Source organism: Vicia villosa, unplaced genomic scaffold, assembly GCF_029867415.1.
Source record: "Vicia villosa cultivar HV-30 ecotype Madison, WI unplaced genomic scaffold, Vvil1.0 ctg.003723F_1_1, whole genome shotgun sequence".
In the NCBI taxonomy this organism is placed as follows: Eukaryota; Viridiplantae; Streptophyta; class Magnoliopsida; order Fabales; family Fabaceae; genus Vicia; species Vicia villosa.
The window spans coordinates 74442-218620 of NW_026706281.1; the positions used below are offsets into that span (position 1 = coordinate 74442).

The 144179-nt window shown below is 35.6% G+C and overlaps 1 protein-coding gene and 2 pseudogenes across 14 annotated transcripts; all 3 read left to right on the top strand.

The window, feature by feature from the left end:
* The first annotated feature begins 12326 nt into the window (after positions 1-12326).
* On the top strand, positions 12327-28658 carry LOC131641405 (uncharacterized; annotated as a pseudogene).
* On the top strand, positions 28659-118023 carry LOC131641406 (uncharacterized; annotated as a pseudogene).
* LOC131641408 (LRR receptor-like serine/threonine-protein kinase RGI2) lies at positions 108272-114295 on the top strand. Of its 14 annotated transcripts, none has more exons than XR_009295521.1 (9): positions 108272-108487; positions 108558-108653; positions 108720-108793; positions 108950-109085; positions 109212-109295; positions 109722-110761; positions 110875-110967; positions 111040-111113; positions 111246-113590. XR_009295521.1 is itself a non-coding variant. In XM_058911705.1 (2 exons), exons 1-2 carry the CDS (start codon positions 112874-112876, stop codon positions 113612-113614), a joined length of 510 nt encoding a protein of 169 aa, XP_058767688.1. In that variant the 5' UTR covers positions 111122-112873; the 3' UTR covers positions 113615-114295. The 14 variants fall into 14 exon arrangements, 1 of the variants encoding a protein (XP_058767688.1); XR_009295522.1 differs by having other exon boundaries at positions 108735-108793; XR_009295509.1 differs by adding an exon at positions 113598-114295 and having other exon boundaries at positions 108272-108793; positions 111246-113342.
* Positions 118024-144179: the final 26156 nt, after the last annotated feature.

Genomic DNA, 144179 nt, shown 5'->3' on the forward strand with positions numbered 1-144179 from the left:
TGTCTTATATTGAACGTGCGGGATTCGGGTACGTAATGAATTTAATACATACCACAATTGATACTAAATTTATATTGGAATTGTGTGAGCGTTGGAGTCCCGAGACTCATACTTTTCACCTTCCAACGGGTGAATGTAACGTCACGCTAGAGGGCGTGTACATGTTATTGGGTTTCTCAACAAATGGAAAAGCAGTGTTTGGAAATGTCCAACAACCCAATGCTCTATGCGAGCAAATGTTAGGTGTAGATTTAATTGAGGGAGAGGGCCGAGAAAGAGGGAGGGACCAAGGTATTAAGCTATCAGCCCTTCAAGAACGTTATGACGTAGTTGCGTTGGATCAATTTTTATGGATGTGCATTCTTGCTACAAGCATGGGGATGGTGGAGAATGCCAGTATTAGCCCCTGAAAACTCGCACATATACATCTTCCCTTACGCATCAAGGTAATTTAATGATCTTATTTCATTTACTATATTTATTCTATTATTAATTGTAACTATATTGATTTCTATTTTTGAATGTGTTTAAGTTTAATGCAACTGGGTTGGATAACACCAAAACGCTTGTAAACAAAATAATTTCTTACCGCCAACTCTTGGATCGACTTCGACCCCAATATGTAATACCACTAAAACTTTCCATTATCTAACTATATTTGTAAAATAAACCATCTTCTATAATTTGTAATTAATTTTTTTTACGTTGCAGTTTATTTGGAGACCATACTTAGAATTGGACCATGAATCCGAGCCAGCAGAGGCGGCTGTTTGGACGACAAAATCACATATCACACGGTTCACCACTGTGGAGATGCACCAAAGTGACCGTGTCAAGCTCCAATTCGGCATGCATCAAAATATCCCCAACCCCCCTGAGTGTTTGGAACCTCGGCATCTGCAAAAGTCAGCCAACAGTGGAACATAAAAAATTGGAAGACATTCGCTAAAGAGTTCCGTAAAATATGGGCCCGTCGTTTCACCACTGTCGTACATTTTCCTGTGGTGCCGACCGAAATGAAACCAATGGCTGAATATGTCAATTGGTACAGAACGGTCACAAATCCTGAAATATTTGCGTCTGACCCTTTCTATTTGGCAGACCCGCGAGCACAACAACCGTACTTCCAACAACAACAACCACACATTTTCCAACAACAACAACAAAAACAAAATTTTCAACAACAACAATCACCACCAAATTTCCAACAAAAACCACCACCAATTTTCCAACAAAATCACCAACAACAGTATTACCAACAACAACAACCACCAAATTACCAACAACAACCAATAAACCAACAACAACCAATTTACCAACAACAACAACAACAATTCCAACAATACCACCACCAACAACAATGTCAAGCTCAGCCACAAACTCAACCCCACCACCTACGCTTCCAAGATCTCAATGTGGCAGGCTCTTCCAGATCACCACCACTTACCCCGACATAGGCATACGTGAAGAATACTCGCCACACAACTCATTCGACCAACAAACATCACAGTACCCCAACCAACCATTGAACTTCAACACACCACCACAACCATTGTATTTTAACCAACCCGATTCCACCACCAACTACCAAATACCAAACTTCGAGGCCACACCCACCAGGAGAAATTTCATCCCACCAAGACAAAGCTTTGAAGGCTTCGCGGGCACCCATCTTTCCTATAGCGGGAATTCTAGAGGTCAAGGACGGCTGACAGATTTTGTAGACCCGAAGTGCATTGAAGGGCCATCGACCCAAACACAAGAGGAACCACATAGAGGGGGCATCGTAGGAATAAGGGAGCACTACCAACTCATGATCCGTCTACACGAGTTATTAGACCTCCTGCGTGCAGATCGTACCAGGGTCCCCTGCGCTAGGTCATTCGAAATTTTATTCTTATGATTAATGTAATTGTACTTTTTTATTTTAATATAATTACTTGTTTTTTTATTTATATTATTTTTCTAACTAACAAATTAAAGTCAATAAATATAATGCACAAAATAGTAAAAAATAATAGGTAAAAAAAATTGAATAACAAATTGAAAAAAAATAAAAAGAAAGGAGGTGTTGTCGCCAGGGGGTGGCGACAATACCCATTTTTCGAACATGCTCGCCAGGCCCAATGGCGACATCGTTAAGGAGATAGTGTTGTCGCCATCCCCTGGTGATAACGTGTATATTTAGCATAAAAGTGGCCATTTGCGTAAATATTTTGAAAAGTTGATTATTTTTGATTTTTTTAAAAAAAATTGGTTATTAAAAAAAAATTCTACAAAGGACATATTTTCTTTTTAAAGATCATTTCCTTAACAATATCAGCAACATTTTTTTAAAGATGATGGGATAACACCTATATTAGATAAATAGACAATTTTTTTTAATAAAAGAATCTTTTTAATTTAACTCTAAATAATAAATCATAATACTCTATTTTTCACTTACAATGTATTTCAATATAAGTATTATTAATTAATAGTATAATGTATACAAAATTCAAAAAATAATTATCAATTTTTATTTTTTTATAAATTTGTCATTAAAATTCAATTTCTTTTAAAATATAATTGAAAACAAAAAGAATTAACTGCATGCAAATTCCAACACCAAACCAACTTTGCACACAAATTTAATTACAAATAATATATTAATTCAGTTTATATTTATTTTATTTACTATTTATTTAAATTTTAAATGTTCTTAAATAATTTTGACTTTACTGATGTGACATTGTTTGATTTTTTATCTTGTTTTGTTTATTTAATTCAAATTTATTTTTCAATTTCAATCCATTGCAAACAAATACAAATAATATATTAGTTAGTTAGGCATATATATTTTTAATATTTTTGTATAGATTTGTTCTTTAAAATTTAATTTTTTATTTAAATTAAATTAACATATAAATTTTTTTTGGTGAATAAATTAATATATATTTTGAAAGTATGATTTATGATGGATCTGCTATGTTGCTATGCTGATCGCCCTAGCATGAATATTTTTTGAATAAATGTTGGCAGTTAAATAAATAATACAAGCAGAAATTAAAGCAAAGGTTTTTTTTAAGACATTATAACATTTATATTATTTTAGTATTTTTCTAGATTCAACTTATTTGAATTTATAATTTATATATTACTTCTTACAATTTAAGACTCATTTTCTTCAGTTCTTAACGGAAAATTTTAAATATTAATTAAAGATATTCTATTATTTAATTTTAATGTATTATATTTTAAAGACTTTCTTCAATCCTTTGTATTATATTTGAAGGAGAATGCCTTCGAACTATATTTTACTTGTTTTTGTTTTCAAACTATTTTCCTTTTCTTTCTAAGAATGACCATATAGATTCATACAGTGCCATTTTGCTCTGCATTCATTACTTGCTAAGAATGAACAATATTCTCATCAATGCAAGCTTTTATTTTCTTCATATTTTTCTCATGTTGCGTCTAATAATCCGCATCTATTATTTATTTTAAAACTATTTTTCTTTTCTTTCTAAGAATGAACATATAGATTCATACAGTGCTATTTTGCTCTGCACATCTATTACTTGCTAAGAATGAAAAGCTTTTGTTTTCTTCATATTTTTCTCATATTGCGTCTAATAATCTGCATCTATTATTTGTTTTCAAACTATTTTTCTTTTCTTTCTAAGAATGAACATATAGATTCAGGGCCGGCCCAACACATTTTGAGGCCTGAGGTAAAACTTAAAACTATAATTTTTTAATATAATAAAAATATTTTTTATTTAGATTAATATATTTTAATTTTAGGATCTTTAGGATGTAAAATATTTAAATTATATATTTTCTTTTCAATTGATAATACAATAAACACATCTAATAAGCACACTTCTTCTCATTTAAAAAAAATCATAATTGAAACAATATTAGCAAAGATTTTAAAAAAAACTTATATTTTAAGTATTTTTTTTTGTTAGAGAACTTAAAACTGTAAGACGGACTACGATTAAAGGGTCTAAATTTTTTGGCGGTTAACTTGTTGATTAAAGAGGACCTAAAAAATATTGATTATAGTTAAATAATAAAAATATGGCTTATTAATTTTCTGCAATTAAACAATCGTAAATTTACACCGGATCTCAAAAAATTTAAAACGACTTTAATTAATCAAATGTTAAATACACATCCTAAATAATTGTTATTCTTATAAATTCTTAATAGATGTTATTATTTTTTTTTGAACAAATAAAGATTTTATTTATAATTCAAAAAACAGTGTAGGTACAAATGGGGATCTCAATGATCCACCCAAGCAAAAAACAAAACTATATCAGTAGCCTAGCTATAAGGGCTCTATACTTCCTATACCTCCAACCTCTGTGTATTATCACATCCTTTATATTATGCACTATCATATCACTATTATGCACATTATCAAAACATTTATCATTACGAAACTTCCAGCAGTGGTAAATTGTCTCAGCTGCCGCCATTTTAAGTAGCCCAGCCTTAACACCTTTTCCTTTGCAGCTATTCGTAAGCCATCTAATTTCCTCCTCCCACCGAAGAGGGACATGAGGAATATCAATCCAACCCAAAACTGCCTGCCAAATATTGTTCATAGTAGTACAGCTGTAGAAGAGATGATCTATTGATTCCATACCTCTGCAGAAACAGCACTGTGTATCCGTGATAAACCCAAGTTTGGCAAGTCTATATTTAGTAGCAAGGCGTCTGTGACATGCTAACCAAAGGCAGAGCAGTGCTCGAGGCCTTGCTATGCTACAGTCAAAAAGAGGCAGCCATGGAGAGTCATTCTGATCCTGCAGCAGTTCTTTATAAAAGACTCCCATCTTGAACTTGCCACTCTCCAAGGCTAGCTGCCAGGCTCGGGGGACGTCATCAACCGTGGTTCTAGCCCTTAGAATACTTTTAACAATCCAGGAATGCTGCAGACTGTTTTCCATAGTCCAGATATCTTTATCCTTTATGAAATAAGAGTGAATCCACTTGACCCATAAACAATCCGTTTTCTTGATCAGATCCCATAGGAGTTTAACCATAGCGATCTTGTTCCAACTCTCCATATCAATAACATTCCACCCACCTTTCCTCTTGGGTTTACACACCTCCTTCCAGGCAATAGGGCTTTTCCTACTTATAGAGCTTCCACCTGTCCAGACAAAAGACCTACAGGCAGAGTTAATTCTTTTAAGGACAGCTTTGGGGATAGGAAAGCATTGGATCCAATAGTTTGTGATAGCAAAACTCACAGCTTTAACCAGCTGAAATCTACCTGCTATGCTCAACAATCTAGCACTCCAATGATGGATTCTGTTCAGGATTTTATCTATAAGGGGAAGATAGTGCCTTATAGAGAGCTTTTTACTTGAGAGAGGCACACCAAGGTACCGGAAAGGCAGCTGGCCCCTGTTGAAACCAGTGATTTCCAAAATCTCTCTGCAAGTATCCTCCTCCACAGCCCCCATACAGACATGACATTTAGCAGGATTAACAATCAGACCAGTGGAGCTAGAGAACACCTGTAAAACCTGCATAAGGGAAGTCACAGAATTTCTATCTCCTCGAGCAAAGAGAAGGATATCGTCCGCAAATGTCAAGTGGGTAAGCTTGAGCTTCTTGCATTTGGAATGATGGTGAAAATCTGGCCCTTGCTGCATTTTAACCAAGAGTCTATTCAAATATTCCATTATGATGACAAAGAGGAAGGGTGATATAGGGTCACCCTGCCTGATTCCTCTTTCAGCCTTCATCATTCTGGAAATATCACCATTTATGTTAAACCTGTATGTCACAGTAGTAACACCTACCATGATCCAGTTTACAAATTGATTAGGGAAACCAATCTCCTCCAAGATTTTCCTAAGGGCAGTCCAGCTTAGCATGTCATATGCTTTTTGTAAATCAAGCTGAATCATACACCTAGGGGTGCCATGTTTCCTGTTGTAACCCTTGATGAGTTCAGAAGCTAAAAGAATGTGTTTATGTATATTTTGACCAGGGATGAAAGCAGCTTGGCTGTGGCTAACAATAGTTCCTATCACTCTGGCAATTCTAGCAGTGAGCACTTTTGAGTAGATCTTATAGACAATAGTGCAGCAGGCTATTGGTCTATAATCTTTCAGCTTCTTGGCTTCAGGATTCTTAGGGATGAGAGTTACAACAGTGTTGTTGAAACCCTTGAACATTGTATTATTGTTGAACCAGTACCTAACAGCATTAATTAAGTCATCTTTGATAACAGTCCAACAACTTTTATAGAATTTGGCACTGTAGCCATCAATACCTGGGCTCTTGTTATCCCCCATCTCAAACAGGGCATCATGAATCTCCTTTTCACTGACTTGTCTAATCAGCTCTCTTCTTTGGTCATATGTCAAGCTACTACCATCCCTCATGGTCTGAATGTCAATCTGGTTAAGGGACCTATCATCTTTCCCCATGAGATCCCCATAAAAATTGAGAACAGCCTCTTCAATATCCTGCTTGTCAGACACTTCTGTACCATTGTCAAGACACACCTTCATAAGCCTCTGAGTTTGAGCTCTAGCTTTAAAAGTTGCATGGAAAAACTGATTGTTGCCATCCCCCAACTTGATCCACTCTATCTTGGTTTTTTGTTGAAGAACCTTCTCTTCCAACTCGTGCCATTTGATAAGATCATCAGCTTTCTCCTTAGCCCTATGTATAAGGTCTGCATTCATGTGGTCATTAGAAAGCTCCTGTTGTAAGTGTTTCAGATCTTCTCTAGTCATAGTGATCTTTCTCTGAATATCAGTCAATGGTTTACTTAAATTCCTGAGGACAGGCTTCAATCTCTTCAGCTTTTCCCATAAAATGAAAGGAGGGCTTCCATGTATGGGGTCAGACCAACTTCTAGCCACTGCTGCTTGGAAACCATCCATCTCAGTGATACAATTAATGAATCTGAAGTTACTCTTTCGGGGCCTAATGCTTTGCTGATTGGTGAGATGGAGAATCACATGATCAGAAACATTAGGTGGTAGATGAGTAAGCTGCAAGTCCAGGCTCTGAAACCAAGCTGTATTTCCAAGAATTCTGTCGATTCTTGAGTAGATAGGATCCCTTTCATGCTTGTTATGCCAAGTATAGTAGTCTCCCTGGTTAATCATCTCTGCCAAGTCACATTTGTCCATCATACTCTGTAGATCCCTGAACTCAGATTCAGTCACCATTCTACCTCCAATGCGATCCCTACTCCTCAGAACGTTGTTGAAATCACCCACAATACACCAGGGATCCCCATTATGTCCAGCCAGGTGCTCAATATCATGCCATAAAATTTTCCTCCTCTCAAGAGTGTTCAGAGCATAAACTACTGTCATCATAAACTTCAGGTTCCCCTGAAGATCCATGACCCTGCAATGTATGAATTGATCAGAACACTTTTCCAGAGTTATCTCACTGTTGCCAGAGTTCCAACTAATCCAAATCCTCCCATTAGGGTGTTTAGAGTAGTTATCAAGGTACTTGTCATGGTGCAAAAGTTTATGTCTAATAGCATCAGCCTTATTCATCTTGACACGAGTCTCCAATAACACACAAATGCTAGGGTTAAGTTTGGAGAGATGGGAGCTAATCTCTCTCAACTTACCACTTTTATTTAGCCCCCTAACATTCCATGAGACTAGCATGGACTAGGGGTTATGTGCAAAGGAGGTTCAGTCAAATTCCCCTAACATTTAATAGATGTTATTATTAAATGGATATAAAATAATTTAAAAAATTTGTATTTAAAAAACTCTATTAACTAATACAATACCATATAAATATAAAAAATGAGGCCCTAGGCGGTAGCCTTGGAGGCTACCCCTAGGGCCGGCCCTGTATAGATTCATACAACGCCATTTTGCTATGCACATCCATTACTTGCTAAGAGTGAACAATATTATCATATATGCAAGCTTTTGTTTTCTTCATATTTTTCTCATGTCACATCTAATAATTTGCATCTATTATTTATTTTCAAACTATTTTTCTTTTCTTTCTAAGAATGAACATATAGATTCATACAACGCCATTTTGCTCGCCACATCCATTACTTGTTAAGAATGAACAATATTGTCATCCATGCAAGCTTTTGTTTCTTCATATTTTTCTCATGTCACATCTAATAATCTGCATCTATTATTTGATTTCAAACTATTTTTCTTTTCTTTCTAAGAATGAACATATAGATTCATTCAACGCCATTTTGCTCGCCACATCCATTACTTGTTAAGAATAAACAATATTCTCATCCATGCAAGCTTTTGTTTTCTTCATATTTTTCTCATGTCACGTTGTAGCGGCAAAAAATTACTCGAGCGTAATCACGCGCTCGAAGTACAACAGAGTCGCCACCGAACTTTATTTATTTCAAGAAGGAAAGGGAAAATATCGATAAAATCCACAAAGAGAAAAAAAAGGATAAGATAGTCATCGCAACCAAATTAGGGTTCGGGAGTCGGTTAAGCAAGGGGAAGGTATTAGCACCCCTCACCTCCATCGTACTCGATGGGACCCATTTAGTTAGTTTCGTGTTTGAGTGTTAGCGTGATGTTTGTGTTCTTTAGCTTATTAATCGAGAAAAGATAAAAGAAATATTTTTTAGGGTTTTCTATTATTGTGGAGAAAAAGAAAAGATTTTTTATTATTATGCTCGCCAAGACGTTTGTATCTTGTGCCTACGTATTCCCTAGTGCAATGGTAAAGTCAGAGCAATCGTAGTTCGGGCTACGAAATTATATTTTTTATTAGTGTGCTCGCCACATTGTGTTTTGTGCCTACATATCTTCAATGGAAGAATCAGAGCGATTGTAGTTCGAAAGAACTACTTAGTTTGATTAATTGATTTTAGGATGGATGTTTGCAGACGTTTAGTAAAGTGTTTGAGCATAGGTGTTCACCTAGCGCGTCCTTTATCCAAGGTATTCAACAGGAGCGAGCCCCATTGTCACTTGTTGTCCTTGTTAATTAAAGTGTTTTAATTCAAAAGATCAAGGTATTCAAGAGGTGTGCACTTCTTGTCACTCGATCTTTCGGTTTGATTAATGTGTTTTGATTCAAAGGATCAAGGTATTCAAGAGGTGTTCACTTCTTGTCACTTGATCACTTTGATTTGATTAATGTATTTTAATTCAAAAGATCAAGGTATTCAAGAGGTGTTCACTTCTTGTCACTTGATCGTTTTGATTTGATTAAGAAAGGTTAAAAAAAGGTGTTAATCCAAAAGAATCGAGGTATTCAAGTGGTGTACACTTCTTGTCACTCGATCTTTCGGTATGGTTAAAAAGATTTTGTAAAGAAGCAACTCGACATTGGATCGAGAAATTATTTGAGGCGACTTGGCGTTGGACCAAGGTTTATCGGTTTTTTTTTAAAAAGATTAACCTAATATTTTTGGTATTTTTATAATGAATTAAAATAAAGCCAATAAAAATAAAGAAGCCACTAGAACAAAAATAAAGGAAACAATTAGTGTTAATATGGGCTAACAAAAATAAAACGGGAGTACGAATAGAAATTGAGTGCTGGCCCAATGCAGCATGCAAGCCCAAAGAAGAAACAATCTGCCAGGGGAGTGTAAATATGAAATTCGGTTGGGTTTCAAGAGCTCTAGCCCAAACAAATCAAACAATTTCCATAAGGGGGCGGAATCGCTGGTAGGGTGTATAGTATAGCAAAAGGACCAAATTGTTAGGCTTTAAACCAAAGGCCCAGAAACAATTAAACACAAAACTAGCCCTAAAGGCTCAGTTTCCTATTTGTAACAACAACAAACAGCAGCTCTCCTAACTTCTCTATTCTCTCTCGGTACTCTCTTTCTCAGTCGGTCTCTCTTTGCGATTTCACTCTACTTCCATGAAAATAAACCTGTAGATCTCTCTCAATTGCTCCGTGTTCAAATCTACTATCTCATCTCTCAGATTCAAATCTCAATCTCACATCTCTCACTCTGTTTCTCGTTCTCTCGTCTCTCGACTTCTCATGTTTCAAGATCCATGGAATGAAAACTCACTCTCTCTCGACCTTCTTTCTCACTATGCTCTCGATTTTGGATCAATCGTGTATGAACATAGTACAACAGCAACCAAACACATTCAACCTTTATCCATAAATCAATCCCTAAAGCCCAGTGATTTTCACTATAAATTTTTGGTTACAGATTACATGGAAATAAAGGTAATGAAGGAACAAAAGATTAAAGACAAAAAGAGAGAAATGAAATTGACAACAATAACTACCTCCTTTGATGATTTCAGTGACGAATTCGCCCAGGTATGACTCGAATATTTTTGCTTCGTGCTTTTTCGTCCTTCTTCTTCTTCCTTCCGCTTCTGTTTTGTATGGCTCTGTATTGCGTTTTGTGAGTTGTAGAAATTGAATATCGGCGCTGATGGAGAATTGGTCGGCTGTGTGTGTTGAATGAAGGTAGTGAGTTAAGGACCGGGTGATGGTTGTCGTGAAATTTGATGTGTGGGTTTCTGAGTTGGTGAGTTGTGTCTCTGTGAGTTTGCGGTTTGAGGAGGGTGGATCGAGTTATGGAATGGAGTAAAAATTCTGGGCAGAGTTTTGTGAAGGTTTTTGAATGTTCAGAATGAGTGTGTAGCGTGTTTAGGTGCTGAGTTTGTGATTTGAGTGATTTTCTGCAGACAATGGTTGGACTTATTTTCCTTTTTTTTTTTAATGGACCTCATGGACTTTGTAGCAATGCTATAAAAAGAATTTAATGCATATAATACAATATGAATCTTATGATTTCCATTTTAATTTTAATCTAAATTGATAATAACAAAATAATAATTTAATTGTTAAATCAATCTAAATAAAATTTCAAAAGGAAAAATGCAAGATTTAATTTATTAATAGGTGAATAAAAATGCAAATGATAGAATTGAACTCAAGATGCAAAATTTAATGAAAATATGCAAAACTTAAAATGATTTACTAATTGGAATGATGAGAAACTAATTGCAAATTTCATGCTGATTTGAAATGTAACGTGCGGAGTCGAAACTTATTTTGGATGTAGACGAATCGATCGATGCCAATGCAAATGAATCAGATGAAAAAGATTAGGACAAAATTAAGGGTATGACATGAAAAAGATTAGGACAAAATTAAGGGTATGACACACGTCTAATAATCTGCATCTATTATTTGTTTTCAAACTATTTTTCTTTTCTTTCTAAGAATGAACATATAGATTCATACAACGCCATTTTGCTCGCCACATCCATTACTTGTTAAGAATGAACAATATTCTTATCCATGCAAGCTTTTGTTTTCTTCATATTTTTCTCATGCCACGTCTAATAATCTGCATCTATTATTTGTTTTTAAACTATTTTTCTTTTCTTTCTAAGAATGAACATATAGATTCATACAACTCCATTTTGCTCGCCACATCCATTACTTGTTAAGAATGAACAATATTCTCATCCATGCAAGCTTTTGTTTTTTTTTCATATTTTTCTCATGTTACGTCTAATAAGTTGCATCTATTATTAATTTTCAAACTATTTTCCTCTTATTGCGTCTAATGCTCTACATTCATTGTCTAATGCTCCGCATCTATTAGTTGCTCAAAATATGTTTATTCCCTTCAATACAGTCCTATTTAAACCATCTCAAACAACTTCATTTTCTCATCAAACATTTCAACTTAACACCAAATTTTAAGACATCTCGAGAAATGGCTTCTTCAAGCACTTCAAGAAGAAACATCAACAGTAATGCCTTGAGTGGATATTTTGTGAAGTGTATGTGTGATGTGATAATTTCCTTGTGTGCATGTAGCGAATAACAAATTTTTCTACTTTTTTTTTTCCCTTTTAGCTTCAACCACTGAGATTGAGGGCCTGTTTGTTTCAGCTTTAAAAAAAATGATTTTTTTTCTTTGTATTTTTGAAAATAGATTTTCCAAAACCGTTTTTTAAAATATTACAAGTTTTTTATGTTAATTTTTTCTTAAATAAAACACTAATTTTGACATCATATAATATAAATATACATTATTGAAGACAAAAACTTATTCAAAATCGCAATTATTTCAAAAATTTTATTTCAAAAATGATTTTTGTGAAAATCTATTAGAAATAACTTCAAAATTAAGTGATTTTTTTGAAATTTTTATATCCAAATTTTTTTCCAAAAATATATGAAATACCTAAAATCACATTTTAAGAATAACTATTTAAACAAAATTTATTTGAATCTTTTATAAAAAGTTTCTTAGTAAATTTTTTTTTCACAAAATTATATAACACTATAAAAATCATTTTAAGAAAAATTCAAAACAAACGGGCCCTGAAAAACACCGAACAATGGCTTCTACAAGCACAACAGCTTTTGGATCCTCAGACTCAACATCCACAATAAGAAACACCATGTCTAATGCCTGTTCATCTATCTCATCATTTAGATTTTCCTCCCTTTTTAGCTTTAGTTTAAGTGTTTTTATTTTTGATGGAGTTGATGCATTTATTTAGAGTTATTACCTATAACTTTTGATGCACTTATTTTTTGTTTTATTTGTAATCTGAACTCACATGGGATCTCTTTGATATTTTGTAGACTACAAATTTATGCAGCAAGAACTTCCTGCGCAGAGGCCTATTCTTACGCCTCGAGTGGTATATATTTTTTATTTCATATAAATCGTTATTTATGTTTTTGTATACTTTATATTTAACATTGTCTCCTTGCAGATTATTTTAGGATTTTTTCTTATTAGTGCTGTCTTCATTTCATTTGGAGTTTCTTCACTAATGGCTTCCAGACAGGTAAGCTTATGTGCTATAACCGAATGAATTTATACTTACAATTACCGATACATTAAATGCTAACTATTACTCTGATTTTTTTCTATCTTATGATTTTTAGGACGGTCAAAGTGCTTACCAAGCATAGGCTCTATTACTTCATGAACTTCACAACTATACGAGTTTGAAGGATACCATCCAATATATATATATATATATATATATATATATATATATATATATATATATATATATATATATATATATATATATATATAATGTTTTGGTTTTCATTTTCAATGTGAGTTAAAGGTACTATGTTCTGTTTGGAAATGGTCAATTAAGGTTGTGTTACTATCTCTTTATCTTATATTTATCCTCTCTAAAGTAATTATTATCATTATGTTATGCTTTTCAATGTGTGTGTGTGTGTACGCATGTTCTATTTGGAGGTGGTTGATTAAGGTTGTGTTACTATCTCTTTATCTTGTATTTATTCTCTCTAAAGTAATTATTATCATTATGTTATGCTTTTCAATGTGTGCGTGTGTGTGCGTGCGCACAATTACTTTCATAATATTTTTGTCTGTTTTTGTTTATTTGATAGGAATGACCTTTGATAAGTAAACTAGACTCCGAAATATATGGTCCACCAGCAAGTAAGTGTACCTATTCTCTAAAACAAATGTGTGATGTAAGGGAATTTTCCATTTGTTACTGCATTAATAGTGAAGTCTACAAAGTCTTGGAGAGCCAACATATGAAGAAACAGTGCCCGGAGTCAAGATATGTCTGTGGGTGTTTGTGTTTATTAGTACTCGATAAATGGTTAACAAATTTGTTTAAATCTTAGTTTATAATTTGTCCAATGTTTCTACATACTTAGAAATAACATTTTAAATATTAATTGCTTTTAAAAATATTGATGAGTTGTCAACTGTCTTAAATAATATTGATATGAATTTTATTAATTAAAATTTATTGATAATTGAGTAAAAAATGTGCAGGATTTGCAATAATTTTTTCTTCTGAATACGACTTTTACCTACGGTCATATGCTATAGCAAAAAAAGTAACTTTATTTGAGAGAAATATTGACAGACAACAAGAACCATAGATAAAGGTATTAGTCTGTGGGTAAAACATTAACCGACACGCAAAAATCCCATGCTAGTCGTGGAGTATAGTGCACGGTTAGCATGGCCGTCGGTGATTTACACATTAGTAAAATTAAAATAATAATTGTTAGTATTAAATGTATTAGAAAGTTTAAGCATAAATTCATTTAGTTTTAGCACACAAACTTACCTTTCTTAAAGCCATTAATGTAGAAATTCCAATAGAAATAAACATAACTCTAATAAGCAAAAATACTGAAATAGTCTCTAAGGAGACACCTAAGTTAAATATAAATCAGTGGCACACTGTGATTCTATCAAATTCTAACTGCCAATACATAAATGCACAATAAAAAACATCTACTGAAGGCATTATAGTTGATGTTAGTTATTGTTGTGTTTGAAGAATCCATTTGGTGTTAAGTTGAAGTGTTTGATGGGAAAAATAAGTTGTTTTAGGTGGTTTAAATAGGAATAAACACATTTTGAGAATGTTGATTCTTAGCAAATAATAGACGCAACAAGAGAAAAATATGAAGAAAACAAAAAGCTTGCAATGATGAGAATATACACATTCTTAGCAAGTATGCAATACCTAAAATCAAATTTTAAGAATAACTATTCAAACAAAAATTTTATTTGAAACTTCTATAAAAAATTTCTTTGTAAAATGTTTTTTCACAAAATTATATAACACTATAAAAATTATTTTTAAAGAAATCCAAAACAAACGGGCCCTAAAAAACGCCGAACAATGGCTTCTACAAGCACACCAATTCCTGGATCCTCGGGCTCAACACCTACAAGAAGAAACACCATGTGTAATGCCTGTTCATCTATCCCATCATTTAGTTTTTCCTCCCTTTTTAGCTTTAGTTTTAGTGTTTTTATTTTTGATGGAGTTGATGCATTTATTTAGAGTTATTACCTGTAACTTTTGATGCACTTATTTTTTGTTTTATTTGTAATCTGAACTCACATGGGATATCTTTGATATTTTGTAGACTACAAATTTATGCAGCAAGAACTTCCTGCATAGAGGCCTATTCTTACGCCTCGAGTGGTACATCTTTTTTATTTCATACAAATCGTTATTTATGTTTTTGTATAGTTTATATTTAACATAACTGTCTCCTTGCAGATTATTTTAGGATATTTTCTTATTAGTGATGTCTTCATTTCATTTGGAGTTACTTCACTAATGGCTTCCAGACAGGTAAGCTTCTGTGCTATAACTGAAATTGTGTATCGGTAATTGTAAGCATAAATTCATTCAGTTATAGCACAAAAGCTTACCTGTCTGGAAGCCATTAGTGAAGTAACTCCAAATGAAATGAAGACATCACTAATAAGAAAATATCCTAACATAATCTGCAAGGAGACAGTTATGTTAAATATAAACTATACAAAAACATAAATACCGATACATGCCATTAAATTGGTTAAGGTATGAATATATTACTACAAATTAATATTCATTTTACTCCTTTCCCTATATATATATGGGTATGCATGTGAGTGTGCGCGCATGCGCGCAATACTTTTCGTAATTTTTTTGTCTGTTTCTGTTTATTTGATAGGAATGGCCTCTGTTTTGGTTTACACATCGGGTTGTTGAAATTGTGTATGACTATAAGTCAGATTGCTTGAGTACTATTACAGACAAGGTAGCCTACATTCAGAATCCTGCAACAGATAAAACGTGCAATATAACACTGAATGTAAGTCTACTGTCTCATATAATTATGACTCATAATTAACAATCAATAAGACTCATATTTTCGCATTTTGATTATCTTTTCTTAAATCACGTTTTTATGAAAAGGTGCCCAAGAACATGGAAGCGCCTACTTTTGTTTACTATCAGTTGGACAAGTTTTACCAGAATCACGCCTAGTATGCCACAGTCTGTTATTTTGTATAGAAATTGACTAATAAATTACAACATGGCAACTATTATGTTAATACATTTGTAATAATTGATAGAATATGAAAGGCAAGCAAATATTTGTTATTTAAAAATATAAATTATTTACAATTGAATTATTATATTTTTAAACAAATAATTACAAGAAATCCAAAATATTGTAAATAAACCAAGAATGTTTATAAAATCCAAGTTTAAAAATAATTTTGAATCCTAAAATTGGGCCTCATATTCTTATGAATAATAAGCCCAATTAAATACACACTTTTACTTAATGTATACTCCTATCTCTTGAATTGGACATTTTAGAGAATGGTTACTCTTTTGAAATGGGCTTGCCAATCAAGATGTCAAGCCCACTAGTTTGATATACACCCCTTGTAGAATTTGTAGTACGTCCCTGTTAATAAAATATAATAGCAATAGGGCAAATTTTGAGGTATGACAGATATCATCAACGTGACGATTCAAAATCAGCACAACACATACAGTTTTAATGGGAAGAAAAAGCTCTCAACTACGACCTGAATGGGTAGGAAGAACGACTTCATTGGAATATCTTATCTCACGACCTGGATGGGTGGGAAGAACGAATTCATTGGAATATTTTATCTCACATTTGACTTTATTGGAATATAGGTGGGTATGTATGTGTGTGTGCGCGCATGCGCGCAATAACTTTCGTAAGTTTTTTGTCTGTTTCTGTTTATTTGATAGGAATGGCCTTTGTTTCTGTTTACACATCAGATTGTTGAAATTGTGTATGGCTATGAGTCAGATTGCTTGAGTAATATTACAGACAAGGTAGCGTACATTCAGAATCCAACAACTGATAAAACGTGCAATATAACACTGAATGTAAGTCTACTGGGTAGTTTAGCTCTGTCTCATATAATTATGACTCACAATTAATAATCAATAAGACTCATATTGATTTTGTTTTCTTAAATCACGTTTTTATGAAAAGGTGCCCAAGAACAAGGAAGCGCCTACTTTTGTTTACTATCAGTTGGACAAGTTTTACCAGAATCACGCCTAGTATGCCACAACCTGTTATTTTGAATAGTATTTATGGATTTATTATATGGCCATATAATAGACTTAACTACCTTTACATAGTATTGTGGAATTAAATGAGCATTAAAAGGACGTCAGAAATGGTATCATTGTGATGAATAATCTGAATAATAACACCATTTCCAGTGTGAACTTGATTAATACATGACTACACGGCAACTATTATGTTAATACATTTGTAATAATTGATAGAATATGGATGATTTTTTATAATCAGTTATTTTTTGTAATTTAGGTATGTTAAAAGCCGAAGTAATAAGCAATTGAGGAATGTTAAGGATCAGAACTTAGGTAAATATTGTAAGCCTGAAGATGAGCTCAACAATACTGCTGCAATTGTACCATGTGGTCTCGTAGCTTAGAGTTTATTCAATGATACATACATCTTCTCTATCAATGAAAAGAATTGGATGGTGAACAAGAGTGGAATATCTTGGAAGAGTGATAGAGAGCACAATTTTGGAAAATATGTCTTCCCCCAAAACTTTCAGAACAAGTCTATAATAGGTGGTGCTCATCTTATTACATCCATACTTGTAAGAACCTCTGATATCTTGTTTGAGTATTCTGAAGAGATAGCTTGTGTGAACAAGATATGTTGCTCACTTCTGATATATTTTATTGAGCAATTGAGTGAGCAGGAGGATCTTATGGTCTGGATGAGAACCGATGCCTTGCCGACTTTCAGGAAGTTATATGGAAGAATAGAGGTGGATCTGAAAGCGGGTGATATTGATAAAGTCATTGTCAGATCGAGACAACGGCCAAAAAGATTTGTCGGCTATTGTCACTCATGGGATTCGAACCCGCGACTTCTTATTTGCAAATCTTGCTTCCTTACCAATTGTACTATGTTATTTAATTGAAACAAAAACCCAATTGAAAGCATATGAAAGGCAAGCAAATATTTGTTATTTAAAAATATAAATAATTTACAATTAAATTATTATATTTTTAAACAAATAATTACAAGAAATCCAAAATATTGTAAATAAACCAAGAATGTTTATAAAATCCAAGTTTAAAAATAATTTTGAATCCTAAAATTGGGCCTAATATTCTTATGAATAATAAGCCCAATTAAATACACACTTTTACTTAATGTATACTCCTATCTTTTGAATTGGACATTTTAGAGAATGGTTAATCTTTTGAAATGGGCTTGCCAATCAAGATGTCAAGCCCACTAGTTTGATATACACCCATTGTAGAATTTGTAGTACATCCATGTTAATAAAATATAATAGCAATAGGGAAAATTTTGGGGTATGACAGATATCATCAACGTGAAGATTCAAAATCAGCACAACACGTACAGTTTTAATGGGAAGAAGAAGCTCTCAACTACGACTTGAATGGGTAGGAAGAACGACTTCATTGGAATATCTTATCTCACGTCCTGGATGGGTGGGAAGAACGAATTCATTGGAATATCTTATCTCACATTTAACTTCATTGGTATATATGTGGGTATGTATGTGTGTGTGCGCGCATGCGCGTAATAACTTTCGTAATTTTATTTTCTGTTTCTGTTTATTTGATAGGAATGGCCTCTGTTTCTATTTACAAATCAGGTTGTTGAAATTGTGTATGGCTATAAGTCAGATTGCTTGAGTAATATTACAGACAAGGTAGCCTACATTTAGAATCCATTAACGGATAAAACGTGCGATATAACACTGAATGTAAGTCTACTGTGTAGTTTAGTTCTGTCTCATATAATTATGACTCACAATTAATAATCAATAAGACTCATATTGATTTTGTTTTCTTAAATCACGTTTTTATGAAAAGGTGCCCAAGAACAAGGAAGCGCCTTCTTTTGTTTACTATCAATTGGACAAGTTTTACCAGAATCGCGCCTGGAATGCCACAACCTGTTATTTTGAATAGTATTTATGTATTTATTATATGGCCATATAATAGACTTAACTACCTTTACATAGTATTGTGGAATTAAATGAGCATTAAAAGGACGTCAGAAATGGTATCATTGTGATGAATAATCTGAATAATAACACCATTTCCAGCGTGAAATTGATTAATACATGACTACATGGCAACTATTATGTTAATACATTTGTAATAATTGATAGAATATGGATGATTTTTTATAATCAGTTATTTTCTGTAAAATAGATATGTTAAAAGCCGAAGTAATAAGCAATTGAGGAATGTTAAGGATCAGAAGTTAGTTAAATATTGTAAGCCTGAAGATGAGCTCAACAATATTGCTGCAATTGTACCATGTGGTCTCGTAGCTTAGAGTTTATTCAATGATACATACAGCTTCTCTATCAATGGAAAGAATTGGATGGTGAACAAGAGTGGTATATCTTGGAAGAGTGATAGAGAGCACAATTTTGGAAAAGATTTCTTCCTCCCAAACTTTCAGAACCTCTGATATCTTGTTTGAGTATTCTGAATAGATAGCTTGTGTGAACAAGATATGTTTCTCACTTCTGATATATTTTATTGAGCAGATCTTATGGTCTGGATGATAACCGCTGCCTTGCCGACTTTCAGGAAGTTATATGGAAGAATAGAGGTGGATCTGAAAGCAAAAGGTTTGTCGACTGTTATCACTCATGGGATTCGAACCCGCGACTTCTTATTTGCAAGTCTTGCTTCCTTACCAATTGTGCTATGTTATTTAATTGAAACAAAAACCCAATTGAAAGCATATGAAAGGCAAGCAAATATTTGTTATTTAAAAATATAAATAATTAATAATTGAATTATTATATTTTTAGACAAATAATTACAAGAAATCCAAAATATTGTAAATAAACCAAGAAAGTTTATAAAATCCAAGTTTAAAATAATTTTGAATCCTAAAATTGGGCCTCATATTCTTATGAATAATAAGCCAAATTAAATACACACTTTTACTTAATGTATACTCCTATCTTTTGAATTGGACATTTTAGAGAATGGTTACTCTTTTGAAATGGGCTTGCCAATCAGGATGTCAAGCCCACTAGTTTGATATACACCCCTAGTAGAATTTGTAGTACGACCCTGTTAATAAAATATAATAGCAATAAGGAAAATTTTGGGGTATGACAGATATCATCAACGTGACGATTCAAAATCAGTACAACACGTACAGTTTTAATGGGAAGAAGAAGCTCTCAACTACGACCTGAATGGGTAGGAAGAACGACTTCATTGGAATATCTTATCTCACGACCTAGATGGGTGGGAAGAACGAATTCATTGGAATATCTTATCTCACATTTTACTTCATTGGAATATATGTGGGTATGTATGTGTGTGTGCGCGCATGCATGCAATAACTTTCGTAAGTTTTTTGTCTGTTTCTGTTTATTTGATAGGAATGGCCTTTGTTTCTGTTTACACATTAGGTTGTTGAAATTGTGTATGGCTTTGAGTCAGATTGCTTGAGTAATATTACAGACAAGGTAGCCTACACTCAGAATCCTGCAACAGATAAAACTGGCAATATAACACTGAATGTAAGTCTACTGTGTAGTTTAGCTCTGTCTCATATAATTATGACTCACAATTAATAATCAATAAGACTCATATTGATTATGTTTTCCTAAATCACATTTTTATGAATAGGTGCCCAAGAACAAGGAGGCGCCTAATTTTGTTTACTATCAGTTGGACAAGTTTTACCAGAATCACGCCTGGTATGCCACAACCTGTTATTTTGAATAATATTTATGGATTTATTATATGTCCATATAATAGACTTAACTACCTTTACATAGTATTGTGGAATTAAATGAGCATTAAAAGGACGTCAGAAATGGTATCATTGTGATGAATAATCTGAATAATAACACCATTTCCAATGTGAAATTGATTAATACATGACTACATGGCAACTATTAAGTTAATACATTTGTAATAATTGATAGAATATGGATGATTTTTTATAATCAGTTATTTTCTGTAATTTAGGTATGTTAAAAGCCGAAGTAATAAGCAATTGAGGAATGTTAAAGATCAGAAGTTAGTTAAATATTGTAAGCATGAAGATGAGCTCAATAATACTGCTGCAATTGTACCATGTGGTCTCGTATCTTAGAGTTTATTCAATGATTCATACAACTTCTCTATAAATGGAAAGAATTGGATGGTGAACAAGAGTGGTATATCTTGGAAGAGTGATAGAGAGCACAATTTTGGAAAAGATGTCTTCCCCCAAAACTTTCAGAACAACTCTATAATAGGTGGTGCTCATCTTAGTACATCCTTACTAGTAAGAACCTCTGATATCTTGTTTGAGTATTCTGAATAGATAGCTTGTGTGAACAAGATATGCTACTCACTTCTGATATATTTTATTGAGCAGTTGAGTGAGCAGGAGGATCTTATGGTCTGGACGAGAACCGCCTCTTGGCCGACTTTCAGGAAGTTATGTGGAAGAATAGAGGTGGATCTGAAAGCGGGTGATATTGTAGCAACCTGCTTAAAATTTAAGTTCAAACGAGAGTCGCCAACCACTTTATTTGGGCAAGTGAAAAACCCTTAAAAATAAGAGATTTTGGGTAAGTAGGTTAATTAGGCAAAGGGAAGGTGTTAGGCACCCTTTGCCTCCCTTGTACCCAAGGGGACCCATTTAGCCTTTAGGTTTTATAAAAAGGTTTTGACAATTGTTGACTAATAAATTAAAAATAATACGCCTTTGTCCAAAAAGGCAAAACCTTAAAGGTTGTGATAAAGTCATTGTCAGATCGAGACAACGGCCAAAATGGTTTGTCGGCCGTTGTCACTCATGGGATTCGAACCCGCGACTTCTTATTTGCAAGTCTTGCTTCCTTACCAATTATGCTATGTTATTTAATTGAAACAAAAACCCAATTGAAAGCATATGAAAGACAAGCAAATATTTGTTATTTAAAAATATAAATAATTTTCAATTGAATTATTATATTTTTAAACAAATAATTACAAGAAATTCAAAATATTATAAATAAACCAAGAAAGTTTATAAAATCCAAGTTTAAAAATAATTTTGAATCCTAAAATTGGGCCGCATATTTTTATGAATAATAAGCCCAATTAAATACACACTTTTACTTAATGTATATTCCTATCTTTTGAATTGGACATTTTAGAGAATGGTTACTCTTTTGAAATGGGCTTGCCAATCAAGATGTCAAGCCCACTAGTTTGATATACACCCCTTGTAGAATTTGTAGTACGTCCCTGTTAATAAAATATAATAGCAATAGGGCAAATTTTGGGGTATGACAGATATCATCAACATGACGATTCAAAATCAGCACAACACGTATAGTTTTAATGGGAAGATGAAGCTCTCAACTACGACCTGAATGGGTAGGAAGAACGACTTCATTGGAATATCTTATCTCACGACCTGGATGGGTGGGAAGAACAAATTCATTGGAATATCTTATCTCACATTTGACTTCATTGGAATATATGTGGGTATGTATGTGTGTGTGCGCGCATGCGCGCAATAACTTTCGTAAGTTTTTTGTCTGTTTCTGTTTATTTGATAGGAATGGCCTCTGTTTCTGTTTACACATCAGGTTGTTGAAATTGTGTATGGCTATGAGTCAGATTGCTTGAGTAATATTACAGACAAGGTAGCCTACATTCCGCATCCTGCAACAGATAAAACGTGCAATATAACACTGAATGTAAGTCTACTCTGTAGTTTAGCTCTGTCTCATATAATTATGACTCACAATTAATAATCAATAAGACTCGTATTGATTTTGTTTTCTTAAATCACGTTTTTATGAAAAGGTGCCCAAGAGCAAGGAAGCGCCTACTTTTGTTTACTATCAGTTGGACAAGTTTTACCGGAATCACGCCTGGTATGCCATAACCTGTTATTTTGAATAGTATTTATGGATTTATTATATGGCCATATAATAGACTTAAGTACCTTTACATATATCGTGGAATTAAATGAGCATTAAAAGGACGTCAGAAATGGTATCATTGTGATGAATAATCTGAATAATAACAGCATTTCCAGCGTGAAATTGATTAATACATGACTACATGGCAACTATTATGTTAATACACTTGTCAGCTTCTCTATCAATGGAAAGAACGCCCAAAAGGGTTTGTCGGCCGTTGTCACTCATGGGATTCGAACCCGCGACTTATTATTTGCAAGTCTTGCTTCCTTACCAATTGTGCTGTGTTATTTAATTGAAACAAAAACCCAATTGAAAGCATATGAAAGGCAAGCAAATATTTGTTATTTAAAAATATAAATAATTTACAATTGAATTATTATATTTTTAAACAAATAATTACAAGAAATTCAAAATATTGTAAATAAACCAAGAAAGTTTATAAAATCCAAGTTTAAACATAATTTTGAATCCTAAAATTGTGCCTCATATTCTTATGAATAGCAAACCCAATTAAATACACTCTTTTACTTAATGTATACTTCTATCTTTTGAAATGGACATTTTAGAGAATGGTTACTCTTTTGAAATGGGCTTGCCAATCAAGATGTCAAGCCCATTAGTTTGATATACACCCCTTGTAGAATTTGTAGTACGTCCCTGTTAATAAAATATAATAGAAGTAGGGCAAATTTTGGGGTATGACAGATATCATCAACGTGACGATTCAAAATCAGCACAACACGTACAGTTTTAATGGGAAGAAGAAGCTCTCAACTATGACCTGAATGGGTAGGAAGAACGACTTCATTGGAATATCTTATCTCACGACCTGGATGGGTGGGAAGAACGAATTCATTGGAACATCTTATCTCACATTTGACTTCATTGGAATATATGTGGGTATGTATGTGTGTGCTCGCGCATGCGCGCAATAACTTTCGTAAGTTTTTTGTCTGTTTCTGTTTATTTGATAGGGATGGCCTATGTTTTTGTTTACACATCAGAATCCTGCAACAGATAAAACGTGCAATATAACACAGAATGTAAGTCTACTGTGTAGTTTAGATCTGTCTCATATAATTATGACTCACAATTAATAATCAATAAGACTCATATTGATATGTTTTCTTAAATCACGTTTTTATGAAAAGGTGCCCAAGAACAAGGAAGCGCCTACTTTTGTTTACTATCAGTTGGACAAGTTTTACCAGAATCACACCTGGTATGCCACAACCTGTTATTTTGAATAGTACTTATGTATTTATTATATGGCCATATAATAGACTTAACTACCTTTACATAGTATTGTGGAATTAAATGAGCATTAAAAGGACGTCAGAAATGGTATCATTGTGATGAATAATCTGAATAATAACACCATTTCCAGTGTGAAATTGATTAATACATGACTACATGGCAACTATTATGTTAATAAATTTGTAATAATTGATAGAATATGGATATTTTTTATAATCAGTTATTTTCTGTAATTTAGGTATGTTAAAAGCCGAAGTAATAAGCAATTGAGGAATGTTAAGGATCAGAAGTTAGTTAAATATTATAAGCCTGAAGAAGACTCAACAATACTGCTGCAATTGTACCATGTGGTCTCGTATCTTAGAGTTTATTCAATGATACATACAGCTTCTCTATGAATGGAAAGAATTGGATGGTGAACAAGAGTGGTATATCTTGGAAGAGTGATAGAGAGCACAATTTTGGAAAAGATGTCTTCCCCCAAAACTTTCAGAACAAATTTATAATAGGTGGTGCTTGTAACAACCCGAATTTTATTATTTGGCTAGTTAAATTAAATAAGGATTTATTTACTTAACTGGACAAAGTTTGATAATTAATTGGATCATCGGTGTTATTGAGAAACGTGTTCGGATTATTAAGTGAAGTTGGAATTTATTTGGTTAATCGAAGAATTAATAAAGTGGAATATGTAGAGAAATAATATTAGAAATAATACTTATTAGATTTTATTTATTTGAGATAAAGTCGGATTTAATTGGATTAATTGGAAAATAATATTAAGGGTAATAATATTATTTGTTGGAGCATAATTATTTATTTGACTACTCTATTTTATCATTTGGGCCTAATTAGTTAGGAAGTGGAATTATATGGGTTAAGCCCAATATGAATAATATAGCAAAGGGTAGGATGAGGGAGAAAAGTATCATTTTCATTTTGCTGAGTTTTTTTCAAAAGAAGGTAAAGAGGAGCCAAAAGGGGAAGAACAACAAGGGGCAAAAGCTAGGGTTTTGGAGGAGAAATCAAGAGGTAAGGGGGAGAATCCCTAATCATTGTGGGCTAGTATAATGGGGTAATTGGTAGAATAACATATTTATAATTGTTCATAGTGGAACCTTATGAAATATGTGCTTAAGTCCTGTTTAGAGTATTAGAACCTGTAGAGAAATTAGAAATTGAAACCAAAGAGTAATGCTGGAAACGAATACTGTGTATTCATAATTTTTAAAAAAAAAGAAGAATGAAAGTGAATGGAAATGTGTTATTCATGGGTGACGGCGGAACGCTGCGATTGTTATTAATTCTGAACCAACGAAAAGTGTCGGTTCCTATTAGCTTATCTTCTTTTCAAACAATTAAAAATGGCAGCCATGTGTGGTACTACTTGGTGAACATAATATATATATTTTCGGTACATGCCCTGTTCCTTCCATTGTTTTTCTTTAATTTATGTTACTTGGCTGATGATGTTGTACCACTAAAGGCCAAAAACGTGAACCACACACTCACTTATGGATAGAATACATTTATGTTGCTAGCTATTGGCCTAGGGAAACGTGAATCCCTTTGCATATGTTGATAGAACTCGCACTGTAGTTTTTTTGACTATAAAGAAAAGTATCCTATTTCATTTCACTATTTCCTTGTTAGTTATTCATTGGACCGATGATGCTAGCTTCCTGAACAGCAACACGTGAAATCCCTATATTGTTTTATTAATTGAGGTGGCAACTAAATAATAGATACCATATGTGAAATTTAAATATGAAGCAAAACATGTTGTTCATGCTGCCATAGCTATTGACGGTAGTATTGATTGTAAAGGAGAAAGGGGTGCCGTACGGTAACCTCCCTTTGTAGGCCATAGGTCCCATTTCAATATGTGTATATATTATGTTGTGGCTATAATACGTATCATGTTCCATGTATTCATTGGCTACTACTTGTTCAACTTTTGTTAATGAAAATAGGAGATAATATTTTACTTGATTGCTAGATATATATATATATATATATAATTGATAGATTGTATAGATTAATTAGTAAATAATTATAGTTTGGTGAATTAATTGCTATATTAAAACAGTAGACTCCTAATAGAAATGACACATGAATATGTTCTATTATTATCCTAAGGTAGAATCGTTTATGAATAATTAAGTAGTATAAATCCTAACGGCTTATTGGTTTAATATGATGATGAGTAAATTCTATATAATTGATAAGTTGTGAGTTAGCATGTGATAGTGTTAATTGTAATGGTGGATTGGAATTGTGTGTTGACTATTATATGTGAATAATGCTTATGTGATGAGAATGTTGTGTACAATATTGTGGATAATTCATAGAGTGGATTATTGTGATATGCTAAATATTACGATGGTAGAGATGATCTTAATTGCATATGTTTGTTAACATTGTACATACATTCATGTCATGGTGTGCCTTGAAACAAAGGTGGTTGCTTTGAAACAAAAGCAAGGCTTAGATTCTAGAGTGAATCGGAAGCGGTAAACTATATGTTTACGTTGGTGGGCTTTGGTCTTGTCCGGATCGGAAGCGTGGCTTGGATTCTAGATATTAAATCGGAAAGCGGTGAAACATTGGGTTCAAATTTCGGTACCACATGCATAGCATCACATATCTTGCATTGAGTCACATTAGAGTTATGTGATAGTTGATTATGTGCATTGAGAGTGTTGTGACATGTGTATCAGATTGATAATGGAAATAAGTGATGTTTGAGTATATGTTTGGTTAAATACGTGATTATGTGATCATTGTAGTTGTATACATAATTGAGAATATAATATTGGTATTGGATTGATATTTCCCTTGTACTTATTGGTTACTTGTTAACATGTGAAATATATATATTGCCTACTATTATTTATATAACTATGCTTGATGCGATCAACTTCTGGAATTATTAATCTAACCATCGTATTCTGTTATACTTTCTTCATAATGGTTCGTATTCTCACCCTTCTGTTTTAATGTTGCCCTCGTTTGGCGACATGCAGGTTCTGGAGTTTAGTAGCTCGTGCGGGAGTTAGCCGGAGGTTCTTCCTTGGTTATTGGAGACTAGGTAGTGAGTTGATGCTCTGGTCATGTAACACTGGGTAGACTAGGTGTATTGAACTCATGTTATATTTGCTCATGTATTGTGCTATGACTTGTGAACTTATTTGTTGGTTACTTGTCATTTTGAGAGGCTTATAAGCCAAACCTTTTGATTATGTCTTATGTTGAATTGAGACCATTAGTTGATGTATGATTATCGTATGGGACATGAATCATTATGAGTCACATGAGTATCATATTTTCTGTTGTGAATGCATATCCAAGTTAAAATGTGATTCTATATTGAGTGTTATTAAAAAGACCAGGTGTATTGTGTTGTGTAGATAAATGATGTTAGTTTTTTTTAGGTTTTTAGTTCTTCTAAAAACATCGGTGTGACGCCCTTTTGAATGACATGCATGCTATTCTCTAATTATATGTTAAATATTTTGGGGTAGTAAAGGGGTGTTACAGTGCTCATCTTAGTACATCCTTACTAGTAAGAACCTCTGATATCTTGTTTGAGTATTCTGAATAGATAGCTTGTGTGAACAAGATATGCTGCTCACTTCTGATATATTTTATTGAGCAGTTGAGTGAGCAAGAGGATCTTATGGTCTGGATGAGAACCGCTGCCATTCCGACTTTTAGGAAGTTATATGGAAGAATAGAGGTGGATCTGAAAGCGGGTGAAATTGTAGCAACCTGCTTAAAATTTAAGTTCAAACGAGAGTCGCCAACCACTTTATTTGGGCAAGTGAGAAACCGTTAAAAATAAGAGATTTTGGGTAAGTAGGTTAATTAGGCAAAGGGAAGGTGTTAGGCACCCTTTGCCTCCCTTGTACCCAAGGGGACCCATTTAGCCTTTAGGTTTTATAAAAAGGTTTTGACAATTGATGACTAATAAATTAAAAATAATACGCCTTTGGCCAAAAGGGAAAAACCTTAAAGGTTGTGATAATGTCATTGTCAGATCGAGACAACGGCCAAAAGGGTTGTTGGCTGTTGTCACTCATGGGATTCGAACCCGCAACTTCTTATTTGCAAGTCTTGCTTCCTTACCAATTCTGCTATGTTATTTAATTGAAACAAAAACCTAATTGAAAGCATATGAAAGGCAAGCAAATATTTGTTATTTAAAAATATAAATAATTTACAATTGAATTATTATATTTTTAAACAAATAATTACAACAAATCCAAAATATTATAAATAAACCAAGAAAGTTTATAAAATCCAAGTTTAAAAATAATTTTGAATCCTAAAATTGGGCCTCATATTCTTATGAATAATAAGCCCAATTAAATACACACTTTTACTTAATGTATACTACTATCTTTTGAATTGGACATTTTAGAGACTGGTTACTCTTTTGAAATGGGCTTGCCAATCAATATGTCAAGCCCACTAGTTTGATATACACCCCATGTAGAATTTGTATTACGTCCCTGTTAATAAAATATAATAGCAATAGGGCAAATTTTGGGGTATGACAGATATCATCAACGTGACGATTCAAAATCATTACAACACGTACAGTTTTAATGGGAAGAAGAAGCTCTCAACTACGACCTGAATGGGTAGGAAGAACGACTTCATTGGAATATCTTATCTCACGACCTGGATGGGTGGGAAGAACGATTTCATTGGAATATCTTATCTCACATTTGACTTCTTTGAAATATATGTGGGTATGTATGTGTGTGTGCGCGCAATAACTTTCATAAGTTTTTTGTTTGTTTCTGTTTATTTGATAGGAATGGCCTCTGTTTCTGTTTACACATCAGGTTTTTCAAATTGTGTATGGCTATGAGTCATATTGCTTGAGTAATATTACAGACAAGGTAGCCTACATTCAGAATCCTGCAACAGATAAAATGTGTTATATAACACTGAATATAAGTCTACTGTGTAGTTTAGCTCTCTCTCATATAATTATTACTCACAATTAATAATCAATAAGACTCAAATTGATTATGTTTTCTTAATTCACGTTTTTATGAAAAGGTGCCCAAGAACAAGGAAGCGCCTACTTTTGTTTACTATCAGTTGGAAAAGTTTTACCAGAATCCCGCCTGGTATGCCACAACCTGTTATTTTGAATAGTATTTATGGATTTATTATATGGCCATATAATAGACTTAACTACCTTTACATAGTATTGTGGAATTAAATGAGCATTAAAAGGACGTCAGAAATGGTATCATTGTGATGAATAATCTGAATAAAAACACCATTTCCAGCGTGAAATTGATTAATACATGACTACATGGCAACTATTATGTTAATACATTTGTAATAATTGATAGAATATGGATGATTTTTTATAATCAGTTATCTTCAATAATTTAGGTATGTTAAAATCCGAAGTAATAAGCAATTGAGGAATGTTAAGGATCAGAAGTTAGTTAAATATTGTAAGCCTGAAGATGAGCTCAACAATACTGCTGCAATTGTACCATGTGGTCTCGTAGCTTAGAGTTTATTCAATGATACACACAGATTCTCTATCAATGGAAAGAATTGGATGGTGAAAAAGAGTGGTATATCTTGGAAGAGTGATAGAGAGCACAATTTTGGAAAAGATGTCTTCCCCCAAAACTTTCAGAACAACTCTATAATAGGTGGTGCTCATCTTAGTACATCCATACTAGTAAGAACATCTGATATCTTGTTTGAGTATTCTGAATAGATAGCTTGTGTGAACAAGATATGTTGCTCACTTCTGATATATTTTATTGAGCAGTTGAGTGAGCAGGAGGATCTTATGGTCTGGATGATAACCGCTGCCTTGCCGACTTTCAGGAAGTTACATGGAAGAATAGAGGTGGATCTGAAAGAGGTTGATATTGTAGCAACCTTCTTAAAATTTAAGTTCAAACGAGAGTCGCCAACCACTTTATTTGGGCAAGTGAGAAACCCTTAAAAATAAGAGATTTTGGGTAAGTAGGTTAATTAGGCAAAGCGAAGGTGTTAGGCACCCTTTGCCTCCTTTTGCCGTTGGCCAAAAGGGCAAAACCTTAAAGGTTGTGATAAAGTCATTGTCAGATCGAGACAACAGCCAAAAGGGTTTGTCGGCCGTTGTCACTCATGGGATTCGAACCCGCGACTTCTTATTTGCAAGTCTTGCTTCCTTACCAATTATGCTATGTTATTTAATTGAAACAAAAACCCAATTGAAAGCATATGAAAGGCAAGCAAATATTTGTTATTTAAAAATATAAATAATTTACAATTGAATTATTATTTTTTTAAACAAATAATTACAAGAAATCCAAAATATTCTAAATAAACCAAGAAAGTTTATAAAATCCAAGTTTAAAAATAATTTTGAATCCTAAAATTGGGCCTCAAATTCTTATGAATAATAAGTCCAATTAAATACACACTTTTACTTAATGTATACTCCTATCTTTTGAATTGGACATTTTAGAGAATGGTTACTCTTTTGAAATGGGCTTGCCAATCAAGATGTCAAGCCCACTAGTTTGATATACACCCCTTGTAGAATTTGTAGTACGTCCCTGTTAATAAAATATAATAGCAATAGGGCAAATTTTGGGGTATGACAGATATCATCAACGTGACGATTCAAAATCATTACAACACGTACAGTTTTAATGGGAAGAAGAAGCTCTCAACTACGACCTGAATGGGTAGGAAGAACGACTTCCTTGGAATATCTTATCTCACGACCTGGATGGGCGGGAAGAACGAATTCATTGGAATATCTTTTCTCACATTTGACTTCATTGAAATATATGCAGGTATGTATGTATGTGTGCGCGCATGCGCGCAATAACTTTCGTAAGTTTTTTGTCTGTTTCTGTTTATTTGATAGGAATGGCCTCTGTTTCTGTTTACACATCAGGTTGTTGAAATTGTGTATGGCTATGAGTCAGATTGCTTGAGTAATATTACATACAAGTGAGCCTACATTCAGAATCCTGCAACGGATAAAACGTGCTATATAACACTGAATGTAAGTCTACTGTGTAGTTTACCTCTCTCTCATATAATTATGACTCACAATTAATAATCAATAAGACTCAAATTGATTATGTTGTCTTAAATCATGTTTTTATGAAAAGGTGCTCAAGAACAAGGAAGCGCCTACTTTTGTTTACTATCAGTTGGACAAGTTTTACCAGAATCACGCCTGGTATGCCACAACCTGTTATTTTGAATAGTATTTATGGATTTATTATATGGCAATATAATAGACTTAACTACCTTTACATAGTATTGTGGAATTAAATGAGCATTAAAAGGACGTCAGAAATGGTATCATTGTGATGAATAATCTGAATAATAACACCATTTCCAGCGTGAAATTGATTAATACATGACTACATGGCAACTATTATGTTAATACATTTGTAATAATTGATAGAATATGGATGATTTTTATAATAAGTTATTTTCTATAATTTAGGTATGTTAAAAGCCAAAGAAATAAGCAATTGAGGAATGTTAAGGATCAGAAGTTAGTTAAATATTGTAAGTGTAACACCCTTCTAAACCCCGCAGAAAATTTAATAATTAATCAGAGTAAAAACATATGCACAAGGGTGCCACAATTATTTAAAATAATTATATCAACTAAGGTCAAAGTCATGCTTTATTAGGAAACGATTCACCAAAACACAATCCTGTTTAACACAACGGAATACTAAACATCATCAAATACAACCAAATGAAATCATAATTCAACGCCAAATAAAATGGATAATTTCATAAAAACTCTATAATTATCGTTCCCCAGGGTTACAAGATCAGAGCATGACCGACACGACCCAACATAAACGGATAAACTCTACGAGTCATCCTCACCGAGCACTAATGCCGCTACTTCTCAAATCTGAAAAATATCAACAAGTAAGGGTGAGTCTCATTCTCAATTAATCAATGTTATGCAATCATAAGCAATAAAACATCATAACATATCATTCACCCAATTTGACGTATATTCAGATATTCAATTATCATTCATCTATCACAACAAATACAACACCAAACATAACACAAAAATCAACTTAATCATGTTATGACAAAGATGCATATGACCGACTGACACTATGCATGTGGTACCAATAATCCGTGGAATCAATCCACCTAACCGATCTACGCCTCATCGAGATACGGCCCACCGACACAATTTCCACACAATGGGAAATATGTCCACCAACGATCCAAACATCACCGGGATCCATCATCAAATGCACATGAATGAATGCACACATATAACATACTTAAAACATCACCGATCCGATGCATCGCATCGTCTCACCATAAGTCACATAGTTATCACCAACAAGTATGTACATGTATCATGCATCATTCAAAGCGAATCAATCATCATCATACGATCAAAACAATCACCACATGATCAAAATGAACAACGTCATCACCAATAACTCACCAAAACAACACCGAATGATATATTCGGTTTCAACACCATATACAATTATATCAATATGATTCACACCACATATAACGTCAAAATCACTGTTATATCATTACAACCTCACCACATTGTTACATTAACCAAATCATGCACAATCATTAAACTATTAAAACAATCATCCCAGGAATAATAATTACAATTCTTCCATCATCACCCGAAATAAGGTCATATTCCCACAATTCCACATATGCAAAATATTTCATTTTACAAGCAATTAAATCAATTTTAAAAATAAGTCAAGCCACCGCTCAATCACCTATTCCTCATATAAGATATTTAATTAGCTTTACAACGCCCAAAACGGCACCAATAAATGATACACGGATCAAAAGATACACAATTTCTAAGTTTGGAAAATTTTCTACCCAGCAGGTTCCGCTCAGCGGAGCACCAGCGGGACCAGGCAGAAGCGAACTATGTTGGGACCTCCGCTCAGCGGACCCCCTCCGCTCAGCGGACCTGCGATTTCAGCAATTCGCTATTCTGCGACAGACCTGCGATTTCGCACTCCTTTCACCCCAAATGCATTCTCAACATCTTATAAAGGTATAAAAACATAGTGGACATTATCACACATCATCAAGCATCATTAAAACACATTTTCCAATCATAATTTCATGCAATATCATCAATCTCCCCAAATCCAACAATCCCAATCCCAATATACTCAATCGAATAGAATCACATATCAATCTATTCTATTACCTACAATCGCATAATAGAAATTAACTAGAAGAGTCCCCCCTTACCTCGATTCACGGTTGGATTCTATTTCTCTCCGCGTTCTCTATACGTATCCCTCCATGTTCTTCGTGCCCTAGCTCTCTCCTTCTGCCTCTTCTCAAAACTTTAATCGTGCAGAATGATTCCCTCTTTTTCTCTTTTCTCTTTTTACCCCTAAGACCCCTAATATGGTCTTCCCATATTGCCCTCAATTACTCTTCACAATTGGCCGCTCTTGCCCTTAATATCTCTAACACTAATATTGTTTTATTTTACTAATTAAAATAATTCCACTCATTATTCTAATTATTCTAAAATACACCAAAATTCATCAATACAGCTAAGCATCACGCTAAAATAATTAGTTTAGAACTTGGGGTGTTACAGTAAGCCTGAAGATGAGCTCAACAATACTGTTGCAATTGTACCATGTGGTCTCGTAGCTTAGAGTTTATTCAATGATACACACAGATTCGCTATCAATGGAAAGAATTGGATGGTGAAAAAGAGTGGTATATCTTGGAAGAGTGATAGAGAGCACAATTTTGGAAAAGATGTCTTCCCCCAAAACTTTCAGAACAACTCTATAATAGGTGGTGCTCATCTTAGTACATCCATACTATTAAGAACATCTGATATCTTGTTTGAGTATTCTGAATAGATAGCTTGTGTGAACAAGATATGTTGCTCACTTCTGATATATTTTATTGAGCAGTTGAGTGAGCAGGAGGATCTTATGGTCTGGATGATAACCGCTGCCTTGCCGACTTTCAGGAAGTTACATGGAAGAATAGAGGTGGATCTGAAAGAGGGTGATATTGTAGCAACCTTCTTAAAATTTAAGTTCAAACGAGAGTTGCCAACCACTTTATTTGGGCAAGTGAGAAACCCTTAAAAATAAGAGATTTTGGGTAAGTAGGTTAATTAGGCAAAGGGAAGGTGTTAGGCACCCTTTGTCTCCTTTTGCCGTTGGCCAAAAGGGCAAAACCTTAAAGGTTGTGATAAAGTCATTGTCAGATTGAGACAACGGCCAAAAGGGTTTGTCGGTCGTTGTCACTCATGGGATTCGAACCCGCAACTTCTTATTTGCAAGTCTTGTTTCCTTACCAATTATGCTATGTTATTTAATTGAAACAAAACCCAATTGAAAGCATATGAAAGGAAATAAAATATTTTTTATTTAAAAATATAAATAATTTACAAGTGAATTTTTATATTTTTAAACAAATAATTACAAGAAATCCAAAATATTGTAAATAAACCAAGAAAGTTTATAAAATCCAAGTTTAAAAATAGTTTTGAATCCTAAAATTGGGCCTCATATTCTTATGAATAATAAGCCCAATTAAATGCACACTTTTACTTAATGTATACTCCTATCTTTTGAATTGGACACTTTAGAGAATGATTACTCTTTTGAAATGGGCTTGCCAATTAAGATTTCAAGCCCACTAGTTTGATATACACCCCTTGTAGAATTTGTAGTACGTCCCTGTTAATAAAATATAATAGCAATAGGGCAAATTTTGGGGTATGACATATATCATCAACGTGACGATTCAAAATCAGCACAACACGTACAGTTTTAATGGGAAGAAGAAGCTCTCAACTACGACTTGAATGGGTAGGAAGAAAGACTTCATTGGAATATCTTATCTCACGACATGGATGGGTGGGAAGAACAAATTCATTGGAATATCTTATCTCACATTTGACTTCATTGAAATATATGTGGGTATGTATGTGTGTGTGCGCGCATGCGCGCAATAACTATCATAATTTTGTTGTCTGTTTCTGTTTATTTGATAGGAATGGCCTCTGTTTCTGTTTACACATCAGGTTGTTGAAATTGTGTATAGCTATGAGTCAGATTGCTTGAGTAATATTACAGACAAGGTAGCCTACATCCAGAATCCTGCAACGGATAAAACGTGCAATATAACACTGAATGTAAGTCTACTATGTAGTTTAGCTCTGTCTCATATAATTATGACTCACAATTAATAATCAATAAGACTCATTTTTTCGCATTTTGATTATGTTTTCTTAAATCACGTTTTTATGAAAAGGTGCCCAAGAACAAGGAAGCGCCTACTTTTGTTTACTATTAGTTGGACAAGTTTTACCAGAATCACGTCCGGTATGCTACAACGTGTTATTTTGTATAGTATTTATGGATTCGTTTTATGGCCATTGAATAGACTTAACTGCCTTTACATAGAATTGTGGAATTAAATGAGCATTAAAAGGACGTCAGAAATGGTATCATTGTGATGAATAATCTGAATAATAACACTATTTCCAGTGTGAAATTGATTAGTACATGACTACATGGCAACTATTCTGTTAATACATTTGTAATAATTGATTGAATATGGATGATTTTTTATAATCAGTTATTTTCTATAATTTAGGTATGTTAAAAGCCGAAGTAACAAGCAATTGAGGAATGTTAAGGATCAGAAGTTAGTTAAATATTGTAAGCCTGAATATGAGCTCAACAATACTACTGCAATTTTACCTTGTGGTCTCGTAGCTTGAAGTTTATTCAATGATACATACAACTTCTCTATCAATGGAAAGAATTTGATGGTGAACAAGAGTGGTTTGTCTTGGAAGAGTGATAGATGGCACAATTTTGGAAAAGATGTCTTACCCCAAAACTTTCAGAACAACTCTATAATAGGTGGTGCTCATCTTAGTACATCCATACTAGTAAGAACCTCTGATATCTTGTTTGAGTATTTTGAATAGATAGCTTGTGCGAACAAGATATGTTGCTGACTTCTGATATATTTTATTGAGCAATTGAGTGAGCAGGAGGATCTTATGGTCTGGATGATAACCGCTGCCTTGCCGACTTTCAGGAAGTTATATGGAATAATAGAGGTGGATCTGAAAGCGGGTGATATTGTAGCAACCTGCTTAAAATTTAAGTTCAAACGAGAGTCGCCAACCACTTTATTTGGGCAAGTGAGAAACACTTAAAAATAAGAGATTTTGGGTAAGTAGGTTAATTAGGCAAAGAGAAGATGTTAGACACCCTTTGCCTCCCTTGTACCCAAGGGGACCCATTTATTCTTTAGGTTTTATAAAAAGGTTTTGATAATTGTTGACTAATAAATTAAAAATAGGTTAATTAGGAAAAGAGAAGGTGTTAGGCACCCTTTGCCTCCCTTGTACCCAAGGGGAAACATTTAGCCTTTAGGTTTTATAAAATGCTTTTGACAATTGTTGACAAATAAATTAAAAATAATACGCCTTTGGCCAAAAGGGCAAAACCTCAAAGGTTTTGATAAAGTCATTGTCAGATCGAGACTACAATGACCATGGCTAAACTAAATATAATAAAAAAAAAGACCTCAGAGTATCATCATTGGCCAAAACAATATTTCTTTAAAAATGGAGGCCTCACGTTAAATCATTGGCCAAAAAGAGGAAACCCAAAAGTTTGTAAAAAGGTATTGAAAATAAAAATACCATTTTTAATAAAAGGGTGGCCTCATTCCAAAAGGTTTAATTATTGGCCAAAAGGGTAAAACCCCAAGGTTTTGATGGGTGGTCCGAAACCCCTTTTTTAGGGGTGCCACCCATTGTCAGATCGAGACAACAATGGCTAGAAACCCTTTTTTGGGGGAGGCCTCATAGGTAATCATCGGCCAAAATGTTTGAGTGGTTTGAAAAATGCATTCGAAAAGGGGAAAAGGTTTGTCGGCCGTTGTCAGTTAATCGACAACGGCGGGTTAGGGTTGTTCAAGACAACCCTAAGACAAACCCTCGAAGAGAGAAAAGTAGTAAAAAAATTGAAAAAAAGTGTGTGAGTGAATTTGTTAAAAATCCCAAAAAAGAAATAACCATATCCAAAAGCCCAACAACCCATTTTTAAAATTAGTAAAAAAATAGGAGAAAAAATGTGAGAATGTAACTCATGGGATACAAACCCGCAACTTCTTATTTGCAAGTCTTACTTCGTTACCAATTGTGCTATGTTATTTATTTGAAACAAAAACTCAATTGAAAGCATATGAAAGGCAAGCAAATATTTGTTATTTAAAAATATAAATAATTTACAAGTGAATTATTATATTTTTAAACAAATAATTACAAGAAATCCCAAATATTGTAAATAAACCGAGAAAGTTTATAAAATCAAGTTTAAAAATAATTTTGAATCCTAAATCGGGCCTCATATTCTTATGAATAATAAGCCCAATTAAATACACACTTTTACTTAATGTATACTCCTATCTTTTGAATTGGACATTTTAGAGAATGGTTACTCTTTTGAAATGGGCTTGCCAATCAAGATGTCAAGCCCACTAGTTTGATATACACCCCTTGTAGAATTTGTAGTACGTCCCTGTTAATAAAATATAATAGCAATAGGGCAAATTTTGGAGTATGACAGATATCATCTACGTGACGATTCAAAATCATTACAACACGTACAGTTTTAATGGGAAGAAGAAGCTCTCAACTACGACCTTAACTCATTGGAATATCTTATCTCATAGTTGACTTCATTGGAATATAGTGTACTGTCACTAGTTACACGTAATTATAATTTATAATGGATAATTAAAATTCTTAATGACTAATCTTCATTTCTAAAAAAATAAATTATTCACAATAAATAAAAGATTAATTCCGGATTAAAATGCCCCTCAAATTGATGTGACTTGTCAAAGAGCATATCAATTTGTTCTTTAAAATTTAATTTTTTATTTAAATTAAATTAACATATAACTTTTTTTTTGTGAACAAATTATATATATTTTAAAAGTATGATTTATGATGGATCTGCTATGCTGCTATGCTGATCACCCTACCATGAATATTTTTTGAATAAATGTTGGCAGTTAAATAAATAATACAAGCATAAATTAAAGCAAAGGTTTTTTTAAGACATTATAACATTTATATTATTTTAGTATTTTTGTAGATTCAACTTATTTGAATTTATAATTTATATTTTACTTCTTTCAATTTAAGACTCATTTTCTTCAGTTCTTAACGGAAAATTTTAAATGTTAATTAAAGATATTTTATTATTTAATTTTAATGTATTATATTTTAGAGACTTTCTTCAGTCCTTTGTATTTTATTTGAGCTTCTTTTGATTTATTTAAAAAAGAGATGGTGACATTATTTGAAGGAGAGTGCCTTTGAACTATTTTACTTGTTTTTATTTTCAAACTATTTTTCTTTTCTTTCTAAGAATGAACATATAGATTCATACAGTGCCAGTTTGCTCTGCATCCATTACTTGCTAATAATGAACAATATTCTCATCAATACAAGCTTTTGTTTTCTTCATATTTTTCTCATGTTGCGTCTAATAATCTGCATCTATTATTTATTTTAAAACTATTTTTCTTTTCTTTCTAAGAATGAACATATAGATTCATACAATGCTATTTTGCTCTGCACATCCATTACTTGCTAAGAATGAACAATATTCTCATCTATGCAATTTTTTGTTTTCTTCATATTTTTCTCATGTTACGTCTAATAATCTGCATCTATTATTTGTTTTTAAACTATTTTTCTTTTCTTTCTAAGAATGAACATATAGATTCAGAGCCGGCCCAACACATTTTGAGGCCTGAGGTAAAACTTAAAACTAATTTTTTTTAATATAATAATAATATTTTTTATTTATATTAATATATTTTAATTTTAGGATTCTTAGGATGTAAAATCATTAAATTATATATTTTCTTTTCAATTGATAATACAATAAACACATCTAAGCACACTTCTTCTCATTTAAAAAAAATCATGATTGAAACAATATTAGCAGACTTTTTAAAAAAAACTTAAATTTTAAGTATTTTTTTTGTTAAAGAACTTAAAACTGTAAGACAGACTACGATTAAAGGGTCTAAATTTTTTTACGGTTAACTTGTTGATTAAAGAGGGCCTAAAAAATATTGATTATAGTTATATAATAAAAATATGGCCTATTAATTTTCTGCAATTAAATCATCGTAAACTTACACCAGATCTCAACAAATTTAAAACGACTTTAATTTTTAAGTTAATCAATTATTAAATACACATCTTAAATAATTGTTATTCTTATAAATTCTTAATAGATGTTATTATTAAATGGATATAAAATAATTTAAAAATTTTGTATTTAAAAAATCTATTAACTAATACAATACCATATAAATATAAAAAATGAGGCCCTAGACGGTAGCCTTGGAGGCTACCCCTAGGGCCGGCCCTGTATAGATTCATACAACGCCATTTTGCTCTGCACATCCATTACTTGCTAAGAGTGAACAATATTCTCATATATGCAAGCTTTTGTTTTCTTCATATTTTTCTCATGTCACGTCTAATAATCTGCATCTATTATTTGTTTTCAAACTATTTTTTCTTTTCTTTCTAAGAATGAACATATAGATTCATACAACGCCATTTTGCTCGGCACATCCATTACTTGTTAAGAATGAACAATATTCTCATCCATGCAAGCATTTGTTTTCTCCATATTTTTCTCATGTTACGTCTAATAAGCTGCATCTACTATTTATTTTCAAACTATTTTTCTCTTGTTGCGTCCAATGCTCTACATCTATTGTCTAATGCTCTGCATCTATTATTTGCTCAAAATATGTTTATTCTCTTCAATACATTCCTATTTAAACCATCTCAAACAACTTCATTTTCTCATCAAACATTTCAACTTAACACCAAATTTTTAAGACATCTCAAGAAATGGCTTCTTCAAGCACTTCAAGAAGAAACATCAACAATAATGCCTTGAGTGGATATTTTGTGAAGTGTATGTGTGATGTGATAATTTCCTTGTGTGCATGTAGCGAATAAAAATTTTTCTACTTTTTTCTCCCTTTTAGCTTCAACCACTGAGATTGAGGGCTTGTTTGTTTCAGTTTTAAAAAAATGGATTTTTTCTTTGTATTTTTGAAAATATATTTTTCAAAACCGTTTTTTAAAATATTACAAGTTTTGTTTATATTCATGTTTTCTAAAATGAAACACTAATTTTGACATCATATAATATAAATATACATTATTGAAAACAAAAACTTATTCAAAATCGCAATTTTTTCAAAAAGTTGTATTTCAAAAATGATTTTTGTGAAAATCTATAAGAAATTACTTCAAAATTAAATGATTTTTTTTGAAATTTTTATATCCAAATTTTTTTCCATAAATATATGAAATACCTAAAACCACATTTTAAGAATAACTATTCAAACAAAATTTTATTAGAAACATTTATAAAAAGTTTCTTAGTAAAATTTTTTTTCACAAAATTATATAACACTATGAAAAAAATTTTCAAAAAAAATCCAAAACAAACGGGCCCTGAAAAACGCCGAACAATGGCTTCTACAAGCACAACAGCTCCTGGATCCTCGAACTCAACACCCACAATAAGAAACACCATGTGTAATGCTTGTTCATCTATCTCATCATTTAGTTTTTCCTCCCTTTTTAACTTTAGTTTAAGTGTTTTTATTTTTGATGGAGTTGATGCATTTATTTAGAGTTATTACCTGTAACTTTTAATGCACTTATTTTTTTGTTTAATTTGCAATCTGAACTCACATGGGATCTCTTTGATATTTTGTAGACTACAAATTTATGCAGCAAGAACTTCTTGCACAGAGGCCTATTCTTACGCCTCGAGTGGTATATATATTTTATTTCATATAAATCATTATTTATGTTTTTGTATACTTTATATTTAACATAACTGTCTCCTTGCAGATTATTTTAGGATTTTTTCTTATTAGTGTTGTCTTCATTTCATTTGGAGTTTCTTCACTAATGGCTTCCAGACATGTAAGCTTATGTGCTATAACCGAATGAATCTATGTTTACAATTACCGATACATTCAATGCTAACTTGCCTCCCTTGTGAAGGATAGAAAAACACTTAGAAAGGGGGGGGGGTTTGAATAAGTGTAGCTTTAAAAACTTGACAGATAAAAATAAATTGCACAGATATTTTTATCCTGGTTCGTTGTTAACTAAACTACTCCAGTCCACCCCCGCAGAGATGATTTACCTCAACTGAGGATTTAATCCACTAATCGCACGGATTACAATGGTTCTCCACTTAGTCAGCAACTAAGTCTTCCAGAGTCTTCTGATCACACACTGATCACTCCAGGAACAACTGCTTAGATACCCTCTAAGACTTTTCTAGAGTATACTGATCCACACGATCACTCTAGTTACAACCTGCTTAGATAACCTCTAAGACTTCCTAGAGTATTCTGATCCACACGATCACTCTAGTTCCTTACAACTTAATGTAATCAATTCTAAGAGTATTACAATTGCTTCTTAAAAGCGTTAATCACAAACTGTGATATTTCTCTTAACGTTTAAGCTTAATCTCACTAATATATTACAACAGCAATGTAGTGAGCTTTGATGAAGATGAAGATTCTGAGCTTTGAATTTGAACAGCGTTTCAGCAAGTTTAATATGAGTTGTTTTTGGTGCAGAATCGTTAACCTTGCTTCTCATCAGAACTTCATATTTATAGGCGTTGGAGAAGATGACCGTTGAGTGCATTTAATGCTTTGCGTGTTCCGTACAGCATCGCATTTAATGTTATACGCTTTTGTCAACTACCTCGAGCCTTGTTCACGCTGTGTCTACTGACGTAGCCTTTAATAGCTTTTAACGTTCCTTTTGTCAGTCAGCGTAGCTTGCCACTTGTACTTTCTTCTGATCTGATGTTTGTGAATACAACGTTTGAATATCATCAGAGTCAAACAGCTTGGTGCAAAGCATCTTCTGATCTTCTGACCTTGAAGTGCTTCTGAGCGTGATACCATCAGAACTTCAGTGCTTCTGTTCTCTTGTTCTTCTGATGCTTCCATAGACCCATGTTCTGATTCTGCTTCGACCATCTTCTGATGTCTTGCCAGACCATGTTCTGATGTTGCATGCTGAACCCTTTGAGACAAAGCTTCTGAGCGCTGAATTATGCATACTCTTTATATATTTCCTGAAAGGGAAATTGCATTGGATTAGAGTACCATATTATCTTAACCAAAATTCATATTATTGTTATCATCAAAACTAAGATAATTGATCAGAACAAATCTTGTTCTAACAATCTCCCCCTTTTTGATGATGACAAAAACATATATAAATGATATGAATTTGCGATCAGAAAGAACAGACGGCAAAAGACAAATTACACAGCTATAGCATAAGCATATGAATATGTCTCCCCCTGAGATTAACAATCTCCCCCTGAGATAAATAATCTCCCCCTGAAATAAATACTCGAAGAAATTTAATAAAAGACTTCCCTGATTATTTCGGTAGAGACGATCATATAAGCTTCTGTCTTTAGAGAATTCATAGCTTCTGACTTCTGCTTCCATAGGACAGCTTCAGAACTAGAATTTCTTTAGATCCCTAGAACACTCACAGCTTCTGATTCCTGCTTCCATCTAGGACAGCTTCAGAACTTGAATTTCTTTGATCTTCTGAACATTCACAGCTTCTGATTTCTGCTTCCATCTAGGACAGCTTCAGAACTTGAATTTCTTTGATCTTCTGAACATTCACAGCTTCTGATTTCTGCTTCCATTTAGGACAGCTTCAGAACTTGAGTTTTCTGGATCTTTAGAACATTCACAGCTTCTGATTTCTGCTTCCCTCGGATAGCTTCAGAGCTTGAATTTCTACCAACCTCACTTCATGTTAGATTTGTATCAGAACATTGTTGAATGTACCAGAGCATCATCAGAGCATCTCTACATCCTGAAATGTTACAGAACAAAAACTAAACGACAAAAGTCAGCATGAACGAGTCAGAACATAAAATATATATTCGAACACATTATATGTATCAGAGCCATATAGGCTAAAATAATGTATCAGAGCAAATAGAATTTTGTCAGAACAAATAGACAAATATGGATCAAATTCTATTATCAGTGCTTCTGATCTCTGAAGCTTGACAGCACTCAGCTTGCTTCAGTTTCCATGGTTTTGTTTCTTGTGTTTGCTTTGAAGATTCTCTTTACTTCTTTATACCTGCAAAAAACTTAAACCATATAGAACTTGCAGTTCTTGTTAGTGAGAGCAACTGATTAAATCAAATCATTTATCACCTATTTCTCCCCCTTTTTGTCATATCATCAAAAAGCAAAAAAGATTCAGAGACAAACAAAACGAAACACACGGAGGAAGAAGATGATTTCATTGAAGTTCAAACGGCAGGTACAGAAGTACATGAAGATAAGAAAGATCAGATGCACAAAGACAGATGCAACGAAAAGAAAGAAACAACACAGACTCAATCTAAGATGGCCCTAGTCTTGACAAGATCTTGGTCAGCATCTCTTGAACCTTATTGTTGTGTCCTTCTTGCCTCACCATGAAAGCGCTATACTCAGCATTGAGTGAGCTTTGCTCATCCTGTCTCTTCTGAATTTCTTCCAGAGTCCTTGCAAGACGAGAAGATTCATCAGAAGAAGCTTCACAGCTTCTATCCACAGGGATGACATGTTGATCTGCAGCTTCCATAGATAGATCATTTGCAGGGATTTCCTCAACAGGATCTGATTCAGCAACATGATCTTCAGCATCTGCTTCTTGCATAGAAGCATCTCCATATTCTGCAGCAGGAATTTCCGAGTCTCCATTTTCAAGTGCCTGAAGAATGGCAGCTAGATTCCTGGGAGCAGAAGGACCTTCAACTTCTGGTGGGTCAACAACTTCTGGAATGACCAAGCTTGGGTCTTCCTTAGATGGGTTTTCCCTCAGAAAGTCAAAGAGAGTCTTGAAATCCCCAAGTAGAACAGGATATTGAGGTATCCAGACCACGATCTCCCTGCACGGATTGGCTTCCAATGCAGCAGCGAGTCTTGCTACTTCCAATTCATCCACAAAGGGCTTCTCCTCAGCAGCAACACAATTTCTGAGAGGATGGTAGTATATACCATTATCTTCCTCCAGAAGGTAACCAGGGTAACCAGGGGCAGCAGCCACTAGTCTTTTCTGTACTCCCATTGCTTCTACTTGAAAATCCTTGCGAAATCTTCTCCAGAGATTTCTTGTAGAAACATCATCCAGACCATTTAGAAATGCATCCTTCAGAAGGTCTAGACTGCTAATCACCTCATGTCTGAAAAGTTCCAGGTAGGTATAGGGTTTAGGTTCAGGCGGATTGAAGGTGAATTTGTAGTCAGGATAGAGAAGACAGTAAGGTTTGGATTTTCTGGTAGGTAAGGGATGGAATATAGAAGGTGGAGGTACGGTGGATGAGGAAGAAGGGATATCTGAGAGAATGATTGATGAGGATGGAATATCAGAAATGATAGATTGAGACGAGGATGGAGTATTTGTCAAGGGAATTGGTGAGAAAGATTTATCAGAAGGAGTTGGGGGAAGAATACTTAGAGGTGTGGGGTTTAGAATGGGAGAGGAGGAGGTTGATGGAGAAAGATTTGGTAAGGTGAAGTTTATTTTTGGTTCAGATGGAGGTGATTGGAAAGATGGTTTAGGGACAGAAGGAGGTGGAGTAAAAACCTTTCTGGAGATTTGTACAGAAGAGGAAGAAGATCTGGTTCTGCGAAAGGAATCTCTGATCCTTTTATCTCTTCGTTCTTCAGAGTCCACCTTGTCAGGATCATAAGTGACCCTCAACTTCTTGGCTTTCTCAGCCTCATCTTCTTGGGCTTTTCTTTTTAGCCTAGCCTTTAGTTCCTTCTGATCCTTCTTCAGAAGATCAGCCTTGGACGGAAGTAATCTGCCACGGATCCAAGCAGGATCAATATCTGATTGCTTCCTAACACAATCTTCCAGGTAAGACTTGACAACCTGATGCAGTTCTTCTTGAAACAGGGAGGCAAAACCTTCAGCAACAACTCTTCTTGAGAGAATGTCAGGAAAACTTGGGCACACAGAAGGTACATTTTTAATGAGTTCTAATCTGAACAGATCCACACCATTAAAAATGGGACCTTGAACTACTCCAAGCACATGGGATGCATTGAGTTTTCTGATGGAGTCCAGCACTTTGCTTTCAGTAAGAATGTCTGAAATCATTCTTCCAAACGGAATAGTCGTTCTTGAAAGATGAGGGTACTTCGCCCTTTCCTCTTCTCTTGACTCAAGGATTGAAGTCTTCAGATTCTCAAACAGAATGTGAGAGATGTTGATCTCAGTCTTTTTGCCAATGCAGAAAACAGTGTGCTTGTGATCTTGACTGATGTAAGAAGAGGAGAGCATCCTTTTTCTGTGGTGAAGAGAACCCAGAATAATCTCAGCCCATACTCTATAAAATGGCCTCAAGGTGCCTGTGTTATTAGAGTCAATCCCAGAAGACTTAGAAATTTGTTTTTCAACTATTGACCAATCAACAGATGTATGTCGAAAACCAGACCAACCTTCTTCATCATTCAGATTGTATAGCTTCCTGATCAGTTTTTCAGAGATAACCACTTCATGCCCTAGCACGAATGAAATGATGGCCGTTGGGGTAACCGTTGCATGTACCCAGAAATCCTTCACAAGATCAGGATAAATTGGACCAACCAATCTATTGAGATACTTGGACCATCCTTGCTCAAGGATTCTTGCATCACACTTAAAGCCATTTGCTTTAAGATTGTTGAAGTCCACAGCAGTTTCACATAAAACCTCCAAGTCCTTCGTGGGTATCAAGCAAGTTTTCAAAGGAGCATATTCATAATTTCGTAGAAGGATTTGTGAAGAAGTAAGTCTTTCTTTTGAGGAATATGAACAAGAGGAAGAGTTCATGATGATAATGCTTTGAGATCAAATCAGAAAACTAGGGTTTGAAGAAAAATGCAACGAAGTGAATGCACAAAATAGAGAGAAAGAGAGAAAAAGAGGGAATGAAGATGAAGCGGGTTATTTAAAAGATTTAAAAAGAAATCATTATGCATTTAATGAGAAATGACATTAGGAGAGAGAACACAGTAAATGAAATGATTTAATACAGTTACCTAGGTCGGCGTCTTTTCAACTGCACGCTTTGTACTAACCGTACAGACACGTGTTCACCATAAGATAATAGATGACAGCTGTAAATTTCAGAATAGACTTTACACCTTCAGATTCAGATCACTGCTTCTGATCTGATCAACTTTCTTTTCTGGAAACACTCCTTCTGAAGTGTGATGATATAAATCTGAATGATCTTCTGATCCATTACTTCTGATATACACAGCTTTTGGAGGTTCACTTCTTTGTTCTGCAGCTTCTGATAAGACAAAACTGTATCTGCAGAAATTCTTAAGCGCTTTGTTTCAACAGAAACAAGTTTATCATCAAACCAGATATTTATTGATTCGTCCACAATTAGTGTTTCAATATTGTATATTCTGTAGCATTTAGAGCATTCAGAATAATCAAGAACGAAACATCAATGCTTTAGAGACAAACAAAACAGATGGTTCCAAGACTAATAAACTTTCTTTTCTGATTTCCTACGAACATAGTTTCTTCAACAAATTTAAGAACCAGAACTTGGAAGACAATCTTTCTTCCCTTCAAGTGTTGAGACCAACTTGAGTCCAGGAGACATGTCATGTTTACTTTTATCTTCTTTGTCGCCAAGAGAATCTGCAAAAGAAATAGTCTTTTTCTTTGGTACCCACATTTTCTTGGGTCCTTTCTTGTTAGTTCTCCTCAAGTTCTGATTGAACTTGGGTTTAACATTGTAAGCAATAGGAGGAACAGCATGATAATTTTTAATGTGAGTTTCATGATATTTCCTAGGTTGTGTCACATGCTTTTTGGTGTGTGTTATGTGAAAACTTTGAGCATGTGAAGTGTGCCTAATATCATGGGAGTGGCCATACTTGAACTGATCATACAATGGCTTGTATGTGAATTTCATTTCATCAACAGGTTCAAGTTTGTATGGGGTTTCACCCTCAAAACCAATGCCGACTCTTTTGTTTCCAGACACAACATATATCATAGAAGCTAGCTGACTTCTGCCAATACTTCTAGATAAGAACTTTCTGAAACTTAAATCATATTCTTTCAGAATATGGTTTAGACTAGGAGTGGATTTTTCTGAATCAGAAGGAGATCCAACATTATTGGATAATTTTAAAAGTTTTTCTTTTAATTCAGAATTCTCCAACTCAAGCTTCTTTGTCTCAAATTCAAATAGCTTTTTCAGCTTCTTGTATTTGAGACTGATCTGAGACTTGAGTTCCAGAAGTTCAGTTAGACCGGAAACTAACTCATCTCTAGTAAGTTCAGAAAATACCTCTTCAGAATCTGATTCTGATGTAGATTCTGATCCGTCATCTTCTGTCGCCATCAGCGCACAGTTAGCCTGCTCATCTTCAGAGTCTGAATCATCTTCTGACTCATCCCAGGTTGCCATAAGACCTTTCTTCTTATGAAACTTCTTCTTGGGATTTTCCTTCTGAAGATTTGGACATTCATTCTTGAAGTGTCCAGGCTCATTGCATTCATAGCACATGACCTTCTTCTTGTCAAATCTTCTGTCATCAGAAGATTCTCCACGTTCAAATTTCTTTGAACTTCTGAAGCCTCTGAACTTCCTTTGCTTGGTCTTCCAGAGTTGATTTAGCCTTCTGGAGATCAAAGACAGTTCATCTTCTTCTTCAGATTCTGATTCTTCAGGATCTTCTTCTCTAGCCTGAAAAGCGTTAGTGCATTTCTTGATATTGGATTTTAATGCAATAGACTTACCTTTCTTTTGAGGCTCATTTGCGTCCAGCTCTATTTCATGACTTCTCAAGGCACTGATGAGCTCTTCCAGAGAAACTTCATTCAGATTCTTTGCAATCTTGAATGCAGTCACCATAGGACCCCATCTTCTGGGTAAGCTTCTGATGATCTTCTTTACATGATCAGCTTTGGTGTATCCCTTGTCAAGAACTCTCAATCCAGCAGTAAGAGTTTGAAATCTTGAAAACATCTTTTCAATGTCTTCATCATCCTCCATCTTGAAGGCTTCATACTTCTGGATTAAAGCTAGAGCTTTAGTCTCCTTGACTTGAGCATTTCCGTCATGAGTCATTTTCAAGGACTCATATATGTCATAGGCCGTTTCCCTGTTAGATATATTCTCATACTCAGCATGAGAGATAGCATTCAGCAAAACAGTTCTGCATTTATGATGATTCCTGAAAAGCTTTTTCTGATCATCATTCATTTCTTGCCTTGTCAGCTTTACGCCTCTGGCATTTACTGGATGTTTGTAACCATCCATCAGAAGATCCCATAGATCACCATCTAGACCAAGAAAGTAACTTTCCAGTTTATCTTTCCAGTATTCAAAGTTTTCACCATCAAATACCGGCGGTCTAGTATAACCATTGTTACCGTTGTATTGCTCAGCAGAGCCAGATGTAGATGCAGGTGTAGACTTTTCACTTTCATCAACCATCTTTTACTGAAGCGTTTTTCTCTTCCTGAATCTTTTCTAAACACGGTTAAGTGCTTGCACCTTAGAACCGGCGCTCTGATGCCAATTGAAGGATAGAAAAACACTTAGAAAGGGGGGGGGGGGGGGGTTTGAATAAGTGTAGCTTTAAAAACTTGACAGATAAAAATAAATTGCACATATATTTTTATCCTGGTTCGTTGTTAACTAAACTACTCCAGTCCACCCCCGCAGAGATGATTTACCTCAACTGAGGATTTAATCCACTAATCGCACGGATTACAATGGTTCTCCACTTAGTCAGCAACTAAGTCTTCCAGAGTCTTCTGATCACACACTGATCACTCCAGGAACAACTGCTTAGATACCCTCTAAGACTTTTCTAGAGTATACTGATCCACACGATCACTCTAGTTACAACCTGCTTAGATAACCTCTAAGACTTCCTAGAGTATTCTGATCCACACGATCACTCTAGTTCCTTACAACTTAATGTAATCAATTCTAAGAGTATTACAATTGCTTCTTAAAAGCGTTAATCACAAACTGTGATATTTCTCTTAACGTTTAAGCTTAATCTCACTAATATATTACAACAGCAATGTAGTGAGCTTTGATGAAGATGATGAAGGATAGAAAAACACTTAGAAAGGGGGGGGATTGAATAAGTGTGACTTTAAATCTTGGACGATAAAAATAAATTGCACAATTATTTTTATCCTGGTTCGCTGTTAACGAAGCTACTCCAGTCCACCCCCGCAGAGATGATTTACCTCAACCTGAGGATTTAATCCACTAATCGCACGGATTACAATGGTTTTCCACTTAGTCCGCAACTAAGTCTTCCAGAGTCTTCTGATCACACACTGATCACTCCAGGAACAACTGCTTAGATACCCTCTAAGACTTTTCTAGAGTCTACTGATCAACACGATCACTCTAGGCTTAGTTCACTCCTAAGACTTCCCTAGAGTATTCTGATCAACACGATCACTCTAGTTACAAACTGCTCAGCCAACTGCTAAGACTTCCTAGAGTATACTGATCACACGATCACTCTAGTTCCTTACAACTTAATGTAATCTATTCAAAAGTTTACAAATGCTTCTTAAAAGCTATAATCACAAACTGTGATATTTCTCTTATCGTTTAAGCTTAATCTCACTAAGATATTACAACAGCAATGTAGTGAGCTTTGATGAAGATGAAGATTCTGAGTTTAGATTTGAACAGCGTTTCAGCAAGTTTGATATAAGTTGTTTTGGTGCAGAATCGTTAACCTTGCTTCTCATCAGAACTTCATATTTATAGGCGTTGAGAAGATGACCGTTGAATGCATTTAATGCTTTGCGTGTTCCGTACAGCATCGCATTTAATGTTATACGCTTTTGTCAACTACCTCGAGCCTTGTTCACGCTGTGTCTACTGACGTAGCCTTTAGTAGCTTTTAACGTTCCTTTTGTCAGTCAGCGTAGTCTGCCACCTGTACTTCCTTCTGATCTGATGTTTGTGAATACGACGTTTGAATATCATCAGAGTCAAAACAGCTTGGTGCATAGCATCTTCTGATCTTCTGACCTTGAAGTGCTTCTGAGCGTGATACCATCTTCTGATCTTCAGTGCTTCTGATCTCATGTTCTTCTGATGCTTCCATAGACCCATGTTCTGATTCTGCTTCGACCATCTTCTGATGTCTTGCCAGACCATGTTCTGATGTTGCATGCTGAACCATTTGAGATACAACTTCTGAGCGCTGAATTATGCGTACTCTTTATATATATTTCCTGAAAGGGAAATTGCATTGGATTAGAGTACCATATTATCTTAAGCAAAATTCATATTATTGTTATCATCAAAACTAAGATAATTGATAAGAACAAATCTTGTTCTAACAATCTCCCCCTTTTTGATGATGACAAAAACATATATAAATGATATGAATTTGCGATCAGAAAGAGTAGACGGCAAAAGACAAATTACACAGCTATAGCATAAGCATATGAATATGTCTCCCCCTGAGATTAACAATCTCCCTCTGAGATAAATAATCTCCCCCTGAAATAAATACTCGAAGAACTTTGATAAAAGACTTCCCTGATTATTTCGGTAGAGACGATCATATAAGCTTCTGCCTTCAGAGAATTCATAGCTTCTGACTTCTGCTTCCATTTGACAGCTTCAGAACTTGAATTTCCTGGATCTTTTAGAACATTCACATCTTCTGATTTCTGCTTCCCTCGGATAGCTTCAGAACTTTGAATGTCTACCAACATCACTTCATGCTAGATTTGTATCAGAACATTGTTGAATGTACCAGAGCATCATCAGAGCATCTCTACATCCTGAAATGTTACAGAACAAAAACTAAACGACAAAAGTCAGCATGAACGAGTTAGAACATAAAATGTATGTTTGAACACATTATATGTATCAGAGCCATATAGGCTGAAATAATGTATCAGAGCAAATAATGTATCAGAGCCATAACATTATATGTATCAGAGCAAATAGAATTTTGTCAGAACAGGATAGACAATGATATTCAAATTCTATTATCAGTGCTTCTGATTCATTCTTCTGATTCCTGAAGCTTGACAGCACTCAGCTTGCTTCAGTTTTCAAGAGCTTATTCCTTTTACAGAATAACGCTTCTTATGGTTTTGCTTCTAGTGTTTGCTTCTGAAGATTCACTTCACTTCTGTACCTGCAAAAACACTCAAACCATATAGAACTTGCAGTTCTTGTTAGTGAATGTGTGGGAGCCTTTACCCAGCAACTGATAGATTAATCAAATCATTTATCATTTATCTTCTCCCCCTTTTTGTCATAACATCAAAAAGAATATTTAAAAAGATTCAGATGTATAAAACGACAAAAGAATCACTGGAATGTATCAAAGAAACTTTTTCATTGATAATCAAAAAGGTTTACAAGACAGGGATGCAGGAAAACAGATGCAACAAGGAAAGGAAACTACAAAGACCAAATCCTAAGACCCTAGCCTACGCAAAATCCGCGCCAGAACATCATGAATCCCGTCAGTGCTTGTAGCTTGCCTTGACATGAAGGAACGAAACTCAGCATTGGCTGCTTCTTGCGCGTCCAAACGAGAAGCCAGCATAGCTTGATTCTGATGAAGAGTTTCCAAGGTCTCCATCAGAGCTGAGGTTTCACCAGAAGAAGAAGCACCAGTATTTCTGCCCAGAGGGACAGCAATCTCAGCAGGGTGATCTTCTGGAAGATCTTCAGCTTGTGCATCTCCCATTTCCTCATCTGAGTCTGACTCAGAAGGAGCCTTGGCATATTCTGGTTCAGGCAGCTCAGAAGTTCCATCTTCCAATGCTTGAAGAATAGCTGCTAGGTTTGTTGGAGGAGTAGGACTAGCAACTTCAGCACGATAAACCACTACTGGAAAGACCATGAGAGGTGCTTTTTCAGAAGGGTTCATTCTGAACCAGTTGAACAGCCACTGAAAGTCTCCAGTCAGCACAGGAAACCAGAGCACAGAAGACCGGGGTTTCCACACCACGATATCTCTGCAGAGATTTTCTTCTTCCAACTCATCTGCAGGTATCTTCTCTTCAAGAACGCTTCTGTTCCTGATGAGACAGTGGTGGCTGCTCTCACCAACTTCCAACCGGAGACCACGAACACCAGGAGCTTCAGACATAATCCTTCTCTGAGTGTCTGTAGCCTTATCCAGAAAATCCTGACGAAAGGTATTCCAGAGGTTGTTTGTAGCATACTCATCCAGATGATTAAGGTGAGCAGCACCTAGAATCTCCAACCAGCCATTTACATCAGCATGTAAAAGCTCCAGATATGTTTGAGTGGTAGGGATTGGAGGGTTGACAGTGAACCTTGAGTCGGGAGGAACAACACTATAGGGATTAGGTGTTCTGGTGGGAAAAGGGTATGAGAGGGATGAAGAAATATCTGATGGAGGGGTTAAAGGAGAGGAGATATCAGATGGTGAAGAAGGTGGTTCCGAGAGGATGAATGAGGAGGAAGAGGTGGTGGAGGTCTTTGAAGAGGGAGGTGATTGACGGGAACCGTCAAGGGGTTGATACACTTTGAGAGGGTCATAGGAGATCCTAACCCTTTTAGGTTTGGTTTCTGGTTCAGCGGATGCCTTTCTCTTTTGTTTCCTATCATTGTCTTGATTCCCAGAGCTTGACGATGGATTCATGATGAATTTTCAGATATTGGAAACTGCTAGGGTTTATGATATGAAAAGAGAGAGATGAAAAAGAAACCGAATGCAGAGAGAGAGAAATATGAGAGGGAAAAGAAACGTTTGAAGAGTATATAAAAAAAAAACTGAAAGAGAGTAAGTGATGAAAAGCATTTAATGTTACGTGACATGAGGAGAGATAATAATGACAAAAGACGCGATTTGCACAGTTACCTAAGTAGACGTCCCCTCAACTGCACGCACGCTTGTCCAGGAATAGTGAACACGTGTTTACCATCTGGATAGCCAGTTACAGCTGTTTTGCTTTTAGAGAGATTCTGAATCAACTTAGACACTGAAACGTTAGTAATAACTGAATCACAGTTTCTAATTGATTTCTATCAGAACTTCTTAAAAAAATTTCATATCAAAGGATACTCATACGTAAGAATTTCTCATCTTCTCATTCTGAGCTTGTTTCTGAAGACCCATTTTGTACCAATTATATTGAATCCATCTGGTCTAGGAACAAGATCCCAAACATCATTCCTTGTAAACTGATTCAGTTCATCTTGCATAGCAATTATCCAGTCTGGATCTTCTAGAGCATGATCAACAGAAGTTGGCTCGATCAAAGATACAAGACCTAATTGACAGTCTGCATTGTTCTTAAGGAATGCTCTTGTTCTGATTGGATCATCCTTCTTTCCAAGAATGACATCTTCTGAGTGACCAGAGATGAGTCTGGATGATCTTCTGACAGATGGTTCTTCAGAAATACTTAGATCCTCCAGAGAAGCTGATACTTGATCTTCTGGTTCTTTGCTTCTGAGGAGCTCTGCTTCTGATGCGTTGCTTCTTGGCTCAACAACTTCTGATATATCAATATCACAATCTGCAAAATTATCAAACTGCTTTGGTTTTTCAGAACCAAGCTTATCATCAAACCTGATATTGATTGATTCTTCTACAACCAATGTTTCAGTATTGTATACTCTGTAGCCTTTTGAGCGTTCAGAATATCCAAGAAGGAAACACTTTTGAGCTTTGGAATCAAACTTACCAAGATGATCTTTAGTGTTCAGAATAAAGCATACACATCCAAAAGGATGGAAATATGAAATGTTGGGCTTTCTATTCTTCCACAATTCATAAGGAGTCTTATTTAGAATAGGTCTGATAGAGATTCTATTATGAATATAGCATGCAGTGTTTATTGCTTCTGCCCAGAAATGCTTAGCCATATTGGTTTAATTGATCATGGTTCTGGCCATTTCTTGCAGAGTCCTATTCTTTCGCTCTACAACCCCATTTTGCTGTGGAGTTCTAGGACAAGAGAAATCATGGGCAATACCATTTTCTTTGAAGAATTCTTCAAAGGATCTGTTCTCAAATTCACCACCATGATCACTTCTGACCTTTATGATTTTACACTCTTTTTCAGATTGAATCTGAATGCAGAAATCAAAGAACACTGAATGAGTCTCATCCTTGTGTTTTAAGAATTTTACCCAAGTCCAGCGGCTATAATCATCTACGATGACTAATCCATATTTCTTTCCTCTGACAGATGCTGTTTTGACTGGTCCAAACAGATCAATGTGCAAGAGTTCTAATGGCCTTGAGGTAGAAACAACATTCTTAGACTTGAATGCAGGTTTGGAGAACTTGCCCTTCTGACATGCTTCACAAAGAGCATCTGATTTGAATTTCAGATTAGGGAGTCCTCTGACCAGATTCAGTTTGTTAATCTGAGAAATCTTTCTCAAACTAGCATGACCTAATCTTCTGTGCCAGACCCACTGCTCTTCAGAAACAGACATAAGACAGGTCACCTTCTGACTCATAAGATCTTGCAGATCTGTCTTATAAATGTTGTTCTTCCTCTTGCCTGTAAATAGGATTGAGCCATCCTTCTGATTTACAGCTTTGCAAGACTTTTGATTAAAGATTATATCATAACCATTGTCACTCAATTGACTGATAGATAAGAGGTTATGAGTTAATCCTTCTACAAGAAGTACATTAGAAATGGAAGGAGAGTTACCAGACTTTATAGTTCCAGAGCCAATTATCTTGCCCTTCTGATCTCCTCCAAACTTGACTTCTCCTCCAGACTTAAGCACCAGGTCTTGGAACATAGACCTTCTTCCTGTCATGTGTCGTGAGCATCCAGAGTCCAGGTACCATGACATGTTGTGCTTTGTCCTTCTTGCAGCCAAGGATATCTGCAATAGGAATAATCTTATCCTTAGGTACCCACATTTTCTTGGGTCCTTTCTTGTTAGATTTTCTCAAGTTCTGATTGAACTTGGGTTTAACATTATAAGCAATAGGAGGAACAGCATGATAATTTTTAATGTGAGTTTCATGATATTTCCTAGGTTGTGTCACATGCTTCTTGGTGTGTGTTATGTGAAAATTTTGAGCATGTGAAGTGTGCCTAATATCATGAGAGTGGCCATACTTGAACTGATCATACAATGGCTTGTATGTAATTTTCATTTCATCAACAGGTTCAAGTTTGTATGGGGTTTCACCCTCAAAACCAATGCCAACTCTTTTGTTTCCAGATACGGCATATATCATAGAAGCTAGCTGACTTCTGCCAATACTTCTAGATAAGAACTTCCTGAAACTTAAATCATATTCTTTCAGAATATGGTTTAGACTAGGAGTGGATTTCTCTGAATCAGAAGGAGATCCAACATTATTGGATAATTTTAAAAGTTTTTCTTTTAATTCAGAATTCTCCAACTCAAGCTTCTTTGTTTCAAATTCAAATTGCTTTTTCAGCTTTTTGTATTTGAGACTAATCTGAGACTTGAGTTCCAGAAGTTCAGTTAGACCGGAAACTAACTCATCTCTAGTAAGTTCAGAAAATACCTCTTCAGAATCTGATTCTGATGTAGATTCTGATCCGTCATCTTCTGTCGCCATCAGTGCACAGTTGGCCTGCTCATCTTCTGAATCATCTTCTGACTCATCCCAGGTTGCCATAAGACCTTTCTTCTTATGAAACTTTTTCTTGGGACTTTCCTTCTGAAGATTTGGACATTCATTCTTGTAGTGTCCAGGCTCATTGCATTCATAGCACATGACCTTCTTCTTGTCAAATCTTCTTTCATCAGAAGATTCTCCACGTTCAAATTTCCTTGAACTTCTGAAGCCTCTGAACTTCCTTTGCTTGGTCTTCCAGAGTTGATTTAGCCTTCTGGAGATCAGGGACAGTTCATCTTCTTCTTCAGATTCTGATTCTTCAGGATCTTCTTCTCTGGCCTGAAAAGCGTTAGTGCATTTCTTGATATTTGATTTTAATGCAATAGACTTACCTTTCTTTTGAGGCTCATTTGCGTCCAGCTCTATTTCATGACTTCTCAAGGCGCTGATAAGCTCTTCCAGAGAAACTTCATTCAGATTCTTTGCAATCTTGAATGCAGTCACCATAGGACCCCATCTTCTGGGTAAGCTTCTGATGATCTTCTTTACGTGATCAGCCTTGGTGTATCCCTTGTCAAGAACTCTCAATCCAGCAGTAAGCGTTTGAAATCTTGAAAACATCTTTTCAATGTCTTCATCATCCTCCATCTTGAAGGCTTCATACTTCTGGATTAAGGCTAGAGCTTTAGTCTCCTTGACTTGAGCATTTCCTTCATGAGTCATTTTCAAGGACTCATATATGTCATAGGCCGTTTCCCTGTTAGATATCTTCTCATACTCAGCATGAGAGATAGCATTCAGCAAAACAGTTCTACATTTATGATGATTCCTGAAAAGCTTCTTTTGATCATCATTCATTTCTTGCCTTGACAGCTTCACGCCACTGGCATTTACTGGATGTTTGTAACCATCCATTAGAAGATCCCATAGATCACCATCTAGACCCAGAAAGTAACTTTCCAGTTTATCTTTCCAGTATTCAAAGTTTTCACCATCAAATACCGGCGGTCTAGTATAACCATTGTTACCGTTGTATTGCTCAGCAGAGCCAGATGTAGATGCAGGTGTAGATGTATACTTTTCACTTTCATCAACCATCTTTTAAATGAAGCGTTTTTCTCTTCCTGAATCTTTTCTAAACACGGTTAAGTGCTTGCACCTTAGAACCGGCGCTCTGATGCCAATTGAAGGATAGAAAAACACTTAGAAAGGGGGGGGATTGAATAAGTGTGACTTTAAATCTTGGACGATAAAAATAAATTGCACAATTATTTTTATCCTGGTTCGCTGTTAACGAAGCTACTCCAGTCCACCCCCGCAGAGATGATTTACCTCAACCTGAGGATTTAATCCACTAATCGCACGGATTACAATGGTTTTCCACTTAGTCCGCAACTAAGTCTTCCAGAGTCTTCTGATCACACACTGATCACTCCAGGAACAACTGCTTAGATACCCTCTAAGACTTTTCTAGAGTCTACTGATCAACACGATCACTCTAGGCTTAGTTCACTCCTAAGACTTCCCTAGAGTATTCTGATCAACACGATCACTCTAGTTACAAACTGCTCAGCCAACTGCTAAGACTTCCTAGAGTATACTGATCACACGATCACTCTAGTTCCTTACAACTTAATGTAATCTATTCAAGAGTTTACAAATGCTTCTTAAAAGCTATAATCACAAACTGTGATATTTCTCTTATCGTTTAAGCTTAATCTCACTAAGATATTACAACAGCAATGTAGTGAGCTTTGATGAAGATGAAGATTCTGAGTTTAGATTTGAACAGCGTTTCAGCAAGTTTGATATAAGTTGTTTTGGTGCAGAATCGTTAACCTTGCTTCTCATCAGCACTTCATATTTATAGGCGTTGAGAAGATGACCGTTGAATGCATTTAATGCTTTGCGTGTTCCGTACAGCATCGCATTTAATGTTATACGCTTTTGTCAACTACCTCGAGCCTTGTTCACGCTGTGTCTACTGACGTAGCCTTTAGTAGCTTTTAACGTTCCTTTTGTCAGTCAGCGTAGTCTGCCACCTGTACTTCCTTCTGATCTGATGTTTGTGAATACGACGTTTGAATATCATCAGAGTCAAAACAGCTTGGTGCATAGCATCTTCTGATCTTCTGACCTTGAAGTGCTTCTGAGCGTGATACCATCTTCTGATCTTCAGTGCTTCTGATCTCATGTTCTTCTGATGCTTCCATAGACCCATGTTCTGATTCTGCTTCGACCATCTTCTGATGTCTTGCCAGACCATGTTCTGATGTTGCATGCTGAACCATTTGAGATACAACTTCTGAGCGCTGAATTATGCGTACTCTTTATATATATTTCCTGAAAGGGAAATTGCATTGGATTAGAGTACCATATTATCTTAAGCAAAATTCATATTATTGTTATCATCAAAACTAAGATAATTGATAAGAACAAATCTTGTTCTAACAGATGAAGATTCTGAGCTTTGAATTTGAACAGCGTTTCAGCAAGTTTAATATGAGTTGTTTTTGGTGCAGAATCGTTAACCTTGCTTCTCATCAGAACTTCATATTTATAGGCGTTGGAGAAGATGACCGTTGAGTGCATTTAATGCTTTGCGTGTTCCGTACAGCATCGCATTTAATGTTATACGCTTTTGTCAACTACCTCGAGCCTTGTTCACGCTGTGTCTACTGACGTAGCCTTTAATAGCTTTTAACGTTCCTTTTGTCAGTCAGCGTAGCTTGCCACTTGTACTTTCTTCTGATCTGATGTTTGTGAATACAACGTTTGAATATCATCAGAGTCAAACAGCTTGGTGCAAAGCATCTTCTGATCTTCTGACCTTGAAGTGCTTCTGAGCGTGATACCATCAGAACTTCAGTGCTTCTGTTCTCTTGTTCTTCTGATGCTTCCATAGACCCATGTTCTGATTCTGCTTCGACCATCTTCTGATGTCTTGCCAGACCATGTTCTGATGTTGCATGCTGAACCCTTTGAGACAAAGCTTCTGAGCGCTGAATTATGCATACTCTTTATATATTTCCTGAAAGGGAAATTGCATTGGATTAGAGTACCATATTATCTTAAGCAAAATTCATATTATTGTTATCATCAAAACTAAGATAATTGATCAGAACAAATCTTGTTCTAACACCTTGTACCCAAGGGGACCCATTTAGCCTTTAGGTTTTATAAAAATGGTTTGACAATTGTTGACTAATAAATTAAAAATAATACGCATTTGGCCAAAAGGGCAAAACCTCAAAGGTTTTGATAAAGTCATTGTCAGATCGAAACAACAATGACCATGGCTAAACCAAACATAGCAAAAAAAAAGGGTTATTATAATTTTTCCCCCTGCCATATAGGTCTTTTCTTGTTTTGCCCCCTGTAATTTTTTTTTTGTTGAAAAACAACCTTGTCATTTCAAAAAGCTAACTTTTTAGCCCCTAAAGTCAAAATCCACAGGAAAATCTGCAGCTTTCTTGCGGATTTTCTTTCGGATTTTCCTGCGGATTTTGACTTAAGGGGCTAAAAAGTTAGCTTTTTGAAATGACAAGGTTGTTTTTAAAAAAAAAAAATTACAAGGGGCAAAACCAGAAAAGACCTATATGGCAGGGGGGTAAGATGGTATTAACCCAAAAAAAAAAATGACCTAAGAGTATCATCATTGGCCAAAACAATATTTTTTTAAAAATGGAGGCCTCACGATAAATCATTGGCCAAAAAGAGGAAACCCAAAAGTTTGTAAAAAGGTATTGAAAATAAAAATACCATTTTTAATAAAAGGATGACCTCATTCCAAAAGGTTTAATCATTGGCCAAAATGGTAAAACCCAAAGGTTTTGATGGGTGGTCAGAAACCCTTTTTTAGGGGAGCTGGCCATTGTCAGATCGAGACAACAATGGCCGGAAATCCTTTTTTGGGAGCCGACCGTTGTCAGATCGAGACAACAATGACCAAAAACCCTTTTTTGGGGGAGGCCTCATAGGTCATCATCGGCCAAAGCGTTTGAGTGGTTTGAAAATTGCGTTCGAAAAGGAGAAAGGGTTTGTCGGTCGTTGTCAGTTAATCGACAACGGCGAGTTAGGATTATTCAAGACAACCCTAAGACAAACCCACGAAGAGAGAAGAGTAGTAAAAAAATTGAAAAAATGTGTGTGAGTGAATTTGTGAAAATTGTACGTGAAAGTGGAAAAAAGGTCCCCAAATAGGATTGCCAAAGGTCCTATTTATAATGAGAAATTTAGGTTAAAAGTCCCAAAAAAGAAATAACCCATATCCAAAAGCCCAACAACCCATTTTGAAAACTAGTAAAAAAATAGAAGAAAAAGTGTGAAAATGTCACTCAAGGGATTCGAACCCACAACTTCTTATTTGCAAGTCTTGCTTCCATACCAATTGTGCTATGTTAGTTATTTAAAACAAAACCCAATTGAAAGCATATGAAAGGCAAGCAAATATTTGTTATTTAAAAATTTAAATAATTTACAAGTGAATTATTATATTTTTAAACAATTAATTACAAGAAATCCAAAATATTGTAAATAAACCAAGAAAGTTTATAAAATCCAAGTTTAAAAATAATTTTGAATCCTAAAATTGAGCCTCATATTCTTATGAATAATAAGCCTAATTAAATACACACTTTTACTTAATGTATACTCCTATCTTTTGAATTGGACATTTTAGAGAATGGTTACTCTTTTGAAATGGGCTTGCCAATCAAGATATCAAGCCCACTAGTTTGATATACACCCCTTGTAGAATTTGTAGTACGTCCCTGTTAATAAAATATAATAGCAATAGGGAAAATTTTGGGGTATGACAACTGCCCCTATTTAATTATTCTTGGATCGAAGGGCGTGAGAATACGCCGGTCTCACGGTTTTCGGATCGAAGAGTGATTAAATAATGGAAGACCCTTAAATTTTCCTTGTGCGTGTATAGGAGAGATGTAAAGAATTATCTTGCTAAAGCTTGAGACTTACATAGCGAAGATTCATAAATTCTTGCATTAAGGATTCACCTGCTATAGTTCTAGAAAGCTTACCTGCGTATTAAAGGATTCACCTGCTATAGTTCTAGCGAGCTTACCTGCGTATTAAAGGAATCACCTGCTAGAGTTCTAGCAAGCTACCTGCGTAAAGGATTCATTTTCTATAGTTCTAGCAAGCTACATGCGTAAAGGATTCACCTGCTATGGTTCTAGCAAGCTACCTGCATAAAGGATTCACCTGCTATAGTTCTAGCAAGCTACATGTATAAAGAAAAGATTCACCTGCTATAGTGCTAGCAAGATCATTTGCATAAAACGATTCACATGCTATCGTGCTAGAAATATCATTTGTGTAAAAAGATTCACCTGCTATAGTGCCAGCAAGCTTATCTGCATAAAAGATTCACCTGCTATAGTGCTAGCAAGCTTATCTGCATAAAAAGATTCACCTGCTATAGTGCTAGCAAGATCATCTTCATAAATTTCTTGACACATATGCAAAAGTCAGAAGTATAAGGACCAGTAATTTGGTGTTGTACATTGTGTATGCACAGAGTGTAGCGTGCATAAAGCGTAGCGTGTAGAGCATGGTGTGTAAAATGTAGTTTGTAAAGCGTAGCGTGTAAAACATAGTGTGTAAAATGTAGTGTGTAAAGCGTATCGTGTAAAACATAGTATGTATAATGCTTGTATAAATATTGTGCACGTAGATATAATGGCTGTACATGCATGTGACCCTGACGTTTGTACAATGTAGATGTATGAACCGTCTGTATGTGTAATGTAAATGTTATATGTGTAAGAGGATTTTGTTTATGGTATCCTGTTGATGTATGAAGATGATGCTCGCGCGCATGTTTATGAGCGAAGATCTAATGATGTGACATGCCGATTCTTAGACCAGGTTTGAATGCATGATGATTATGCTTATGTATATGTTGATTGATAAATGCCTATATGTGAGTGCTAGTTGATATGTATATGCTAATGCTAATGCGTATGTATGTATGTTGATGCGTATGTATATATGGTGATCCCCATATTTTATCTCCTTATAACCCATTGAATTTGTATAAACCATGCAACGACTATGCTCATGCCAACTAGTAATGATTATGCATAGAATGTTTTCGAGCGGAACTTCAGGTTTCAGTCTCCTTCTAGACTAATAGGTCCTAAACCAATCCCCTGGTACCCTTTGTTTTTTTAATTGTCTAGACGTTTTGATGTATGGGATGTTTTAACCAATGTGTGATGCGTGACTTAGTATGTTTAATAAGGTTGCTTAATGTAATAAGGTTGTTTGTGAGGGTAGGGTGTGATGCTAGTGTGGCTTCCCAATACCCGCTTTTAAACTCGAAGATCGCAGTAGTGGGAGAGAGATTTATCGGGGACTGTAAAAGTATGAGGATATCCTTTCCTTTCATTGTATGTCTTGCTTCAGTTTATTGGGTATTTTGCGGAGGTTCACCTTAATATGAGCTTGGATGCAGTTTTATCGTAGTACACATTTTGAGATGGCTAGCCCCATTCTTGGTTTTATAATACGACGCCCCTTGATTAGACGACTCTTGGGATCCACTCCTTTTGATTGGGCCTCGTAGTTTTTTCCCTAACATTAGCTTTTAAAAAATATGCCCCTCGATCTCCAAGAAATGAAGGAAGTATCCTTAGAGGGGGTTCGAATTTCGCCATGTCATGAACTTGATATGCGCTGCCCTATTTTTGATAGTTGAAAGGTCCTCCCTTAATCTCCGGAATATGGAGGGCTATCCAAGGTGTGGTATCAATTTGATACGGATTGCTCAGAGTATTTTAATTTTGCACTCGAAGTTGCTTCATAGTGGAACTCGGGTCCACCATTAAGATATGAACTACCCCAATATTTGGATTTATAAAAGATATGCCCCTGAGTGTTATTGCTTCGAGACGTGACCCAAGTCGATTGGATCTTAGGGTGAATGCCGCTAGTTAATAGGATCTTTGTATACCTCTGTGATCATTGGTATTTTGCCCCTGGTTAGGAGAACCCCCTGGACGTGGTTCCCCCATTCAAGAGTATTTATTAGAAATGACCGCCTTTGATTAAACCAATTTCGAGATCTCCTTGATGCTAAGTGTGTATTTGTAGATAAAGTTGTACCCTTTGAGAAGTAATTCCAACGTGAAGTACATGCAAGTTTTGAAATCGAAGTTTGTTATGAATTAGAAATGGATGATTAGAAATGGATGTTTGAGGAAGTGAAGTGGCTAGCCATTAACAAACAATAAGAATCCGTTTAACCAAATTAATGCAAGTATGCTTTCGTAGTTGACCGAGCTTCAATTAGGACTTTTGAAGGTTGTAACATGGCCGTGGTTCGTAGTTTAAGAAACACAGGTTATAAGGCTCAAAATTTATTTAACCCACCCCTTTCTCCATGATGTTCTCCAATCCTAAAGTTCGTTTAATCTAATTAATGTGTTTCGTTTGCAAGAGAATTATTTCAGTTCCGATGATGAGCGGAAGCATTAGTGAAGATCCAAGTAGCGATGAAAAATGTTGTAGAGATCCAAGCATTGATGGGAAACTTCGATTATTTAGCAGTCACAAGATTATCCTTTATTTTTTTGCTTTTGTTTTATTTTTATCCTTTTATTTTTGCATGGGCCAGTTCTTTAGAATTTTGTCCATCGAGATGCCCTAATTTTTGCCTAAGTCATTTTTTATTTTCTTTATGGAGTTTTCCATCTGGCTTAGCGGGCGCTTTTTTTTTTTAAATTCTTTTTTTTTTGAAAATTTTACTTTTTGGATTTTGAATAATGTGACTTCCATGTTGACTTTAGTTTATAAACTTTGATGCTACCTCGATCTGGAATGATGTATTGAGGAAGAAGATGTTGTGAATGTTATCTCCATTGCTTCCTCAATCTTTGATGATCGCGAGGAAGAAGATATGCTTGAACCTTTGCTTTTCTTGACTGATTCTCTTGACCACAAAATACACCATTGAATTAATCGAAATCTACCTTGCCCCTGGTTGAAATTAAGGTTTATTTGAAAAATAGAAACAAACTCCAACTCCTGGCTCGAGGGGGTTGACTACGGATTATCTCCTTATTTCTCCATTGTTTAGGGCTTGAAACAATGCCTTACCTCATTAGCTCGGTCTTACATTGAAAGCATATCTTTAGCAAAATTTAGTTATTTGTATTTCGTTATTCTCCTTTAAGTTTGTTAATAATTGAAAGTGGCAAGTTGAAATAGAATCGAAGAGTTAAAATGGAAAGTCGTAGTAATGCAAGAGCGAAGGGAATGAATCAATTCCAAAACATGCATGATTATTTTATTAGAATTGTAAGTTGGAAGGTACAACGCTTATACATGGTAACACTTAGCGATCGTAGGGGTTGCAATTTTGACATGATAAACACCTATTAATCCTAGGGACAATCTCCTTTGTTAATCCAATGACTTTGTTTTATTTCTTAGTTCTGTGACTTATATAAGTAAAGGGTGACCTCTAACTCTCCTTAGGCATACCAATTTTGTTCACTGGGTAATTGATCTTAGCATAGGGGAATCTTCGATGAGAACAAAATCTGAGGCAAAGACATAGACAGTCGTCTTTCGTATGTATATGCGTAAATGATATCTGAACCGTGTAAGCCTTCCTCGTGGCATTGGATAGTCCTCTTAGCGGAGTGTGAGTATGACTTATCCTTCGAAGGATCAAATCCTGACATAAATCTTAGCGGCGGGTTTTCGTCACCTGGAACTTCATGAGTTTCCTTAGACTGAAACTCTTTTGCCTTTTCTTGTTTGTTCATAAGATCCTTCGTAAATCCCAACATCCGAGTCGTAGGCGTAGGCAGGCATCTAGCTTGTACAGTGAATGGCGTCCTTTTCTTCTTGTAGAACCAAGCTCATTTGAATCTCCAATAGTTAATTCTCCTCTCTCCATAGTTCAGGACCTTTTTCGAGTTTCTTCGCGAGTCTCGGGAAATCAGCTAGCATAACAAGGATTGATAAGGGCACATGTAGAAATGTAAGTGCAAACGTATGAATGTATCAAAATGAAAATGCGGATGCATGGGTATGCAGAAGACTCATTTTTTTCCAGTGTATGTTAGACCTCCTTATGTGCAATACAATGCAGACGTATGGTAGATATAACCCTAAGGATAGCCTATACGGGGTTAGAGATGACATTAGACCCAATGAAATCCTTACAATATAAATGTTATGACATACCAATATAAATCCCTATAGACTAGGGAGTACATGTGATATAGCACACGGTGACCGTTCAAGACAGTTACCAAATCTCATGGACATCTAGAGGCCGTTTGACGTGCATTAATGAATATGTCCTTCGTGGGAAGGTTCCTTACAAAGAACACAACCTTTTGAGGATAATGACGAACAGAATGGAATCCCTACAAGCTAGGGATGGAAGATGTATAGACGGAAATCCAAGTCCTACAAGTCAAGTGACGCGCGAGAGCAAGCACATGGTGACCGTTCAAGACAGTCACTAGATTTCATGGCCATCGAGAGGCCAATCGACGTGCATTAATGAAGTTGTCCATCGTGGTAAGGTTCCTTATGAGGAACACAACCTATCTAAGGACAATTTCAGACGAAGTGGAATCCCTACAGGTTAGGGATGAAAGATGTATAAACCGAAATCCAAAACCCTACAAGCTAGGGGATACGCGGGAGCAGGAACATGGTGATCGTTCAAGACAGTCACTAGATCTCATGGCCATCTAGAGTCCAATCGACGTGTATTGATGAAGATGTCCTTCGTGGGAAGGTTCCTTATGAAGAATACAACTTATCTAAGGACAATGTCGGACGAAGTGGAATCCCTACAGGCTAGGGATGAAAGATGTATAAACCAAAATCCAAAACCATACAAGCTAGGGGATGCGCGGGAGCAGGCATATGGTGACCCTTCAAGACAGACACCAGATCCCATGGCCATCTAGAGGCCAATTGACGTGCATTAACGAAGATGTCCTTCGTGGGAAGGACACGTCGTTATAAAAATACAAAGACATAAAAAGAAAATCCCTACAAGCTAGGGAGTGCGTGGGAGCAGGCACATGGTGACCGTTCAAGACAATCACTAGATCTCATGGCCATCGAGAGGCCCATCGACGAGCGTTAATGAAAATGTCCTTCGTGGGAAGAACACACTCTTCTGAAAAGAAAACCCTACAGGCTAGGGACAGGGTTAGTAAAGCATTGAAATGCAGTTATGGTAATAAAAAAACATAAATCATATAGTCCTAGGTTCGTAGGTTCAATATAATGGCGTAAGGTAGTCTACCCTTCCCATAGGTGGTTCTAAAAAGGTCTCATGGGGTCCCTCGTAGCCTCCGAGACTTTTTGTCTCTTTGAATTTTAGAAGGATCGTTTACCCATGAGGTTTGAGTTTTAGGGGTAGGTTCCCAGAGAGATTAGCTAAATACCAAGTCCTGCCCTCGACAAAGTCAAGCCTCGTCTCAGAAATTTCCGGGTATTTAACCCACTCTGAGTGGAATTATCACCAAGACTCGTTGTAACGCCCCGATTATTTGATTATTTGATTATTTGGTTATTTGATTATTTGATTAATTAAATAGTATTATATTATTATTATTTTCATTATTATCGGTCGATAATTTTATTGTGACGATTAATTTATTATACCGGTAAAATATCTTTAAAATTAGTAATTTAATTAAATTTGAGTTAGTGAGCTTATTGGGCCTATTTTTACTAAGTGAAGAATAATAATGTGGTTTTACCTTTAGGCCCAATGTTATACTAAGGATAGGTTTTAGTGTTAGTAAGGGTATAAGGGAAGTGTAGAGATATCATAAAATAGAAACTATTTTTGTGAAGAAGGAGGCTAGGTCTTGAAGAGGAGAACCAAGTTTAGAGAAATCCCAAACCAAGAGTCAAGATTGGTAGAGTTTTCTTCAATCCAAAGAGGTAAGGGTGGGGTTCTCTTCCTATAATGGGGCTTATGAAACCTTGTATGTTGGGGATTAGAGATTTAGTTTATTGCATTTGCTTATGTTAATTGTTGCTGGAAATTATGAAATTATACCATGAGTAAATGAATTTGAGTTGCTATGTTGAATCAGTTACTATGTTGTTTGCAATTGTTGCTGTTGCTATTTGACTTGCCGTCGGATTCTCGAATCTGGAAATTTGAAATTGAGATATGGAACTAAGTTGAAATGCTGTGCGTGACTTGGATTCCTATTATTGACGGCCGGTAGCTAGCATGCCATGACGGCGGCTTTACTTTTCTCGTGTTGCTGTTTGGTTGTTGTTTTTACCTTGCTCTGTTTTGTTCATGTATTGGTGTAATCATAATAGTTTACTTACTGTTACTATATTGTTACTATATGACATATTTAATAGAAATGGAGCATAGTAGAAATGAACCATAATAGAAATTTTGGAGATGAATAGTAGTAATAATAAAACAGTAGGACATGATTAGTGAGATATAAAAGAGTCCCGTTTGATCGAAATAGCCGAATTAAATGGTATAATTAGTTGTCCGGAATTTGATGAAAATTTACGTGGTAGCTAAGTTTAATTAGTAGATTAACATGGTAGTGTTATTTTGTTGAAATTGTGATATTTTACGAATCGACTCAAATTGTGTTTGGTTTAAATATTCTTTATAAATAAATTATAATAATTTAATAGAATTGTCAATAGAGTTGTTAGAGTTGTCAATAGAGTTGTTAGAGTCGACAATAAGTTGTCAGAGTTGTTTTGAATTATTAAGAGTCGTATTTTTATTTGTTTTGAGTAATTCTGACATGTTTAGAGTTGTCAGTGTATAACGTCGGTGTTTGTTTTTTTTATTGGAACTTTAACAATTCATATCTTTTGAACCGTAACTCCGTTTGAGTCTCCGTTCGAGGCGTTAGAAAGCTAGCGTGATATTCTTTTCAATAAAAATGGTTTTGAGCAATAGAATGCTAGAAATTGGAAATGGAGTAGAAATTGAAGTGAATTAAATTAATATAGTTTGATATTAATTGGTTAAATTAATAGTTAAATTAATTGCAATGAGTTTAATTGATTGGAATATACTTGAAGTTGGATCAATTATTCGGTTTGTCGGTAAATTACGGTATTTTGAGGATTCGTCCGTAATTGTGTTTTGACTTGAATATGTATGTTGAGAATAATATATGTATATGCCATGATGTTGTGCTAATAATGATTCTCTGTGGTTAGTTGGTTAGCATTAAATTAATGATTAATTGCTTGATGTTGAAAGTGTGTGTTTATGTATAATTGACAAAAATGAGAATTAACATGAGATAGTTGAAGGATAGAAAAACACTTAGAAAGGGGGGGGGGGGGGGTTGAATAAGTGCAGCTTTAAAAAACTTGACAGATAAAAATAAATTGCACAATTATTTTTATCCTGGTTCGTTGTTAACTAAACTACTCCAGTCCACCCCCGCAGAGATGATTTACCTCAACTGAGGATTTAATCCACTAATCGCACGGATTACAATGGTTCTCCACTTAGTCAGCAACTAAGTCTTCCAGAGTCTTCTGATCACACACTGATCACTCCAGGAACAACTGCTTAGATACCCTCTAAGACTTTTCTAGAGTCTACTGATCCACACGATCACTCTAGTTACAACCTGCTTAGATAACCTCTAAGACTTCCTAGAGTATACTGATCCACACGATCACTCTAGTTCCTTACAACTTAATGTAATCAATTCTAAGAGTATTACAATTGCTTCTTAAAAGCTATAATCACAAACTGTGATATTTCTCTTAACGTTTAAGCTTAATCTCACTAATATATTACAACAGCAATGTAGTGAGCTTTGATGAAGATGAAGATTCTGAGCTTTGAGTAGAACAGAGTTTCAGCAAGTTAATAGGCGTTGTTTTTGTTCAGGATCGTTAACCTTGCTTCTCATCAGAACTTCATATTTATAGGCGTTGGAGAAGATGACCGTTGAGTGCATTTAATGCTTTGCGTGTTCCGTACAGCATCGCATTTAATGTTATACGCTTTTGTCAACTACCTCGAGCCTTGTTCACGCTGTGTCTACTGACGTAGCCTTTAATAGCTTTTAACGTTCCTTTTGTCAGTCAGCGTAGCTTGCCACTTGTACTTCCTTCTGATCTGATGTTTGTGAATACAACGTTTGAATATCATCAGAGTCAAACAGCTTGGTGCATAGCATCTTCTGATCTTCTGACCTTGAAGTGCTTCTGAGCGTGATACCATCAGAACTTCAGTGCTTCTGATCTCATGTTCTTCTGATGCTTCCATAGACCCATGTTCTGATTCTGCTTCGACCATCTTCTGATGTCTTGCCAGACCATGTTCTGATGTTGCATGCTGAACCCTTTGAGACAAAGCTTCTGAGCGCTGAATTATGCATACTCTTTATATATTTCCTGAAAGGGAAATTGCATTGGATTAGAGTACCATATTATCTTAAGCAAAATTCATATTATTGTTATCATCAAAACTAAGATAATTGATCAGAACACATCTTGTTCTAACAATCTCCCCCTTTTTGATGATGACAAAAACATATATAAATGATATGAATTTGCGATCAGAAAGAGCAGACGGCAAAAGACAAATTACACAGCTATAGCATAAGCATATGAATATGTCTCCCCCTGAGATTAACAATCTCCCCCTGAGATAAATAATCTCCCCCTGAAATAAATACTCGAAGAACTTTAATAAAAAGACTTCCCTGATTATTTCGGTAGAGACGATCACATAAGCTTCTGTCTTCAGAGAATTCGTAGCTTCTGACTTCTGCTTCCATTGGACAGCTTCAGAACTAGAATTTCTTTAGATCCCTAGAACACTCACAGCTTCTGATTCCTGCTTCCATCTAGGACAGCTTCAGAACTTGAATTTCTTTGATCTTCAGAACATTCACAGCTTCTGATTCCTGCTTCCATATAGGACAGCTTCAGAACTTGAATTCCTTTGATCTTCAGAACATTCACAGCTTCTGATTTCTGCTTCCATTTAGGACAACTTCAGAGCTTGAGTTTTCTGGATCTCTAGAACATTCACAGCTTCTGATTTCTGCTTCCCTCGGATAGCTTCAGAGCTTGAATTTCTACTAACATCACTTCATGCTAGATTTGTATCAGAACATTGTTGAATGTACCAGAGCATCATCAGAGCATCTCTACATCCTGAAATGTTACAGAACAAACACTAAACGACAAAAGTCAGCATGAACGAGTCAGAACATAAAATGTATACTAGAACACATGATATGTATCAGAGCCATATAGGCTAAAATAATGTTATCAGAGCAAATAGAATTTTGTCAGAGCGAATAGACAAATATGGATCAAATTCTATTTTCAGTGCTTCTGATTCATTCTTCTTTCTTGCTTCTGAAGCTTGACAGCACTCAGCTTGCTTCAGTTTCAATGAGCTTATTCTTTTTATAGAATAACACTTGGTTTTGCTTCTTGTGTTTGCTTTGAAGATTCTCTTCACTTCTTTATACCTGCAAAACACTTAAACCATATAGAACTTGCAGTTCTTGTTAGTAAATGTGTGGGAGCTTTACCCAGCAACTGATAGATTAATCAAATCATTTATCATTTATCTTTCTCCCCCTTTTTGTCATAACATCAAAAAGAATATATCAAAAGATTCAGATGACAAATAAAATTACTGGAATGTAAAAACAAAGAAACTTGTCATTGATAATCAAAAAAGATTACAAAAGGTTCCTATGTTTAACAAGATGAGAAACATTCCTAGCAAATACATAAAAAGTCATCCCAAGAGGAAATGACTACAAAAATTAAAAACAAAACCCTAGCAAGACACAATCTGTGTCACCCCATCAAGAATCCCGGTGGTCTTCTTGTCTTCCAGACTAGAACCTCCACTGTAGGAGAGATCCTAGAGACCAAAGAGGAAGAGAGGGACAGTTCACAGACAGAGAGCTACTGTTGCAAACGGGGCTTTCCCTTAACATAGAAGTTAAGAATATCATTCTTAACCTCTTCCCATAACTCAAGAAAGTCTTCTGTCTTTGGGTGAAAGTTGATAACAACATCAAAGAAGAGGTCTGACTTGAGAGGTATTAGGAGAGCCATCCCGAGATATGCAGAGATCTGCCGCCTTTGAGTCATAGATCTTCAACAGGCTTAGAGCGTGATTAAGAGATCCAGACAAAGGATTCAAGGTGAACGCTAGGTTTGAACTAGGATTTTTAAAAAAACGTTTGAAGAGGAAAACTTGATGAGGAATGCAAAGAGATAGAGAAGGAAAAGCGTTTGAAGAGTATTTAAAAGAAAATAAAATGAAACAAATGATGGATAGCATTTAATGTTACGTGACATGAGGAGAGATAATAAAGACAAATGAGGTGACTAGCGCAGTTACCTATGGTCGGCGTCCCTTCAACTGCACGCGCGCTTATCCATGAACAGTAATGACAGGTTTACCATCCCGAGATAAAACGTTACAGCTGTTTTGCTTTAAAAGAGGTTCTGAATCAACTTAGACAATGAAACGTTAGTAATAACCGAATCATAATTTCTAAAAGATTTCAATCAGAACTTCTGATTTAAAAAAAAAATCCACATTCATTTCAGAAGATACTCATACGTAAGAACTTCTCATCTTCTCATTCTGGGCATAAATCCATACTGATGTTCTTCAGAATGAACTTAAACCTATCTTCAGCCAGGGGTTTTGTAAAGATATCAGCCCATTGATGGTCTGTATCCACAAAGTTTAAAGATATAACACCCTTCTGAACATAGTCCCTTATGAAATGATGTTTAATCTCAATATGTTTAGCCTTTGAATGAAGAATAGGATTCTTAGATAAACATATAGCAGAAGTATTATCACAGAATATAGGAATGTTACTCTCATATATCTGATAATCTTCTAACTGACTCTTCATCTAGAGCATCTGTGTACTGCAACCAGCAGCAGCGACATATTCTGCTTCTGTTGTTGATAGAGCAATAGTTGCTTGCTTCTTGCTATACCAGGAGATCAAATGACTTCCAAGAAATTGGCAACTTCATGAAGTACTCTTTCTTTCAATTCTGTCTCCAGCATAGTCAGCATCGCAGAATCCTACTAAGTTGTATTCTTTAGATTTTCTGTAGACTAAGCCAACATTAGTAGTACCTTTCAGATACCTTAGAATTCTCTTAACAGCAGTTAAATGAGATTCTCTAGGATCTGATTGGAATCTAGCACACAAACAAACACTGAACAGAATGTCAGGTCTAGAAGCAGTCAAATATAGGAGAGACCCAATCATACCTCTGTATAACTTCTGATCTACCTTCTTACTTACCTCATCCTTACCTAGGATGCATGTTGGATGCATAGGAGTTTTGGCTTCTTTGCAGTCTAGAAGATTAAACTTCTTCAGAAGTTCCTTCACATACTTGGTTTGGTGAACATACGTTCCTTCTGATGTTTGATTTATTTGTATTCCAAGGAAATACTTGAGTTCTCCCATCATGCTCATTTCAAACTCAGCCTGCATAGACTCAGCAAACTCCTTTCCAAGTGTAGCATTAGATGTTCCAAAAATAATATCATCTACATATATTTGACAAATTAAAATATCCCTTTTAAATGTTTTACAAAAGAGAGTAGTGTCCACTTTTCCTCTAGTGAAACCATTATCCAGAAGGAAAGAACTTAAGCGTTCATACCAAGCTCTGGGAGCTTGTTTCAATCCATACAACGATTTCTTTAGTTTAAAAACATGATTAGGAGACATAGAGTCTTCAAAACCAGGAGGTTGATGGACATAAACTTCTTCATCTATATAACCATTTAAGAAGGCACTCTTAACATCCATCTGATAGAGAGTGATGTTATGTTGAGTGGCAAATGAAATTAATAGACGAATAGATTCTAACCTGGCCACTGGTGCAAAGGTTTCTGTATAGTCAATCCCTTCTTGCTGACTATAACCCTGAGCCACCAGTCTGGCTTTGTTCCTTACCACTTCTCCTTTCTCACTGAGCTTGTTTCTGAAGACCCATTTTGTACCTATTATATTGAATCCATCTGGTCTAGGAACAAGATCCCAAACATCATTCCTTGTAAACTGATTCAGTTCTTCTTGCATAGCAATTATCCAGTCTGGATCTTCTAGAGCATGACCAACAGAAGTTGGCTCGATCAAAGATACAAGACCTAATTGACAGTCTGCATTGTTCTTAAGGAATGCTCTTGTTCTGATTGGATCATCCTTCTTTCCAAGAATGACATCTTCTGAATGACCAGAAGTGAGTCTGGATGATCTTCTGACGGATGGTTCTTCAGAAATGCTTAGATTCTCCAGAGAAGCTGATACTTGATCTTCCGATTCTTTGCTTCTGAGAAGCTCTGCTTCTGATGCGTTGCTTCTTGGCTCAACAACTTCTGATATATCAATATCACAATCTGCAAAATTATCAAACTGCTTTGGTTTTACAGAACCAAGCTTATCATCAAACCTGATATTGATTGATTCTTCCACAACCAATGTTTCAGTATTGTATACTCTGTAGCCTTTTGAGCGTTCAGAATATCCAAGAAGGAAACATTTTTGAGCTTTGGAATCAAACTTACCAAGATGATCTTTAGTGTTCAGAATAAAGCATACACATCCAAAAGGATGGAAATATGAAATGTTGGGCTTTTTATTCTTCCACAATTCATAAGGAGTCTTATTTAGAATAGGTCTGATAGAGATTCTATTCTGAATATAGCATAGGGGTGTTCGCGGTGCGGTTTGGACGGTTTTAACGCTAAAAATCATCCGAACCGCGAGAGAAAAAAACGTGCGGTTCGGTTTGGTTCGGTTGGCTTTCAAAAATAAAACCAAACCAAACCAAACCAAACTAATGCGGTTTGGATTGGTTCGGTTGGTTCGGTTTTTTTTAAAAAAATATTGAGCTATACATGTACATATAGAAAAAAAAATATAATTTTGTGTTTAGCCATTCATACATTACTATAAAAAAATTTATAATCATCAAAATAAGATTATAATTTGATATATAAAAATGCTCTTACAATTTTATCTTAGGTCTAAAGAATGACATACATGGAATTGCATTCATAAATAAATATTATACAAAGAATACAATAAAATATATTTTGTTAAAATAGTATTTATACATGAATAATATTTTATTTTTTGATGATATATAAATTTAAATAAATATCATACAAAGAATATGATAAAATATATCCATAATACTAGTTGATTTCTCTAAAATATTAAGGAAATATATATTGGGTAATAAGATTTTATAACATAATGCGGTTTGGTTTGGTTTGGTTTGCAAATACAAACCGCAAACCGAACCAAACCGCGCGGTTCCGCTAGAAAATGACCCGAACACATCCGAACCAAATGCGGTTTTTTGCGGTTTCGGTTTGGTTCGGTTCGGTTTTGCGGTTCTTTATTGGGTTAGTTTGGTTTTGAACACCCCTAATATAGCATGCAGTGTTTATTGCTTCTGCCCAGAAATGCTTAGCCATATTGGTTTCATTGATCATGGTTCTGGCCATTTCTTGCAGAGTCCTATTCTTTCGTTCTACAACTCCATTTTGCTGTGGAGTTCTAGGACAAGAGAAATCATGGGCAATACCATTTTCTTTGAAGAATTCTTCAAAGAATCTGTTCTCAAATTCACCACCATGATCACTTCTGACCTTTATGATTTTACACTCTTTTTCAGATTGGATCTGAATGCAGAAATCAAAGAACACTGAATGAGTCTCATCCTTGTGTTTCAAGAATTTTACCCACGTCCAGCGGCTATAATCATCTACGATGACTAATCCATATTTCTTTCCTCTGACAGATGCTGTTTTGACTGGGCCAAACAGATCAATGTGCAAGAGTTCTAATGGCCTTGAGGTAGAAACAACATTCTTGGACTTGAATGCAGGTTTGGAGAACTTGCCCTTCTGACATGCTTCACAAAGAGCATCTGATTTGAATTTCAGATTAGGGAGTCCTCTGACAAGATCCAGTTTGTTAATCTGAGAAATCTTTCTCAAACTAGCATGACCTAATCTTCTGTGCCAGACCCACTGCTCTTCAGAAACAGACATAAGACAAGTCACCTTCTGACTCATAAGATCTTGCAGATCTGTCTTATAAATGTTGTTCTTCCTCTTGCCTGTAAATAGGATTGAGCCATCCTTCTGATTTACAGCCTTGCAAGACTTTTGATTAAAGATTATATCATAACCATTGTCACTCAATTGACTGATAGATAAGAGGTTATGTGTTAATCCTTCTACAAGAAGTACATTAGAAATGGAAGGAGAGTTACCAGACTTTATAGTTCCAGAGCCAATTATCTTGCCCTTCTGATCTCCTCCAAACTTGACTTCTCCTCCAGACTTAAGCACCAGGTCTTGGAACATAGACCTTCTTCCTGTCATGTGTCGTGAGCATCCAGAGTCCAGGTACCATGACATGTTGTGCTTTGTCCTTTTTGCAGTCAAGGATATCTGCAATAGGAATAATCTTATCCTTAGGTACCCACATTCTCTTGGGTCCTTTCTTGTTAGATTTTCTTAAGTTCTGATTGAACTTGGGTTTAACATTGTAAGCAATAGGAGGAACAGCATGATAATTTTTAATGCGAGTTTAATGATATTTCCTAGGTTGTGTCACATGCTTTTTGGTGTGTGTTATGTGAAAACTTTGAGCATGTGAAGTGTGCCTAATATCATGGGAGTGGCCATACTTGAACTGATCATACAATGGCTTGTATGTGAATTTCATTTCATCAACAGGTTCAAGTTTGTATGGGGTTTCACCCTCAAAACCAATGCCAACTCTTTTGTTTCCAGACACAGCATATATCATAGAAGCTAGCTGACTTCTGCCAATACTTCTAGATAAGAACTTCCTGAAACTTAAATCATATTCTTTCAGAATATGGTTTAGACTAGGAGTGGATTTTTCTGAATCAGAAGGAGATCCAACATTATTGGATAATTTTAAAAGTTTTTCTTTTAATTCAGAATTCTCCAACTCAAGCTTCTTTGTTTCAAATTCAAATAGCTTTTTCAGCTTTTTGTATTTGAGACTAATCTGAGTCTTGAATTCCAAAAGTTCAGTTAGACCGGAAACTAACTCATCTCTAGTAAGTTCAGAAAATACCTCTTCAGAATCTGATTCTGATGTAGATTCTGATTCGTCATCTTCTGTCGCCATCAGCGCACAGTTAGCCTGTTCATCTTCAGAGTCTGAATCATCTTCTGACTCATCCCAGGTTGCCATAAGACCTTTCTTCTTATGAAACTTCTTCTTGGGATTTTCCTTCTGAAGTTTTGGACATTCATTCTTGAAGTGTCCAGGCTCATTGCATTCATAGCACATGACCTTCTTCTTGTCAAATCTTCTGTCATCAGAAGATTCTCCACGTTCAAATTTCTTTGAACTTCTGAAGCCTCTGAACTTCCTTTGCTTGGTCTTCCAGAGTTGATTTAGCCTTCTGGAGATCAAGGACAGTTCATCTTCTTCTTCAGATTCTGATTCTTCAGGATCTTCTTCTCTAGCCTGAAAAGCGTTAGTGCATTTCTTGATATTGGATTTTAATGCAATAGACTTACCTTTCTTTTGAGGCTCATTTGCGTCCAGCTCTATTTCATGGCTTCTCAAGGCACTGATAAGCTCTTCCAGAGAAACTTCATTCAGATTCTTTGCAATCTTGAATGCAGTCACCATAGGACCCCATCTTCTGGGTAAGCTTCTGATGATCTTCTTTACGTGATCAGCCTTGGTGTATCCCTTGTCAAGAACTCTCAATCCAGCAGTAAGAGTTTGAAATCTTGAAAACATCTTTTCAATGTCTTCATCATCCTCCATCTTGAAGGCTTCATACTTCTGGATTAAAGCGAGAGCTTTAGTCTCCTTGACTTGAGCATTTCCTTCATGAGTCATTTTCAAGGACTCATATATGTCATAGGCCGTTTCCCTGTTAGATATCTTCTCATACTCAGCATGAGAGATAGCATTCAGCAAAACAGTTCTGCATTTATGATGATTCCTGAAAAGCTTCTTCTGATCATCATTCATTTCTTGCCTTGTCAGCTTTACGCCACTGGCATTTACTGGATGTTTGTAACCATCCATCAGAAGATCCCATAGATCACCATCTAGACCAAGAAAGTAACTTTCCAGTTTATCTTTCCAGTATTCAAAGTTTTCACCATCAAATACCGGCGGTCTAGTATAACCATTGTTACTGTTGTGTTTCTCAGCAGAGCCAGATGTAGATGCAGGTGTAGACTTTTCAATTTCACCAGCCATCTTTTACTGAAGCGTTTTTCTCTTCCTGAATCTTTTCTAAACACGGTTAAGTGCTTGCACCTTAGAACCGGCGCTCTGATACCAATTGAAGGATAGAAAAACACTTAGAAAGGGGGGGGGGTTTGAATAAGTGTAGCTTTAAAAAACTTGACAGATAAAAATAAATTGCACAATTATTTTTATCCTGGTTCGTTGTTAACTAAACTACTCCAGTCCACCCCCGCGGAGATGATTTACCTCAACTGAGGATTTAATCCACTAATCGCACGGATTACAATGGTTCTCCACTTAGTCAGCAACTAAGTCTTCCAGAGTCTTCTGATCACACACTGATCACTCCAGGAACAACTGCTTAGATACCCTCTAAGACTTTTCTAGAGTCTACTGATCCACACGATCACTCTAGTTACAACCTGCTTAGATAACCTCTAAGACTTCCTAGAGTATACTGATCCACACGATCACTCTAGTTCCTTACAACTTAATGTAATCAATTCTAAGAGTATTACAATTGCTTCTTAAAAGCTATAATCACAAACTGTGATATTTCTCTTAACGTTTAAGCTTAATCTCACTAATATATTACAACAGCAATGTAGTGAGCTTTGATGAAGATGAAGATTCTGAGCTTTGAGTAGAACAGAGTTTCAGCAAGTTAATAGGCGTTGTTTTTGTTCAGGATCGTTAACCTTGCTTCTCATCAGAACTTCATATTTATAGGCGTTGGAGAAGATGACCGTTGAGTGCATTTAATGCTTTGCGTGTTCCGTACAGCATCGCATTTAATGTTATACGCTTTTGTCAACTACCTCGAGCCTTGTTCACGCTGTGTCTACTGACGTAGCCTTTAATAGCTTTTAACGTTCCTTTTGTCAGTATGCGTAGCTTGCCACTTGTACTTCCTTCTGATCTGATGTTTGTGAATACAACGTTTGAATATCATCAGAGTCAAACAGCTTGGTGCATAGCATCTTCTGATCTTCTGACCTTGAAGTGCTTCTGAGCGTGATACCATCAGAACTTCAGTGCTTCTGATCTCATGTTCTTCTGATGCTTCCATAGACCCATGTTCTGATTCTGCTTCGACCATCTTCTGATGTCTTGCCAGACCATGTTCTGATGTTGCATGCTGAACCCTTTGAGACAAAGCTTCTGAACGCTGAATTATGCATACTCTTTATATATTTCCTGAAAGGGAAATTGCATTGGATTAGAGTACCATATTATCTTAAGCAAAATTCATATTATTGTTATCATCAAAACTAAGATAATTGATCAGAACACATCTTGCATAGTATGGTTACTAGTGTTAATTGGATTGTGTGAATCGTAATTAATTAATTGGCCTCTTATATGTTAATGATGTGTGTGTTGCGAATGTTGTGTACAATTGGTGGATAATTCATAGAGTTGAATTATTGAGATATGCGGAAAGTTAAGATGGTAGAGATGATCTTAATTGCATAAAGTTGTGATATTGTACATACATTCATATCATAGTGTGCCTTGAAACACAGGTGGATTTGCTTTGAAACATAAGCGAGCTTGGATTCTAGAGTGAATCGGAAGCCGTAAACTATATGTTTACAATTGGTGGACTTTGGTCTTGTCCGGATCGAAAGTGTGGCTTAGATTCTAGAGTTATGAATCGGAGGCCGGTGAAACTTAGAATTTCACATTGGTACCACATGCATAGTGTCACATGTTTCATTGAGTCACATTAGAGTTATGTGATAGTTTATTATGTGCATTATATTGTGATAAGTGTACGAGTGAACAATTGATTATGTGCATTGATGTTGTGATGCTATGTGTATGAGTTTGGTAATTGATTATGTACACTTGGTGTTGTAGTGATAATTGTATTAGTTGATAATTGAGAAGAGGTGATGTTTGAATACGTAATTGGTTAAATGCGAGAATATGTGATAATGATGGATTGTGTATATATTTGGAATAATAGTATTGAATCCTGTGATTATTATACGATTGAACTTTGTGCATACTTGAATATGTGAAATTTATTGGATGATACTATTTACATAATTATGACTTGTTGTGCGATGAAAAGTATGAGAGATTAATGAACTGTGAAAGTATGATGTGTATGGTAACTGTTGATACTTGCGATGTAATGATTTTATATGCCTGAATCCTAATATACAATTTATCATGCGCCTACTTATATGATTTGATATCTCACCCTTTTCTATTGTTTCGCCGTTGCCTTTATATTGGTAACTTGCAGGTATTCAAGTATGAAGATTTAGTTGCCGTTACTCGAGTCGGTTGTCGCTCTGATACGTAGCACTCTGGGGGGAACGATTTAGGTCATTCATGATGTTGTTGTTTAATTGTGTTATCTTGGTTGAACAAAATGATAAGTTAACTGAAGATATTTTATTGAATACTTGTTTAAGTGATTCCGCTGTGTTTTAATAAAATAAGTTATTCTGTTTCAAAGGTGCTATGTATCCGCTTTATGCGACGAGTTGATTTGTTTTGTTTTTTATTATGTGACGCCTCATTTGTTTATTGAGAAATTTTGAAAACTCTGATTTATATATATATTTGTCGGGTAGAAATGGGGTGTTACATTAGTGGTATCAGAGCAGGTCGGTCCGTCCGGCCAAGTTGTCGAGTCTGTTAAGTTTGTATGATAGTTGGATGATTGTCAGTGTTTTATCCTGTAGTATGCGACATGTGTGTGAAACACTGTTGGCACTTATTTGTTTTGTTGCAGGGAGTAGTTTGATGATAAGTGGGGGGAGAAGCCTTGCTTCTCGGAGAGGTTTCTGTTGTAAGAGAAAGTCTGGTATGCCGTCGATAAGTGACGATGCAAGTGTTGTTGAGAGTTTTGGATATTACCCGGATTCGAAGGTGACGTGAAGTTAAGAATGATTTTGGAAAGCAGCATTTAGTGAGATGCGATGTTCAACACGGTTGAGGATTGTGAAGTTGTCAGTGTGAGTAACCTTTGTGAGAGATGCCGATGTTTGGAAAGTGATAGAGTAATGAAGTTGCAGTGGATTTTATGTTGGACACGTATAAGTGATTGTCAGATGTAGTTGATGCGTGAAGCGTTGTGAATCGCGAGTCCGAGTTGGAACTCGAAGATACGCGTAGCTTGTGAAAGGAATTGTTGTCTCTGTGATATCAAGACTAGAATTTCGATGAAAGAATGCATCTCTCGAGTTATAAAGAGTCTAAAGATGAGGAGATATGCTAGAGGCTGTTTGGGATGTGTTTGAGTCGAAGAAAAGTGAGTTTCGGAGTAGGATCTCCGTAAGCAAGTCACGGAAAATTCAGAATCTTTGTGAAACTTTAAAAAATTCATAATTTGAGTTCTGGATATCCGATTTGAACTCCATTTGAAACGTCGGAAAGATAATGAGATGAATTGTATTAGAAGAAGGATTGAAGGGAATTTGTATCACCAATTGACGTGAGGAGGACTTTGGTTGAGATGAGATGAACTGTGAAGTACGAGTATAGAAGTAATTTTGGAGATGGAAAAACGTTTGACGATTGTGTGGTGCTAAGTGACTATAAAGCGAATTTAGTAATATGCTTGGACGTCGGTGTCTCATCGACAAGATATAATGAGTAGGAAGTTGTGGGAATTGTAAAAAACCCAAAGTGAATCATTGGATTATGACGTGTTAATGGATTTGAGTGAAAATTCGGAAATGATGCTATTACGAAGTGATGACAGTTTATACTTCACTATGGTTGTCGAATACTAATTGACAAATTGGGGAACTGATCACCCTCAATCCATTGTTAATGGTTGTTGCACCCCAAAATTTGCCCATCTGATTTTATTCTATTTGGCATAAGCTTTACATTTCATACGCATACTTTCATTAGGTCTTTCACATAACACATGCATCATTAATCAACAATTGACATTGGGATCAAGGATTTTGGATTATTAAGGTTTCATATTGATTTTGAGGTGTACATATCAAACAAAGACTGATTCATTTGGTTCTCCTGTGCGATTTGAACTGGAACTTAAAGAGTTTACGATTGTTCTTGTGGATTAAGGATTTCGAAGAGTTGGAATTTTACTATTGTTTCTAGGTCCTCATTTAAGGTGGATTCAAACTATTTCTACATCATCCAAATTCTATATTCTACATCATTCGTAATTGTAAAAAATGTAAACACGCTCATTGGTTCAAATACTAGCATTATCCACCAACCATCATCATTCAAGTGTCCAAAACACGCATCCATTACGAAAAAATTCATATCATACTTCAATCCATTCAACAACCATTCAAATATCCACTTCCTAACATTCAAATTATACATATTCATCCAAATCTATTTAAATACAAAAAGTTGTTCTAAATATAGATCCTCGCAACCAAGCCTTAGTTCCATTCTTGTCCCGTCTTCGAGTTTTAATCACCAAGCCTTAAGCTCCCATGATTCACGAACCTTGTCCTCCATGAGCTAATGCCAAGTTTGTAGACTTCCATGCCATTAAACCTGCAGCCGATCCAAACAGATATAAACCACTCCTCACAGAATTCAATTTCCATCCAAAACCTACATAATCAAATTCAGATCATCCCTGCACACATGAAATACAAAACCGATTTCAGTTCACAATTAACCAATCCTACATCAATACACACACAGTTTTGCATCATCCTATTTAAACCAATTACCATATAACCTGTACATATATACACCAGCATGATTCATAGAAAACAGCCTTGCAGCAATTCAGCATCACAAGAAAAAGAGAAAACAGAATCCAACAGTTCACTAATTCTTCTTTATAACTACCTTTTGCTAACCATTTCACAACTGACAGTTTGCTTTTCCCCTTTTTTACCTAACATAACTAACTGTCATAACTGATTCAACTAACCAATTTGCTTTCAACCTAGCTAACGTTTCTAACAGTTATAACCCTAACCAACCTAACTGATTCGGTTACAACCCTAACACCTCTAACAGAATTCATATAACAGAAGCAATAGAAAAATCAGAGAATCAACTAACCTTCAGAAATGAGATTCTCCCTCTCTATATAACAGAGCTTCATCACTGATTCAAGGGGGCTCTCGGTTCATTCTTCTCCATTCATCTTCATCACTTTCCACCATTTTCCATCACCATCTTCAATCCTCTCTACACATTCATTCACCACTCCACCATTTTCCTCATCTCACCTTGCCATCACTTTCTCGATTCATTCTCCTCCAGAACCATTTTCATCAACTTCTCCACCAGCCTTCACCTCATCTTCAATTCTCCATAATTCACTTCTCCAATCATCTTGAATCCTCTCAATCTTCGCAGAAAGAAAATTCAGAAAAATCACAAAAGCTCCTTCGCGTTTGCAACAATCACCTTCACGGGTCGATCTGCAGAAACTCAGTAATCTTCATTCTTCATAGCGCAATCCTCAATATTCTCCAAATCAACGAACTCGCGCTTCCTTCATTCTCCAAGCTTCTTTGCGCCACACCGAATCATCATCACACAACCTACAATTCGTTCTCCATTGGCAAGAATCTTCATCATCATCATCATTACTCAGCATCGGACCTTTAATCACCATAGCAAGACGGACGCAAATCTTTATCAAACCCTGCATCTTCATCGCACGGCTTCCTCATCAATCCTCCATGTCTCGCGGAGAGGACGAAGGCGAAGCAGGGAGTTCAAAGTGAAGAAAGTGACTGAAATTCAGAGATAAGATTGTTGAGAGTGGAGATCGAAAGCGAAAGGAGTGAGAGAGAGCAATCGGAGAGTCGCGGCGCCGCTGAAGGAGAAGAAAGGAAACTCGTTCAAGAGAAGGTCGAAGGTCACAATTCTTAACCCTAAATCCCAATTCTATTTTCCTTTTATTCTTCTTTTTATTAATTTATTTTTGTTCTTTATGAAAATAAATGGATCAAAACAATCAATGTCGGGCCATGTTCACCGAGTTAATTTTTACACCCCCAATGGCCCAGCGCTTCACTTTTTGGCATAGTCTTTGAATCACAAAAATATAAGTCTGAACAAAATTCCAAAAACCATAATTTGTTTGGGCCAATTCCCTGGGCCTGCGCCTGAATTGCTATTCACACCTATAATTCAATTTACACCCCGGTTTCTATTTTGTAAATTACTAGAAGTTAAGTTTAATTAGATTTCTTTTCTATTTGCTTTTAGTAAATAAAAGTACTAATTTTTCTCTTATCATTTTAGACTTTTAGCACCATTTTTGACATATAAAAATAATCATAAAAAATATTAGTTTTTAGGCTATTTGTTTTTTAGTCTTTTTACTTGACTTGTAATTCAATTTCTCTCATAAAAATCAACATAAAAATAATAGCATTTTACTTCATTTTGCACTATATTTCGACTTGTTACTTCATGCTTGTGTGTAACTTTGTACCATTGTATCATTCTTAAATCTTTGCTTCTAATTGTGACTTTATTTTCATGTCTCCTTTAGTCCTAACTCTAGGTAGAAACCATGACAACATTAGGACTTAGAAGTTCCCTTTATGACATTAGGCTAGTTATTCATTTTAGGCAAGTTTTCTTCTTCTTTTTCTCTTTCAACGTTAAAACATTAACAAATAGAGATGCGAATCACATTGAGAAAGTGATAGAGAAATGAGTGGGATTCATTCCCTAATCTGTTTCTCAATCACTTAGTGGCATAGAAATGAGTGGGATTCATTCCCTAATCTGTTTCTCGGTCACTACTTAATGGGAGAGAAATGAGTGGGATTTATTCCCTAATCTGTTTCTCGAACATTAACTAATGGGATAGAAATGAGTGGGATTCATTCCCTAATCTGTTTCTTGAACATTACATAATGGGATAGAAGTGAGTGGGATTCATTCCCTAATCTGCTTCTCGATCATTATACATTTTTATGTGATTCGAATCGCAAAGTAAATTCCCTTAAAAAACACTCAACCAAAAACACTTAAAACACTTAATAAAGGCTCAGACCTAAATCAAAGTAATGAAGTGGTGCGAAGCCTTGTATTGGGTTTTGTTCATCATGGAATTATATCTAAAAGACACAAACCAAGTTTCTCTCTTCTCTCTCTTGCCTCCGAGGCATTCTTTCTCTTGCCTTCAGGGCATTCTTTCTCTTAATCGGACACGTTATTTCCGCTCCATTCCCAGCTTAAGACTCCAGAGGTCGAGCAGCGGAGTGTGAATGTAACTGTTCAACTAAAAAACACAAAAACAAACAAAAACTAAAGAGCCGAACTACGGCGCTCTGATTCCTGAAAAGGATACGTAGGCATTAGGTCGCGGGGCCTAAGCGAGCACAACTATTTATAAACCTTATTTTCCCCGTGTTTCTTTTTCATTCCTTTGCATGCATTCCCTTAGCATTAAGCTTTAGATTTATAGCACACACCCTTTAGATAGCAACAAACATAGGTGGATACCATCGAGTACGATGGGCGTGAGGGGTGCTAGTACCTTCCCCTCGCGTAACCGACTCCCGTACCCTATCTCTGGTCGAAAGACCTCGTTCTTATTCACCTTAGGTTTTCTGATATTCCTTTCCCCCTATGGGATAAATATATTGGTGGCGACTCTGTTCATTTTCGCGAGCGTGCGACAGCTGGCGACTCTGCTGGGGATGTTGCTAGACCTATTGCGGGTCCATTCTTAGCGAGTCGATCCTAGCCTGTGTTTGTTTGTTTATTTACTGGGTGTTTACTTGTTTTATGTCTATACCTTGTATATATGTTTGCATGCTTATTCTTTGCCTGCATATCATGTTTATTTCTGTTTGCACATCATGCATATGGATTATATTTTGTGTTCCCTGGGGTCTTCTGTTCTGTTTTGCAGGTGGGGGGTTTGTATGAGGTAAAAGGCCCACTACCCAGGCCAGTGACACATAGGATTAGCGTGGATGCTCATGTCGACTCCCGTAGCCCTTGCTACGATCGAGCTTGACATGGGGTACCACAACTGGGCGAGGTTCTTTCATGGAACACTGTGTCTGGCACGCTTGTTGCCTCAAACACTTTGTACCCCATGGGAACTGTAGACCCTGGTGACCATTAGGGACCACTTGTCCGTGTCTAGACTACATACCCGTGAGATTGGGATGGGACAGGAAACTTGACCTTCATCATACCCGGATTTCTGCTATTCAACAAAAGGCGTCGAACCTTTGATCCTGGGACATTTGACTTATACAGAAGTTCTGCATCAGTTATCTATTAGAATCAACGTCGAACCTCTGAATCTGGAAGGTTCGACCTTATTTGACTTATGCAAGGGTTATCTATCAAAATCAACGTCGAACCTCTGAATCTGGAGGGTTCGACCATCTTCGACTTATGCACAAGCTATTTATTCAGAAAGCAACGTCGAACCTCTGAATCTGGAGGACTCGACCATATCTTATTGACCATGAGAAGATGTTATCTAAGAGGCCTTGATCCTGATTTATGATACATTTTCATCTTCATTAACACTTTGCATTCATGCATATGAATCCATGGTTACCAAGACCCTTACCACTCTTCCTTTCCATTAGATCAGTCAAGACGATTCCTCCACACCGATATCTAACAAGAGCTCACAGAAGAAGAATCATGGGGAATTACAAACAAGATCAAGCTACTATCAGAGAATCCCATGCCTCCTCATGAGGGAACCTTCCACCAAAGGAGCCTAAAGACTTTATGTTTGTCAAAGAACATTTCATTTGCATCAAAATAAGGCCAAACTTGCCATTGTATAGATTTCTCTAGTATTTTTCAATTGTATTACTTCTGTTGTTATCAAGTACTTCTCATTCTGTTTGAATAAATAAAAATAATGCAATATACATGTTTTTCTCAAATCATTTCATCTTTGTTATTATGTTCATTGATACTTCACTCATTTGTCTTAAGCAACTAAAAAAGGAGAATGATGAAAAATGAATCAAAAACACATGAATCACTAATTGTATGCTTTTGGAACAAGATCCTGCTGACGATGTACAGGCATTGTTTCAATTCCTAAACACTGGAGTTATAAGGGAGTGAAACCTTCGTCAACCCCTTTGAGCCTAAGGAGTAGAAGTTTCTTTTCAAAAGATACAAAACCCGCAATCTTAACCTGGGGCAGGGTAGTCTTCAGTTAGTGCGACGGAGCGCTCAACTTTCAGGTATTCCATCAGAGGGTCAATCATATCTCAGATCTCACAACAAAGAAGAAGAGCACAATCCACAATGGATGTCTCTCATTCACCAAGAAGAAGGCAGTCACAACCTTTTCATCAAGTCAATCACAAATGTCCTACAACTTGTTCCCGAACGAGACACAAAAAAGAATAAAAGAAAGTTATGAATAAAAAAAAGAAAGAAACGATAGCCCTCTAAGTCAAAAGAAAAAAAGAAAAGCTTTGAAGCAAATGACTTAGGCAAAAATTAGGGCATATCCCGCTGGACAACGAAAACCAAATTCAAAAGAAACTTTTTCTCCAGGCAAAAGTTAGGGATAACAAAAGACAAAAGCAAAAGAACAAAAATCCTCCAAGGGACAAGTTGTTATAATCATCAACGAAAGCACCAAAGGGTGGCTGCCACCTCCGTCAAAGCCATAAAGGATCCTCATCCATCACAATCCTTCCTGAAAGGTGAATACTCGTGTCGAACTAGCTGAACATAGGACTGGAGGACATCACGAAGAAGGGGTGGGTTAAGTAGAACTTGAGCCTTTATCCTTTGTTTCTCAAACCGTGAACCTGGCCACGTTACAACCCTCAAAAGTCCTAATTGAAGTAGGGTTCGTTCCGAAAGCATACAAACTGTAAGATCATGTCAAACTGACTCCTTATGTTGCTGTGTCATTTGTGTTAGTATCAATACAACATTTTGACAAATAAAAACTTTTCTTTGAGAGTAACATGTGCATTGCATTTCTCATTATCTCTTCCAAAACAGAATTGTCTCCAATCTGAAAGCAAGTACTTGATACCAAGGAAAGTTCAACATTGAAACTCCATCGAGTAATCTTACAAAGGCAAAGGTTGGTCATCTGCAAAGCAAATATCTGAAGCATCCATTTGGCGGAATAGTTCCTTTCAATCTGGGGCACTCACTCCATGATCAACACTGGGGCAGACCATTGCAATCTCCATCATTCAAGCACTATCAAAAGTTCTATCTCAAAAGATCACGCAAGCTGGGGCAAGATAGAAACAAGTCGTTTCTTCATCTTCAAGCAAGTGTCAGATATGTGTCGAGGAGTCAAGCCAAACACCTCACCCTCAGGAGTCCTGTACTTCAAGCTATGACCTTTCCATAAAGGCATTCTCCATCCACTCCTTATATCCTGGAAGCAATCATTCCATTCATCATCATACATGCATCATGCATATCATTGCATTCTCATTGGCATATCTCCCTCAATAATCCAATCATCAACAAAGCTGGGGCATCCACCCTATCTTGAATCAAGCAGAGTTCAGAACTCCATCTAATCTACACCATACAAAGCAGAAACCCTGAACATCCAATCAGTACACTGCATATAGCAATCATTGCATAGCATCTCCAGAAGTGCACAAATAAATCAAACATTTGCATGTGAAGCATAAGCCAAGTTACTCATCAGATGAGGTCCCTACAAGCAATCAATTGATATTCCACTGGATCACTCAGAGTTACCATTGTGGTGTCATCCCCCAAAGTCAATCATGTTCATCTTTCTTCAACCCAGAGTTGATACTTTTGTGTTCAACCCAGAGTTGACTTTCCATTCATCTTTTTACTCCGAGTTAATTATCTTTTCCCTCTCGACCCAGAGTTGATGGTTATCTCTTCTTTTATTCAACCCAGAGTTGATCTTTTTCTTGTTCCTTTCTCAACCCAGAGTTGAAGGATATCTTTTCTTTTATTCAACCCAGAGTTGATCTTATTTCTCCTTCCCACTCAACCCAGAGTTGACGGTTACTCCTAATTGTCTATCTTCCCTCTTTCAACCTAGAGTTGAATTACTTTCTCTCAACCCAGAGTTGATCTTCTTTCTTTCTCTCAACCCAGAGTTGATCTTCTTTCTCTCTCAACCCAGAGTTGATCTTCTTTCTTTCTCAACCCAGAGTTGACTTCCTTTTCTTCTTCAACCCAGAGTTGATACCCTTGCTCAACCCGGAGTTGATGCCTATATCTCATCCCATTAATATTGATTTCCTTTTTCATTCTCAATCCAGAATTGATGTTTACCTCTTATTCAACCCAGAGTTGACTTTCCTTTATTCTTCAACCTAGAGTTGACCCACTTGTCTTCTTTAACCCAGATTTGACGGTTATGTTTTTCTCAACCCAGAGTTGACGATTATCTCTCTTTTTCCCACCCAACCTAGAGTTAACGGTTGTCTCTTGCCTTTTCCCACTCAACCCAGAGTCGACGGTTACCCTTTATTCAATCCAGAATTGATTCCTTTCCCACTCAACCCAGAGTTGACGGTCATATTTTGTCCTTTCCCACTCAACCCAGAGTTGACGGTATCTCTTGTTTCCTTTTCCCGCTCAACCCAGAGTTGACGGTTATCTTTTATTCAACCCAGAGTTGATCCTTCTCCCACTCAACCCAGAGTTGACGGTTATCTTTTATTCAACCCAGAGTTGATCCTTCTACCACTCAACCCAGAGTTGATGGTTATCTTTTTACTCAACCCAGAGTTGACGGTTATATTTTTCCTTTCCCACTCAACCCAGAGTTGATGGTTATCTTTTTACTCAACCCAGAGTTGACGGTTATTTCTAATTGTTCGTCTTTCTGCTTTCAACCCACAGTCATTATCCAACTACCTTCTCTCAACCCAAAGTTGACTTTCTTCCTTTCTTTTTCAACCCAGAGTTGACTTCCCTTTATTCTTTGACCCAGAGTTGCCTCCCTTCTCTTTTTCAACCCAGAGTTGATGTTCAGTTCATTTCTAACTCAGAGTTAATTTGATCAATCCAGAATTGATACATTCTTCCTCAATGGAGTTGACACCATCTTTTCCTCCAGTGGATTCCATCTTCCTTCAAGCAAATTTTCAGGTTCACTTGGTATTTAATCATCTTCTACCTTGAATGTTCGAAAGGCTAGCGCCAATCTCACCTTCAGGTTTAAGACGATTAAATAGGGGCAGCTGTTGCACCCCAAAATTTGCCCATCTGATTTTATTCTATTTGGCGTAAGCTTTACATTTCATACGCATACTTTCATTAGGTCTTTCACATAACACATGCATCATTAATCAACAATTGACATTGGGATCAAGGATTTTGGATTATTAAGGTTTCATATTGATTTTGAGGTGTACATATCAAACAAAGACTGATTCATTTGGTTCTCCTGTGCGATTTGAACTGGAACTTAAAGAGTTTACGATTGTTCTTGTGGATTAAGGATTTCGAAGAGTTGGAATTTTACTATTGTTTCTAGGTCCTCATTTAAGGTGGATTCAAACTATTTCTACATCATCCAAATTCTATATTCTACATCATTCGTAATTGTAAAAAATGTAAACACGCTCATTGGTTCAAATACTAGCATTATCCACCAACCATCATCATTCAAGTGTCCAAAACACGCATCCATTACGAAAAAATTCATATCATACTTCAATCCATTCAACAACCATTCAAATATCCACTTCCTAACATTCAAATTATACATATTCATCCAAATCTATTTAAATACAAAAAGTTGTTCTAAATATAGATCCTCGCAACCAAGCCTTAGTTCCATTCTTGTCCCGTCTTCGAGTTTTAATCACCAAGCCTTAAGCTCCCATGATTCACGAACCTTGTCCTCCATGAGCTAATGCCAAGTTTGTAGACTTCCATGCCATTAAACCTGCAGCCGATCCAAACAGATATAAACCACTCCTCACAGAATTCAATTTCCATCCAAAACCTGCATAATCAAATTCAGATCATCCCTGCACACATGAAATACAAAACCGATTTCAGTTCACAATTAACCAATCCTACATCAATACACACACAGTTTTGCATCATCCTATTTAAACCAATTACCATATAACCTGTACATATATACACCAGCATGATTCATAGAAAACAGCCTTGCAGCAATTCAGCATCACAAGAAAAAGAGAAAACAGAATCCAACAGTTCACTAATTCTTCTTTATAACTACCTTTTGCTAACCATTTCACAACTGACAGTTTGCTTTTCCCCTTTTTTACCTAACAGAACTAACTGTCATAACTGATTCAACTAACCAATTTGCTTTCAACCTAGCTAACGTTTCTAACAGTTATAACCCTAACCAACCTAACTGATTCGGTTACAACCCTAACACCTCTAACAGAATTCATATAACAGAAGCAATAGAAAAATCAGAGAATCAACTAACCTTCAGAAATGAGATTCTCCCTCTCTATATAACAGAGCTTCATCACTGATTCAAGGGGGCTCTCGGTTCATTCTTCTCCATTCATCTTCATCACTTTCCACCATTTTCCATCACCATCTTCAATCCTCTCTACACATTCATTCACCACTCCACCATTTTCCTCATCTCACCTTGCCATCACTTTCTCGATTCATTCTCCTCCAGAACCATTTTCATCAACTTCTCCACCAGCCTTCACCTCATCTTCAATTCTCCATAATTCACTTCTCCAATCATCTTGAATCCTCTCAATCTTCGCAGAAAGAAAATTCAGAAAAATCACAAAAGCTCCTTCGCGTTTGCAACAATCACCTTCACGGGTCGATCTGCAGAAACTCAGTAATCTTCATTCTTCATAGCGCAATCCTCAATATTCTCCAAATCAACGAACTCGCGCTTCCTTCATTCTCCAAGCTTCTTTGCGCCACACCGAATCATCATCACACAACCTACAATTCGTTCTCCATTGGCAAGAATCTTCATCATCATCATCACTACTCAGCATCGGACCTTTAATCACCATAGCAAGACGGCCGCAAATCTTTATCAAACCCTGCATCTTCATCGCACGGCTTCCTCATCAATCCTCCATGTCTCGCGAAGAGGACGAAGGCGAAGCAGGGAGTTCAAAGTGAAGAAAGTGACTGAAATTCAGAGATAAGATTGTTGAGAGTGGAGATCGAAAGCGAAAGGAGTGAGAGAGAGCAATCGGAGAGTCGCGGCGCCGCTGAAGGAGAAGAAAGGAAACTCGTTCAAGAGAAGGTCGAAGGTCACAATTCTTAACCCTAAATCCCAATTCTATCTTCCTTTTATACTTCTTTTTATTAATTTATTTTTGTTCTTTATGAAAATAAATGGATCAAAACAATCAATGTTGGGCCATGTTCACCGAGTTAATTTTTACACCCCCAATGGCCCAGCGCTTCACTTTTTGGCATAGTCTTTGAATCACAAAAATCTAAGTCTTAAAACAATCCGTGGGCCTGCTCCCCTATTGGGTCCATCACCATTGTTGAACAAAATTCCAAAAACCATAATTTGTTTGGGCCAATTCCCTGGGCCTGCGCCTGAATTGCTATTCACACCTATAATTCAATTTACACCCCGGTTTCTATTTTGTAAATTACTAGAAGTTAAGTTTAATTAGATTTCTTTTCTATTTGCTTTTAGTAAATAAAAGTACTAATTTTTCTCTTATCATTTTAGACTTTTAGCACCATTTTTGACATATAAAAATAATCATAAAAAATATTAGTTTTTAGGCTATTTGTTTTTTAGTCTTTTTACTTGACTTGTAATTCAATTTCTCTCATAAAAATCAACATAAAAATAATAGCATTTTACTTCATTTTGCACTATATTTCGACTTGTTACTTCATGCTTGTGTGTAACTTTGTACCATTGTATCATTCTTAAATCTTTGCTTCTAATTGTGACTTTATTTTCATGTCTCCTTTAGTCCTAACTTTAGGTAGAAACCATGACAACATTAGGACTTAGAAGTTCCCTTCATGACATTAGGCTAGTTATTCATTTTAGGCTAGTTTTCTTCTTCTTTTTCTCTTTCAACGTTAAAACATTAACAAATAGAGATGCGAATCACATTGAGAAAGTGATAGAGAAATGAGTGGGATTCATTCCCTAATCTGTTTCTCAATCACTTAGTGGCATAGAAATGAGTGGGATTCATTCCCTAATCTGTTTCTCGGTCACTACTTAATGGGAGAGAAATGAGTGGGATTTATTCCCTAATCTGTTTCTCGAACATTAACTAATGGGATAGAAATGAGTGGGATTCATTCCCTAATCTGTTTCTTGAACATTACATAATGGGATAGAAGTGAGTGGGATTCATTCCCTAATCTGCTTCTCGATCATTATACATTTTTATGTGATTCGAATCGCAAAGTAAATTCCCTTAAAAAACACTCAACCAAAAACACTTAAAACACTTAATAAAGGCTCAGACCTAAATCAAAGTAATGAAGTGGTGCGAAGCCTTGTATTGGGTTTTGTTCATCATGGAATTACATCTAAAAGACACAAACCAAGTTTCTCTCTTCTCTCTCTTGCCTTCGAGGCATTCTTTCTCTTGCCTTCAGGGCATTCTTTCTCTTAATCGGACACGTTATTTCCGCTCCATTCCCAGCTTAAGACTCCAGAGGTCGAGCAGCGGAGTGTGAATGTAACTGTTCAACTAAAAAACACAAAAACAAACAAAAACTAAAGAGCCGAACTACGGCACTCTGATTCCTGAAAAGGATACGTAGGCATTAGGTCGCGGGGCCTAAGCGAGCACAACTATTTATAAACCTTATTTTCCCTGTGTTTCTTTTTCATTCCTTTGCATGCATTCCCTTAGCATTAAGCTTTAGATTTATAGCACACACCCTTTAGATAGCAACAAACATAGGTGGATACCATCGAGTACGATGGGCGTGAGGGGTGCTAGTACCTTCCCCTCGCGTAACCGACTCCCGTACCCTATCTCTGGTCGAAAGACCTTGTTCTTATTCACCTTAGGTTTTCTGATATTCCTTTCCCCCTATGGGATAAATATATTGGTGGCGACTCTGTTCATTTTCGCGAGCGTGCGACAATGGTAGACAAAAATCATGTTGGATGTTATAGCTTTGTCTTGCTATCTTAATAGCGGGGAAAGAGTATTGATGTTGTATAGCGAAGGTAGTCGTTCAGCAATTTGTTTAACTTGATAAGAGGGGTGATTGAGTAAGATTTTACGAAATGAACAATTCGGAGTAGTGAGTTTTGTGCAAGCGGATGGCGCAAGGTGAAAGATTTGGAAGTAACAGTGAAACAACGATGTGAAAATGAGTATTAAGGAAAGTCTGCGTTGGATTGAAAATTTGTGAACCATACAGTTGACGGGATTTTAACAAGACAGTAACTTAAAGAACAATTATAAGAGTTGCGCAGCGGAAGCATTATATGGCACTGATGTTGTACGACTTGTAAGAAGTGAAGGACTATATGTCAGAAGTCTGTGAAGTGGAATTATCTTGATGTTTGGATTGATAGACTGTTGGAATAAGTGCGATGAACCATGATGCTGCATCGAAACGTAGATTATTGCGAATCTTGTAAGAATATTAATGTGAATTTGTCGTTATGGAGCCGTTATTGGATTTTAATGACTGGGTGATTATCATAATTGTCTCGTTGTTTGTGCAAAGTTACTGGAGTATTAGTGGTGTTATATACCTCAAATATTTGGTAGTAATGGCGAGTAAATTTGTTGGTATATTTTGCTAATGATCAGCGTATAGTTGGTATACATATGTGCGAGAATGAAGCGGCGTTCGTATTTTGATATCAAAGGTGTCGAAATGGAAAGAAAAAAAAAACACGTGTGGTGATTTATGTCTTGTGGAGTAATTGTTGTGCCGAAGAGGCAGCGATTGAAGTTATTACCAAGTACGATTTGAAGATAAGAGTTTTGGAATACGAGGTTGTGTTTGGGATGGTGTTGTCGAGTAGATTTTCGAGGACGAAATTATTCTAAGTGAGGGAGAGTTGTAACGCCCCGATTATTTGATTATTTGATTATTTCATTATTTGATTATTTGGTTATTTGATTATTTGATTAATTAAATAGTATTATATTATTATTATTTTCATTATTATTGGTCGATAATTTTATTGTGACGATTAATTTATTATACCGGTAAAATATCTTTAAAATTAGTAATTTAATTAAATTTGAGTTAGTGAGCTTATTGGGCCTATTTTTACTAAGTGAAGAATAATAATGTGGTTTTACCTTTAGGCCCAATGTTATACTAAGGATAGGTTTTAGTGTTAGTAAGGGTATAAGGGAAGTGTAGAGATATCATAAAATAGAAACTATTTTTGTGAAGAAGGAGGCTAGGTCTTGAAGAGGAGAACCAAGTTTAGAGAAATCCCAAACCATGAGTCAAGATTGGTAGAGTTTTCTTCATTCCAAAGAGGTAAGGGTGGGGTTCTCTTCCTATAATGGGGCTTATGAAACCTTGTATGTTAGGGATTAGAGATTTAGTTTATTGCATTTGCTTATGTTAATTGTTGCTGGAAATTATGAAATTATACCATGAGTAAATGAATTTGAGTTGCTATGTTGAATCAGTTACTATGTTGTTTGCAATTGTTGTTGTTGCTATTTGACTTGCCGTCGGATTCTCGAATCTGGAAATTTGAAATTAAGATATGGAACTAAGTTGAAATGCTGTGCGTGACTTGGATTCCTATTATTGACGGGCGGTAGCTAGCATGCCATGACGGCGGCTTTACTTTTCTCGTGTTGCTGTTTGGTTGGTGTTTTTACCTTGCTCTGTTTTGTTCATGTATTGGTAATCATAATAGTTTACTTACTGTTACTATATTGTTACTATATGACATATTTAATAGAAATGGAGCATAGTAGAAATGAACATAATAGAAATTTTGGAGATGAATAGTAGTAATAATAAAACAGTAGGACATGATTAGTGAGATATAAAAGAGTCACGTTTGATCGAAATAGCCGAATTAAATGGTATAATTAGTTGTCCGGAATTTGATGAAAATTTACGTGGTAGCTAAGTTTAATTAGTAGATTAACATGGTAGTGTTATTTTGTTGAAATTGTGATATTTTACGAATCGACTGAAATTGTGTTTGGTTTAAATATTCTTTATAAATAAATTATAATAATTTAATAGAATTGTCAATAGAGTTGTTAGAGTTGTCAATAGAGTTGTTAGAGTCGACAATAAGTTGTCAGAGTTGTTTTGAATTATTAAGATTCGTATTTTTATTTGTTTTGAGTAATTCTGACATGTTTAGAGTTGTCAGTGTATAACGTCGGTGTTTGTTTTTTTATTGGAACTTTAACAATTCATATCTTTTGAACCGTAACTCCGTTTGAGTCTCCGTTCGAGGCGTTAGAAAGCTAGCGTGATATTCTTTTCAATAAAAATGGTTTTGAGCAATAGAATGCTAGAAATTGGAAATGGAGTAGAAATTGAAGTGAATTAAATTAATATAGTTTGATATTAATTGGTTAAATTAATAGTTAAATTAATTGCAATGAGTTTAATTGATTGGAATATACTTGAAGTTGGATCAATTATTCGGTTTGTCGGTAAATTACGGTATTTTGAGGATTCGTCTGTAATTGTGTTTTGACTTGAATATGTATGTTGAGAATAATATATGTATATGCCATGATGTTGTGCTAATAATGATTCTCTGTGGTTAGTTGGTTAGCATTAAATTAATGATTAATTGCTTGATGTTGAAAGTGTGTGTTTATGTATAATTGGCAAAAATGAGAATTAACATGAGATAGTATAGTTACTAGTGTTAATTGGATTGTGTGAATCGTAATTAATTAATTGGCCTCTTATATGTTAATGATGTGTGTGTTGCGAATCTTGTGTACAATTGGTGGATAATTCATAGAGTTGAATTATTGAGATATGCGGAAAGTTAAGATGGTAGAGATGATCTTAATTGCATAAAGTTGTGATATTGTACATACATTCATATCATAGTGTGCCTTGAAACATACATTCTAGAGTGAATCGGAAGCCGTAAACTATATGTTTACAATTGGTGGACTTTGGTCTTGTCCGGGGGGAACGATTTAGGTCATTCATGATGTTGTTGTTTAATTGTGTTATCTTGGTTGAACAAAATGATAAGTTAACTGAAGATATTTTATTGAATACTTGTTTAAGTGATTCCGCTGTGTTTTAATAAAATAAGCTATTCTGTTTCAAAGGTGCTATGTATCCGCTTTATGCGACGAGTTGATTTGTTTTGTTTTTTATTATGTGACGCCTCATTTGTTTATTGAGAAATTTTGAAAACTCTGATTTATATATATTTGTCGGGTAGAAATGGGGTGTTACACTCGTAGGTGATGCAAGTCTCCTCTGGTCTTAATGATAATTCCCACACTTAAGGTTTATAACATATACATATATAATCCCATCAACAAGTATAATAAAATGATAATTATATATATATATATATATATATATATATATATATATATATAACAGAAATAACGAAATAAATGTATAAATATCCACAGAAAAAAATAGAAACATCAAACAAAATTGAAAATCCTAAGACTAAATGGTAGGTGAGTTGATTGAGTCTTGATAAAGAATCTTGATCTTTATTAGAATTAATTTGCTCGAGGCGAAGAAATTTGACTCAGGTTTGTTTATTAGGTGACTCACCTTGGTTTCGCAACCGTGTGCCTACGTATCTCCATCAAAAGATGAGAGAAATCAGAGTCTCGTAGTTCGGGGGGTCGATTGAAAAAGAGATATACTTATTAGAATTAATTCGCTCAAGGAGAAGAAATTCGACTTAGTTCATTTACCGCATGTTTAGTGATAGCATTCGATTATTGCTCTAGGCATAAATCAATTCGCATGAATTTTAATCGTAGTTCGAGTAATTGATCGGTAAGACATCGGGAGTTGACCAATTCGAAGACGTGGTGAAATTAACACTCACCCATCATTTTATTTACGAAAGGTTTGATTTTTTTTATTGAGAAAAGTGTTTTTTTATATTTTTATAAGACTAAAAGTAGAAATCTAAGCTATTTTAAATAAACCAAGTTAAAGACTAATCTAAATAAAACCTAAAAAAAACTATTGTTGGATTGCATTTCCTATGGCCAAAATGGAATTGATATACTTAGGAATTAAGTTTGAATAGCCTAAAATATCTCATTAACAAAGAGTCTAACTAAAAATTAATTATTGAAATAAAAGGGGTGTGAAGATGAAGTGTGGTTAGTAAAGGTGATATGAATTAAAAATTGGCCATTTAGGCCTTAACTCCTAATTAAACCTAATTCTAATCATTAAAATAAAATACAAGAGAAAAAAAAAAAGAATAGAACGCTACATTCATCATAAGAGAGTATGTTTTTCTCTTTTGACTTTTGCAAGGTATTCACATAGACCATTAGCATAGTAACAAGTGGCACCGAAATTAAAAATAAAAGACTACCATCCACACATATACATCGGACTTGGATCCTCTCCTTCATTTTTCTCTCCTTCCCTCTCCATCCTCTCTATCTCTGCAAACGTTATTGAAGCGATGTTGTTGCGAACCAGAGAGAGTATGGACTCGTGAATTTGTATCAGTTGAGTTTGAGATGTGCGTAAATTGTGGATGGTGAATCGATTAAGAATGAGGAATTATTCTAATGGGAATGATAGTTGATGGATTAATTCGATAGATGGTATGTCTTGAGTATAGTCGGATTAAAGTCGGGTGATTTTCGTATTTGGATGAAAAGAAAGGATGTTGGTAGATCTTGGAAGCGAGAGAGAGAGAGAGAGAGAGAGAGAGAGAGAGAGAGAGAGAGAGAGAGAGAGAGAGAGAGAGAGATGGAACTTATGTTCATCAATCTCAAATTCTGATTTTCGCAATTATGGAGCAGCTGTCAGAAAAAGGAGCATAACTTTTTACTCCTGATTTTGATTGAACGATTCTGGACTTTTTGGAAAGCTTACAAAATTCCCTACAGTTTGCATATAAGAATTGTCTTCAAGAAGTTTGCGAAGAGGGAGAAAGGTGCGTTTTAATATTTGGGTCTGATGCTGACTTTTTGGAAAACTCTGCATACGAAAATTCTGAACCAGTCTCATTGCAAGGATGATAACTTTTTACTCGTAACTCGGATTTGGGCGATTCTTGAAGTTATGGAATCTACACGAAATTCCCTTCATTTTGGAATATAACTGTGTTTAGGAGGTCTGTATTGGAAGAGATAATTGTGTTTGAAGTTGGGTGATTCTTGCTAAAAATTGAAAAGGTGAAGAAGAATGTAAAATATTGATAAGGAATGAAACGTTATTATTTGTAAGAATGCGACGGTGACGGAAAATGCATGGAGATGCAATTTATGTTGAATGAGAATGATTATAGTGACGAACTGTTGTAGATCTTGTTTTGGATTATTAGTAAGTAATTATAAGAGTTGTTGAAGTTGTTGGGAATGCGAAGAATAGGATTTCAAGGATAAGAAGTGTTGATGAAAGCATAAAGGAATTTTGATTGGATATTATCACAGGACGTGTAGTAATATGTAGCTGCAAGACGTTGGTGTTAGCGTGTTCGGATGATTTTTGAAATTGTTGAAGTATGGTACTTTTAGTAAGTATGAGTTTAGAGGAACACTATTGTAGTTAGTAATGATGGTTATACTCCATTATGATTGTCGGATATTTATTGACAAATTGAGGACTTGATCACCCTTAATCTCTTGTTGATAGCAGACGAAATTGTATTGGATGCTATGTACGTATCTTGCTATCTTAATGATGTTCAAAGTGATGGATGCTAAAGAAAGTATGAAACTTGGTTGAAGCTTGCGAACCGTATAAGTTGATAGGAACTTTGATAAGGACGGTGAATTAAGATGGGTGATCAGAGTGGCGCTGCTGAAGCGGGATGTGACGTTGAGAGTGGTTGTGTTGCATAGATTTTCGAGGACGAAAATATTCTAAGTGGGGGAGAGTTGTAACGCCCCAAATTTAATTAATTAGTTAATTAAATTATTGAAGGATTTAATTATTGGATTTAGAAGAAGTTTAAGAATGTATCGGGGTAGTTGGATTTGCCGGTGTGATTTTAAGAGGCACGTTTGGATTATTAAGTTAAAGTTAGATTTTAGTCGGTTAGTCGGAGAAATAATATTAAGAATAATATTATTATATTGGATTATTTAATTAAGTTGGATTTTGAGGTTGTGTGTTAAATAGCAAGTTGGAGGTGTGAAGTTTAAGCCCATTAGATATAATAATAATATTATTATTGTTATTATTGGATTAATGGAATAAAGAAAAGGAAAATAAGATTTATTTAAATGAGGAATTAGGTTTTGTGTAAGGGAAGAGGCACGTAGAAGTCAGGAAAAGAGGTTTTCATCACAGTGAAAAAAGAAGGTTTTGGCTTTTGGGAAAATAGTTCGTGAAACGAAGTTGCCGACGAAGAGGAACGAGGCTTTGACAGCGGAGGAATTGATCGTGGATTTCGGGGAAAAGGCAAAGGCTTACACTCGATCGGATATTAGGGCAGACTCCGAATATAAGGTAAGGGTGAGATTCAATCTCTATAACCGGATATATGAAAGACCGTATGTGGGTTGGATTGTATAAAATTGTGCCATGAAATTGTTTGTTGTCTCTGATATATGATTGGTGAAGCATATGTGCCGAGCGACACCTTGAATAAGTATATATATAGTAAATCACTTTTGGGAAGGTTAACGTAACGTCACTTTATTCCATATACTATAGTGGCCACGGATTTATAAGGGATAGAAAGTTCGTCCAACAAATTGTTAGATATTAGAAGTTATATGAACTGTAGCGATCTGCAGCTTTTGTTTCAATATAGTTAATAATAGCTTCTTTAAACAGTAAGTTAAATATACTACCTATGCATGTGCGTTGTTCTTTTTCTATAATAAGTTTGTTTTAAAACTAATACCTTACTTCACTATTATAATAATAATAATAATAATATAAACAATTTAATATTATTAGTATAATATTTGTTTAGAAATTTTGAATTAAAGACGAATATTTGGATTATTTGGTCAATTTAAATTAATCTTCAATCTGGTTAGAATTGTCAATAGGGTTGTTAGAGTTGTCAATAAGGCTGTTAGAGTTACTTTAAAATTGTTTAGAGTTAAATTTGATAAACCATACCATTAAAATTGAAGGTATTTGACTCTTTAGAGTTGTTTTATTATTACTTGAGTCAGACCATTAACCAAATTAGGTTCATAAGAGTTACTCTTATATGTAAGAGTTGTCAGTAGACTATTTGTTATGATTTGTCACGAGTTAAGAGTATAGAATAAATTAATAAAAATATTTTGTTGGAGTGTTGAGTTGTTACTGTTATTGTTGAGCTGTTGTTATTACAAGTTGTTGATAAGTTGAATTGTCCCGATTTATGGACATGTTTGAGTTGTAGGTCTGATGATCAATGTTGATTTAAGTTGATGCATGTTTAAGTTGTTGTTGTTTCTATTGTTGCTGTATGTTGATGTTGTTGTCGCATTGTTGTGTATTTGTTGTCGAAGTTGAAGTTGCATGGCATACACTGCATGATTAAGTTGGCCTTGATGGCACCATGTTGAAAGTTGAAGGCTTATGCCTTGGCCTTGATGGCACCACGTTGAAGGCTTACGCCTTGTTGAAATGCCTCGATAACCTGGCATATGTTTAAGTTGGGAGTTCTGCTCCAAATGGTACCACATGCATTTTCATTGTTGAGTCGCATATTGAGTCACGTGTTAAAGTTATTTTTATTATTTGTTGTTTATTGATTTTCATTGTGTTGTTGTTGTTATAAGTTGTTGTTGCTATAAGTTGTTATTGTTGTGAGCTGTTGTTGCTATAAGTTGTTATTGCTGTGAGATGTTTACGTTATAAGTTGTTGTTGTTGTTGTTGTTTATAGATGCTGACATGAAGTGGTGAAGTTGTATGATTTTGATCTAATATACTGTTTATCATACGCCTATTTATATTGATTCGATATCTCACCCCTTCTGTTGATGTTTCCCCTACCATGGGAAATGGACAGGTACTCAAGATTAGATGTGGAAGTTCAAAGTAACTTTATGAAGTGTTTAGTGGCTGTTAGTCGAGATAGTGTTTTGCTCTGATACGTAGCACTCGGGATGGGATTATGAATGTATTTGTTGTTCTATTGTTGTTGTTTTTATTATAGCTGTTGAAAATCTAAGTTGAATAATAAGAAGTAATTACTGTTGTTTAAGTTGTAATTAGTTGAATAAAAGTTGATGAATAATTATAAGTTGAAGTTTTATCTAGTCGAATAAAGTTGTGTATGAATTATAATTTTAAAGTTGTAGATGCCGAAAGCTATGTATCAATGTTAAAAGAAATACATGAAGTCTGTTGTTTTATGTTGAAATGTGACATCCTGATTTATTGTTTGAAATTTTGGCACTCTGATTTTATTATAATTACTTGGTAGAAAATGGGGTGTTACAAAAGGAATTGTTGTCTCTGTGATATCGAGACTAGAATTTCGATGAAAGAATGCATCTCTCGAGTTATAAAGAGTCTAAAGATGAGGAGATATGCTAGAGGCTGTTTGGGATGTGTTTGAGTCGAAGAAAAGTGAGTTTCGGAGTAGGATCTCCATAAGCAAGTCACGGAAAAATCAGAATCTTTGTGAAACTTTAAAAAATTCATAATTTGAGTTCTGGATATCCGATTTGAGCTCCATTTGAAACGTCGGAAAGATAATGAGATGAATTGTATTAGAAGAAGGATTGAAGGGAATTTGTATCACCAATTGACGTGAGGAGGACTTTGGTTGAGATGAGATGAACTGTGAAGTACGAGTATAGAAGTAATTTTGGAGATGGAAAAACGTTTGACGATTGTGTGGTGCTAAGTGACTATAAAGCGAATTTAGTAATATGTTTGGACGTCGGTGTCTCATCGACAAGATATAATGAGTAGGAAGTTGTGGGAATTGTAAAAAACCCAAAGTGAATCATTGGATTATGACGTGTTAATGGATTTGAGTGAAAATTCGAAAATGATGCTATTACGAAGTGATGACAGTTTATACTTCACTATGGTTGTCGAATACTAATTGACAAATTGGGGAACTGATCACCCTCAATCCATTGTTAATGGTAGACAAAAATCATGTTGGATGTTATAGCTTTGTCTTGCTATCTTAATAGCGGGGAAAGAGTATTGATGTTGTATAGCGAAGGTAGTCGTTCAGCAATTTGTTTAACTTGATAAGAGGGGTGATTGAGTAAGAGTTTGACGAAATGAACAATTCGGAGTAGTGAGTTTTGTGCAAGCGGATGGCGCAAGGTGAAAGATTTGGAAGTAACAGTGAAACAACGATGTGAAAATGAGTATTAAGGAAAGTCTGCGTTGGATTGAAAATTTGTGAACCATACAGTTGACGGGATTTTAACAAGACAGTAACTTAAAGAACAATTATAAGAGTTGCGCAGCGGAAGCATTATATGGCACTGATGTTGTACGACTTGTAAGAAGTGAAGGACTATATGTCAGAAGTCTGTGAAGTGGAATTATCTTGATGTTTGGATTGATAGACTGTTGGAATAAGTGCGATGAACCATGATGCTGCATCGAAACGTAGATTATTGCGATTCTTGTAAGAATAGTAATGTGAATGTGTCGTTATGGAGCCGTTATTGGATTTTAATGACTAGGTGATTATCATAATTGTCTCGTTGTTTGTGAAAAGTTACTGGAGTATTAGTGGTGTTATATACCTCAAATATTTGGTAGTAATGGCGAGTAAATTTGTTGGTATATTTTGCTAATGATCAGCGTATAGTTGGTATACATATGTGCGAGAATGAAGCGGCGTTTGTATTTTGATATCAAAGGTGTCGAAATGGAAAGAAAAAAAAACACGTGTGGTGATTTATGTCTTGTGGAGTAATTGTTGTGCCGAAGAGGCAGCGATTGAAGTTATTACCAAGTACGATTTGAAGACAAGAGTTTTGGAATACGAGGTTGTGTTTGGGATGGTGTTGTCGAGTAGATTTTCGAGGACGAAAATATTCTAAGTGAGGGAGAGTTGTAACGCCCCGATTATTTGATTATTTGATTATTTGATTATTTGATTATTTGATTATTTGATTATTTGATTAATTAAATAGTATTATATTATTATTATTTTCATTATTATTGGTCGATAATTTTATTGTGACGATTAATTTATTATACCGGTAAAATATCGTTAAAATTAGTAATTTAATTAAATTTGAGTTAGTGAGCTTATTGGGCCTATTTTTACTAAGTGAAGAATAATAATGTGGTTTTACCTTTAGGCCCAATGTTATACTAAGGATAGGTTTTAGTGTTAGTAAGGGTATAAGGGAAGTGTAGAGATATCATAAAATAGAAACTATTTCTGTGAAGAAGGAGGCTAGGTCTTGAAGAGGAGAACCAAGTTTAGAGAAATCCCAAACCAAGAGTCAAGATTGGTAGAGTTTTCTTCAATCCAAAGAGGTAAGGGTGGGATTCTCTTCCTATAATGGGGCTTATGAAACCTTGTATGTTAGGGATTAGAGATTTAGTTTATTGCATTTGCTTATGTTAATTGTTGCTGGAAATTATGAAATTATACCATGAGTAAATGAATTTGAGTTGCTATGTTGAATCAGTTACTATGTTGTTTGCAATTGTTGCTGTTGCTATTTGACTTGCCGTCGGATTCTCGAATCTGGAAATTTGAAATTGAGATATGGAACTAAGTTGAAATGTTGTGCGTGACTTGGATTCCTATTATTGACGGCCGGTAGCTAGCATGCCATGACGACGACTTTACTTTTGTCGTGTTGCTGTTTGGTTGTTGTTTTTCCCTTGCTCTGTTTTGTTCATGTATTGGTGTAATCATAATAGTTTACTTACTGTTACTATATTGTTACTATATGACATATTTAATAGAAATGGAGCATAGTAGAAATGAACCATAATAGAAATTTTGGAGATGAATAGTAGTAATAATAAAACAGTAGGACATGATTAGTGAGATATAAAAGAGTCTCGTTTGATCGAAATAGTCGAATTAAATGGTATAATTAGTTGTCCGGAATTTGATGAAAATTTACGTGGTAGCTAAGTTTAATTAGTAGATTAACATGGTAGTGTTATTTTGTTGAAATTGTGATATTTTACGAATCGACTGAAATTGTGTTTGGTTTAAATATTCTTTATAAATAAATTATAATAATTTAATAGAATTGTCAATAGAGTTGTTAGAGTTGTCAATAGAGTTGTTAGAGTCGACAATAAGTAGTCAGAGTTGTTTTGAATTATTAAGAGTCGTATTTTTATTTGTTTTGAGTAATTCTGACATGTTTAGAGTTGTCAGTGTATAACGTTGGTGTTTGTTTTTTTATTGGAACTTTAACAATTCATATCTTTTGAACCGTAACTCCGTTTGAGTCTCCGTTCGAGGCGTTAGAAAGCTAGCGTGATATTCTTTTCAATAAAAATGGTTTTGAGCAATAGAATGCTAGAAATTGGAAATGGAGTAGAAATTGAAGTGAATTAAATTAATATAGTTTGATATTAATTGGTTAAATTAATAGTTAAATTAATTGCAATGAGTTTAATTGATTGGAATATACTTGAAGTTGGATCAATTATTCGGTTTGTCGGTAAATTACGGTATTTTGAGGATTCGTCCGTAATTGTGTTTTGACTTGAATATGTATGTTGAGAATAATATATGTATATGCCATGATGTTGTGCTAATAATGATTCTCTGTGGTTAGTTGGTTAGCATTAAATTAATGATTAATTGCTTGATGTTGAAAGTGTGTGTTTATGTATAATTGGCAAAAATGAGAATTAACATGAGATAGTATGGTTACTAGTGTTAATTGGATTGTGTGAATCGTAATTAATTAATTGGCCTCTTATATGTTAATGATGTGTGTGTTGCGAATGTTGTGTACAATTGGTGGATAATTCATAGAGTTGAATTATTGAGATATGCGGAAAGTTAAGATGGTAGAGATGATCTTAATTGCATAAAGTTGTGATATTGTACATACATTCATATCATAGTGTGCCTTGAAACACAGGTGGATTTGCTTTGAAACATAAGCGGGCTTGGATTCTAGAGTGAATCGGAAGCCGTAAACCATATGTTTACAATTGGTGGACTTTGGTCTTGTCCGGATCGAAAGTGTGGCTTAGATTCTAGAGTTATGAATCGGAGGCCGGTGAAACTTAGAATTTCACATTGGTACCACATGCATAGTGTCACATGTTTCATTGAGTCACATTAGAGTTATGTGATAGTTTATTATGTGCATTATATTGTGATAAGTGTACGAGTGAACAATTGATTATGTGCATTGATGTTGTGATGCTATGTGTATGAGTTTGGTAATTGATTATGTACACTTGGTGTTGTAGTGATAATTGTATTAGTTGATAATTGAGAAGAGGTGATGTTTGAATACGTAATTGGTTAAATGCGAGAATATGTGATAATGATGGATTGTGTATATATTTGGAATAATAGTATTGAATCCTGTGATTATTATACGATTGAACTTCGTGCATACTTGAATATGTGAAATTTATCGGATGATACTATTTACATAATTATGACTTGTTGTGCGATGAAATGTATGAGAGATTAATGAACTGTGGAAGTATGATGTGTATGGTAACTGTTGATACTTGCGATGTAATGATTTTATATGCCTGAATCCTAATATACAATTTATCATGCGCCCACTTATATGATTTGATATCTCACCCTTTTCTCTTGTTTCGCCGTTGCCTTTATATTGGTAACGTGCAGGTATTCAAGTATGAAGATTTAGTTGCCGTTACTCGAGTCGGTTGTCGCTCTGATACGTAGCACTCTGGGGGGAACGATTTGGGTCATTCATGATGTTGTTGTTTAATTGTGTTATCTTGGTTGAACAAAATGATAAGTTAACTGAAGATATTTTATTGAATACTTGATTAAGTGATTCCGCTGTGTTTTAATAAAATAAGCTATTCTGTTTCAAAGGTGCTATGTATCCGCTTTATGCGACGAGTTGATTTGTTTTGTTTTTTATTATGTGACGCCTCATTTGTTTATTGAGAAATTTTGAAAACTCTGATTTATATATATTTGTCGGGTAGAAATGGGGTGTTACACTCGTAGGTGATGCAAGTCTCCTCTGGTCTTAATGATAATTCCCACACTTAAGGTTTATAACATATACATATATAATCCCATCAACAAGTATAATAAAATGATAATTATATATATATATATATATATATATATATATATATATATATATATAACAGAAATAACGAAATAAATGTATAAATATCCACAGAAAAAAATAGGAACATCAAACAAAATTGAAAATCCTAAGACTAAATGGTAGGTGAGTTGATTGAGTCTTGATAAAGAATCTTGATCTTTATTAGAATTAATTTGCTCGAGGCGAAGAAATTTGACTCAGGTTTGTTTATTAGGTGACTCACCTTGGTTTCGCAACCGTGTGCCTACGTATCTCCATCAAAAGATGAGAGAAATCAGAGTCTCGTAGTTCGGGGGGTCGATTGAAAAAGAGATATACTTATTAGAATTAATTCGCTCAAGGAGAAGAAATTCGACTTAGTTCATTTACCGCATGTTTAGTGATAGCATTCGATTATTGCTCTAGGCATAAATCAATTCGCATGAATTTTAATCGTAGTTCGAGTAATTGATCGGTAAGACATCGGGAGTTGACCAATTCGAAGACGTGGTGAAATTAACACTCACCCATCATTTTATTTACGAAAGGTTTGATTTTTTTTATTGAGAAAAGTGTTTTTTTATATTTTTATAAGACTAAAAGTAGAAATCTAAGCTATTTTAAATAAACCAAGTTAAAGACTAATCTAAATAAAACCTAAAAAAAAACTATTGTTGGATTGCATTTCCTATGGCCAAAATGGAATTGATATACTTAGGAATTAAGTTTGAATAGCCTAAAATATCTCATTAACAAAGAGTCGAACTAAAAATTAATTATTGAAATAAAAGGGGTGTGAAGATGAAGTGTGGTTAGTAAAGGTGATATGAATTAAAAATTGGCCATTTAGGCCTTAACTCCTAATTAAACCTAATTCTAATCATTAAAATAAAATACAAGAGAAAAAAAAAAGAAAGAATAGAACGCTACATTCATCATAAGAGAGTATGTTTTTCTCTTTTGACTTTTGCAAGGTATTCACATAGACCATTAGCATAGTAACAAGTGGCACCGAAATTAAAAATAAAAGACTACCATCCACACATATACATCGGACTTGATCCTCTCCTTCATTTTTCTCTCCTTCCCTCTCCATCCTCTCTATCTCTGTTAATCCCATTCTCACTCATCAATAAAAAACAAAATTTAATCAAGAGAGAGAATGAAATTAAGAGAGAGATAGAGAGGATGGAGAGGAGAAGGAAGGACAGAAAAATGAAGGACAAGATCCAAAGTGCATATATATCACGTGAAAGAATGAATGGACCAAAACAACACCATCTTGAAGAACTTAGTTCATTCTCTCCTTCTTTCATCTTCTCAAAACCCAACAACATTAACATTAAAAATAAAATAAAAAACTCTTTCCATGAATTCAAGCCAAAGTAAGAAGAAACAACAACATCCATTCAATAATTAAACCTCTGGTTTCTTAACATTATCATCTTAAACCGAAATCGAAGAATGAGAGAGTAACATACATGCGGAAAAGATGGGGAGTATGTGTCGATTGCGGTTGGATCTGGATGCGCGAGCGGAGGCTAGGTGCGGAGCAGTTGTGCGGCGATCCGGTCCTTGTCTGGGGCTCGGTTGTTGTTGATTCACGGTTGGGAGGTCCACGGCGGTTGCTTCCGGTCATTTGGTAGCCGCGTCTTGGTCGCAGGATGGAGGTGTCGTTGAGGAGATCTGCAACATGAAATAGCAACAATAATTTTCTTTTTTTTTCTTTTTTACACCTTTTCCCTATCTACAATATAAGAAAGTTAGATGCTCTGGAAAAGACATAACTGCCCCTTTGCTTTGTTAGAGAGCCACGTGGCTATCTTCTTTGCATTTCTTTGCTTCTTGCTTTTGCTTTTGCTGTCTACTACCAACACTAGGGTTGCTTCTATTTTGAAAAAATCATGTTATCTCTTCCTCTACCTCTCTCTTCCTCTTCCTCTTTCTTTTGTCTCTCTCTATATATTGTTCTCTTTTGATTTCTGTGCAGATGAATATGATTTTGATGGAGACGGTGAACACGTTGCTGATGATATCGTGATGTTGATGGTTTGTTTGCTCAACCTGTGGAATTTGTGGTCGGAGTTGAATCGTATACGATGAAGAAGACGCCGATTCTCCTCGGATTTTAGAGGTTTGATTTTTACTTTATTGTTTTACATTCATTTCAAAATCTTCATATCCTTCAGTTTTACCCTTTTCAGATCTATAACCGTTCAATCGCATCAATCCAGAGCGATTCGTTTTACCGAACCTTTTCAGATCCCCTTTTCATATCGTCACTACTATCCATACCATTGGTAAGATTTTGTTACTATGCTTTTATTGAACGTGTTTGATTGTATGGTTATCATGATGTGCGTTAGATATGCGGTGTTCAGTTTCACGGTGGTCGATCTGCGGTGGCAACAACGTGTTTCCGTCAGTGCTTGTGGTGGTGGTAAGATTCGGAATGAATTTTGTCTGAATTTTTCAGTTTTGGTTTTGTTATTAACTTACCCTCCCTTAAACCCTAATTTTAGGTTGATTTAATAATGTTTTGTATAAGTAAATGATATTTGTTCTGCAAAATTTGTAATGAGTTGTTTTGTTTCAGGGATTTATGGTGCCATGGCTGTTGCGGGGAGTTTTATATGTTCAATTACCATAATTGACTCTGTTGGAGGTTTTCATCTTTTAATAGATGTTGTTCTTTAAGAACTTGGAGATGTCTTTCCTCCAATTATGTACAGGTTTGTTTCGATTTCAAATCGATTTTTGGTTTCTATAACACCGGTTTGTCATTGTAAATTTATTTAAAAGTCTGATCACTAATAGCAGATTGATAGACAGTGATTGAAGGTTTTGTTTTGTTTAAGATATGTGAGTTGAAAGTCGCGACGAGTGAATGTGGACAACCTGACTCGGTGTTTGCGGATTTGGCTTAGTCGGTATCAGTTGAGGTAGGAATTTATGTGTAGTGCTTTTTCTTTCCTTTTTCTACCCTGGACAATTGTCAGCGACAACAATGATTTGTGTTTTTGCTTGAAGTCAGTTGTAAATTATTGTGGTTCATATAATATGTTACACATGGTACGTATTAGGGAGCTTTAAACCACTGAGAGTGAGAGTAAAACTACTGATGCACTATTATTGACATGAGAGGGGGTTGGTCTTTAAGATTCTTTAAGAGTAAAACCACAAATGAAATGTTGTTTCTAACAAGAGAGAGCATTTTGAGATGATTTTTGTTGACGTATCGGTAATGAAGTGGTTTCTTTAGTTGGTTTTTCCTATACTGTTTTTGGTTTGTTGTCTGTCTAATATTGTTTTTTGTGTTGCACTTTGTCCATTGATATTAAGTGTGGTTGATCATTTGTTTCCTACAGCTGATGAAGGAGAAGGATTTTGATATGGCTGGTGATACACGGGATTGAAATGGTCTCAGTTCAAACCTGGTCTCTGCATCGGGGAAGGAGTTAAGTTGGAGACTTGTGGACTGCTGAAGTTACTCATACTATGGTAACATGCATCTGAATCTTCCCTGCTTGCTTGGGAGGGTACGACCTGTTGGAAGGAGATAGCCTTGATGTCCCTACTGCATCATATTTGTTATAAAATCCTTGGTTGCTATTTGGGATGCTTCTTCCACTCACATTGCTACTTGATAAATGATCTGCATCATATCCACGTGATCGGGAACTAATTGGACATAGCACAGATGATGATGCTCTAGCTTTAGCTAATGCCTTAGCAACATCGTTGGAATCTAATTTTGCAAGTTTCCATGCGCTTATTCGCACTGGGCGATGGTTCAATTTTTTTCCTTTGTCAGGTGGTTGGTTGTATTGCATCTGGGTCCATAGTAGATGGTAGGCGGCCTGGCTCCAATTGATGTATCATTTCATCCTGCTTATTCAACTCCAGGCACTTGATCAACACCCAAAAATGATTACCTATTACTAAGAGTGATTCTATTATGTTTTGTGCATTATTTTATTCAACTCAATTCTCCTTTCTTATCTCACAGTAATTATTTATTTTATTTGTAATGTTTAAAGATAGGTTATTCATTTAAAACAGTTCCTAATCATATAATTCAAGCAATTGTACAAAGATTGCAGTACCTGGTGATCTATAAATATTCTCAGAGGCGTACACCAGGCACCTTCGATTTGCAAACTCATTCCGACAGAGCTTGCTAGGATTCAACTTCCTGAATTGAGAAAATCTTGACTTGTGCAGGTAATGTACTGGTAATAGTCGTTGCCGCAGTCAGTTCGGTGATCGTTGCGGTGGTTAGAGTGATTATTTTTTAAGGTCGCAGAATATTGCCGGATCTATCCCATGATTTGCTTTTATTCTGTTCAAAATGAATGGCTATGACAAGCACGTCAGGTTACAAGGGCTCCTCCTACTCATAGCAAAGGTATGTGTCTGATGTAATAAAACCGTCGAAGTTTACTATCTGTTTCCTGCAATTTGATTATTTCTTTGTTTATTTTTCAATCAATTCAGTTCCCACTGTTTTATACTTTGCAGGAGAGTGAGCCTGATATCATCAATGGTGTGGGTGCTGAAACATGACATGTAATAAGAACCAGCATTGGTCGATGAAATGGTCAATCTAAGCAAGTAAGGAATTTTCCGGATCTTTCCCATGATTTGCTTTTATTCTGTTCAAAATGACCGATCTGTTATCAACAGTCATACTTACGAAGCCCTAGCTGAAGTCGAAAAAGAAATCGAAGTCATCCTACAGATGTTGCTTCATATGTTAGGTGATGATGAATTTGATGCTACTACTTTGTCCTTTTGTTAATGATGATATTGTTTTATGATGTTTTCTAATTTAGTCAATCCCATTGACGTACTTCTTGAATCTGGTACATGTATTTTATTACTGTATCAAGGTGAAAGCTGATGTAGAAACACAAGGTGATTTTGTCACATCCTTGGAAACTGAAGTTAGAGCATCCTCCTTTACCGATGTCAATCACCTGGTTGCCTTTGTGAACTGGCTAGATGAAGAACTTTCCTTCTTGGTATGCATACCTTTGATTGTCATTTCTCAACATATGATAGAAAGTTCATTCATCTAAAATTGAAAGAAATGTTTGACTAAAATTGGTAGTTATTTGAGGAGTTCCATTTATATCTCAATTGATTCCCTATGAAATGTAAGGTTAATGAACGAGCAGTCCTGAAGCACTTCGATTATGTCTGATGTTTTGATGCATTGGAGTTGTCATTGAATTAGGGTTTACATCTCTGAACTTTGTTGTTTAGTATCAATTATATTCATTTTACAAAGTTACCTGTTTTTTTAATTTAGACTGTTAGGCTATTGGGTCCTCCAACAAAATTTGAAGATTCAAAACTGAAGGTTGTTCTATTGGAAGACCAGATTAACAGATATGCAAGTATTATTCCAAGAATCTACATTCTATCTCTCTGTGACTTAACAACTAATCTCACTTTAGATATTTCCAAATTCATCAAACTCGCCATGGTATAATTATTAATCAGTGTGGAACACATTATGACAGTCTTCTGAATAGATGACATATGGTAAACATCTGTTGCAATCTAAGTAAGGTGTTGTGTTTATTTGCTTTGCTAATTTTGATTACTCTATTTGATTGTCACAGGTCAATATTATGGATACCTTAAGTAGACTTTCTAGGAAACTACCATTCCCTTATGCCACAAGTTCTTTTTATATCTTTGATCAGAGTTGCATTATTTTATGTTTTGTATTTTATATCTATCAAGTTTATCATTATCAGTTTATTGTTGTTATAATTCTCTCTTTTATGTCGATGGAAGCATCGAGAATGAACGAGACAGTGGTATCAGCTGACACCTATCGGGGTAGAAGAGAATCATTGAAGTCACTTGCACGGGATGTTCTTGATGGGAATTGGCCAGATGGAAAGTATTTCATATCCAGACCATGGTATGATAACAAATCTTCTCTCATGGCCTTCATGCTTCCAATGATAAGGAATGGGACAAGTGGTTCTATTTCCTGTAGAGGTAATGTGACTGAGAGTTCAAGAGTCACTACCAGGTATGTCTTCTAAATAAATTTCGTTAAGATATGTTCTCTGATTGAGTCTCTCTATATAGAGATATGTGCTATACACCTAAACATATCTTTTTTGTTTAACACTCCACAGACATTCCTTTGCTACCCTGTAGTTGGTTGTTGACATCTTTATCTTCCTTTATGTTAATATGGATGCTCTGGACATTGAAAGCTGGATGTTTATTAGTGATATGAATGTCCTATATTTTCTGTTGGTATTTTCTTTGTGGAAGCTTCCAAAATAAAGTAATCCGATTGATTCAATTGCTCCGCTGTGATGAAAAAGTGTTGTCTCAATCAAAAACACCAAAATCAGAATTGGCACTGAAACTGTAAGAATCTTTCCTTGGTGTTATTTTAACTTCTGCTATTGTCACTTGTGGAATTATTTTAGTACTAAGGATTCAAGGGGACAGTTTCTATGGGAGAAATAATTTTGATGAATTTGAAATGGAATGGTCTTTCACTCCATTCCAGAAGCTTAACTTCAACATCAACAACGTGGTTTCAAAGTTGTCGGATTCAAATATCGTCGGAAAGGGTTGCTCAAGCGTTATTTACTGCGTAGAGACTCCGACAAAACAGATGAGGCATAAAAATATAGTAAGACTTTTAGGATGCTGCAACAATGGAGGAACTAGATTGTTGTTGTTTGATTACATATGTAATGGAAGTTTGTTTGGATTGCTCCATGAAAAGAGATTGTTCTTGGATTGGGATGCAAGGTATAAGATCATACTTGGAAAAGCTCATGGTTTGGAATATCTTCATCATGATTGTATCCCTCCAATCGTCCATCGCAACATTAAGGCTAACAACATCTTGGACGGTCCACAGTTCGAAGCTTTTCTTGCAGATTTCGGCCTTGCAAAATTGGTCACTTCCTCGGACTGCTCAAGATCCTCGCATGTAGTTGCAGGTTCTTACGGATACATAACTCCAAGTTAGTTTAAATGTTTTAAGATTCGAAAAAGACTATTTCATACGACCTTATCATTTTCAATGCTGAACTGGTATGGATGTTCTTGGTATGGGCCTGTTTCAAACTATTTCGAAACGGCAAATTGTGGACAGGTTCAATCAAGTTTGGAACATGCAGGGTTGCCTCAAATCCTATGTATACTTTGTGTTTGAAATGAATATATGTGTGATTTTTTTTACACTAACTTTGCAGGTTTGGTGAAACTATAACAGAGGCATGAGAGCTCATCATATGGTGATGGATAGACATAATAGGTGAAGCACTTGAAGGTCCCATTGGTTTGGCATATGGAAAGCATGAAGATGGTCGTGATGAAAGTGTAGAGGCCTGATGAATTAGATTCTTTCACTTTTCTTCTCTTTCACTCTTTCGATTACGCTATCTCATCTTTTCAATTTCATATTAAATTGTTTGTTATAGCTAATTTCATAGGTAAATTAATCAAATCTGTTACATTATCTAATTAAGTTATTGGAAATTAGAAATGTTGCAGATGGAGAATTTCATTATTTATCAACTCAAGAATCAACAAATATAGATCCACATAATTCATATGATGATAACACTTTAGAGGATGATAAAGAATATTTGCAAAATGCAATGATAAATGCACTGTTAGCATATGTTGAAGCATCTAAGGCTAAATCAGATTTTGTTTAAAGAGAGAGTGTAAATCACAGTTGTTCAATTACTAAGTGTGTGAATGCTCTTGATGAGATTGAAGATGTTACTCTTGATGTTTATATGAAGGTTGTGGAGAAACTTATGGATCCTAATTGGAGAGAAGTGTTTCTTGCTATGTGTATTGATAGGAGAAAAGGATGGTTAGTTAGAGTTTAGGGAAATTCATGTAATGCATTGTGCACTTATTGTTGTGTTTATGCTGAACATGTGTATGTGTTTTTGAGATTTATCATGTAATTTTGATGGTGTGGAGCTGGACTCATGCTACAAATTGAAAACAATAACATGGAATTTTGAAATGTAATGTGATGTGCTTTGACTTTGAATTCAATAATTCATTTTCCTCTTTTTGTATTCAATTTCAATTCAAATTCTCCAATTCTCGCACTCTTAAATCAAGTAATATTAAAATAAGATGAAAACTCTAAAGTAGTCTAAAGATGAATATTAAGAAGAACAAATTTTGAATATTAACGAGAACACAAAGTTATTAATCAAAATAATAAATATTAACGGGAACGCGGAGTTATGGACAAAATAACGAATATTAACGAAAACACGAAGTTATTGTATATTAACGGGAACATAAAGTTATTGATCAAACTATTGAATATTAACGAAAATATGGAGTTATTAATTAAAATATTGAATATTGGCGGGAACCGAATATTGAAAGTAAATGTGACGAAGATATTGTATATTAACGGAAACATAAAATTATTGATCAAACTATTGAATATTAACGGGAACATGATAAATTTACTAATAACGAAAACACGAAGATACAGATAAAAATATTGAATATTAATGGGAACATGAAGTTACTGATCGAAATATTGAATATTAACGGAAAATTTCTATATTTTACACATCTTTTTTTAAAACATTTACCTCTACAATAATATATATATATATATATATATATATATATATATATATATATATATATATATATATATATATATATATATATATATATATATATATATATAACAAAATAACACGGGCACATTCTATTATAAATAATTCAATATTAAATATGGCAATCGAATTAAAACAATTTTCCAACCTATTGAATATTAAATATTTACGGGAACATGAAGTTATTGATCGAAATATTGAATATTAACGGGAAAATAATTTTTATTGATGAAAATATATCAAACTTTGCCCCAACCTATTAAAAAAAAATTTCTATATTTTACACATATGATTTTATGACATTTACCTCTAGAATAATATATATATTGAACAAAATAACACAGCCACAACGGATACCCGTGCGGACGCACGGGTATCACACTAGTTTTACATTGTAAAAAAAAAATTGTTCTAGTTAGTAGATATCAGTTTAAAAAGTAAAAATAAAAATTAAGGCTTGCACGTTTCCAACTTCCACCAAATCATGTTTTCTTCTTTTATTTCCTGCACACACAAAAAATTAACCTCGTTTTATGATTGTTATGGATGTATTTATACACAATTGATTAAGTTAACAAAAATAATAAATAAATCAAGTCAATTAAATTTAAAAAAAAAAAACCAAAAATTAAAACATCAACTTTATTTGATTTTTGATATATGATCTTTTTAATCAATCACATTAATTACTATCACATAAATAAATCTTTTTTAACTTTCTAACTTTTTATACTTTTGTAATAAAAATTCTTAAAGTAAAAAACCTTTAAAAAAACAAAATTATTAAATACGAAGATAAACAATAAAAAAATTTGTAAAAAACCTAAATTTAATTATCCCCATTATCACCATCAGAGTCGCCAGTTATAGCAACCTGCTTAAAATTTACGTTCAAACGAGAGTCGCCACCCACTTTATTTGGGCAAGTGAGAAACCTTTAAAAATAAGAGAGATTTTGAGTAAGTAGGTTAATTAGGCAAAGGAAGGTGTTAGACACCCTTTGTCTCCCTGGTACTCAAGGGGACCCATTTAGCTATTAGGTTTTATAAAAAGGTTTTGACAATTGTTGACTAATAAATTAAAAATAATACGCCTTTGGTTTAAAGGGCAAAACCTCTAAGGTTTTGATAAATTCATTGTCAGATCGAGACAACAATGACCATGGCTAAACCAAATAAAGCAAAAATAAAAAAAATTACCTGAGAGTATCATCATTGGCCAAAACAATATATTTTTTAAAATGGAGGCCTAAATCATTTGCCAAAAAGAGGAAACCCACAAGTTTGTAAAATGGTATTGAAAATAAAAATATCATTTTTAATAAAAGGGTTGTCTCATACCAAAAGGTTTAATCATTGGCCAAAAGGGTAAAACCCAAAGGTTTTGATGGCTGGTCAGAAACCCCTTTTTTAAGGGGAGCCGGTCGAGACAACAATGGTCAGAAACTCTTTCTTGGGAGAGCCGGCCATTGTCAGATCGAGACAATAATGGACATAAACCCTTTTTTGGGGGAGCCGTCCATTGTCAGGTCGAGACAACAATGGCCAGAAACCTTTTTTGGGAGGCCTCATAGGTAATCATCGGCCAAAACGTTTGAGTGGTTTGAAAATTGCGTTCGAAAAGGGGAAAGAGTTTGTCCGCGGGTTAGGGTTGTTCAAGACAACCCTAAGACAAACCCTCGAAAACGGCGGGTTAGGGTTGTTCAAGACAACCCTAAGACAAACCCTCGAAGAGAGAAGAGTAGTAAAGAAATTAAAAAAAAAATGTGTGTGAGTGAATTTGTGAAAATTGTACGTGAAAGTGAAAAAAAGGTCCCCAAATAGGATTGCCAAAGGTCCTATTTATAATGGGAAATTATTGTCAGATCGAGACAACAATGGCTAGAAACCCTTTTTTAGGGGACCCATCGAGACAACAATGGCCAGAAAACCTTTTTTGGGAGGCCTCATAGGTAATTATCGGCCAAAACGTTTGAGTGGTTTGAAAATTGCGTTCAAAAAGGGGAAAGAGTTTGTTGGCCGTTGTCGACAACGGCAGGTTAGGGTTGTTCAAGACAACCCTAAGACAAACCCTAGAAGAGAGAAGAGTAGTAAAAAAAAATGAAAAAAAGTGTGTGTGAGTGAATTTGTGAAAATTGTACGTGAAAGTGAAAAAAAATACCAAAAAAGAAATAACCCATATCCAAAAGCCCAAAGTAAAAAAAATGAAAAAAAGTGTGTGTGAGTGAATTTGTGAAAATTGTAAGTGAAAGTGAAAAAAAAAATCCCAAAAAAGAAATAACCCATATCCAAAAGCCCAACAAGTAAAAAAATAGGAGAAAAAGTGTGAAAATGTCACCTCATAGGATTCAAACCCGCGACTTCTTATTTACAAGTCTTGCTTCCTTACCAATTGTGTTATGTTATTTATTTGAAACAAAAACCCAATTGAAAGCATATGAAAGGCAAGCAAATATTTGTTATTTAAAAATATAACTAATTTACATGTGAATTATTATATTTTTAAACAATTAATTACAAGAAATCTAAAATATTATAAATAAACCAAGAAAGTTTATAAAATCCAAGTTTAAAAATAATTTTGAATCCTAAAATTGGGCCTCATATGCTTATGAATAATAAGCCCAATTAAATACACACTTTTACTTAACGTATACTCCTATCTTTTGAATTGGACAATTTAGAGAATGGTTACTCTTTTGAAATGGGCTTGCCAATCAAGATGTCAAGCCCTCTAGTTTGATATACACCCCTTGTAGAATTTGTACTACGTCCCTGTTAATAAAATATAATAGCGATAGGGAAAATTTTGGGGTATGACAGATATCATCAACGTGACGATTCAAAATCAGTACAACACGTACAGGTTTAATGGGAAGAAGAAGCTCTCAACTACAACCTAAATGGGTGGGAAGAACGACTTCATTGGAATATCTTATCTCACGACCTGGATGGGTGGGAAGAACGACTTCATTGGAATATCTTATCTCATAGTTGACTTCATTGGAATATAGTGTACTGTCACTAGTTACACATAATTATAATTCATAATGGCTAATTAAAATTCTTAATGACTAATCTTCAATTCTAAAAAAGTAAATTATTCACAATAAATAAAATATTAATTCCGGATTAAAATTCCCCTCAAATTGATGTTGCTTGTCAAAGAGCATCAATTTGTTAATAAGAAATCAATGTCGTAGGCATGGAAAAACCTTGGTAAAAATATCTGCGACTTGTAACTGAGTACTAATATGAGAAAGTGATTTCAATTGATCATCATAGGTGTTAGGTATTTGAATGATAATCAACTTCCATATGGGGTGCGTTCATGAAAAATAGGATTTGCAACAATTTGAATGACACTTGTATTGTCAGCATAAAGTGAAGTTGACTTTGTTTGAAAAATCAAAATTCATCCAAAAGACCACAAAGTCAAAGTATTTCTGAACAAGCAACAAATATAACACCCTAAATCCCAACATGCAATTTATAAAGTAATTAAAGTAATTTTCTGAAGAATGGTGTCATATTTATCTCAAATCAAACATTTTTCTCATAGGCGAAAAACCCTCGGAATGAAACAACTCAATAATTCTCATTAACAGGGTATACATATAATTCCACAACCATTATAGAGTAAACTCAAAACTCATTAGAGTTTAAAGTCTTACTCTAGCCTAAACTCATTGAACGCATTAGATTCAACTCAAAATATATTAGAACTCAAATTCAATTCTAAACTCAACAATTCAACTCTAAAATTGTTTCCCTGCAGATTGACAATGATTGCCATAACCCTCACCTTTAACTAATTTACAACTTAACTCTTTTAACTATACATAACTCAAGCTCAACTCTAAAAACATCAAATAAATCAAAGTCAACTCTAAATATATCAAACTACTCAAACTAAATTTATTTATAAATATATTCAATTTCTTAAATTGCTAAAGGGTTTCTCAAAACTCTATACTTAACTCTAAAATTGTCTCTCTTCACAATAGCATCAAAAATTATAGATTCGTGATAAAATTATGAAAATCACTAATTTAAAACTTCTTTAAATCATATTTCAAATCGAATTAACTGCACCTCGATCGATTTACGAAACTAAAATTCTATTCGTTTCAGTTCAGTCATATCACAATATTTCCTGATAAACTCTGAAATAGAATGTATGAATTCAAAATAGCACCAAAAATTAAATACATATGATAAGATTATGAAACCATTTAATTTAAAAGATCGTCAAACCCTCTTTCTAACGCAAATGACCGCACCTCAAATGGACTTACGAAACCCAAGTTATGTATGAAACAAGATGACCAACCCAAGATTGAAATTTGACTACGCCTTTGGTACAAAAATCAAAGAACTGCGATTGTTGTAGCGCTCCTAGACCTAATTTCCTCACATCAAAATAAAGATTATAGTGTTCTTTTTAAAGCAACCGATGATACTTCAAACAGACTTACGAAACTCAAGTTACACATGAAACAAGACGGCCAACCCCTTTCTATGTCTACTTGCAATTTTATGTTTTTTTCACTCTATTGAACAAATTTTAAACTCACCTATTTAATCTCAACCATCCCAAACTCTCAAAAAATTCTACCATTTAAATCATTAGCACATTTTACCAATCAACAAGATTTATAAATTATTTCAACAATAATCATCTCACAATATTATTATTATTCTCACCTCCTTGCCTAATGGATTTATAACCAAAACCTTATACTAAGAGATAATATTTATACTCTCTCCTTATCAAAATGCATTAACATATTTTTTTTATTAACTCCTTCCTTAACATAAGACATCAACATTTTTTTATTAAAAATAACTTTTACATTCTCACCATATATAAAGAAATTAACATAAATTATCAGATCAACATGCGCCTTATCAAAAGGCTTCAACACATGGATTCACTAATATATTTGATCCAACAACAAATAATAACTCAATATCATGAAAACAATATCATATCAACCACAGTAAAATATTTTGCAGAAACCTTCTTTGGCCTCAATTATTATCACAGATAAAAAAAATGGAAGAAGGAATGAGGGTAAGGAACCCTTCGCTATCCATATGCTTAAAACACCAAACTATGAATAACCCCCTTACCTAGAATTCAAAGAACTTGAAGCTTTAACAATGGATACCTCTCTTTTTCCAATCCAAAAGCTCTCCATAGATTCTTTAATAATGTAAGTGTTATACCCCAATTTTTGACCCAAAGATTCCCCAATCATTTTGCATTCCCACCTCATATCAAGATCACAATCTTGAGATTCAACTTTTAGCTTTGTGCCTACCTCACTTTTGGAGGGATCACCAAGCACCCAAGTTTATTTGACTTATGAATACTTCTTGGTTATGTCATACTAACCAAAATACAAAAAGATATCTCTTTCTTTCAAATTTGTATGCATTGTAGGTGATTGAACCAAGTGCATCCACACTCTCTCCTAAATCTAGGGTTTTAAGGATCAACCTTCATTCAATTGATCACTCATGGATGCTAAATGACTTATACTCAAAGGGATATCCTTATACTAAAATGTCATATGTTGAGCATATCTCCACTTCATTTGATCAAATTCATTTCAAGAATATGTGGTTTGATTCCTTAAGAAACTTCATAAATTCCTGTGTTTATTTCCATGCCTTCTTCAAAAAGTTTCATTAATCCATGAACCTCACAATCAATTGTACTTCAAGAAAACATCATGTCAAGGTCTCACGTATCTCCTCATGTCTTATAGTGTAAGGAAGTTCAAAATATTCAAAGTTAGTTCAAGAAGTTTGGCCTAATTTGACAATTCCTTGATCCTATGATCACAAGGGCATAACTCCCTCAATTTTCAACACTTTTGAGTGCTTCTTTTTGAAAATTATTCTCCTTGACATCATTAACAACTTATTTTCATAAGTCAAGAGTAAATTTTGTGAATAAAGTCATCAAAAGTGAGAAGACATTACAGGTCATCCTTCGAAAGTTCAAGGAATTGTATGTCCACTTTAAAGGATCATAACTTGCTCATTTTTTATTTATCATTTTAAGCCCATTCTTTTGGCATAGTAATCTTGAATGAGTCTACTTCAAGTCATCTTTTAAGATCAAGAACCAATTTTGAGGGGAAAGTCATGAAAGAATGCAAAACATTATAGGTCCTATTGTGGGCTTGGAGGAATTTTCAAGTATGGCATGCCTATCTTCAAAAGTGAATAAATCTCTCATTTTTTAAAATTTATGGGCGGTTCTTTTTTCCAAATGTTCATATTGAACAAAAGAGCATTTCATCTTCAAAGGTCCAAGTCAAGTTCATGCTCTGAGCCACTCAAAAATTGCAAGCCCTTTGTGCATAAAACTTGGGCATAACCTATTTGATGCAAGGCATAGCCCAAGATTTCAGGTTTTGACCTCAAATCCTTAAAATCTATTTATTTTCTTCATGAAAAGGAGAGTATTTAGTTCAAATAAAATCATGAAATGCACGAGCCAATTTCAAATGGCCTTGGTTTGATTATGATACCTCAAATCAAAATTTTGGTACACAATCAGTTTTGCATTATCACTCTAATTCAAATCATAGGCCGAATTGATGCGTGTTTTGAGTCTAAACATGTTTAAAAAACTTCCAGAATGCGTTTAGTGCATTGAAACGTAAGCTTTGGTTGAGTTTTGAGGGAATTCCAAGTCACACATTTTATGCTTCGACCTTCACACGAATTCACTCAATTTGTGATCATTTCACACGCTTTTTGATTCCATGAGCTCAATTATAAATATAAGATCATATTCCATTCATTTCTCAAGCTTTAGAGAGCCAATTGACCCCTGTTTAGATCCCATACAAACTGTGAACTTGAATTTTCATTTTCTTCATTCCTCACCTTAATTCACCAAAATCTCCATTTAGTTAGTTTCATTGAACTTCTATGAAGCTAACAAGAATATTAGAAGCAAGAATCATCCACTAAATCAAGAGGTTGAAGTTCATTTTCAGAAGCTTTTAACCTTACTTAATTTAGGTAGAAATCTTCATTAAGTCAACTCAAATTTGTGTCTAATATGAAGCATTTGATCCACTGATACTCATTGCACAATTGATTTTGAGTTTTAACTTCTCTTAATGCATCTGTTTTCAAATCCCTTTTTTAATCTTCTTCTAGTTTTCTTTAAATCGAGTGAGCTATGTTTTAAATAAATTTTTCGCGATGAAGTTGTTGAGATTGTCCAGGAGAGACGAATCCAATGATACCACTAGCACTTGATTTGGTTACGTTTTGAATGATCTATGATTTCTTCAAAATTCCTCTTGAATTGTTGGCTAGAAGTTGAAGATGACCTACGTGTCATCCTCAACCAATGAAAATGAGCCATTTGAAATGCTTTTATTGAACTGACTCTATTTGCCTTGGTGTGTGCGCTTTGACTTGGCTCCATGATGTTCCATCATCTCTAATCCCTTGGATTTGCCAGCGTGTATTAGTGAACAAGATCTAATGCTCCTCACATTTTCTGATTTTATTTATTTTTCTTATTTTTGTTTTATTTTGATTTAATTTAAAAAATTCATATCTCCTTTATTTTAATTCCAAAAATTATGAAAAAAATACCAAAAATACTTTAAATTATTTATGATTTTATTACTACTTTTCCATATTTTTATTTTTCATTTGATATTTTTAATATTCTCCCTCATTTTCTTTGAGTTTTAATTGGTTCACATTTATTTTTTAGTGTTATAAAATTCTGGAAAAATTTTGAAATGATCCTATGATAGTCCTTGACTTATGGTGATCTTTGGTTTTAATTTATTTGATTCTTAGATATTTGATTTGGTTTTTACTCCGTATTTTCTATTTTAAAAAACTTTTAAAATTTTGTTTAATATTTCTTTCTTAATGTTTGGCTTGATGATCCATTTGATGAGAATTTATTATTTTTTTTCCATCTCTCTTCATCTCTTTCTTTTTTATTAGCGGGTGTAAGTCTTGAAAAATCCATTGTGTAGAAGCTTTGATTTTATCATTCCTTTGATGGATCATTACGTTGAAATCCCATAAAAATCAAAAGGAATTCATCTGGACTTGTGGTTTTCTTTTTGATCCATCCCCCCCACTCCATGTCAATCTCATTCTTGTTTTTGTTTGTTATTTGACATGTGTTGCAAATTTTAAGAGAATGATTTACATATCATTTCTCTAATTTTATTTTAAACTCGTAAATTGTTATTGACCGTCTTCGTTGTAGGGTGACTTCTATATAAGTTACTTGGCGATTTCTTAACTTAGCGTTAAATTTATTCTGTATCGAAAAATGATCATTTGTGGCCTAAACCTATGTTTACAAGCCTAAGGATGATTGATTATTTGACAATTGGCTCAATACCTTTGAAAACTTATTGTGTGGATGCTTTGATTCTATCAATCCTCTAATGAGTTTTCAGTGTCTTTGACCAAAGTTCATTAGTAAATCATTATTGATCATTCACTTTGGCAATTAACTCCTAACCACTAACTTCTAACTTTATCTTTATGCTTCTTTTACTATTTTGCTTTATTATATTTTATGATTTATGTTACCATTCACCATCTATTATTATGTTTATGCTTATGCACTTTTTCCTTTGTCCATTTAGACTTTTATTTTTTTCTTAAAACATTAATAATCAAACTTGAATATTAAAAGACTTAAGGGTCTCTTGGACTATGGTTACCATCCCTTGGCATTTTGGAGTTTTGGACCTCATGGACTTAGTATAAGGAGCCTTGTTCTCTTGAGACCTCTGGAACTTGTGTTATCTTATCTATTATTCTTATCTGAAGTCCTTGGAGTTTACTCCAAGGCATTGGGATTTTTATCTGTGTGCAGGTACCATGTTTGTTATGAAAAGGCTTTATATGATTTTTTAATGCAAGTTCATCTGGGACAAAACCAAGATTGGTGAAGTCATGCTCAAATGGAATTACTATCTTGGAGCTTTGGTTAATTTGTTCAAGTGTATATGTTTTCTATGTTGTTGAGATAAATCCAAAGGGAATGCTTATGTTGACGTTATGTCAAGCGTTGGCTTCTTGATTGGTTAGATTGTTCGTTTCCTTAGCTTTTACTTTATGATTTATGATAGTCCCTTCATCTCCTCACATCTTCTTATATTTTTGAGTTATAACTCATGAATCATGAAGATTAAATTGATGTTTTATGTAGACTATTTTAAAGATGTTTAAAGTTGTGGATTCCGCTGCGAGATAATATGCTTTTAATTATAATGATGAATGAGATATAATGTTGAAATGAAATTGATGCAACCCGTGTTACAGGCAGGACTATTGTTGTGATGTTTTTATATCGATGTGACACCCTTGTTGGTGATTTTATTTTATGATAATTCGTATTATATTGCGAGTATTTTTGTTGGGTTAGATGGGTATTATAGGTATAACCTGGTGTATTTTCTCAGAGCGCGCTATGACTCCGCTTAGCACGCCCTCCTATAATAGAATTTTATTTATTAACTCCCCGAGTGCAGTGTTGTTCCAGAATGGGAACTGAATGCCTTCTTAATTATTCTCTGACTTATCTAATTGTGCTATGGAATGTGATATATCATGTTGGATCACTAAATTGCTCATGTTAAGAATACATGTATATGTTGGATATCAATTATGTGATCATTGGTTGTTTCTTTCCATTGTTCCTGTTGAACATTTGGGATTTGTTTGCTTGTGTGGCTTAATGATATGATTTGATATATGCTTGAATCGGAGAAGACCAAACTACTAGGTGTAAATCACGTACGACCATGACTGTGTGTTCTGGCCAAGTCCTAAAGGGCATTTACCGCTGGCGTACTTGAAGCATCGACATGTTTGGTATGGTGAGGTTAAGATGCCATGTAGGCTTCATCACTTCGGATTGACACCTCTAGTGATTCCACATAGACAATATCACAAGGCTTTTTCCCGGTGGGCTCGTGTAGTCGCGATGGCATATTTGCACTAGCGTTTAACACATCTGCGTATGGGTGACTAACAAGGTCGTAACGCCGTTTAGGCAATGTCACTTCAAAAAGTCGTCACGGATGAGATTCTTTCAGGAGTCATCTGATTCACCTTGCGGTGTGCATGTGCAAGTCTCTTGACATTATACAAGAGGGATAACCCGTCGAGGGTGTCGATATGTGGCCTATGCAGGGGAATTAACGTGCTTATGGAGTTCTCGTACACGAGTGCGGGTATCCATACTTGTTTGTATTAGCTTTGTGCTTGTTGTTATCTCATTGGTTAGTAATGGGACTTCCAAAGGTACTACTACCTCTTGTTATGTATTTGTACTTGGCCGTGAAAAAAACTCCGGATCCACGGTGAATCCGTTTTGATGCATGAACCTTGTAAAATCGAGTGAACCTATAAGATAGGGGAACTCACTGAGATTTAGTAATCTCACCCCAATCCTCTTATTATTTTTCAGGCACATATTAGAAGTGAATAATTGCTAGAGGGTGTGCAATGATGACTAAGGACAAGCAGATGGCAGGATGACCTCATTAGATTTTTTCTTTTCGTTGTGCATTATTGCTGGCAACCCAATTATATACATTTTATTTGGAGACTTGAATTGTATATAATTTTAATTTTTTGTCTTTTCCATCATATGTATCTTTCTATGTACCATTTATAACCTCACTACATATTATTCTAGACATATATGTACGGGGTGGTACAAGTGGTGTCTCTCGCAAAGTTGTGTCTTAAGTGTAAAATGCTCTCTTGTGTTGACCTCCAACACGCGCCACCCTCAAGTTCTAACTCCCAACCAAAACCAAGAACATAATCACGAGCACTCCACACCAGTCGATGAGTTCTCACTGTGCACAAACTCGCTCATCCACCACTTCCCCCACCGAATCACACGCCCATACACGAAACGACGAGCAAGACTCCGACCAGAGCTTCCGTGAAGCCACCAGGTACTCCGTCCTCCGCTTGCATCTTTGTCACTAGATCTGGTACCTTTTAATTAGCTTATTTTTAATTATTATTATTTTGTTATCTATTTGAATATCAATTGCCACTTGTCACATTCCCTTGAATTTTTCTTTTGTTAAGAAAAAGTCAAAGCACATGATAATTTTTTTAAAATGGTTACTGGTAGTTTTTATATAAGCAAGAATTCATTGAAGATCACAAAGATGATACAAAAAACCAAGCAGGAACTCGATAAGAAAAATTACACGCCAATTGAAACATACGACAAATAAAACAAAGGGCTTTTACTAAACTCGTAAAGTTAGAATTGGGTTGTATAATTTTTCCTATAAAAGTCCACCTGCAAACCAAAGCTTTAACTCCCCAAACAATATAAAAAATATTCCACAAGTTGCCTCAAAACACGATCCCATTTCTAGACAACCATAAGGACCAACATGTCTCCAACCAAACGACTTCCTCCTTTCCTCTCCTAACTTTAAAAAGTTTACAAAATGAAATCCACTTCATGAATATTTCCTTAAAACTATTAGCTTTATAATCATGCAAACCAATCCATTCTGTTAGAACAAGATTTGTTCTGATCAATATTCTTAGTTTTGATGATAACAAGGATATGAATTTTGTATGAGATAATATGGTACTCTAATACTATGCAATTTCCGTTTCAGGAATTACATAAAGAGTATGCACAAAATCAGCGCAAGAAGCACTGACTCAGAAGGTTCGGCATGCAACATCAGAACATGGTCTGGCAAGACATCAGAAGATGGTCAAGCAGAATCAGAACATGGGTCTATGGATGCATCTGAAGAACTTGAGATCAGAAGCAGAAGCACTGATGTTCTCATGGTATCACGCTCAGAAGCTCTTCAAGGTCAGAAGACAAGAAGATGCTCTGCACCAATCTGTTTGACTCTGATGATATTCAAACGTTGTTTACACAAACATCAGATCAGAAGCAAGTACTAGACTGGCAGGCTACGCTGACTGACAAAAGGAAAGTTAGAAGCTATTAACGGCAACGTCAGTAGACACAGCGGAAACAAGGCTCGAGGTAGTTGACAAAAGAGTGAAACATTAAATGCAATGTTGTACGGATTACGCAAAGCATTAAATGCTCCCAACGGTCATCTTCTCAAGTGCCTATAAATATGAAGTTCTGATGAGAAGCTCAAAAACAACACTTGTGCACTATACTGAAACGCTGTCAAATTCAAAAGTTCTCAAACTTCATCATCAAGCTCACTACATTGCTGTTGTAATATCTTAGTGAGATTTAAGCTTAAACTTAAGAGAAAATCACAGTTGTGATAATAGCTTTATAAGAAGCATTGTAACTCTTAAAAGAATTTGTTTACATTAATTTGTAAGTACTAGAGTGATCAGGTTGTTGATCAGTATACTCTAGCAAGTCTTGGAAGTTGTCTAAGCAGTTTGTTCCTAGAGTGACCAGGTTGTGATCAGGATACTCTAGAAGACTTAGCAGTTGTCTAAGTGGAAAACCATTGTAATCAAGTGTGATTAGTGGATTAAATCCTCAGGTGAGGTAAATCACTCCAAGGGGGTGGACTGGAGTAGTTTAGTTAACAACGAACCAGGATAAAAATCATTGTGCAAATAGTTTTTATCTTACAAGTTTTAAAGCTACACTTATTCAAACCCCCCTTTCTAAGTGTTTTTCTATCCTTCAATTGGCATCAGAGCGCCGGTTCTAAGGTGCAAGCACTTAACCGTGTTTAGAAAAGATTCAGGAAGAGAAAAACGCTTCGGTAAAAGATGGCTGGTGAAATTCCAACAACTACATCTACATCTGGCTCTGCTGAGCAATACAATGGTAACAATGGTTATACTAGACCACCAGTATTTGATGGTGAAAACTTTGAATACTGGAAAGATAAACTGGAAAGTTATTTCCTTGGTCTAGATGGTGAACTATGGGATCTTCTGATGGATGGTTACAAATATCCAGTAAAAGCTACAAGCATAAGGCTTACCAGACAAGAAATGGATGATAATCAAATGAAGCTTTTCAAGAATCATCATAAATGTAGGACTGTTTTGCTGAATGCTATCTCTCATGCTGAGTATGAGAAGATATCTAACAGGGAAACTGCCAATGATATATATGAGTCATTGAAAATGACTCATGAGGGAAATGCTCAAGTCAAGGAGACTAAAGCTCTTGCTCTAATCCAGAAATATGAAGCCTTCAAGATGGAGGATGATGAAGATATTGAGAAGATGTTCTCAAGATTTCAAACGCTAACTGCTGGATTGAGAGTTCTGGACAAAGGCTACACCAAGGCTGATCATGTAAAGAAGATCATCAGAAGCTTGCCCAGAAGATGGGGCCCAATGGTGACTGCATTCAAGATTGCAAAGAATCTGAATGAGGTTTCTTTGGAAGAGCTAATCAGTGCCTTGAGAAGCCATGAGATAGAGCTGGATGCAAACGATCCTCAGAAGAAAGGTAAGTCTATTGCATTAAAATCTAATTTTAAAAAATGCACTAACGCTTTTCAGGCTGAAGAAGTAGATTCTGAAGAATCAGAATCAGAAGAAGAAGATGAACTGTCCATGATCTCCAGAAGGGTAAACCAACTCTGGAAGAGCAAGCAAAGGAAGTTCAAGAGCTTCAAAAGTTCAAAGAGTCTTCTGGAGGCAGAAGATCCGACAAGAAGAAAGTTGTCTGCTATGAGTGTAATGAGCCTGGACACTTCAAGAGTGAATGTCCAAAACTTCAGAAGGAGAATCCCAAGAAGAAGTTTCATAAGAAGAAAGGTCTTATGGCAACATGGGATGATTCTGAATCTGAATCAGAATCAGACTCTGAAGGAGAGCAAGCCAACTTTACACTGATGGCCACAGTGGATGATTGTGGTGTCGTTTTCTTTACCTCCCCGTTTCACTTGGGAGGACGGCACGCTAGACCCTTCACGCGAAATTTGGAAGGAGAATGCGCCCGTGGTGGGATGAATTTTATTTCAGTTCTTCCTACGATATCACACGAACTTTCTTATTTGTCCTACGAGTAGGAAAGGGGAAAAAAGATCTCAACTAAACCCTAGGAGTTTGCTAAGTGTGGGGATTTCACCTAGACTAGAAATTCTGGAGTCCGGGGGGTCGGTTATACATAGGGAAGTGTTTAAACACCCTACATATCTGTAGTACTCTACAGGAACCTTCTCTGTGTCATTTGTGTTTGTGTTTATTGCTAATGATTGGGAAAGTTTCTCCTTTGTGTTAGGAGAGAGAATTGAATTGATTAAAGAAAGACAGACAGATAGACAGACTGACTATTTTTGGTATTTTATTAGCTCGCTGAGATTCCTTGTGAACCTCATGCCTACATATCCCTAGTGGAAGTCAGAGCTTAATGTAGTTCGGGGAACTAACTAGGGAAAATAATTGTTTTTTTTGGTGCCTTGCTTGAAGCTCAAGGTTGAAGCTTGGGATTAAATCTCTGTTTACAGTAAAGAGACATGAAATCATCTCTACAGAGAGGTATTTGTACTATTCTACCACAAACATTTTGAAAGAGTGACAGAATAACTGAATTCATTTCATTCAAGAGGGGGACCTTACTTGTGTGTGTGCAAGTATGCCAGTCAGATGCCTCTTAAATGAAAGAAAGATGCTCGTCCAAATTAGGGAAAGTGTACAAGTCTGGGGATGTGCCAGAGCATGTCTTTCAGAGTCCTAAATGGGAGACTTTGATTAAAATTGAAATTGAAATGTTTGTTTGTTTGAATGTGGTAGAGTAGTAAAAATATCTCTCTATAGAGATAAGCTATGTCTATCTACTGTATAAAAGATTTGACTTTAGCTGGCTTGTATGAGGCCCAAGCTTGAGGCTTTTTGATTGATTAATTAATATTATTTGACTCTGGGAGATGGCTCCATTGGGGGTTAATTACAGGGTATTTTTGTGTTCTGTACAAAGCCCAGAATTGAGGCTGACTCTACTTAGGGGAAACATTATTTGTGTGCCTTGTACAAAGCCCAAGGTTGTGGCTACTGAGTGATAAAGAACTCACTGGGGAGACTCTATTATCTGCCTTGTACAATGCCCAAGGTTGAGGCAGACTCTTGACAGGGGAGTTTTATTGTTTGGGTGCCTTGTATGAAGCCCAAGGTTGAGGCTAACTGTTTTTGTTGGTTTTGACTCTACTGAGGAGGTTTTATTTATTGAAAGACTGTTTTTCTTTGGAAGCTAACCCTTTCCAGGGATTTTGACTCAGCTGGTGAATTTGTCTGTTAAAAGACTGACTTTTACCATGTTTTTGGAGGCTGACCCTTTCCAGGGGTTTTGACTCTTTTGGGGAAATTATCTCTTAAGAGAAATGAATCTTTATTAATTGACTTTGGAGGCTAACCCTTTCCAGGGATTTTGAAAGAATAAAAGAATGTTTTGGAGGCTAACCCTTTCCAGGGATTTTTATTGAAATGAAAGAATGTGTGGAAGCTAACCCTTTCCAGGGATTTTGAAAGAATGATTTGGGTAGCACTCCATTAATTATTAAAGGATGAAAAGATTGGCAGAAAGATTATCTAGTGGAGACTTCTTGTTTAAAGCCCAAGATGAAGGCTGACTCAATGCTGAGGAGAAAATAAACATAGATCCTAGACTCTGCTAAGGAAGATTGATGATGATAAGGGTGACAGAGACTGTCCATGTCTCTCATTCCAAAAATGTACTCAATGTAGAATTGAGACAAACTTAGCTTGTTTTAAGTCTGGTTTAAATTGGAAGAAACTCACCAGGGTAGGCTAAAAGGTGACTAAAGACCTGTTCCTATGTTTATAAGAAACCTGATGGGTCCTTGTATACAAGCTCAAGAGGAAGCTGGAAATGCTTTTAAGAAGCCTGTGGGTCCTTGTACAAAGCCCAAGAGGAGGCTAATCGAGGGTCCTTGTTATAACACAAGAGAAAGCTATGCAGTTTTGAACTTATTTTGGCTCTAAGCAAATGGGTAAGAGGTTTCACCGGGAATAATTCCTCTTTGGGTGGATGTGTCCTATTATTTGGATTCTAAGGTTTTTGCCAAGATGTTTCACCGGGAATAATTCATCTTGGGGGTTTGAACTACAGATCTCTAATTAGTAAAGAGCCTTCACCGGGAAGACATTCTCAATCCTAGGTCATATTCCTATAATATATATATAGTTTAACTGTCCTAGGGTTTACACTCAAACGTAGTTCTAAACAAATATATGTACAGTTTATATTTGACAGTAATTTAAACAAAGACTGTAAATTGAAAGCTTGTAAAGCCTAACCTGGATGGAGTGGAGGCCTTTGAAGAAGTATGTACAAAGCCTCAACAGTATTTTTGTTGTTTTGTTGATAACAGTTGAATGTATATGATAAACAGTTAATGGTTTTTGAAAACAGAAGAAGTGAAGATGGACAAAGGTCACATAGGTATCTGAAGAGTTTCACCGGGAATAATGCCCTTCAAATACCAGAAGAATGTTTTGAAAACAGAAAGAAGATTTTGAAAATACAGTTTTGAAAACAAGCTAAGAAGAGAAGGTTTTTGGGACTTACACTCTATTAGAGGCCCAGTACTTTGCAGTACTGGTGATAAAAACAGTTGGAAATGATTTGAAATGATATAAGGTTTTGTTGTTTGAAAACCTTAATCATTTGATTTAATCAGAGATTGAAAACAGTTTTGAGAATTAACAAAAGTCAACTTAATTAAAGTAAAAATAAAGATTTTTACTTAATTAAGACCTAAACAATTAGGGTTTTATCATAAAATTATTTACAAAGTAATTAGGTTAAAATAAAGTGATAATATATATTTAAAGTATTTAAGAAAACACTTAAAAACATACTATTTTAAACCTAATTAAAATTCAAGAAATAAATAATATTTTTATGATTTTTTTGACTATTCACAAAATAGATATATTAAATAATAGGTGTATGAAAAATGAAGTGAAAATGATTTATTTTGATAGGTGAATTAATTGTGTGAAGTTGTGAAGAAATTTAGTGTGAAAAGTGATAAAAAAATGGTTTTGTCACCTAGAGGGGTTGAACTCACGCCCTCCAAGTCATTGGCCAAAACACCCACCATCTGGGCTACGCGCGCAGTTTGTTTAAGATGCACATCCAACTTATTATATTTTCAAACAAGTGGCAAAACATTGAAAAATAAATGAAGCAAAAAGTCAAGGGCGAGGGGGATTCGAACCCCAGACCTTGGGCATGAGGAGACTAAGAGCGCATGTGTGGCCACTAGGGCAAGTTGTTCAGTCGTTAATAAAACGCACACCATTCAAAATAAAATAAACTCTCCCCTGAGAATTCAAATTTTGCGCGCCACCACCATCTTCGTCTTCAACCTCAAGCTCTCCATTTTTGAATTTCTGAACTTACTCGTTTCTCAACCATTTGCAACAATGTAAACATGAAACTTGCTCTAAATTCACTCACGATTCTAAATATGTAACTAACATGAACTATCATTAACTACATCTAACTAATTTACCAGAAATCGTGAAGAACCCTAAAATTTCAAAATTAAATTAAATGACTATACTGAAAGATAAATGGATGATGATAGAGGGTTTTCAATCCTCTGATGATGCTGAACAAGATAGAATCGAGCTATTTCACAAAGAGTACTTAAATTAAAGAGAGGGAGTTCAGAAACTTACCTCTGAAAATGGAGATCGTGAGGATGATAGAGAGCAACTGGGCTTGTATGAATGATCCCAAAAGCTTCCTTGTGGCTCAGTGATGCTAACTGAATGCTTGTAATGACCTCAAACCTCCTGAATTGTTCTATGGACCTCCCTCGATTTCAGCTTCAAGTGAACATGGAGGGTGTTGATTCTCGAGTTACAGATGAGCTGCAGCCATCTGGTTAGCTTCACTATGACCTGAGGAGTGTGCCTGGATGATTGGCTTGCCTTGAAACCTTCTGAATCACTCCATGGACCTCCAACTGCAGATGCTCCAAAGTGAGAGCAACAATGGTGTTCCTCCACCTACAGAAGTGATCCAGGTGCTTGGATCACCTCAAATGACCTCCCTTGAGATGTTAGAATGCTCACTTCCCAAAGATAAGCTCTGGTTTGAAGAAATCGATTCTTCTTGCCAAAGAACTTTGAAAAACAATGAACAAGAGAAGAGAAAGAGAAAGCAAGTAATATGGTTGCTTTGGTGTGTTTTTTGAATGAGAATGAGGCCTCTATTTATAGGCAAATGTCTCAGTACTGATTGGGAGAGTGAGCTTGCTTAGTGAAGTAAGTTTGGTTTCTTAGCCATGAAGAAATTTCAAAGAATATCCAAATGTGATCATTGCATTTTCGAGCCACCTCCCCTATCCATTGATTCTATCTGATCTTAGGGGACAATTCAGATGCAAAGTGAGCTCTAATTGGTTGGTGAGAAGATTCCTTGGGTGATTCATCAATTTGCCATAAATTCTCAAATGTAATCATTACATAATCACATGTTCTTGTTTTAGGAATCTTCTTCAATTATCATGGCATGGTGAAAATGAATGCATGGCATGTTTTCAGATGTGTTATGGGTCGTGTAGCATCCATAATTGAGGTCATGTGCACAAAACTTCAAAGTTCCAAAATGATGCATGACCTATAATTTCACTTCATGAGGCCAACTTTGAACAAGCATAACTCTTAGCTCAAATTGAATTTTGAGAAGGTTGAACACAATTTGGAAAGCCCTAAACATCTACTTTAAATCATTAGTTTATGTCTTCTTCAGAATCCTTTGGGAAATTTGTGAAAAATGAGGCCAAAGTTGGAAGAAAACTAGGTTAAAACACTTAGAAAAATTTCTAAGTGTTTATGACCTAAACTTCAAAATTTCCAAAACTTCATAAATGGTTGATCTTTTGAAAAAAGTTCCCTTGTAAGATGTTGTTTTATTTGGCAAGATCTACAACTTTCATGTTGGAAGTTTTTTGAGTTGTGTAGGTGAAATTTTGAGATCTCACCATGCCTTCAAAAACCCTAATTCCCGACTTTTCGCTCCTTGATGAATTTCTTTGAATTTCTTTGGCCAAATGACTTTGACATCCATATATTGATGATATTGATCTTTGAAAGTCATTTTTTGACTAAAAACCTTAAAAGTCAATGATGATCCTTCACAGTTGACTTTTTCCTGACAAAGTGAATTTTTGGGCTTTTGTGTAGAAATAAGATCTTCTCCCCAAATGGATGATATAAATGGATTATATGGAGGTAGTAGAGATCCTTGAATCATGTCTTGAGTTTTGGATTCATGCCCTGATCAAAAGTCAACTATCTTGGTGAATTAGGTCAAAACCCTAATTTGTCGACCATGTGAAAATAATGACTGTAGACTTTGAATTGAAGTGTGATGTCTAGTAGATCTTGTCATATGAGTTATTTGAAGATGATTGATGTCTTTGAATGACCCTCTGAGGTTTTTTAGGGTTTCCCAAATGTGATCCCTGATTTCAGTCCTTGATAGGCTCAAAACCCTAGTCTGGTGACCTGAGTAAACCTGTACTCAGATGACTGGATGTCTAATCAATCATAGGTGAGAAAAAATGAAGTTCTTGGGCCCTATGATTGTATTAGAGACTAATCTTTGTATTGATTGATCCTTTGCCTGAGCTTTCTTGTCTTTGAGCATCCTCGATTAGGTACCAGATGGAGAAATGACTGCTCTGGGTACTTGTCTTGCCCTGATGAAAATCCTGAAGATATGTCATCTCAGGGGGGTCAAAAATTAGGGTATGACAGATGCCCCTATTTAAGTTTCTTTTATCCGGAGGGAGAGAGATTGATATCTCGATCTCTCTTGTGTAAAAGAGACTTAAATATATTAAAGAATGCCCGAATTTTGGGCGCTCCTGAGATGTTGTAACTGACGTAGTCTTTGCATGACTTGTTCCCGTTGTCGCGCTTGGCGGGGGATGAGGAGACAAACTCCTGTAGAAATACTTGATGTGGATTCTGGTGAATGGATGGCAGTGTAGGATGCGCAATCCATCTTCTTTAACTAAGTGTTGATACTTAGAGAAAGGTAACCAACTTCCCCTCGTTTCGGATGTCCATATCTCGAAACTAGTTTTAGTTGTGTTTGGACAATATCTCAGATAAAGAGAAAATTTCCAAAAGTTTGTTTCCTCATCAAACTTCTCATCAGCACTTGGAGATGAGATGCCATTTGACGGTAGTAAAGAAACTTCAAAGGTTTGTTTCCTCATCAAACTTCTCATCAGCACTTGGAGATGAGATGCCATTTGACGGTAGTAAAGAAACTTCAAAGGTTTGTTTCCTCATCAAACTTCTCATCAGCACTTGGAGATGAGACGCCATTTGACGGTAGTAAAGAAACTTCACCATCTTCCCTTTTGACTTGACGTCTTTGAAAGATTGTCATATGGGCCCGCGCTCTTTTGAGGGGCTAATGACTTTGTTTGAAGGCGGACGAACTGTTTTCGGGGTGAAAACTGCCATTCGTCGACTGATGCCTGGGGAATCAACAAACTGTTTTCCTAATAGGAAAACTGCCATTCATCGACTCTGTGGGGAATTAAAAATCCCAGAAACAGACAAACTGTTTGAAGAAACTGCCATTTGTCGATCTCTTAGGGGAACAAACTGTCTTCTACTGGGAGAGACTGCCATTTGTAGATTCTGCTGTGAGAAAGTGAGCAAACTGTCTTCTGCTGAAAGAGACTGCCATTTGCTGACTTTGTTATGATAGAAAGTGAGCAAACTGTCTTCTGCTGAAAGAGACTGCCATTTGCTGACTGCTGGGGGAAACAAATTGTCTTCTACTGGGAGAGACCGCCATTTGTCGACCCTGTTATGAAAGAAAGTGAGCAAACTGTCTTCTGCTGAAAGAGACTGCCATTTGCTGACTTCTGCCGGGGATTATGAACTATCCTCTGGATGAAGACTATCATTTGCTGACTCCGCTGGGGAATCATGTGTCGATCTCCTGGGAGATTCTGATTTATTTTCTTTGATGAAAAAGTGGCATCTCTTGACCTTGCTGGGGAAATACCAAACTGTTTTTTTTCTTAGGAGGAAAAAAAACATCCATTTGTCAATTATGTCGAGGAATCCACCCTATTTGGAGAAGAAAACCGCTCATCGACCCTCTGGGGAATGCGAAATAGATTATCTTATCCGAATAAGATTGTCGAGTGTCGCTCTGTGGGAGAATCTCGGCTGAGGATCTCCAAAAGTGAACAAACTATCTCTTTGAGGGAGACTACCATCTATTGACTTGCTTGGGGAAATCTCTCCACATGGATTGTTGTCTTGAAGGAAAAAGTTTCTCCAGGACTTGCAGGGGAAACTTGAGTTCATGCCCTCATGACTCGGGCATTCTCATGATTAAAAGCCTAATTTGACTATGCAGTTGTGATGTAATGTATGCATGAATATTATGACAATTATAAAATGTAAGGTGAATGTGAATAGAATTGCCGCGGATGTAAAATCCTATGCTGCGACTTGAAATTCTTGTAGAGCAGAAGATGTCCTCTTCTTGTAGTTCGAACTTTGTTGGGAATATCTGATTATCAGTTGTCCGCTGTCCGAAGTGAGTAGTATGATTTGAAGTAAAGATCCGTCATCGGGAGATGCTCGCAAAGCGACCTCATGGGGAAATCTTGGTTCCCGGAGTCTCAACCGTTCTCGGAGCAACTATTTGCATTCTTCCTATTGTTTGCAAACCTTAGAAAGAAATTTCACATTTATTTTTGCAAGTAAATTCATTTTTATTTTATGAAAACATTTGTTTCAAGAAATTGACTGTTTAAACTTAAAATGCATTTCAAGAAACTGAATAAGACTAGATTGCAAAGGAAAAGCACAAGGCTCAAATTATTATATATGGAATGGTAATCAGCCAAATGCTTGATTCCATGGAGTATTTACAAAGTTGGAAATTGGTAATTTTCGGGAAAAGGGCTACGATGAAACGTGACGACCGTTATCTTTCCCTTCCACTCCAAGTTGCGCTGTATTCGTGCTTCGTAGAAGATGACCTACTGCTGATGAACACTCCGCTATGGATTTTGAATGATCAAGTTTGTCCTGAACACAGTTACTTGCCATATATCCCTAACTTTTGCGTAAACTACCCCTTTCGGGTTTTAAGTTTACCGGGATTGATTATTTATTATTTTTTTATGTCTCTAACTTTTGCCTGAATCGCCCTTTCGGGTTTTCGATTCACCGAGACGCTCTTTTTTTTGCCTAAGCCGCTCTTTGCGAGTTTTCAACTTAGCGAGCTGTTCTTTTAATTATTTAGGCGAAGTATTTCTTGACTGCGTCGACGTTCACAGGACGGGTGAATTCTTCTCCATCCATAGTCGTGAGTATTAAGGCTCCTCCTGAGAAAGCTCTCTTGACCACGTAAGGGCCGTCATAATTGGGAGTCCATTTCCCTCTCGAATCTGTGAGAAAAGATTGAATCTTTTTGAGTACAAGGTCGCCTTCTTTGATTGTGCGAGGTCGAACCTTTTTGTCGAAAGCTTTCTTCATTCTTTGTTGATATAGCTGACCGTGGCATAAAGCTGTCATGCGCTTTTCTTCGATTAAGTTCAATTCATCGAATCTGCTTTGACACCACTCGGCTTCTGTTAATTTCGCCTCCATCAAAACTCTCATTGATGGAATCTCCACCTCTATTGGTAGGACTGCCTCCATGCCATATACAAGGGAGAAAGGAGTTGCTCCAGTCGAAGTACGTACTGATGTACGGTAACCATGAAGAGCATACGGGAGCATTTCATGCCAATCTTTGTAAGTGATGACCATCTTCTGAATGATTTTCTTGATGTTTTTGTTAGCTGCTTCTACAGCTCCATTCATCTTTGGTCTGTAAGGAGATGAGTTGTGATGTTCGATCTTGAATTCTTCACAAAGCTCCTTCATCATTTTGTTATTCAAATTTGACCCATTGTCAGTGATTATCTTGCTAGGAATGCCGTAGCGACAGATGATGTGATTCTTGATAAACCTGACGACAACTTGTCTTGTGACGTTTGCATATGAAGCTGCTTCAACCCATTTGGTGAAATAATCTATAGCTACCAAGATGAAGCGATGTCCGTTGGATGCTTTTGGCTCGATCATTCCGATCATGTCGATTCCCCACATGGAGAAAGGCCAAGGGGAAGAGAGTATGTTGAGAAGAGATGGTGGCACATGAATTCTATCGGCGTAGATCTGGCATTTGTGACACCTCTTTGCGTACTGGTAGCAATCTGACTCTATCGTCAGCCAATAATATCCTGCTCTCAGTATTTTCCTTGTCATGGTATGTCCATTGGTATGTGTACCAAAGGAACCTTCATGTATTTCTCTCATGAGTATTTCTGCTTCTTTTCTGTCAACGCATCTGAGCAGAACCATGTCGAAGTTTCTCTTGTACAGAACATCTTCATTCAAGAAGAATCTACAAGCTAACTTTCTCAAAGTCTTTCTATCTTTCTTTGATGCCCCAAGAGGGTACTCTTGCTTTTGAAGAAAGTTCTTGATGTCGTGATACCACGGTTTGTCGTCGATGATTGCTTCTATTGTGAACACATGAGCGGGCCTATCCAGGCGCATAACATCGATCCGAGGAATGTCATTCCAATGATTTATCCTAATCATGGAAGAGAGTGTGGCTAATGCATCAGCCAAATTGTTTTCTTCACGAGGAATGTGATGAAAATCTACCCTGTCGAAGAATGGTAACAATCTTCTCGCGTAGTCTTTGTAAGGAATTAGCCCCCGTTGGCGTGTTTCCCATTCTCCTTTGATTTGATTGATGACCAAAGCAGAATCTCCGTATACATCCAAGTGTTTGATTCTTAGATCCATGGCTTCTTCGAGCCCCATGATGCAAGCTTCATATTCGGCCTCATTGTTTGTGCATTTGAAAGTTAATCTGGCAGTAAATGGAATATGGGTACCCTGAGGTGTAACAATGATTGCCCCAATTCCTCGTCCATAAGCATTGACAGCTCCGTCAAAGATTAAGCCCCACTGGGATCCTATCTCAGGTCCTTCGTCTGGTAGTGGCTCGTCGTGATCTTTCATCTTGAGGTACATGACGTCCTCGTCAGGAAAGTCGAAACTGGTTGATTCATGACCATTGAGTGGGTGGTGAGCCAGGTGCTCAGCTAGAATGCTTCCTTTCACGGCTTTCTGTGCGTGATACTCAATGTCATATTCTGATAACAACATCTGCCAACGGGCAATTCTCCCGGTTAAAGCAGGCTTCTCAAAGATGTACTTGATTGGATCCATATGAGAGATCAAACAAGTAGTATGTCGAATCATGTACTGGCGGAGACACTTGGCAGCCCAGGCCAAAGCACAACACGTCTTCTCGAGCATGGAGTAGCGGGATTCACAGTCAGTGAATTTCTTGCTTAGGTAGTAAATGGCATGCTCTTTTCTCTTTGTCTCGTCTTGCTGTCCAAGGACACAACCCATGGAATCTTCTAAGACGGTTAAGTACATTATCAAAGGTCTTCCTTCCACTGGAGGAGATAAGATGGGTGGTTCGAGCAGATATTCCTTAACGCTGTCGAACGCTTTCTGACAATCGTCTGTCCAGACGCAACTTTGATTTTTCCGTAGAAGTTTGAAAATAGGAGCGCAAGTTGCAGTCATGAGATATATGAATCTCGAGATGTAATTCAGAGCGTCCAAGAAATCCTCTAACTTGTTTCTCGGTTCTGGGTGAAGGCATTTCTTGAATTGCCTTGACTTTGTCTGGATCTACTTCAATTCCTCGTTTGCTGACAATGAAACCAAGGAGTTTTCCTGAGTAGACACCAAAGGTGCACTTGTTGGGGTTCAGGCGAAGCTGGAAACTTCCGTAAGCGCTGAAATAACTTTGTCAAATCCTGTATGTGATCTTCTTCATTTTCTGATTTGGCAATCATGTCGTCCACATAGACTTCTACTTCCTTATGCATCATGTCGTGGAAAAGCGTAGTCATGGCCCTTTGATAAGTTGCCCCTGCGTTCTTTAGTCCAAAAGGCATAACACGATAGCAGAACGTGCCCCAGGGGGTGATGAAAGCTGTTTTTTTCCATGTCTTCAGGTGCCATTTTGATTTGGTTGTATCCTGAAAATCCGTCCATGAACGAGAAAAACTTTGGATTTTGCTGTACTGTCTACCAACATATCAATATGTGGTAAAAGGAAAATCATCCTTAGGGCTAGCTTTGTTCAAATCTCTGTAGTCGACGCACATGCGGACTTTTCTGTCTTTCTTAGGAACGGGAACAATGTTAGCTAACCACTGAGGGTATTCTGAAGTGACGAGGAAACCTGCGTTGATCTGCTTTTGAACTTCCTCTTTGATTTTCATGGCCATCTCCGGATGAGTTCTTCTTAATTTTTGCTTGACCGGAGGGCATTCTGCTTTTAATGGCAAGTGATGCTCCACTATACTGGTATCCAACCCTGGCATATCTTGATAAGACCAAGCGAAGACATCTGAGAATTCTTTGAGCAGCTGTATCAAACTCTCTCTGATCTCTGAACTGAGCGAAGCTCCAATCTTAACCTCTTTTCTGTTTCCATCGGAACCAAGGTTAATGATCTCTAGAGGCTCATTGTATGGCTGAATGGCCTCTTCCTTTTGTTGAAGTAATCGTGAAATTTCCTTTGATATTTCTTCGTCTTCTTCTTCCTCTGCCTCGAATACAGGAAACTCAAAGCTTGGAGAAGTCATATGGTCGCACGTTTCAACGGGGTATTTTATGATTAATCTGCATATGTGTGATAAGTTTTATTTAGACAACGAGGGAAGACTCGGTGTATGCAGTTAATGGAATATTTGATGTTTTTTAAGGGTGTTTTTTAGGATTACCAATTTCCGAAAAAAGAAAAGGGAAAACTAAACGAAGGAACAGAATGACATTTTTATTTATGGACAGTCATTTCTTGAAACAAAGACCCTATAAAACAAAACTCTATTGCTTTGGGCGAAGCAAAGAGGGACATTTTCCTAAGAAATAGTAAAATGCAAAGCCCTATGAAACATCTCTTCACCCTGGGCTATGGTGAGAGGACAAAATAACGGTGAAAGTTCCTACTTAGGAGTGCGAACAACAGTTGAAACTTCAACAGCTGTCCAGTAGTGGCGAACCCCATTGTGCACTAAGTAATCTGGAACCTTAGGCTTAAGCTGGCCTGTGGTAGGTTTTGATTTACCAACCACTGTCTTTGCAACACTCAGACGATCTTCTTCTACTTCAGCAGACTGAGCGGTGTGAGCATACCCATTTCCAAGTGGAGTATGTCGATTTTTCTTTTGAGGAAACTTCCAATCCTCTGAATGGAGAGACTCGTTGTCGGAGACACTTTCGAGATCGTCCTCTTTTGTATTTTGGTCTTGCTCTTCTCCCAAGATGGCATTGACTAGATATGTGAACTCTAGATCCTTAGCCTCGGAAGGTGACTTGGGGATATAATCCTCAATGATGACTTCACCAGATGCTGATGAATAGCAAGGGTTATACATCTCTTTTGGTTGAGAGAGGTACTCAAAATCACTGTTCCATCCAGTTGGAACAATATCTTCAAGAGATATTCTTGAACTTTCAGGAGCGGAGTATTTTACCATGTAGTCAAATTTTCCGCTTGGTTCTCCTAATGTATCCCAAGTCTCTTCGGGGATAGGAGGAACTTCTTCTGATGAACCATGACTTCTGGTGGTGAAGTTGTTAGTAACTTCATCACTGCTTGGTTGAGTCTTACTTTCAAATCCCTTAGTCGGATAACAGCAAGGTGGATCAGACTCTGGTAGGGAGATATATCCTGCTTTGTTAAGATAGGATAACCATTCCTCTTCATCGGTGTTTTCCGTATCGATGATATTGACTGTTTGTTGAACAGGTTGAAGAAAACCTCCACTGCAGAAAGTTTCTTGAATTGGGAGAACTACCTCAATCCCTGGGATAGCTCTTGATGATGTCGGAAAGAAACCAATTCCTGTTCTATTCTTGTTGTTGGTAGGAATATTAATGTGCCCCCAACCACTGGTAGTGCCATCTTTCACAACTTGGATTGCATCTTTGTATGAAGAGATAGACGCTGCTTTCTCCTTTCCTTTGTCTAAGGAGAGTGCTTGGAATTTAGTTCCAACAACTTCTTTTGGTTCTATGTCGGAGAATGATGACAGGTTGCTGACGATTAGAGCTCGTTCTCCACATACGGTTACCAATTTGTTATTTCTTATGAACTTCAGTTTCTGATGAAGTGTTGAAGTAATTGCCCCAGCTTCATGAATCCATGGGCGACCTAGCAAACAACTGTATTGTGCTGGAATATCCATAACTTGGAAAGTGATTTTGAACGTCTGAGGTCCAATAGTTATGGGAAGATCTACTTCTCCGAAAACTGACTTTCTTGATCCATCAAATGCTTTGACGATGACATGACTTTTTCTTAGAGGGTAATCTTCGAAAGATAATTTTGATAATGTTGATTTAGGCATGACGTTGAGAGAGGATCCATTGTCTATTAGGACTCCTGTGAGTGTATCACCCATGCAGCCAACTGAGATGTGAAGTGGAAGATTGTGGTCCACTCCTTCTTCAGGAAGATCTTCGTCACAGAAACTTAGGTTAGTTCCGGCGGAGATGTTGGCAACGATGTCGTTGAATTGGCTTATTGTAACACTTGGTTCTACGAAAGCTTGTTCCAAAACTTTCTGTAGAGCTTCCCTATGAGCTTCAGAACTCAATAGCAGGGAAAGAACAGAAATCCTAGACGGAGTATGTAGTAATTGGTCTACAATGTTGTATTCACTCCTCTGGATTAACTTCAAGATCTCATCATTTTCTTTCGCTTGAACAGCATTGGTCGGATGATTATCTTGCCTATGTGGTACTTCCTCCGAAGGTTTCTCCACATTTTCTGTTGTTCTGTTGAAGACTCGTCCACTTCTGGTGACTCGACTAACATCAGCAATGTTGACAACAGACGGTAATGGTATTTCCTTACCATTTTCAATGAATGTAGCGTTGTATTTGTATGGTATAGCCTTGTCAGACTCATACGGTACAGGACCTGGTAAGTAGATGACTAGTGGAGCAACTGCTGTCTTCCTGCTATCATACTTAACTTGCATAGGTTCATCTTGATTAATTTGAGGAGATACGGTAAAGACTTCGTCATCTTCTCTGTTGGCAAGAACAGTAATGGTATCGTCATCCATCAGCTTTTGAATGTCGTTGCGAACACGCAAACATCCTCGTGAATTTCTTCGACAAATTCTGCATCTACTGTAAGCGTGAAATCTGTTCCAAAGTAGGCAAGTCCATTTAAAGTTTTATGGAACCTGACTACCGATCCTTCAAGGTCTTCAACTTTGTAGATCTTGTATTCTCCTGGACATCCTTGAACCATGTTGACGTCATGTTCAGTTCTGACTCGGATATGTTGAATCCATCCTAAGTCCATTTGTTCTTGTAATGCAGCTTGAACTACGGCACATCCTTGATTATTCTTTGGACAAATTTCACATGTGAAGTAGTTGTGAGGTGGTACATGACCGTACCCAGCTTGTTTAGCGTGCATCTTAACAAGATTTTCCCCTATCTGACGAATGTCGTAGATTTGAATGACATTGGGGTGTTGGTCTATCAGATTTACTAAAGCTTCTTTATGCTGCGGCAAAGGATTTGCTTGGACGTTTGGATTAGTATCTTTGAAGGATAGCATTCCGCTCTTCACTAATCGTTGGACGTCAATCTTGAAAGGGAAACAGTTCTCAATATTGTGACCTGGTGCCCCCTGATGATAGGGACAAGATTGGTCAGCCTTATACCATGGTGAGGAACTGTTTGTAGGATTTGGAGGACTTGTAATACGGTGAACTGACTTTTTATCGATCGAAATGTTGCGGTAAGCAAGAGTCGCCACCGACTTTTATTTTATCCAATTAGGAAAGGCAAAAAGAACAGGAAAGACCTTTGAAAGATTTTGAGTTCGGGGGGTAATTATGCAAAGGGAAGGTGTAAGGCACCCTTTGCATCCATGGTTTTCCATGGGCTCTTAATTGCTTAGCTCACTTTGAAAATGTTTGAATTGTTTGAAAAGTAGTGTATGAATAGAAATTCGGATAAGAACTTTAGCTTGTAAATAAGCGTAGTCTTTTTGAAA

Excerpts from the sequence above, each read along its gene's own strand:
- LOC131641408 (XM_058911705.1), top strand. The coding sequence starts at position 112,874 with ATGGAATGGTCTTTCACTCCATTCCAGAAGCTTAACTTCAACATCAAC.